This window comes from Cimex lectularius, unplaced genomic scaffold, assembly GCF_000648675.2.
Source record: "Cimex lectularius strain Harlan isolate CLEC.00 unplaced genomic scaffold, Clec_2.1 scaffold79, whole genome shotgun sequence".
NCBI lineage: Eukaryota > Metazoa > Arthropoda > Insecta > Hemiptera > Cimicidae > Cimex > Cimex lectularius.
The window spans coordinates 838,702-949,661 of NW_019392727.1; the positions used below are offsets into that span (position 1 = coordinate 838,702).

General features: G+C 33.6%; 6 protein-coding genes and 2 long non-coding RNA genes across 14 annotated transcripts; 6 read left to right on the top strand and 2 right to left on the bottom strand.

The window, feature by feature from the left end:
* The first annotated feature begins 4,699 nt into the window (after positions 1-4,699).
* LOC106663404 lies at positions 4,700-7,926 on the top strand. Its single transcript, XR_001340026.2, has 3 exons — positions 4,700-4,803; positions 7,246-7,352; positions 7,833-7,926. It is a non-coding gene; the product is annotated as an uncharacterized LOC106663404 (long non-coding RNA).
* Positions 7,927-10,433: 2,507 nt separating this feature from the next.
* Positions 10,434-30,945, top strand: LOC106663322 (mucolipin-3-like). 4 transcript variants are annotated; one of them, XM_014388070.2, is made up of 14 exons: positions 10,434-10,590; positions 12,620-12,731; positions 14,555-14,784; positions 14,852-15,043; positions 15,112-15,262; positions 19,201-19,376; positions 19,462-19,558; positions 20,655-20,773; positions 20,845-20,994; positions 21,090-21,197; positions 21,276-21,398; positions 21,465-21,671; positions 22,909-23,063; positions 30,249-30,945. In XM_014388070.2, the coding sequence occupies exons 2-14, from the start codon at positions 12,722-12,724 to the stop codon at positions 30,433-30,435; spliced, it is 1,905 nt and encodes a 634-aa protein (XP_014243556.1). In that variant the 5' UTR covers positions 10,434-10,590; positions 12,620-12,721; the 3' UTR covers positions 30,436-30,945. The 4 variants fall into 4 exon arrangements, with proteins under 4 accessions (XP_014243556.1, XP_014243555.1, XP_014243557.1 ...); XM_014388069.2 differs by having other exon boundaries at positions 12,673-12,731; XM_014388071.2 differs by lacking the exon at positions 12,620-12,731.
* A 1,498-nt stretch (positions 30,946-32,443) lies between these two features.
* LOC106663338 (innate immunity activator protein) lies at positions 32,444-46,113 on the bottom strand. Its single transcript, XM_014388105.2, has 10 exons — positions 45,868-46,113; positions 39,871-40,125; positions 38,387-38,615; positions 38,172-38,331; positions 36,421-36,533; positions 36,222-36,348; positions 35,867-36,067; positions 35,587-35,806; positions 35,265-35,506; positions 32,444-33,035 (listed from the first exon to the last, which is right to left on the bottom strand). The coding sequence occupies exons 2-10, from the start codon at positions 40,096-40,098 to the stop codon at positions 32,912-32,914; spliced, it is 1,644 nt and encodes a 547-aa protein (XP_014243591.1). The 5' UTR covers positions 40,099-40,125; positions 45,868-46,113; the 3' UTR covers positions 32,444-32,911.
* On the top strand, positions 40,134-48,665 carry LOC112126861. The gene is made up of 3 exons (XR_002910266.1): positions 40,134-40,471; positions 41,039-41,178; positions 48,626-48,665. It is a non-coding gene; the product is annotated as an uncharacterized LOC112126861 (long non-coding RNA).
* A 9,596-nt stretch (positions 48,666-58,261) lies between these two features.
* On the top strand, positions 58,262-62,770 carry LOC106663401. Its single transcript, XM_014388222.1, has 5 exons — positions 58,262-58,381; positions 60,601-60,838; positions 60,913-60,995; positions 61,921-62,014; positions 62,267-62,770. Exons 1-5 carry the CDS (start codon positions 58,373-58,375, stop codon positions 62,422-62,424), a joined length of 582 nt encoding a protein of 193 aa, XP_014243708.1. The 5' UTR covers positions 58,262-58,372; the 3' UTR covers positions 62,425-62,770.
* Positions 62,771-65,528: 2,758 nt separating this feature from the next.
* On the top strand, positions 65,529-74,009 carry LOC106663400 (KICSTOR complex protein kaptin-like). Of its 3 annotated transcripts, none has more exons than XM_024226740.1 (10): positions 65,529-65,611; positions 68,707-68,948; positions 69,011-69,093; positions 69,142-69,333; positions 69,419-69,585; positions 69,838-70,022; positions 73,131-73,218; positions 73,285-73,420; positions 73,489-73,641; positions 73,739-74,009. In XM_024226740.1, the coding sequence occupies exons 2-10, from the start codon at positions 68,744-68,746 to the stop codon at positions 73,844-73,846; spliced, it is 1,317 nt and encodes a 438-aa protein (XP_024082508.1). In that variant the 5' UTR covers positions 65,529-65,611; positions 68,707-68,743; the 3' UTR covers positions 73,847-74,009. The 3 variants fall into 3 exon arrangements, with proteins under 3 accessions (XP_024082508.1, XP_024082507.1, XP_014243706.1); XM_024226739.1 differs by having other exon boundaries at positions 65,550-65,721; XM_014388220.2 differs by having other exon boundaries at positions 65,552-65,721; positions 69,157-69,333.
* Positions 74,010-77,062: 3,053 nt separating this feature from the next.
* Positions 77,063-88,297, top strand: LOC106663372 (zinc transporter 7-A). 2 transcript variants are annotated; one of them, XM_014388184.2, is made up of 4 exons: positions 77,063-77,385; positions 82,831-82,941; positions 83,979-84,032; positions 87,001-88,297. In XM_014388184.2, the coding sequence occupies exon 4, from the start codon at positions 87,028-87,030 to the stop codon at positions 88,054-88,056; it is 1,029 nt and encodes a 342-aa protein (XP_014243670.1). In that variant the 5' UTR covers positions 77,063-77,385; positions 82,831-82,941; positions 83,979-84,032; positions 87,001-87,027; the 3' UTR covers positions 88,057-88,297. The 2 variants fall into 2 exon arrangements, with proteins under 2 accessions (XP_014243670.1, XP_014243669.1); XM_014388183.2 differs by lacking the exon at positions 82,831-82,941 and having other exon boundaries at positions 77,065-77,385.
* A 3,782-nt stretch (positions 88,298-92,079) lies between these two features.
* On the bottom strand, positions 92,080-100,694 carry LOC106663314 (kinectin). Its single transcript, XM_014388053.2, has 16 exons — positions 100,629-100,694; positions 99,785-99,816; positions 99,414-99,718; positions 98,630-99,068; positions 98,333-98,469; positions 97,911-98,261; positions 97,719-97,844; positions 97,572-97,649; positions 96,060-96,185; positions 95,844-95,974; positions 95,483-95,780; positions 94,595-94,690; positions 94,402-94,491; positions 94,150-94,320; positions 93,967-94,081; positions 92,080-93,183 (listed from the first exon to the last, which is right to left on the bottom strand). Coding segments are annotated over exons 3-16 (2,457 nt in total). The 5' UTR covers positions 99,711-99,718; positions 99,785-99,816; positions 100,629-100,694; the 3' UTR covers positions 92,080-93,181.
* Between the last annotated feature and the right edge of the window lie 10,266 nt (positions 100,695-110,960).

The window sequence follows — 110,960 nt, forward strand, 5'->3', positions numbered from 1 at the left end:
AAGCTCTACGGTGATGTGAAACACATTGAGATTTTTGCACGTGACAAAGTGCAGTTAAGTCCCCCACAATTTAGGAATTGTTTCTTTAAACATTAAACCAAGAATAACAGCCAAAAAAACTGTTATACATTGTCAAATTTTTGTTCCAGTCTGTCAAAATGCATTTCTAAAAAATCTAGTCACTTATTTATCTGAGCAATGTCCTTATGGACATCACCGATCTCAGCAAATAAGATTTTAACTTTGTATATTTGAGCAGTTATATCTTTACGAACGTCTTCTAAATCGTGTTTAGTCGCCACATCAGCAACCTCATGCTTTCATTTTTTGATTAACAAAATTTGGCTCTTCAGTAGAAAGGCTTACAAATCTTACATTTCTGATTGAGCTTCAGGGACTTTATTATCATTTTTAATTGGCCCTTGACGCCAAAAAAAGGCTCTGCAATTCATGTACACATGTACGTACATATATTGTGGCCTAACCTAAATTTGGCGGGTCACAGAGTACTTGATATTCCACTAAGGACCTGCCAACTTGAATGTTGCTTAATTTTAATTTGATTGAATTTGCAATAAATTTACCACCTGGTGAAATTTGATTTCAGTTCATTTTAACAAGTATGGTGGACTTGAATGTTTAAATTAGATACACTTTGTTGGCTTATAGGAGATGCTTTCTGCTCATAATAAATTGGCCAAGGAAAATTCAATGATCCCTTTTTGGCACACCAAACTTCCAAAAACGTGGATCCTTCCAAGTCCTCTGTTCAACAAGAATGCAGCACAAGTCCATGCAAAATAGAAACTAATGGCAGAACTACTAAATCTAGGATGTGTTAGAACTAGTATGGTTATCTATTTTGTTATTTATCTATGTTTGTATTTATTTATTGTATATACACAGAACACGTGCACAATTAACTTCAATCCAGGCTAGTGTCTAGCAAGGGGAGGCTCATTAGGGTACTATTTGGATATAAGAATTTTAAAGAAAAAAAACCTTGACTTCCTTTAGCCTCGCCTTTAACCAGGAAAGGCCTAAGGAAGGATTTAAGGTAATTACTTCTACTGTCTTGAAAACAAAATCTAAGTTAATTGGTGCGGTCCATCAGTATAGGGTCTCCCTAAGGTACGGTGGGGTGGCAGATGGCAAAAATGCCCGAACATAGATATCAAAATAGTCTTGCTAAAGAAATTGTTAAGGAAAAATGATACTGGTTCAGAGAATGGACAAATATTAATAATTCAAATGTAATAAATGTTACTCTTAACGTGTGGTGATTAGTGACCCATAATCGAAAATTATTCAGAAATCGTGAGATGCGGTCTGGTGTGATGTAGGTTTCAGAAAAACATTTTCTTTATCGTGCCAACGTTTCGATCTTTATTGAGATCATCTTCAGGGCCTGGGATTTACAAACATTGTTTACATTTAACAAATACATGTAGGCTGTGGAAAAGTGAATTTATACAATGCAAAATATATTTTTTATATTCAATCAAAGTAGGCCCTGAAGATGATCTCAATAAAGATCTAAATGTTGGCACGATAAAGAAAATGTTTTTCTGAAACCTACATCACACCAGACCGCATCTCACGATTTCTGAATAGTTACTCTTAACATAAAAAATTTGTCAAACTGCTCAATATTAAAATTATTAATAGATGCATTAAAGCACAAATATAAAAATAATTTTCTGGAAAAAGTTAGAAGTTCAAATTGAAGAAATTAGTTAATAGCCATTAGTATTTAATATGAAAGTAACTAAATTTTGAGCTAGAGGGTTAAGAACTATCTACATAGCAATCTCAGCCTGGACTTTTTTTTTTACGAGGGTTCACAACAGCAGAGGTTATATCAACCCTCAGGGTGCCGGTGTTTTTGAAAAAAAGCCCATTTGTAAGTATGTCGGATTCGAATGCAGGGCCGCTGGATTCGAACCCGGGACCTTTGCCTTACAGTGATGAGCGCCGTGTCAATGCCTAAACCGTTGCGGCCACCGACGCCCCGCAGCCTGGACTTTAAGAGATGATTTATTTATTTATATATAAATACAGATCAAAGATCCTTTTACAAAGAATATAAATCACAAGGAGGCGTCGGTAGCCGCAACGGTTTAGGTGTTGACACGGCGCTCATCATTGTAAGGTAAAGGTCCCAGGTTCAAATCCAGTGGCCCTGCATTCAAACCCGACATACGTACAAATGGCTTCTTTTTTTTTAACACTGGCACCCTGAGGGTTGATATGACCTCTGCTGTTGCAAACCCTCATAAAACAATTTTAAAAAGTATTAATAATAATAAAGAATAAACTATATTGATTTTATATAATAATATATAATTTTTTAAATAATAGATTAATTAAATTTTATATAATAGAACTATATTTCAAAAGAATCTATAAAACTATTGCCTTTAATTTATGTTTAAATGTATTAAAATCTAGGTGACAAAATCAATATTTGGACATAACTTATTTCCTTCTCTCATCATTCTATTCATCGGTGAATAAAATATGTATGTAATTTGTTTTACAAAAGGGTACACTAAACAAATGAATGCCTGGTAGCATGTATTGGACTAGTACAATTTAGTCGTTCATTAATTATATTGTAAAAAAATAATAGATCAAAAAAATGCCTTCTTTCAGCTAGTGGTGGAAGATTACAGAGAAAAAAAAATACAGTTTTGAGGATGAAAAGAGGAAATCGAAAATGAAGGATTATAATGAATTTATTTTGAACTTTATCTAAAAATTCAAAATGAGAAGGAATTGGGATTATGAAAGTTACGAGTGTTTCTTATAACAAAACCGAGAATTTTAAGAGCCTTTTTTATTAAAACTAATAATGTGGTGATTAGTGACCGTTAATCGATATTTATTTAGAAATCGTAAGATGCGGTCTGGTGTGATGTAGGTTTCAGAAAAACATTTTCTTTATCGTGCCAACGTTTTGATCTTTATTGAGATCATCTTCAGGGCCTGGGATTTACAAACATTGTTTACATATAACAATTACATTTTGGATGTGGAAAAGTGAATTTATACAATGCAAAATATATTTTTTTATATATTCAATCAAACTTTTTCTACTCACTCAAAGTGTTTTTCTTCTGTGTAATTATACCATTCTTGCGTGTCGTGTCATGGCACAATTACACAGAAGAAAAACACTTTGAGTGAGTAGAAATACTTTGATTGAATATATAAAAAAATATATTTTGCATTGTATAAATTCACTTTTCCACATCCAAAATGTAATTGTTATATGTAAACAATGTTTGTAAATCCCAGGCCCTGAAGATGATCTCAATAAAGATCGAAACGTTGGCACAATAAAGAAAATGTTTTTCTGAAACCTACATCACACCAGACCGCATCTCACGATTTCTAAATAAAAAACTAATAATATTCTCCTTAAATTCTAATTGCTATCAAACAAGATAAACCTCTCACATCGCACATTCACACTAATACATTCACTATCAACACAAACTAAGTATACACAACTATTATTACTACATACAATATAACAACGCCTAAACCGTTGTGGCCCCCAACACCCCCAATATGCTCATTAAATTCCAACTTGCTATCAAACAAGATAACCCTTGCACGTCACACATTCACGCTAATAAATACATTCACTATCAACACAAACTTTACTCATATTATACAATTAACCTAATTGAGGGTCGATGGGGTACTTGATATTTCATCATCAATCCTCTCACATCACACATTCACCCTAATAGATACATTCACTCTTGACACTACATGTACACAATTATTATTACTTTATATAATATAACAACCCCATTTCCTCCGAGAATCAGATCAGGGGACTCTCGCTGCCGTGCTCAAGCCCAATTTTCAAATCGGGTGGCATTCCTGCCTCTGTATGGAGCCTGAATTAGGATTATGACTAATGATTATGATTAAATTTTAAGAGCTTTTTTAATAACGCTAATATTATGTTCCTTAAATTCAAGGATCAATCAAGAGAACCAAGTCTTTGACACAGGATACTCTGATTAGTATTATTGAGCGAATAATTACAAAGATTGGTGTTGGAAGAATGATTAAAGGAAATTACTGAGCATTTAGCTTCATTTAAATTTAAATACTTTGACAACATGAACTAAGTTTATTGATAGATTGCTGTAAGAAAAGAGAGTCTGTGTTGATTTTATAGAGGAAAATTTTAATCATCGGCATGTAATAGAAATGGTGTAGGAGAAAGAAAGTCTTAAGGCCATTTATAAAGATTAAAAATAATAAAGGACCTAAATGTGATCCCTGGGGAACTCCAGATGTAACTGAAATTGGATTATTAAAATAAGAAAAGCAAAGAAAATGAGAAATGCTCATATTGAGCATACTCCATTGCAATGAACCATCTGACCCATACCCGATGTGTAATAACTTTGTAAAAGAAGACTATCATTTTCTCTTTTTGCTCTCCCGAATATTCTACATCTAGACTCTCGGCTCGTAGACCCCGCGGTCGTGGGTTCGATTCCCAACATCGCCCCTGGAATTTTCAACGCTCCGCTTTTCCCAATAAATAACTTTCCAAGTCCTAGGACAAACTTTACGTTTACATTTTAATTAGTTTTAACTTTGTGTGTTCCGTTGTTTTAATAAATTTACAATTCAGGAATAATTTATTGGGTAGTCAATTGTGAAAGCATGACGTTCGTCAGCCGTGTAGGTTTCACCTAGCCGCAGAATAACAAACAAAACTTCGCCGCAGTCAGCACTCAGCAGCATTTTTTTTAGTAAATGCTGAAAAATGTAGGTACAAACGTCCCGTTTTTCCTTCCTTTATAATTGTAATATTACAAAAAAAACGTTGAAAATCCATTCTTGAATGTTACACTGATTTTTTTTTTTATGTACTACCGCTCGCAAAACGCACCAAATTGAAATTATGTTAAAACAATCCGAAAAACGACCTTTTTGATATGCTGACCCAACTCATTACTTGACGAGTGTATGCTGGTAGATGTGCTGACCAACTTTCACTGAATGACAATTTTATGGTGCTGTCTGCAGATCAGTCGCTTTTTATAACGTTTATGCTATGTTACAAAAATTCATGTCATTCCTACGTGAAAAAAGTCTTAAAATTTAAAAAGAAAACAGCCGGAAAAGAAGAGTAAAAAAATGAAGTTAAACTACGTACATTCAAAAACAAAAACTAGATAATTGCATTTATTTATTTTTTTCCATAATAACCAGGCATAAAGATTAATAGTTGACTTACAACATAAACACAGCATTAAAAACTTGTTTACCATTTGTTTTTTACTAACATTGCTACCACTTTATGTAGGCTACTGTGCTGACATGTAATTACACTAGCACTATAATTAAAAATTAGTAGTCATAAAGTAAAACAGAAAAAATGAGGGTACTAATGTTGATATTGTAATTGTCAAGTTGACACCATGAAATTTTGCCATATGGTAGGTCTTGCAGAGTACTACGGTAAACCAACAAAATTGAAAAATACAATTTGTCACAATTCTTTATTTTTTCATGGTGCCTTTCATTCAATCTATGCTGTGTTACAAAATTTTATGTGATTCCTACATGACAAAAGTCTTAATTGAGTGAATATTCCGACGCTCTAGAAGAAGAGAAAAATGTATACATTCTAATAAAATACAACCGGAAAAGAAGAGTAAAAAAAATTGAAGTTAAACTAAATACATTCAAAAACAAAAACCAGATAATTGCATTTATTTATTTTTTCCATAATAACCAGGCATAAAGATTAATAGTTGACTTACAACATAAACACAGCATTAAAAACTTGTTTAACATTTGTTTTTTGGTAATATAGGTACCACGTTATGTAGGCAACTATGCTGACGTGTAATATTGTACTAGTACTATAATTGCAAATTACTAGACAAAAAGTAAAACGTTTAAAAAAAAATTAGGAAACTAATGTTGAAATTGTAATTGTGAAGTTGACGCCATTGAGATTTGAAATTTTACCATAAGGTAGGTCTTGCAGACCAACCAAATTTAAAAATACAATTTGTCACATTCTTTATTTTTACTTGGTGCCTTTCATTCCATCTATGCTGTGTTACAAACTTTCACGTGATTTCTACATGAAAAAAGTCTTAAAAGAATCTTCCGATGTGCAATAAGGAGAAAAAACTATACATTCTAATAAAATACAACTCAAATTTTCAAACTTAAAAAACTTGAAAGTAAACTACATACATTTAAAAACAATTGCATTTATTCACATACAACCAGGCATAAAGATTAATATTTGACTTATAGCATTAAAAACGTGGTGTTTACCATTTGTTTTTTGGCAACATTGCTACCACTTTATGTAGGCAACTGTGCTGACATGTAATTATACTAGTACTATAATTAAAAATTAGTAGCCATAAAGTGGGTATTTTTTTGTTCATTTACTCTGAATTATCACATTGTAATTCTTTTACAGAAATCTTTAGCAAATACATGTTAGTTCTAAGTGAAAATTTGCTATTGAGGCCACAAGTAGCATGCACTTTGCAATGTTTGCAAAACTAGTTTATAAATTAGACCATTTTATAATTATACCATTAGACTATCCATTCAAATTTCTAACAAAAATAGAGCAAACCCAGAATAATGGCCAATTGAAGCATTGACGGTTTCTAAACATAAGCATTAACTGTTGCATATTGTTGTCTATATTATCTGACAGCCATTATAGCTTTTATAAATAAAATATAGCTTCAAAAATCGTAAGGACATCATGAGATTTCCTCATTTAAAGCAAACTACAAAGAGAAATGCCGTTGGTCAGTTGAATTTCTGCACTTTAATGAGTGTGCTGTTTACTTGGCTGTTAACACTGTGATCATTAACACTGATTCTCTTTAAAAAAAATTTAACGTTGAGTTCTCCCAGGGGTCATATCAACCCCAGGTGTTGCCTGTGTTAAAAAAAAGCCCATTTGAAGTTTGGTTCGAATGTAGAACCGCTGAGAATCAAACCCAAAACCCTGATGAGATGTGTCAACACCTTAACCATCACTATCAACAGTGTTGTTAGTTTCCCAATTAGTTGTTTTTGGCTAGGAAAGCTGAGAAAATATATTTTCTTAAATTTGATACACCAACTATGGTACACACAGATTTGTACCACCACTAAGATTTTTTTTCTTTCTACACAACAGTGAAATCAGTGTTAAAATTATAAGGATGATTATTGTTTCAGGTACACTAGGTAAAATAAAAAAAGAAATTCCCTAAATGAGATTTAGAGTCAATTTAACGAGGATCAAGACTACAAAGAGGGAAAGTTTATACTTATATTTTAAATAGGTATGTAATTTAAATTTAAAATGAAATATTAAAATATTTAACACAGTGGGCTTCTCCAACTATTTCTTTTTGTGTAATCTGAAATTTAAATTAGTGAAATAATTTTTGTTGTAAAATAATAATTACCTTATTAAAATGAATCGCAAATCTAAAATGTGTGTATATATTATTTTTTACTTACTTTACCACTGTGAAAAATGACCTTTTTTTACTTTTCTAATTACTTATGGAATGTGTTCCCACTCTGACTTTGTATGGAAATGCTGGCGTGACTACTAAGTTTTGTATATTGTAAGATAAAATAAACTGAAGTAAAATATTTAATCTAGATGACAATTAACCATCAAGTGCAATGGGATGTTTACATGACTAAAAAATTTTGTTTGAAAATAAAAAACTACTCTAGGATTTTGTAATATTTTTTAAGCACTTTTCCGCCTTTCACTATCTACTTTCATTTGAGGCATTTATTTTTCTTAGCTGACAAGAGATACAATGATCAGAAGGACTCCAACACGAATTGAACTTAAATCGGAAGATTTACAAGAGTACATAAAGTTGTATCATGCCAAAATGAAGAAAAGTTGCAAGGAAATTCAAGATAACGATCCACCTCAATGGTCCTATAAGTTCACATTGCCAAACCCAGTAAGATTGGAGGAAAGAATTGGGTACACACCTCATCATAGAACCTCAACATGAGTGTAGTGTAATTTCATTTACTGTTGGGTGACAATGTACAATGTCCTACCATCAATTCATTTTATTATATTCTTTAATAGAGGTTGTAAATAGTTATGGGCATAAGTAGACCTGACCAAAATGCTTATTTGATTAGAGTTGATTTCTGTTATTGTTTTCATTCCATGACTTGTTTTGTTACCTGTACACGTAGGTGAAAATAAATGTTTGAGAAAAACAAAAAGATTTTTTCTTAAAAAAATGCATGGGTAACATAAATACATATACTTTTTTCTGTATGCATGTGCCAAAAACTTTGCATTCTGCTAACTGTATTTGTTAATGTTCCATGAGTATTACAGCTAGAAAGCTGATTTGGTTGAGGGCGGGGGAGGCAGTAGCAGAGTGGCAAAGGTGTAATGGATTCGATTTCCACCTTCACCCTGGAATTTCTGACCCCTCTCCCTCCTCCAAACAATTCTGTTTATCAACATACTATGGCATGACTAATGTATTAAACACTACACCATTAAAAAAGAACAATTTTGTGTGTACAAAGCAATAATTTTTGAAAAGGAACACATTGATAATTTGTTTGAGTTAAAAAGTTATTTTCTTCAAAATGTCATTTTATATATTGCTTTTTAATAAATATTTTTATTTTATCTTGTGTTTTATTCATTATGACAGGAGACAAGAGTGCTGCTTTTTGCTCTAAAAAAAGTATTGCTTGGGTGTGTTTCCTAGAAGTAGCACAGGCTATTAATAGGATCTGGCATGCTTTATAAACTTAAACGTTTCTTACCCACTCCTTATCTTGTAGTAAAACCCCATTTGATTGACCACTGCTTCAGAGTGAGATATGGTGACAAATTCTCAGAAATCAGATCGATTCAAGCCAGTCTCCCACAAGGAAACAGTCTTGGTCCCATCCTTTATATCATCTACTGCGAGCCTACACACCCCAATACCATCATCAGCTCACACATGGACGATACTGCAATGTTGTCCTCTGACTCTAACGCTATCGAAGCTACTTCCAACACCCAAGAACACCCTGAGCTTATCGAAAACTGGTGCAGAAAGTGACAAGACTTAATGAAGAAAAATGTAGTCAGTGAACATTCACATTGAAAAAACAGTATTGCTCTCTACTGCACATCAACAACAAAGAGATATTGACTTCTATTCAAGTCATACACTTAGAACTGTAACTAGACAGCAGACTGATGTGGAGTCCCCATGCAAAACTTAAGAGACAACTGAACTTGAATAACTACAAAGACTTCTGGGACCAATGTCTTGACCGGCAAAATTAAACTAACTTTTTACAAGACTACTGCGACCACTTTGGACATATGAAGTGGAACTTTGGTGTTCAGCCGAGCCATCCAACACCCAACACATCCAATCTTTACCATCATAATGTAAATGTTAGAATTAACATGTTAGAACAATGATTCTCAAATTGTGCGCTGCGGCTCCTCGAGGCGCTGCAAAAATTGTATAAAAAAATATTATTTTTACATTCATATAAAAAAACTAATCTCACCCCCCCCCTGTTATCATAAAACCCTAAAAACTAAGACCCTGGTGGCCATCCAATCTCAATATGGATGTTAACTAGACAGCTGCAATTGTGCATTTTATATTATTGCGCAAAAAAAGTATCTGTTTTTATATTTTTGCTATTAAGTGTGTAATTGCTTTTCAAAAGGCAAGTTTTTCAATTTCACAAGAAAGACAGAAGTTTTGATTATTTTTTAAATAAATTTGCAGACAAAATAAGAGGTTTAGATATATCAATGCTTTTTCCATAATTGGAAATGAATTACTACTATTACCATGAAGTCCATGCTGAGATAGACCATCGTTTTGACTTGGGGAGCCACAGAAAAATACTGATATATAAAGGGTGCCGGTAATATATAAAGTTTGGGAACCGATGAATTAAAAGAAAATATGCAAGAAAAGTAGTCAATGAATGAACCTGCTATTAAAATGTTTGCTATTTACTATTGAAATATATTGCTTACAGTTACTGAAAAATTATTAATATAATCAAATTGAGAAAGTAATTCAATTTTTTTAAAAGTAACTTTTATAGCAAAAATTAGCTAGTTCTTTTACATTATGCTCCTAGTTTGGAAAAATGTCAATTTATATTTCTGCATCCTTGCCAAAGGTTCAAATTTTTGTCGAAACTTTAACTTTTAATTTTAATTTTTTATCCAACTTAATAAAGTTACCTGGCAAATTCCATCGATAATTATCATCTAATACCAGAAATATTATCAGTTATTCTTTTAAAATGTTATTCCCATTGAATGACGTTTTGTGACATGTTGAGACAAGACGGCATGACAAATGAGGTACATCCCTGTTAAGAGAGTGATAATTTAATTTTCGTATTTCTGTTAGAGACTTCGGTGTTTTCTGTTCAGTGTCAGACCAATCCGATGGTCGATACTGGCTTTTTTTATGTTTACATAATTAATTTGATGTCATTTAATGGAATAAATGTTCTCTCATGTTGAACGCCCTTTCAGGTCATAAGGTAATTGTTATTTTTATTTAATCATTGTGTATTGGGGTCTCAAGCAGTCCTAAATGACTGTATGCCTGGGGAAAATAAATGATAATGAAATAATGTATTTTTCTTACTGTATATGTTAATAAAAACGTTATTATTTGTTGGGTCTCGATGGCAGCTTTATCGTTTTTTTATGTTAGAATGATAAACACTGATAATACTGTTTGTCTACTAATTGAAAAAAAATAACATGAATGGCACCCTTGAGAAATTATGATTAAATTTCATGTAAAATCCCTTCTGGGTACGTTCAGTTTTGGCAGTCTGCAATTTTTCAATATTTTATTTTCATTGAAGGCTATGTTGTTTAGTAAATTGTGTATGACTTGCTTGCAAACTTTTTGTTTTATTATTGCACATTAAATTGACTAGTGGTCAGGGTTTGTCTAACTAGAATGAATACGTCCAAGGTCTGGAGGGTAACGAAAATCATGTCCCAACATTTGGACATGACCACCGCAATCCAGCCCTCTTGACGCTAAAAGTGCAATAAAAAAAACATGATTAAAATAAAGTGGCAACGTTTGCTGGCTCGGCAGAGAAGCTCTTACTTATCAAGAACACTGGCAATTGGAGGATCTGACTCTTAGGTAAAGGGTCATCCTCACCTGATTAAAAATAGGCCGTACATAGTTGATATGTGGGCACTTTTGGGTCAAATTTATGTGCCCAGCATGTAGAGAAAGGTTGTTCAATATGCTCCACTTAATTGAAGAGTGCCATTCCTTGCTCCATATAGAGAATGTGTAGGAATGCACAATAGCAAGTATTTCAGCCCCCTTTTTCTTGGGCCTTGGAAAAGTCAGTTTTGGTGCTGATAAGGCCTGTCTTATTGATTTGCTCCACCAAACCCATTTTCAATCATTAAGGTAGGAATAATTTGTTACTATTGTTTTATTAGTTAACAATTCAATGTTCACGTTGTACAAATTTATTTTGTTAACTATAAGCAAAAAATGCTTAGAAACATCAGCTTGTTCATTGGTAGAAACCTGAAGTAATAAAGAATCATAGTAAGTTTTCTGTTACCGATTTATATAAGCCCACCTCTGCATATGGTTGTATACACATTGATGCAGAGCTGAACATATCACTTCTCTCAGTCTGCCGGAATTTCCAGCTTTTGTAATTTACAAGAAAGGCTGTGAGACCCACCCCGGGTGGTCCAGGTGGTCAGGGTCTGACCTGGGTCTTATCCATCCAGCTGTCGTCGTTGGGCTCCAAGGATTATTGATAGGTCATTTCAGCCCCCAATATAATCAGCCTCTTATTTACTCGATATTCCTCCATTACCCTGTACACGTATTATGTAACTAATGTAATTGAGGGTCAATGGAGTAATATTCCACTATTGGCTTTCTCACACAACACATTTACGCTAATAAATATATTCACTCTGAACACACGCTAGTTACAGAAAACTGTCATTACTATGTACAATAAAACAACCCTGTTTCCTACAAGAATCAGAACAGGGGACTCAATTACTCAATGTCGTGCTCAAGCACAATTCTTATATCGGGTGGCATTCCTACACGCTCTCTACATGGAGTCAATGAATGCCACCCTTCAATTCAATCGGATAGGGATAGGGATAAAAGAGGTGGCCACAAGGCCTACTGCACCTCGACCTGAATAGATCTGTTGTGCTCCCCTGTTATTTATAACTCACTGGCCGATTCAGTGGGGCACATCGAGCAATTCTTTACATACTGGACACATACATTTGGCCCAAAAGTAAGTGTCTGTACGTCAGCCTAGCATGACCTATTCTTAATCAGGTGACGAAGGCCCTTTTTCTATAAGTCAGATCCTCCGAGGGCCACCCAACAGTTGAGTAACCTTTCTGTTGATGGTGCATTTGGTTGTTCTTATTGGAATTTTATTATTTAGAGGCATTCACATTTAAATCAATCTAGAACTTGATGCACCCAACTTTTTGATCTTAGCATAAATAAATTGCACATGTATTTTAAGTATTTAATGATTTTAGGAGCTACAATATTCAATATACGAGTTAAAATGTGGTATTTCTATTTTCTATAGACTGAAATCCATCCTTTTATAGCCCTTTAGATGCTATTAAAAACACAAAATGGAAGAGGGTAAGTATCAAATTCAAATTACGTTGTTTGCTTGGCCTCATATACAAAATATCACCTTATCTTTTTTCCCTCTAATCAGTCAGTTAATTTGGTGCTTCTAACGCAATTTGAACTGTACTAACTACAATACTAGAATAGCAGTAAGATTATAAAACACAATATGCTTTGGAATCAAATTTAAGTTCATAATTTTGTGCATGGTTGCATATTTTAATTACATCAGTGCGGGAAATATCTAGTTCTACATTATCTATTATTTATTGTTGTAGTAAGTGATTGCAAAATGTTTTACTCACTTATTTGCACAGTACATAGACCTTTGAAAGTTTATTTATGGTATATCCATTTGATAACTTACTTTATCAATTCTTTCAATAAATAAAATATTTCAGTGTCTAATATAGCCAAAAGTGGATGTTCAAGAGTGGTGGCATTAGATTAAAACACATTAGATTTCAAGGCAAAATCATTTTCATAATATTAGTGTAAATTATTTGTTCACTTTCTGTGTTCGTTTTTTTAATTTTATTTACTTATTTATTCCTGTATACATGTAAGTATGATATATTTATTTTTTTACTGAATTTTCATTTCAATATGAAGTAATGGGGCATTGGTGGTCGCAACAGTTTAGGCTTTGACACAGCGCTAATCACTGTTTGGTGAAGGTCCCCCGACATACATTTTTCAAAAAACACCGGCACCCCAAGGGTTCGTACAAGAGGCAAAAAAAAGTTTTTTTTTAAGTAAATACTTGTAATCATTATAATTTTTATTTTTTATTGTTTACTGAATATTTTAATGGAAAAATGTAAGATATAGCTAAAAAAGAAATTAAACCCATTAAAACAATTTTATCCAAAAAGTTGCATGGAAACAGTGAAGAAAATATTCTGTTCAGTAGGGGTATTTCATCCTCACGTTGACCTCTACTTCCATTCGATGTGGCATCGATTTTATGAGGTTTTGAATATTGTGCCGTCAGAATTTCTTGACCAGTGACTTGCCTTCTCACTAACAATCAAGCTTCTAAAAGTCTTTGCTTTACAGTACGTAAACTGACATTTCTAACTTGTTGTTGCTTGATTTCAACATCGGTAGAATGTCAATTACAGAGTACATTCAGAACAGTAAAAAGATTATTTCTCTGAGATATGACACGATGGTGAACTGATCCATGCCTTCTTTAGTAACATCCGGTATCTCGTAGTGATGGAAGACCCTTTGGACAATTTTTCTGGGAATTCTAAGTACAATCACATACATTTGACTTATTCCATTTTCCAATAATGCTATGATTCTAGCCGAATCAGTATTACTTAAAATCATCACTCAAACAAATTTGCGACTACAAAATGGTACAGCTTAGATAAATCAAACTACCGGAATGTTGTTAGAAAGTAGCTTTGCAGAAAAACCAAAGAAGAGATTCAAAGGTTTATTTACAAAATCCAATTGTAAACAGAAATGGGAGATTCTGTGTTTTATTTACCTCTAATCCTTTAAAATGGACCAAATTTTGTTGTAAGGATGAAGGATTGGCTATGAGATAATTAAAATATTAAGGTGGCCACTTTTTGCCTCTCAATGTGTAATCTAGTAGTTGACCCTCGTTAAAAAAATAAATAAATATATAAATGAAATGTTAAAATTATATTCTTATAGTATAAATGAAACAAAAAATTGAGTATAGTCATATTTAGTTGTTAATATTTATTTAGAGGCGAGCATAATTGAACGCCATTGGCACTTTATTTGTTATTCTTTTATAATAAAATCAAATTTTATGGTTACTCACATTGTCTTGTATTATAAAATTGTAGGTAATGTACTTTTATCTGATGGTGCAGAGAGCAATATAATGGGAGGCTTTGATAATCCCAGCAGTTCTGCTATTGAAGATGAACCCCTCGACATTAAATGTTATGAGGCTAAGCTGAGAAAGAAACTAAAGTTTTTCTTTATGAATCCCATTGAAAAATGGAAAACTAAGAGGAGATTTCCTTACAAGTTCCTAGTACAGATTATAAAAATTGCATTAGTTACAATCCAAGTATGTTTTTTAATTCAAGTCCTCTTTTTATTTACACATTTTACAAATATATCTTCTTTTTTTTCAGATTTCTTTATTTGCACATACTAGATACAATTATGTCAATTATGCTTGGAATAATCGAATCACATTTTCAAATCTGTTTTTAATGGGATGGGATTCAGTCCGAGAGGTTTATTCGTACCCTCCTAGCATAGGACCTCTAGCAATATATAAGCAAATTGATTTTTACAAAGCTATTAATCACGCTTTAAGCGGGGTAAGAACAAATATTGATATTGATTGATGTTTTGAACAAAAAATATAATAATAATTTTTGTTTCTTAGTATAAGAATATAAATGGAACCATCGGCCCTTATTCATATGCTAACGAAAATAATTATATGACACCACCATCACTTTGCGTTTATCAGTATAAAAAAGGATATATATTTGGGTTTAATGAAAGTTATGTGTTTAATAATGAGGTAGTTAAAGGTAAGTTAATTTAAATATAGAAAAGTTTTATTACTAACAAAACAACAGACATAGTAAAGTAAGTAAAATAATTAAAGTAATTCATGTCATATAGGAGGTCCAACTGGGTGTTGTAGACAAAGGGTCAAACCACTTTACAATAATTGTTTCATACTATTCTCTATTAAAAATCTATGGGCTATACCAGGATTCAAACCATGACCGCAAAACAATTCAGATGTTCTAACCACTCCTCTCAATAGGCAATAGGCATAAATTCAGTTTTTGCAATTACGTTTTTGTTTAACAACTTGTTCAATTTTTCAACTGTTTTTCTATGTTTAGATTTTGAAATGATTATTTAAACGCTAAAGTAATGTTTTAGTAATGGTCAAATTCTGTAGAATTATTATGTTTTTAAGCATGAAAATAACAATAGTCCACATAAACCAAAAAATTTCAATAAGATAAATTAATCTTCAAAATACCATGTTTAAAATAAAACGCCCTTTATTATTTTTTTATGATGAAGTGACTAGATGATCACATTTTTTATCTGTTTCCTTAGATGATTTCATTTGTTATGGATCGTACCAAAGTATTTATTAAAGAATTGAAAAATATGCAATTCTTAAAATGATTCACTATTATATTAATCATGGCCTATTCCTATAGTAATACTTTTTAAAACGCAATTTTATATAAAGTAAAAAAAGTTAAAAAAAAATTTAACGGAAATGTGTGGTGATTAGTGACCGTTAATCGATAATTATTGAGAGTGCCCAACACAACACGCAAGAATGGCACAATTACACAGAAGAAAAACACTTTGAGCCCTGAAGATGATCTCAATAAAGATCGAAACGTTGGCACGATAAAGAAAATGTTTTTCTGAAACTTACATCACACCAGACCACATCTCACGATTTCTGAATAATTTAAGGAAAATGTTGACTTTTCTGACAAGGGCAAATTAATTTCACATCACATTACTGTAGCGCTTTCATAATGATAATGATAAGTGAAAAAGGAAACACACTTACCCTTTAAACTTCAAAACGATTAAACGCTATTATTTGTAAAAAAATTATGTAAATTGGTTACTTTTTGAAAAATAATTAACTTGATATAATTAATATCAGTCTTAAATATTACAATTTTATATTAAAATGAAAGAGGAGGTGGTTGAGTGGTTAAGGGGCATGATTTTTAATTGTGGATAATAATATCCAATAAGTATTGTAATGTTATTTGACCCCTCTTTCACAACACCCAACAGGTAGGAGATAGGGAATTGGGATAAATAGGTGGCCACAAGGCTTTTTGCACCTCGACCTGAATAGATCAGTTGTGCTTCTCTGGTTTTTATAAATCACTAGCCAGCTTCAGGTTGTTAATCAGCCTCCATAGCTTTTCCAGCAGCTCCTTAGTGTAGGATCTTGTTTGCGGTTTTTTCTGTCCTAGTTGCAAGAACCTGCACCTTCATAGACCTTCACAGAAACATAAAATGTGTTCAGCGGTCTCATCCTCTTCCTGGAAGTATCTGCACAGTGTTTTTTCTGTCTGTATTGGGTAGCTTTAGTCAAATATGGATTCCATTTGAGCCTCTGACCTAGTGTGATCTCTAGATATTTAGCCTCCTTGGAAAATGGGATCAAGGTCCTGTTTAGACTTTGAGAATTTAGGCCTCCTATTGTCCTCTTTCTTGCGAATGGAATCATTTTGGTTTTGTGGGGGTTAATAGATAGCTCCTCCTTTTGTACCACCTGTCAACCAGATTGAAGGCTCGTAAATGATCCACCATGATGTCTGCATGGCAGCCCTTTACTATTATGGTCAGCATAGCCTAGGCAGTAGAATCCTTCTTGTTCCAGCATTTGTAGGAGTTTGTCTACCAGCGTCAACCACAATAGAGGTGAGAGAACACCCCGTTGTGGGCATCCCCTGGCTGTCTTAGCCCGAATGGTTGCACCACCTAAAGTGGATGTGATTATACTGTTCCTTAGGCCTTCTTCCTCCCATTGGCATATCTTTCCCGAGACTCCCCTGTTAATCATTGCTCTATATAAAGAGGCTGTGGTTGCATTGTTAAAAGCTCCCTCTCATTTACACGTCATTTATGGACTTGGTTAAGCATTTACACAGGTTATCCAGGGCTCTGTGGATCTCCTGGGTTGGTATGCGAATTTTCGGCCACTGAGTCATTTGTTCTTCTGGCTCTCGAATGTGGTTTTCTCTAATGTCTTTAACATGAATGATGTGAGATTGATAGCTCTGTACAAGTTGGGCTTGTAGTCAATAGGTCTTCCTACTTTTGGTATGTACACCACTTGTATCTCTTGCCATCTTTTAGGAACACTAGGCAGGCTCTGAATATTATTACTAAGTAAGGCAAGAATCTATTGGCCTTTTTGTAGTAGCATTGGGTAGATTCCATCTATTCCTGCACCTTGTATGGGCTGAACATAAACTTCTCAAGTGCCCAGCTTATGGCTTTAGGTTCTATGGCTTGGCTTCCAACTCCTACTTTTTTTTTCTTTTGAGTGCTTAAGGAGTATTTCTTCTTGGATTATTCTGCTCCTGAGAAATGATTTTCCCTGTCTCTAAATTCCTTGTTTACCGCCTGCAGGGATTGTTGGAGGGTTGTTTTGTAACGTATCCAGTTTGTGTTCCTGTGGTTCCTGAATGTTGTTTCTATGAGAGAGGGAGTGTTCAAATCAAATCTGATGTGCCTGTGATCAGAATTTGATGGTTCCCTGGATTCATTCCAGTTTAAGATGTATTCGTCAGCCCCTTAGTAAGTAATTGTCATGTCTAAGACATCTTGTCTATATTGGGTGATGAAGGTGGGTTCTGTGCCTATGTTATCAAAGTTTAACCCTTCACCAGTTATCTCATGATGTCATCCAGCAATTTGGGTGGGCACGGTTCCTCTCTTGGGAAGTAGGGTGAGTTAATTAGCCATCTCTTTCTCCGCCTGCAGTCTTTGCTGTTAGGATTACTGTAACAAAGTCGCCGGAACATAGTTCCGGTTAGGGTGCAGCTAATTCTTGTATTGAACACTGTACAAGAATTAGGTCTTGTTGATGTCCTCTGGTTTATTACCTTCTCACAGACCCATGGTGTACCTAACCATCCCTAACCAGCCACCTATCAAACCTCCTGCACCGTGTGGCCGAGGTTGACCTGGAGTACCTTATTCCTCCCTGTCCTTCTGTCGTTGGGCTGAAGTGGATGGAGTTTTGTGTCTATGTTCTTCTTCCCATTCCGAGGTGGGGGTTCATATCCACTTTCTGGAGTCCTTGGAAGTGTCTATGTGGGATATATTCCTCCATTTGCTCTATCCGCTGTTGGCCTTGTTTTGGGCGGGCTTGTGTAATCCTCAGCCTCCCTTTCTGAGTCTGCTTCTTCATCCATGGCTCGATGTGTGATTTGAGCCTTTTGACTTTTGTCTTCTTCAAACTTACCTTTTTGAAGGAATCAAATTCTTCCCATTCCGAGGTGGGGGTTCATATCCACTTTCTAGAGTCCTGGGAAGAAGTCTTTGTCCATGGAGAAGGTCCACATGATACCCTTCTCCTGTCAGGTGTCTCCCTAGACGGTCCATAAGTGGGTCTTAAGCCTTATTGTCTTTCGCACTTTCATATATTCTACTCCCTCCTTCAGAAGGGTTACTAGTCTGTTTCTAGAGGCTCCTGACAGGCAGACCTTAATAATCTCATCTGTCAAGAGTTGTTCGATCTTCTCCAGGCCTTTTGCTTTGTAGAGGATGTATTTTGGTTTGGTACTACTGCCTGGTTGCGTGGCCTCTGAGGGGTTTGTACCCAAGGGATCGTTGGATGTCAGTCAAGCCCTCCTGTATAACAGTAATTACTTTACTTTAAAAAAAAACTCATGTAATAAATTTCTTATTTTGTCCTATTAATTGTATATTTAAGAATTTATGTTTGTCTTTTTAGAATGCTGCCAAGTTTCCTTAAACAGGTCTCACATTGAACAGGATATTTGCATCGATAAAAGCAAAATAGAATTTTCTGCACTAGTAAAAGCGACATTGGACTTTCCATTAAAGACAGTCAATTTTAATGTTGCTGGCCTGCTTTCACAACCAGATTGTTACCAGTTCAATATTACGGTATGTTTATATTGTTATTGTCTATTGTAGGTATATTGTTATATTCAAATCAGTTTGAAAATAATGTTTTCAAATTCATTTACAGATAGTGTTAGATAATGCAGGCATGGATGGACAGATGGTTTTATCATTAGATACTGAACCTATTAGATTGCAATGTAAAGGAAATGTAGAATATATAAGTAAGCATTACTATTTAAAAAACGGTGATTAATATGAAATTAATAATAGTATAGATAAAAATTATGTTATTTTGGTATCTAGTATATGTGTGGAGAGTTAATTTATATTCTCGAGGGTGGTCAAATAACTTCTTTGACGTTTCCTTACTTATGTGACAATCATGACAAATTGCATTATATAGTTATTTCTCTTATATAATGGACCCCAGCAAAAAAAAAGTTTGATTTTGGCCTTAACCTTTTCCTTTCATCATTGCTTCTAAAAACAAAACCAAAAACATCAGCCTAAGAAGAAACTCTGCTGTGCCTCTATTGTACATGATTTTATTGACAGCAAACGTAACTGTTTTTATTTTATCTGTATAGACTCAATTTTGCCCACATATGAATTTGTTTACACATATGTGCAAAATCGAGCTTATGATCATGAGAATTTAAGCCAAACACACGCGTGCACACACACAAACACTTTTGCTGTTTTGGTGGCCTAGCCTCAGACCTTGGTCTAACGTATTGCCAAAGGAAGGCCCAAAGGGCTATCGACAATAAGGTCATGCCCCTAGCGCTATCAGTTCCTAAATCAAATTCATTCACACACACACACACACACTCTCTCTCTCTCGCACATGCACACGCACACGCACTCTCTCTCTCTCTCTCTCTCTCTCTCTCTCTCTCTCTCTCTCTCTCTCTCTCTCTCTCCCTCTCTATATTTGGATAAGCCCTGACAAAAAATACAAAATAAAAAGTGTAGGATAGACTCATCTCTCTTAACAAGCTCTTGTAGCATTCGGGTTGAAATATTATAAATGATACTATACAATTTAGCCAAAGTAATGGATTTAACATGTTCAGTGCTGTTGATATGCATGAAGGCCAAGCTGGATGGATGACCTGTGTAACTTTTCTAGGGATAAGAAATTTTTGCCATCCGGGAGGGTGAAAATTGAATTACCAGGCTGCATTGAATGTGTTAATGCATTGTTTTTAACATATTTTGATGAACATTATTAAGATGACATCTTTATTGTGCCTTATTATGAATAAATATTTTTTTCTTTTATGTTATTAAAGAAATGATTGCATTTTTTTTAAGCTAATAATACAATTATTGCTATCATCACAACCACACTAAATGTCAGTGTTATCCTGATATGCGCACTTTCATTTGTGCTGTGTGTCAGAGCTATTGCTCGTGCACAACAGCTGAAACAGGTACATAATTCATAGATATCTATTAGTAACATCCAATGTTCTTCTCGGGTTAAAATGTTATTTGTACGCAGGAAACTGTAAATTTCTTTCTACAATACAATCAAAGAGATTTAAGTTTAGAAGGCCGTTGGGAATTTTGGAATTTATGGTACATTATGATCATTATCAATGATATTCTTATTATAATTGGCTCGTGTATTAAAGAAGAAATTGAAAGAAAGGTCAGTTAATAGTTGTTGAATTTCATTACTTTTTCCTTCCTGAAAAAGTAAAAGAAAACTGATTTTAACCACAATTTTATTTTTCTGTTATTTAGCAAGTTGTTGGTGATCAATGGAATACATGCAGTGTCTGTTTAGGAACCGGGAACTTATTAGTATGGTTTGGTGTGCTTAGATATTTAGGATTTTTCAAGACATACAATGTAAATCATTGCAATTTATAATTTATTTGGATAGATAAATGTATCGTATATATTGAAGATAAATTTGTATATTTTCAGGTTGTTATTCTAACATTGAAAAAGGCTTTTCCAAAAGTAATTAGATTTCTTTTATGCGCACTCTTAATATATGCTGGTTTTACATTTTGTGGATGGCTGGTTTTAGGCCCTTATCATATAAAGGTCAGTTTTTCAGTCTGTTAAAAGTTAATATTATGTTTTACATTTTTTTTTTTTTTTTAATTGTAGTTCCGAACATTAGCAAGTACATCAGAGTGTCTTTTTTCATTAATCAACGGTGACGATATGTTTGCTACATTTTCTATCATTACCGTGAAATCAACAACGCTATGGTGGTATAGCAGAATATACCTATATTCATTTATAAGCCTCTACATTTATGTAGTTTTGAGTTTATTTATTTCTATAATCATGGATGCGTATGAAACAATTAAGGTAGGTTTCCAAATAAATTATTCTGAGTATGCTTTTACCATAAAAAAGATATTGATCACAATTTGATATTTCAATACATACCAGGTAACCAGAAAAGTTTACACGTTTTTTCATTTGTTATTGTTTTAATACCATTAAATCAGTTTACGTAGTGCACTCACATATTGTTTTATCACCGAACACATTGCAAATTTCACATGGTGCCTCGGCTGCCCCAGTACCGAGCTAAAGTTCATACAATGGGCATGCACGAATTAAGAATTTTGAAACCACGAGAAAGAAAATATTTTGTAATTTATAGTGACATGTTCAAGACATTTTTCCTTTATAAACTGCACAGACTTTTCTAATTACCTGGTATATTTTATAGTCTAGTGCAGGGGTCGGCAACTTTTTTCGGAGGGCGGGCCATTTTCAAAATAAATTTTTTTATGCAAATGTAACTTAAATAGTGCTTTTATATCATACACGAATATAAATATTATTATGGGAAGTGGGGATTAAACTTGCGCAGTAAAATAGGTTTCCCACTATGCTTCTGTTAGCGCGCATTTTTGTCACCGGCCACATTTCGGCACGCTCACGCTCTAAGTTTGTTGATTTTTCCTAAAATTATATTGGGCTTTGGCAGGCCGCGCAAAAAGTTGCAAAGGGCCGCAGGTTGCCGGCCCCTGGTCTAGTGGATGACTGTGATGATTTCAAAATATTATCGGTGGTTTAGAATGAGAACCAACCTCAGCCAGAAAAGGACTAGATGCTTTTGTCAACTTTTTATTCTTTCTACACAATATTTCAGAGTGTTTTGCTCCTTTTTCACAATGTATGAAAATTTCATTATACATCATTTTATTTTTCTAGGGTCATTATTGCCTAAACCTTAAGTTTTCAGGTGCAATAATATAATCGTTTCATATTGTTTACGCTGGTGGAATTTGTCCTTTTTTTTAATTCCTAACTTTTATTTTGATGTATTGTCATAATCTTGTTCCAAGTGTAACAAGATTACTTGTTATTCTTTGTATGTTTTTTGTTCTGGCAATAGTGATCCTAGAAAAATAAAATGACCCTGTAGAAAAGGAGCACAACTCTCCGAAAGTTTTGGAAAAAGAAAAAAGGTGATAAAACATCTTAGTTCTTGTTTGGCTGAATAATCTCACTCTACACCACTGATAACGCATATTTTAGATAATTCAAAGTAAATAAATGTTTAAAAAATTCTTGTTATATTATGTTTTAGTTGTACTACAAAGAAGGTTTCCCGAAGAATGATTTACAAATTTTCATGTCAGAGAGAGCTGAAGAAATATTTTTTGAGAGGGAGGATTTATTCCCTCGTCCACAAAGAAGAAATAATATCCGATCAATTGTTCGTGGATTATGCTGCTGTAATATGTAGGTTGCGTACATATATTTATGTTCTTTGATTACTGTGTGAGTGTTGTAATCAGACGTAATTTTTTAACGTGATCTGCTGTTAAAACGTAACAAATTGAATTTGTTGACAAAGCAACACTTTTTCAATGAAGAGGAATTGCTATTAATTTTTCTTTCTTTTACAGTCGTATTTATTTTATGTTAAATATTGATTGAGAAGTGTGATTTAATTTAATAACTCAATTGTGAAAGATATTGTCTTTAACAATAATAAATTATAACAGAGGATATATTAAGTAGAGATTGAAATGATATTATATATGTATAGATATATTTTTATAGAGTGAAAATTTAATTTAAAATATAAAGTTTAATGACAACACATCATGATATCTAATGTTTAAATACATATGTACAAATATTAAAATTAAAATCAGACTTTTTTTTTTATTATACATTTAAAGTGTCAAGAATACATCTTTAACTCACAAAATTTATGTAATTTGGTCATTACCGACATTTCGGTCTGCCTATCCTCACTTGGTTGGTCTGTTACCAATGCATCCTATGCTTGGCCATTTTGGTTGCCCACGGCAGAATCCATTTTATCACATAAAATAGCTCTTTGGTGCTTAAAAAAAATGAAAATATTAAATGATTTTTTAAAATATTTTCATTACATTTAAGTGATATAAATTATATGACGCAACAGTTGCGGCCCCCTTGTGCTAAGTAAATGAAGTAGGCAACCTGCAGAGCTTTTGTTTAGTTAAATAAAAGTCGTTTTTATTTTTTACAATAAAAATAATTTTTCCTTTATTTTATGTAATCATACAAAATTGGTAATTGACCAATTAAAATAACAAATGATATACAGAGAAAAGCAAATTACCTGGTTTTCACAGAATAAATTTTTAAAAAATCACTAGTCGAAAAAAAAATGAGACGACGATAGCCATTTCAGAGGCAGCTATCAGAATTTTGAACAAAATTTTGTAGTGGGTGAAATGGAGATTTTAAAAAGTAAAAATGGGAGGATACATGCCATGCGTCCACCCCACCTAGAAGGACAACTGATGCACATGTTGCAACAAGTTAAATGCATTTTGACATTTCATCACTGTCTTCACTGTTCAGGTCCCAGGGAGGCCAAAATGTTTGGTTACAACCAAATTACACGTTCACTTTGCAGACCATACAACCTCACAATTTAACACAAATTCTAATTGGTTCAAATAACTTTTTCACCCTCTGATTTATATAATTTAGCTAATAGTTGTGCAATTACGTGTTGCATTCCATTAAATTTGTGTAATTAAAGTGTAAAAGTAGATGTTTCTAGTCATACCTATTATGGATAAGTAAAGAAATGGTAATCAATTACAAAATAGCATATTAAGTTAAATGACTGATCTCTAAACATTCTGGTGTTCATTGATTGTTTGAATGAAGAAGTCATTTATTGTTAACACTTGAAATTGAAGCTATTTTATCTTGGCTATCAAATTAAATGTAAAAGAAATATAATTTTGGATCCTTGGTTTGCTTGTTTATATTTTTAACACGTTTGACATAATTATATGGGAGTAAAAATGTTGGCTAATAGTTTTTATTTAATTTAAATATTATTAGAATTATTTTTCATGTATTGTCTGTGTAATTCTTTTGAATAAAAAATTACAAAACAAACAAATTACAGTGGCTCACAGTGAAAATTATCATTACTTATAGTAGGAGCTGGCTTCTATCCTGATAGAAACAGAAGTTGGTTTTTATATTCAGTTTTTCAGCACTTTCTTTTAAATAATCCTGCAGAATGTTTAAATAAACATTTTTCTTTGTAATGCTATCAGTGGAGCCTTCCATCTTGTGACTACACCATGCAACCTCGCACCATTACTCCACCACCTTACTTTATGGTTGGATGTAGATTTTGTTTCCGATATTCCTTTCTGTTTTCTCCATACATCATTTTGTACCATTGTTTGAACATCAGACCCGACGAAGTTGAATTTACTTTCATTAGCAAATAAAACAGGTTTCCAAAACTCAGAATTTTAATGAGCACTTAAAAATCACTATGTATTGAATACAGGAAAGGATTAGTGTTACTTCTCTAAATTGAATTTCAACTCAAATAAAAAGATGCTCAAAGTAAACATACCTTGAGTAAGGTGGAAACATGTCAGTAAACAGATTGTTTGTCTTAACTGTGTTTTATCTTGTTAATTTGTGTTAAATTTCAATTTTCACAAATCACTCTTAAAAAACTATCTGAAATAGGTAATACAACCATCAACTAGAAAAAAAATCAATTGGAAATATAGTTTTTCTTTCAAATTCATGCGAACATCTTGCCATATCATTTTCACTGTGAGGCACTGCATATTTAAAGAACAATTAATTTAAAGTTATTTAAAAAAAAATACAAAATTATTTATATGTTCAAACCACTGAATAGGAAAAGTAACACACTGTGATTTGTAAGACTAATACGCATTTTTAAATGTATTTCTACAAATGGTGTCATGAATGGTCTTTCTAACTGTGAAGCACATTATTCAAAAACTGGTAATTGCTGGTATTTACTGTTGTCATCAAAACATATGTAAACTTCTTTTTTTATCAATAAATTTTTTGTCAGTTATGTACTATTACGGATTTTAAGTATTTTCAATTTCTATTCTGTGTATTTTTTTATTGACTCAGCATCCGTTGTTTTGTAAATTACTAATAGATAAATACCATGTTTTTTATTACTCTGTGATCTGTTTGTATATACTAGTGCATTAATATGTTCTATGTTCAATTATAGATTAATATATTTTCGATTATATGTATATATATTGTAGAAATTAATAAAATAATTGATGCAATTACGTTTATACAAAAATAAAAAAATAAAATTAAATATTATCGCCCTAGAAACCACAAAGTTTAATAATGTACTTTGAAATTGTTTGTTTACAATTGGTTTAGTTCCTTCTTCATGTCAATGTGATATGCTGCAGATAGGCCTATTTAAGATTAATAAATATGTTTTATTTTTATAAAAGTATTTTAAATTTTCTTATCTCAATTGTTGTTATTTACTGAATATTTTGTATGGATGTATAACAAATTGTTGTCTTTTGAAACATCAAATCCCTGGAAATGGTATTTACTAAGATATATAAAAAGTGGCCTTTTTCTAAGAGAGAATGATTGTGTAAAAATAGGTACAAAAATAAACCTAAATTTAATTATTGCTCTTGTGAAGAATTTATTTGTGATTATAATTATTATATACTTTTTTCTTCGGCCGGCTAGCTGCCAAGGCTACTACCAGCACCTCGCATTTTCTCCACCTCACATTTATTTACATATTAAAAAAATTTGGCACATGAGTATAAGGGCCTAGCGATCTTACATTTTGGGGTATATTCCCCCACAAATCCACCCACACATAAACTAACTCACTCAACCAATCACAATATGTACATGAATGAGTACATTCATTTAGTACAACAAAATAACTAATCTACTTGTGGGATATTCTATATTTCAGTATTGCTCTAATCTGCCTACAAACCCAATTACTCAACCAATCATGCTAATAAAAGCATTCATTCAGTACAAAAAAGTAACTAACTTAGTTTGGTGGGTCTGTGGGGTATGCTATATTCTGCCACAAACTCACCCACACATGACACAATCTATCTTGCTAATAAATAGATCCATTAGATCCATGCTAGATGGGAAAAACCACATGTGGGAGCCATCAAATGCGACCATCCCTCAGGAATTCAATCAAATTTTCGCTGCCATCACTGCTGAGTACATGAATGTTTTTGGGATTCATGACTTTTCTCTTCTTTTTTTTATATTAAACTGGTGTTATGGAGCTCTTGTACGTCAAAATTTTCCTTCATTTGGATCAGTTACTAGCTCCCTCTCTGCAGTTAACAACTTTCTTTGACCTTAAATCCTTTTCAACATCATCCTTCCATCTGATTCTTGGTAACTTCTACTTTTATATTCTTTTTATATTTCTCAATTGCCTCAACCTCTCTGCTTTAATACGGCCTAAACCTTGGTGTTCTAGTACATCTATTATTTCTTAATGCTACGCTCTCCTTTTGAATTTGGCCCCGTAAATTTTTCTGACAATTTTCCTTTCGAAAATGTTTAATTTTTTGCTGTCATATTTATTTAAAGTTCATGTTTCAGCATCGTAGCATACCACTGTGCAAATTAATAGTTTATATAGTTGCATCTTTATTTTGCGGGGCAACCTTGAAGTGAATAGTTTATATTTGCATAATACTAATAATTAATTCACTATTTTCGTGGTCCGCTTGACCAATTAATACAAGACAATTAATTAAGGTTTTTAGTTGAGATGAAAGTTATTGGCACAAGAGGGATTCGAACCCACGACCTTCGGCTAGATACGCCGCTGCTCTACCACCTGAGCTATCATGACCTCGATCCACTCGGACATCAACTCCCCATTTCAACCCTAAATACTAATAATCTTGTGTTCATTTCTTCTGATAAAATTGAGCCCAGATATATGAAATGATCTACAACTTCAAATTTGAAATTTCCCAGGATTTGAAAATTAGTAAATTCACAGTCAGTTTTTTTTTTTTTTTTTTTTTTTTTTTTTTTTTTTTTTTTTTTTTTTTTTTTTTTTTTTTTTGAGGGTATTCAACTATGAGGTTATATGAACTCTTGGGGTACCGGTGTTTGCTTGCCCCAGCCAGGTTTTATTAATGATGTTCTTTTATAACATATTTTACAGTATCCTGTAGAAAGAAGTGTAGTCAAGTGGGCATCACCTTGTCTGACGCCATAAATAAATATTGAAGGCTCCTTTCTTATTTCCAACCAAGACCTTATTAATTAATAAATTAAGAGCTTATTAATCAATAATATTTTAATTAAAGGTCATTTTTATAAGCCACACTAGTTTGTAGGTACACCCCAATGCAATGAGCAGAGCTTTTCTGATAATTTTGTCATGTTGGAAATCAATAAAAAGTTAATTTTGCTCAAACACCTGTCTTACAATGCAAGTCTGGTCAACAGTACTTTGGTTTCTTCTAAAGCCGCACATTCTCTATAATCTCTTCAGTATATATTCTAAGGCGATTTAGGATGACTGAGGATGGGTTTGGTGTGCAATGATTAAAAGTGAAATCCCTCTGTAATTTTTGCACACTCCTTTATCTTCTTTGTTTATTGGATCTTTTCACTCATTGGGCATTTGTTTATGTTGCCAAATCCAACTTAAAATGTAAGTATGGCTTGTTTGTGTTTCCTCCTTAATTCGCTGATTATTCCATCTTTCCCTGGAGCTTTGTTATTCATTGAATTGTTTTGTTAACTTCATCCTTTCTTGGCAAAGGGATGTCAGGCTGTGGCCGTTTATGTATTTCTATAATTTCTGTGGTATCATTTGTCTTAGTTCATGTTCCATCTGATCATACTACTTCTTTTGGAGTCTGAGTTTAGGTCGAAAAATCTTTTGTTACCAGTTGACCTCTTTTATTCATCTGTTCTCTTTTTTTTTTTAGAGTTCTTTTAGCTTCCTTTCTTATTATTTTGTGGTCCTCTGCATTTCTCCATGTCTCTCTTTGTATCATATTTTTTAATTCTTTTATTTTTTATTGTTTAGAATAGGGATTTTAAAAATCCTTTCTTCCACTGTGACTTACTTAAGATCTATTATCGAACCCCTATAAATTATAACCATACCTTGGAAAGTGCACTTGATCTAATAAGACTAACCACTTTCCTTGCACCTCTTTTGGTGTGTGAATCGCCTTATCAAAGTGGCTGTACCGTACGCAAATTCTGCCTGCTAAGAAGAGTAACTTCGCCTTCCTTTTTGCGAGATTTATAAATCTCTTACCTTGTACTTTTGTCCTGTGCTTGAGTTTTTCTTTCTCAAGCCATTTTTCCAGTTCTAACTTAAAAACACATTCTGGTGCACCTAGTTGTAGTTCTGGTACCATTAGTAAGAAGGCTGCTCCTTTTTTCACTAGTTCATTTTCTTCTAGTGTTCATGTCCCGGAACACAATTTTGGTGATCTTGTGTTGTTTTCTGAGTCAGGCAATTTAGACTCTCCCAGACGTTTGGATCTGAAAGCATACGCAATTCCCTTTATGTCTGCCTGAGTATGTGCACCTTTCATATTTTGCTCCCTTACAAAAACATAGAATGTGTTCTGTACTTCCTTGCAGTATCAGTGCCCTGTCAGGAGTCCAATCAGAAACCTATTGCAGTTACCTTCCAGTAATTCCTTTGTAAATCTTGCGGATGGCCCTTCTATGAATCTCTTCTCATGCTGTAAGCCTGGGGTGTTACTCTACCAAGTTTTGGATTCATTAAGCATGATCCTGGAATCTTGGATGATCTTTCAATGTATCCTTTATTGTGGCCATAGCAGGGTTTGGGGACTAAAGAATTCATATTGGCTCCTTTTTTGGCCAACATGTACACTTTCTCAGTGCCTCCTGCCCTAAATGCCCAGGGTCCCATGCCAGGTACAGGTGTCACTGACTTCTGCCAAGGATAATATGCTTTTAGGGTTAAGGTCTTCTTAAGTGCCACCTGTCTGTGGTAATATATTAGGGCCCCTTTTTGAAATTTGAGTCCACCTTTCTTCCAAAGGACTGTATTATCTATGACCACTTGAAAGGGCATGTCAAAATTGAGTTTTTCTCTCGTTCTGTAAAGTGGCCGTCTGATTTATTTAAATTCTGTAGAGAATTTTGTGGTGGCTTCTCCTTATATCTGGCTTTATTTGTCGCACTCTCCAAAGCCACCAGAGTGGAAGATAGATTGCGGTTTCCATCACTGTAGTGGTTGCCCCTGATCTTCATCTTTTGCCCAACTTCATTTGTTTTCTTGATAGCTTCATTAAATTCCTGTTTTCTTTTCACGTATGACTTCATTTTCAGCTTCTTTCATTTCCTCTGATATTGTTTTCCATTTATTTTATATTTTTTCTGTATCATGGACATTATGTGTGCAGAAACTTTCTAACATTTGCTAGATCCAACAATCCTCTCTCCTGCTCCTAACTTTTCAATGTTCTATATGTTTCTTTTTGTGCTGCTTGCTCATTACTCATTAAAATCCCAAATTAAAAGAGTTTCCATCCTACCTTCTGTTAACGCACTTGTAAACATTTGTTCATTTCTTAATTACAGAGCATGGAAAACACTATCAAAAGGCCAGCCTTGTAAAATAGAAGATAATACAAATTTTTGGCCATTTTGTACTGAAGGCTCGAAAAATATTCTTACAGCGCATAATGGTATGCATTTGGACGTCAATCCTATGCGACATCTTTCATCCTGTTCACCTTCAACAGTGATACAACTAGATAAAACATAAACTCCAAAGAAAAATTTAATTTAAATTGTTTTTGTTGTCAACAATTTCAGTTACATACTGCCCCTCTAATGAAATTTCATCTTCTTTGATCAATTTTAAAAACATTCTATCTGAATGAAGATTTTAACTTAACCATTAAAAAAATTAGCCCTTTTAATTTATTATACAATTTCACTATATAATAGATAAATATTGTACTGTGTAAATATGCTATGGGATATAGGAAGGTTTTTATGTGCATAAAATGCATTTATGAAAGTATTTTATTTAGAAAAATAGTAATTACACATTTAAAATAATGAATTATTTCAATGAGTCACTAAGGCACTATAAGAATGCAATTTGTGAAACTATGATTTGAATAACAAATATAAAAATTTAGTTTTTTACAAAAAAATATTCATACGTCTATAAAAAAACACCAGAATTTTGGACTGGCAATTTTATTATAATAAAGTATATTGTATGGCACAATGAAAATATTTTTGTTCAACCATAGCAATTTAACAAAAATTAAAAAAAAAGAACGTATTTTCTAATATAAATAAATATACTTAAAGACAAATTAGAAAACAACAGATATTTTTTATATAACAGTTTTAAAGATCCAGAAGAAAAATAAATTATAAAATATAACAACATTACCTGTATATATGAATGGCGTGTTAAGGTTCCAAAAACCCCTTTTGCAAAAATTACTATTTAAAGTTTCAATAGAAATGATATTGCAAAAAACATTTCATTAAACTAATGAGAGAGCCAGGCATAAATTAATTTAATCTTTTGTAATCAAATTTTTACAAACATGAAATAAAACATATTCACGAACAAAATTATAAATTTAAAAAAAGTCTAAAATGACGTATTTCATTTTACTCAAATCAGTTTTTTAATATAAAATGTCAGTCTGCAGCTTAAAGAATAAATAAAAGTAGGTCTTTTATAGCTGTTATTGTATATTATACAAGTTATGTTTAAAAAATAATCTGTAAGCTTAATATTGTAAGAAATAATATTATTACAAATATTTCATATTTGTATTTATTTATTATTTTTTATATTTTTATTATAAAATTGTTTTGTTAATAAAACATGAATAAATATTACATAAATAATAACTACCATATACTTTTACAAAAATAAACAAAGTCCAACTTTTTAAGATAAGCCTTTGTGACACTGCCGAAACATCGAACAGTCATTAACGTAGCAGCTGTAAACAATTTTGCTCGTCTACACATTTGTGATGGAAAGGTGATAACAAATAGTACAAAGCATTGTGTCAAAAATAGCACACAGTGAGTATAAGGACTGAATTGAACTCGCATATAATTAATTGTCTCAAAAAATAACAATAGGACATACACAAATTTTGTAGGCAGGCATACTTGGCAATGGCAGAAAATCACAAAAACTGTAATGTTATCTTAGACCTCTCTTTTTAACAGAGGCATCCAGACAAAGTAAGTTACTCTCTCAGTAATCCGATCTAATTACTACAGGGGGTATTCAATTATAGAGGGTGTTAAAAAAATACATATGCACAAAAAAAAACATTCAAAACAACATTTATTATTACTCCATACTTAAATTATTAAACAAATTTACTGTTTTCTTAATTTTTTTATTTTAATTTATTGAACATTTTCTTCATTGGTTCTTCCTCTTTTTCTCTCATTTTTAAGCAGTAGGTATATCACACTTAACACAAGAAAAATTTAGTCTCATCTAACATTTCATTTTAGTAGTGAGGAAGATTAGGAATTCACTGAACAAAAGAAATTCTTGAAGATCTGAATAGTCTAAGCCGGTCTTGGTATTTTGCATGACTATCTTTTTCTTTCTCTCACACTCATTAACTCTCTCTTACTTTCACTCATTCACTTTATCTATCTCCCTCTCGCCCTCTTTTATTTTTCACTCTCACTACTCTCCCTCATTCACTCTCTCTCCTCCTTCTTTCCAAATAATGTTTCATTTGTTTCCTTTAATAAGATTGACTTCTTGATTTTTTTTTCCAGTTCGGATTACTGGAATGTTTGGAGCACCGAAGTTCAGATTAGTGAGAGAGCACTGTACGTGGAACCTAAAAACTTGTAGATTTAATCTACTCGGAACGTAATTCTTGTAAAAGATTAGCTTTCGATTCTGATATTTCACATTTTATTTTAACAGTTTGGGCTATCCAGACTTTAAGTAGATAAGACGACCACAAATTGTCATTCAATTAGACTTAGAACAAAAATCAGTATGTGGGAAAGAAAGTCTTTATCACTGCTGATCCTGCCACTACCTTAATAAATATGTCCTAATGTTATTTTTACCCTACAATTCAGACATGTATAATATTAACTTTATTATCCCAGTATATCATTTTCATTCTTTTTTATACCAACTTTTAATGTGATTTTCTGTTGCAACAAGTGTCAAATGGTCTATTAATATTTTATAATTCACCAATAACATAAGTAATGTGTTACACAAGTGTGGATGAACGTGGTTTCGATATTGTCTTGTCGTGATACCACCCTTGAGAGACTTGAGGCAAATAATTCTCTACGTGTTGAGAATTGATTGATTGCAAAGTTTTCGAAACTTCACTGAAATAAAAAAAAAATAAAAAATAAAAAACAGTTACAACATGTTCCTTTAAATGTACATATAGGTCTTCCTAATTGAAGATCTTGCGAGAATAAGTTATAACAATTGTTAATTTTAAAATAATGTTGTGAGATTATTTAATTATTTAAAACTAAATTATGTAAATTTTTACAGGTAATCCATCAAAAGAAATCAGCTCTTCTTTTAATGAATGGCTTTCAGAGGTTTAAGCCTACTCCTTATTGAGTAAAGGTGGCCTTGCACTAAGTCATATTTATAGGATTCATGTATAATTAATGTCACAATACTCAAGTCCTGATATTATATTGATTATTATCGTATTAATGATAACTTTTAATTAATTAAGGTTTTTAGTTGAGATGAAAAAAAGTTAATGGCACAAGCGGGATTCGAACCCACGATCTTCAGCTCAACCCCACCTTATGAGCTTTCCCTCCTGTTGAGATAGGAAGTTGATGTCCGAGTGGATCGAGGTCACGATAGCTCAAGTGGTAGAGCAGCGGCGTATCTAGCCGAAGATCGTGGGTTCGAATCCCGCTTGTGCCATTAACTTTTTTTCATCTCAACTAAAAACCTTAATTAATTGTAATGTATTAATTGATCAAGCGGACCACGAAATTAGTGAATTTGGTAACTTTTAAGTTGAAAACAATCAATATATAATAAAGACACTTAATTTGAACATTGTCTTTTTTTTTAATTTAGAAAAACTTATTGTTTTAGGAAACATTACAGTTGGCTTAATTTTCATTAGTTCATTGCGTGATAAATAAACTGCTCAAAATTAATGAATAGGGATATGGCCGATTTTGTAGTATTTACTTTCCCTAACATTTTTATTTTATTTTTATTGTAAATTCCATTAAAATTTATTAGAAAATATGTTTTTTACTGAAAGCATATTGAATTAGGGATTTTGAAAAATAACAAAATAAAATAAAATGTTTCAATTCCATAATTTTGTTCATTGTACACAATTTTTTTTTTAAACAATTAATACCGTGTATAATGTCCTCTGATAGCTAAAATCTCTGTGGACCTGTTAGGCATACTGTTAATAAGGTCACTAATTTTATAAAGAATTTCTCTCCTTAGATTAGATGTTGCAACACTGCACTCAGTGCTGCAGGTCGACTGGCTGCGGATGGTGATCAAAAAGCTTTACCTGCAACGCATCCCGCATGTGCTCAATGGAATTGAGATCTGGAGACAATAGGGGAAGGGGCAGAAAAGAAATTCCCAGGTTTTCTAAACATTGAGGAACAACTCTGCCTCTGTGAGGTATTGCCATCCAGAATTTGAAAATCCCAGCCAATGAGGTACCTGGTTTGAGGGATGCATTCCTCGATAATTTCTTGGACATAACTGACTGCAGTGAGGTTGCCTTTAACAATAGGGAGTCCAGTTCATCCTCCGGTGTAAATCCCATCTCAAATTGCCCTGAAAGGAGCACGAACTGGGGCATTGAACACAATCCCTATTCTCTCTACTCTTCGACACCTGCTATCACTATAGCGACAGAAACATTACTCATCAGTAAAGATAACAGCATTCCAAATGGTCTCTTCTAAGCACTCGCCGCACCATAATCTCCTTAGCTACTGGTGGAGGGCTGTTGCTGTAAGCCATCTCAAAGGGACATATGATGTGAGGACAACTTCCGACAGACGATTACGAATGGTTTGTGTTGAGAAAGGCCTTGCCAAAGCATCTTGTACCTCATTTAGGATCTGGCAAGCACTATGGAAAGGGTTCTGGCTTGCAGCAATGACAATATTACTGTCCTCCTGTTTAATGCGCTGAGATCCACTACTAGGCCTCCTGTTGGCACTTCCAGTCTCTTGGAATCGGGCTAAAACATGGGAGACCTGTTGCCAGTAACCTTGATGATTCATTCTTACAATCATATTGCAAACTTCTGGTTCAAGATGATGTCTTTCCATAGTTAAGGAGAATACAACTGGATTAAAATGGAGAAAAGGTGTTTGTTCACAAAATGAGTAATCTTCATGTTTTAAGTAAATCCGTTATTAAAAATAAGGATGTAAACATTTGTTTGTTTTTGGTTTGTATTTTCTATTTTGTTTTATCCAACTAACAATAATATATCGGTTAATTTAATTATAATTAATAGAATAGGAATAAATTACAAATATCCCTGTTCATTTTTGAGCAATTTATAATAAATTTAATGTGCTTTCACGTACCTAGGGTTGACTGGTTGGCATTCAAGAGGTTGTGGAGGTTTGTACACAACTTTTTGTTGGCTGCTGTGTTGTTCTTGGTTGCCTTGGCTATTGGCCACTTGTACACTATTTTTGGTTTGTCTAAATTTTGTACTGTATTTATAAAAATCAGACATTTCAAAAGGTTTTGTGACTTCCCTGTACGGTTGCCATTTTCCAGCTTGAACAACGGTGTGATTCTTAGGGGATTCATAAGGAACAACCTAATATGACATATACATAAATTTAAAAAACTTTTTCACCAAATATTTTATTCGATGAATGAGGAAATACTTTTACTCACAGTTTCAAAATGGATACTGCTCACAGATGCTTGGTTTGCTTCAGGAATCAAAGGAGGGCAGGAAATTGAGGTTGGAGATGTTTGTTCAATAGGTTTAGAAGAGACTGCAAGGACAGGAAGAGGGGAGGGTGTAGGAGGAAGTGGTGATTCAGGCACTGGAGAATGTTTTGGCGGTGATGCATCTAAACTTGTTTCATACCATTCTTTCTCCTTTGTCTTCCTACAATTGCCAACAAATATAAACAATCGTAAAATAACTTTTTAGAAAGTTTTAATATACCTATCAGGTTGTTGCTTAAGATTATCCATGTTTCCTAGAGACTGTGTCCTCATAAGACTATTTTCTGGATATGTTTGACTTGGAAGCAACACCAGAGTGTTGGAATGGGGAATATACACATTTCTTGGTAAAGTTGATGAGACCCTGCTTTCTGTGTCTATAGTTTGTGGTGCTGAAACATTCCTATCTAAGCTACCAAACCTAGAAGAAAAATTACAGTCAGTGATAAAATCAAAGAAGGGGAGAGAAAAGAAGAAAATACACAATAGTAATCTAAAATTAAGACTGACAACAATGTAGGAAAAAATTTAAGATTTGTAAATTATATTCCCAACATTTCATTTTTAATACTTGCCTATCATTAAAATGATATATCATCGAATCTACAGCATACAGGTCAGGGGAATGAGTCATATATTGTGGGTGATGTGCCACATGATTGTACTGCCAATTTTCTCTCCCCTTATTCCACATAACTGCATCTAAAATTAACAAAACAAATGATTATACGCTAAATATCACGCTAGTTAATAGATCAGAAGAAAGTATTTTACTGGGATCAATTGGTGAATGATTGTTTGATCGCACATGATGCTGATGTGGGTGATGATCCAAAAGATTGTGTCTGTAATCAATTGTAGGTAAATGCATGTGACTTTGGGCCATCCTAAAAAATAAATATAATATATTTTACGGAATTAATCCAATTTACATAAATGTTTAAATATAGAAATATACAGTATATAACAATATAAAAGCAAAACTAAGAAAACAAAGGAAACATTACTTATGTATTAGACAATATGTAAAGTGAGAAAATAGCTTAAAAAAATGTTTCATAAATATTTACCTAAAATTATCACATTTATCATTGTTATTGAAATTTTTTAAATTGTCATTATAAATTAATATAACATTTTTAAAAATATTATACAAAAAATATTAGAAAACAATTACATAAAAATATGTTGATTAAGTAAGAAGATTAAATAGGGGTATTTTGTGCTTACTTAATTGAATTATATTCAGTAAAAATTTTAAATAGAAATAATATAAAGTTAAATATTGTATGATTATTTAGAGATTGTGAGATGCGGTCTGGTGTAATGTACGTTTAGAAAAACATTTTCCTTATCATGCCAACGTTTTGATCTTTACTGAGATCATCTTCAGGTCCTGGGATTTATAAACATTGTTTAAATTATACAAATACATGTAAGATGTAAAAATGAATTGATACAATGATGTACACAATATAGAAATCTTAGGTTTAATCAAAGCATTAATTGTACTCACTCAAATAAATACCATACATTAAATAATTTATATGAAAAACTTTTTATTGTTATAAAAATAATGAAAGATAATTTAACTTAATGTACATAATAATTCTAGATTTAACATGTCTGCACACTTGACTGTACAATGAAAAAAAAATTAAAAATTATTGATATAAATATTATATGTATGTACATATATAGAAATTATAAGGTTTTATTTACTACAGTGTACATATTTAATAAATATTTCAAAAAAAGAATTGTTAAATAAATCAATTTTTCAATCAATCAAAAAGGGGAAAGATCACGGTGGCAGATTGTTTAGAGCATCTGAGTCCTATTCGCCATACTAATGGTTCTGTTTTCAAATCGCGGCAGAGCCCAGTTTTTTAAATTGGTAATAGTGTGTAATATTTAGTGACTGTTAATTAATGATTATTTAAAGAATGATAATAGTATGAAAAATGTATTGTAGAGTGGTTTGATCCCTCGTCTGTGACACCCAGCGATTGGTCCATATGACATGAATTATCAGGACTTGTGACAAATTATCTCATTCCAGCTTGTATGTTTCTTAGGGCCAGTGAAGATTATCTCATCCTTGGTTTTGTTTTGCCTTTTAGGTCTAGCTGGACACTCACAGCATCTATTGGGCTGAGGTTGTATCCATGTATGTAGCAGACACCTTGGTAGTGAATGGGGAACTGAGGACCTCCTACACCATTCCTTCCCCGTCCTCATCATCCAAGAACCACTTTCTTCTCCCCCTTCTGATCACAATCTGACCTCTCTCTTAAACTTTTGTGAAATTGCAACATATTCCTTTTTCTAGAAAACCATTCAATCACATCTACGAGGGCTTTTATCTAGCTCGCCCTAAATACTTTGCCCTTTTACATATTCCAGGATACATAAATCATTGTTAGATAAGAGATAATAAATCAAAAACAAAATAATACTTACCCATATGCATTTAAATATACTATATGTATACTATAATAAATTATATATTATCAAATGATTACCTTTGAGGATAGGACTGAAGTTGTGGTTCTTGTTTTGGAAGGCCTCCATAAGTATGGGAATGCCGCAAGGAATTTGAACATCGGTCTGACAAAGAAGTCAAGGATGTTGGATGATGAAAATTGTGATCTTCATCGAATTCAGCTTCTCCATTTTCTTCAACTAATTCCAACAAACGGTAAGGCAAAATTCGCAATGTCAAGTATTGATATACTACCTAAATCTGTATGAGGTCTTGGTTTCTTTTTATGCTTGGGTTGAACTTGTTTCACCGCACTCAGTTTTGCTTCAAGTTCGGATAGTCTTCTTTGGCTTTCTTCAAACAAAAGCCTATGCTTTCTCCTGACAGATTTACTAGCTGAGACATCATTGGCTAAACCCAATGCTGCCTCAGCTATGCCTGTTTGTATTTTGCATTCAAGTTCGAGGGCAGCAACAGCCTCATCCTGAAAAATTTATATTTTTTAAACTTGTATTTCACCAGTTCAAATAGATAAAATAAGGACAATTGTAACCATTAGTTAAAAATTATTAATTTATCTCCCTTTTAAGTTAATAATATGTAATAACAAATAAAAACGGAAAAAATTGTTTCTGATTTTTGTATACCAATCATAAGAATAAGATTGTACAGCCATGGAATCAATCATTCTGATTATCTAAGGTTTTTATGGTTGAGATGAAAAATTAGTGTCAAGATTGGGAGTTCATGTCAGATGGGATCAAAGTCATGATTGCTCAAGTGGTTAGAGCAGCGGCGTATTGAGCTGAAGGTCGTGGGTTCATATCCCACTCGTGACACTAATTTTTCATCTCAACCAAAAACCTTCGATAAAAAGAGTAATTATTTTGGAATAATTAATATGGTCAATTATGACCTCTAGCAAATATGGATTAATTAAATGGAAAAATTTGTATTATTATTTTTGATCCTATTATTGTGATTACATACACGGTAAAAATATCATATATAAAAATATTATGCCAAATACAAATTCCTATTTGGCATTATTTTCCAACATAATTATAAAATTACTCGACAAAAGTTGAATATTTAATTACAATAATGTTAGCATGTAACACACTTAAAGCCACAAATGTATTAAATATTAAAAAAATGCTGTGATCTGGTCGTTATCAATTAATCATTATGGTCTGCGTATTCTTGCTGGGTTGGTACGTCAGATGCGTTTTGGCATTTTGCCAACTTCAGGAGATCCCATACCCAACACTGAAGGAGTGAGAGGATAGGAAGACCAAAATGATCAGTAGATAGATTGATTAAACTTAAACTGATAACTACAATTTTAAATGAAAAAAAAATCATTGATGTACTTTTTACCAAACAATTAAGAGATTTTTTTTTTTTTTAATTGTGAATTTGTTAATCAAACCATTTTTTTTCATACATACTTCTCAACGTCTGTGTTGTTTTGACATTAATTTCACTCAAGTTAAAATTGCATACAAATTAAACCTTTTACAAAAGATACTAGTCAAACCTGATAACTTCCGAATGGTCTCAAAGATGAGCACTTTCTTAATAATATTTATTGAACAATTGAACAACATCAGCAAAAATATCTGAATTAAAAGGAAGTTCTCTATAAAATAAAAACAAAATGTTACAAATGTACACCATTTATATACTTAATTGTACTACATATTATCTAACTCGTCTATATACATTACATTAATTACCTCTTTGGATTTTTGATTTAATTTATTTATAAGGTTTTCTGGATAAGTAAAAGCTGTTCCAATTCTTCTTCGGAAATGTGGTGGCCCTTCACCCGGTTCAATAGGAGTCTCTACTGGTAGAACTCCTGTTAACTCGGCCTCTTCAATGCAGAGTTTCCGCAATTCACTGGTTTTATCCCTTAATTTTGCTTCTAAGGCTTCTTTTTTGTTTTGTAAACTAGCTACCATTTTTCATATAACGTTTTTCGACACAATCTACAAAAATATACATATATTTTTTAAAGCAATCGACTGGTAATAATTTGTAAAATAAACAAATAAAATTTAAAAAAATGTTAACAACAGGTGCGATGTTAGATAATACTGCATATCAACCTTCTTTACATCAAAAGTCAAGTGATTGACGTATTTTATCTCAAGTACTCTTCTCTGGGAAGGAAGTTACTAGTTATACAATAATTTTTAAAACTGGAATTTTACAATTTGGGTTGATAAATATGGCAATGAAACAAAAAGAAATTTTCAAAACATGCAAATGTCATTTTAAAAGTGGTCTCCTCAGTGAAGTTAATTGAGTTCTAATAAATCAATAATAAGATAAGTGAGTTTAATGCAATTTATCATTAACTTTGTTTCATAAGTTATGAATGAAAACAGTCAGTATCTAAAACTTCTGACAGAAAAAAAATCCCATCTTTATCTCCTTTTTAATTTCTAAACACCCCGACAAAAATAAACAAAAAGAAAATTGATAGTTTTAGTTTTAAAAAGGTAGGCCTGATGTACTGAATTTGGACAGTACTGATAATTAAAAGGAAGCAATATAACTGAAAATTAATTTTATAGAGGGATGAAACCCACTTTGGTTGGTGTGTTATCAAGTCTACAACTATCAAACAAGTAGAATAGTAACAACGGTAAAAATACCAAAATAACTGACAAAATACATAACTCAAATACATAACATTTAAACATACTAATTTGAACTTATGATTATAAATACACCAACTGTAGACATTCAACAATGAACTGACACATTATCCTCTTAGTACTACATGATATATACACCTAAACTCCTATGTAAATTGAAATGTTGATTAACAGTACTAAAAAAATAACAGATGAAAAACCGTAAGAATTTTTCTAATTATCTGATAATAAATTGCAGGTTTCCTTGGCAGAGAACTGCCCTCAATAGAAATGAGAAAAATATGGGTGTCATCGAAAGTAGGATAAGCAGAATCTGCAAAGAAGCAAAAAAGACCAGAAAACATTTGCCAACAGACTGCAGACCCAGGAAAAATTAAGGTACAAGATATACAATTATACAAGGGAAAGTACAGATACAAAGCTGTTAAAAGGAAAGGGACAGGAAAGGAAAAACTTTGTTCTCTTACTATATTCATTTATTACATAGTTCAAACAAGGAAGTAGCTCCAAAATAGAACTGTCAAAATATAATAGTAATAATTACACACTTTGTGAAAACAGTGTATAAAAACTAAACAAACACGTTTTTTTTTTTTTTTTTTTTTTTACAACGGTCAAAAATATACATCTAAATAGAAGTAAGGAAAATCAAAGATTCATTGCAGTTCAAGAGTAACATCCACATTATTCCTTAAAAACTCATAAGTCTTTCTTTTAAAGGCCACCTGACTCTCAACAAATGGATCAATGCATGACACATTCAAGAACAGGCAATTCTATAAACACATTTCATGGATGAGAGATTGGTTTTGCAAGAGAAAATATAAAACAGTTCAGTCACTCGCAAATTCCGGCTAGGCACCCTTAAGCTGAGTTGTAATCGAATTTCTGGAGCATCAATAAAACCATTTAAGAACTTATATCCGAAAAGAGAAAAATCAGCACAAGGACGTGTGACAAAAGAGTATATTCAATACGTCTAGGGCCATGGAACGTGTAGTGAAGTTAAGACCATATTTAGGTATTAGGTAGCACTTCTTTGAATCATTTGAATGAGTTTTGTAATAAAGAGGCCAAAATAAATCATGGTAAAGAATACTCGTAACCAAACACCGATATATCTTTATTGCATAAACACTTGTAAAGTCAGATGTCATCGTTTAATGAAACCCAAGTTTCTGTATGCCCTATTGATCATGTATGAAAAACAATCCTCAAAGGTACACTTCTTATTACAGACCACGCCCAAATTAGTAACCACAGAGACCATCCCCATGAGTGGCACCACCTAAGGAATATGATATGGGTTTCGGAGAAAGGAACCTGTTTTGCTGAAAAAGAAATGTAAAGACATTTAAGTAGATTAAATCGAAAGCCTGTTGAGAGTACACAAGTCATGCAAAGCAGAAATATCTTTTTGTAACAATAAACAATCATTACATGTAGATTCACTAATTTCATGGTCCGCTTGACCAATTAATACTTTACAATTAATTAAGGTTTTTAGTTGAGATGAAAAAAAGCTAATGGCACGAGAGTTGATGTCCGAGGGGATCGAGGTCACGATAGCTCAGGTGGGAGAGCAGCGGCATATCTAGCCGAAGGTTGTGGGTTCGAATCCCTCTCGTGCCATTAGCTTTTTTTCATCTCAACTAAAAACCTTAATTAATTGTAAAGTATTAATTGGTCAAGCGGACCACGAAATTAGTGAATTTAATGAATTAAAATGAAGTACACTTCACTAAAGCTCTCCGTCGCCATTTCAATTGTCGTCGATTACACGACATTTGAAAAATGGCAAAAGGAGGGAAAACTCATAAGGTGGGGTTGAGATGGGGAGTTGATGTCCGAGTGGATTGAGGTCACGATAGCTCAGGTGGTAGAGCAGCAGCGTATCTAGCCGAAGGTCGTGGGTTCGAATCCCTCTCGTGCCATTAGCTTTTTTTCATCTCAACTAAAAACCTTAATTGTAATTAATTGTAAATTACATGTAGAGTTGCATTTGTACATTTGCTGATGAACTCATCAGTCAGTAAAGACACTGTAGGCAATTTAACTGAATTAGCAATGTCATTAAAGAAAATATTGCACAAGATTGGCCTCGAATGTGATCCCTGAGGGACTCCTGATCCCATAGATATCTCATCTGAACAAAAACTTCTAAAATTAACCCGAAAGGATCTACCAATCAGGTGTAACCGGTGAAGGAAATATTTAATATAAGTGAATTTTGAAAATAATGTTTAATGGAAATGAACATTGTAAATAAGATAAGAAATGGTGTCAGCACAAGGGGGGGCCTAGGTGCTGTCAACAACCCAGCCCAGGCCGGGAGTATGGAAAGGATAGGTGTCAGTATACATGGAGCAATTTTTCAATAAAATTTGTATTATATGGAGGGTCTTCATCTTAGCAAGAATAAACGGTCATTGCCTTAATCAGAGTTGTAGCTAAAATTTCATGTTAAATTTCACAGCAAATTCTACCCAGCCTAACCCCTTTTGCCGAGATCTAAACATAGGTAGCTGCTAAGTAGAGAGTTTGATTGTAGCTGGCATAATATTGTAAAATTAAGTAGTCTTAGGTTATTAACAAGATTCATTTAGCCCCAGAACCATTCTTTCAAGATCCCAGGGTTACACAGGAAAAACAGATCCAACTCAACAGCAGTTCACCAACCCCTGCCAAGTATTACTTGTGAATAACCACAAAATGATCCACTGTGTCGAAGGCTTCTGAAAGGTCATAAACGGAATGAACCTTGTGGCCATAATCGAAAGCAGAGAGCAAAAAATTAAAAAAAAAAAAAGATAAAATTAATTGAGGTCAATTGACCTTTTATAAAACCATGTTGATCTATGGATGTTATGCACAGATATATTGCTGTGAAAAAATGCTATCATGGATTCTGAAATACTTGAAGAGGCACTTACTAGCTAGATCAATACAAAGTTCTCATATGACCTACCCAACATATTCAGAAATATGGACGATGCTGTAAAAAGTTAACTATTAGTGTTTGAGAAAAGAGTGCAGAGAAAGATCTACAGCCCATTAAAGAGAATAATCAATGGAGGATACGACATAACCAAAATTTCATTGACTTATAGAATGTGGATATCATCAAGCATATTTATTTATCAAGACGTAGATTAGGTAGGACATTCAGTCTAGAAGTCTTCAGTCTAGTGTCGAACCAGCCAGAAGGAGTAAACGAGGAAGACCAAAACTAAGGTGGATGGGTTGCATAAGTGGTGATACCAGAACTCTGGGCATTCGAATTGATGGGCAGCTGCTCGAGACAGAGTAACGGAGGATTCCTGAGGCAGCCAGGACTAAAGACAAAGGATGTTAATGATGATGGAATGAATCAAAACATTCAAAATCAGGACCAAATAAGCATGAAAGGCAAAAAATTCACACTGAAAAAAGGCAAAATGAAAAGCTTACTACAAAAACAAAGATTGATTTAAATCAAAGTACACATTGATTATCTTGACCTTTGAGAAGTTATCTTTAGTGTATTTAATAAACTATTTCTGAGTTAATACACTGATGGACAAAATTAACACACCATCTTAAATTTTAATGTATTTACGTTTATCCATATTTTGCATACCAAAAATAGGTTTAGTTATAAAAATAAGAAATTTAAGAAGGAAATGTTTATACCTAATTTAAAAAAAAAATCAAGTAAAGAACAAAAAAACGCCTTTACATTCCTTGTTAAAGATTTCTGATAAAGTCCTGAGGAATTCTTTCCCATTCATCAAGAACAGCCATTTCTAACTCTTCTAGGTTGTTAGGACCTGGGTTTCACCATTGTACTCGTAGCTTGAGTTGGTCCAAAATGTGTTCGATTAGGTTCAAATCTGGACTTCGGGCTGGCCAAATTAAGCACTCAATTCCAACCTCATTCAAGTAGACATCCACAACATGTGCTCTATGGGATCTTGTATTATCCCACATTAGCAAGAATATCTCACTGATGCAGGGGGCAAAAGGCACTACATGCTCTACAATTGATGTCTTGTAAGTACCTCTGTCTTCCTCGAACAACAACCAATTCGGTGCGGACGTCCAAGGAATGCCACCCCAGAACACCAATCACACTCCATGGAATGCCACCTGAGGAATCATACTGCATGGAGCGTATCTTTCTCCTGGGTGTTTCCATGTGAAATTGCACCCATCTAAAGATATGAGGACAACTCTCACCTCATCTGTAAAGAGAACTCGTCCCCAATATTCCATTGTCCAATTCAGATGTTCCTATGCAAAATAAAGCCTGGCCGCTTTCTGAGCTGTGATAACTCCACGACCTGGGTGCCGGGCCCTGGGGTTATTTTCATTGAGCCTTCTTCATATAGTCCTGGAGGAAATAGAAACATTTCGGACTGTCTTATCAGATTTCTTATCTCATTTCCTATAATGCTGCGGTTTCGTAGTCTGATGGATGAATCTATTGCCCCTTTCATTCGTAGACCTAAGTCGACCCTGTCCTGGTCTTCTAGTGTGAAGCTTCGTTTCTCTTTAGAGCTGAAGAACCCTTCCAATTGTAGAGTGATTTACACTCAAGTTGCCTGGCGACTTTGCGCTGGCTGTATCCTTCCTCTAATAATGTTATGATGATCCTGGCACTGCCGTACTCACTCAAATGCCTGACTGAAGCCATTGAAAAAGGATTAAGAATAATACCAAATGAAATCAATGAAGGAAAAAGAATAAATGAAAGCGATAATGCTATTTTTTGTGCAAATAGGTTTAATCAGTACAAAAGTAAATAAAAGAAGTAAACAAAGCATTATTTACTGTTTATTTGGACTACGATAGCACCTAATTACCAGTAACAAATATAGAAAGATAATGAATTTTATTTTAAACTAAATGGATTGAGTGGTACGTTAAATTTGTCCGTCAGTGTAGTTCTTGGGTTTTGCTATCCTTTGACAACAGTTATGGGCACGCTGTAACGTCTTAATAAATCAACTAAGAATACCAAAAGCACCAGTAATGTGAACTATGCTAGTTACGTTAATGAATGAATGAAAAGCTTGTAAAACTTACGGGAGTTTCTCAGACATTTCAGTTTACGACTCTGTTGTCATTTTACCGTTTGGACGGAAGGCTTGTTTTACAACCGTGTCACAACTCTTTGTTTTCACTCATAGTTAATAAAAGAATAACGCGAAATAAAGCAGAGAACAACAACGCAAAATAATAAAACAATAACAAACTAAAAGAAAAAGCTAAACAGAAAAAAAATGTGATGAATGAACCGAGTTCAGTGTTGGCCAATCCTTAGGTTATCGTGTTATTCAATCGACATTTCACAACTATCGACTCCCGTACCATTCCATCAATTTTGGACGCGTTACAGAAAATTTGACGTACTTAACTATAGAATTGACTTATTATTACGTAATTGAATCTTTGAAGAGAAATTTTAAAGGTCGTTTTTAAAATTTTCATTTGTCAAAATTTAAAAAGGTGCCCCGCCATAAATCCAATCGCTCCCTTTGTCAATTATAAAGTCCCCCTATTTCTCATCTTGATTCTTTATTTCATTTGGCTACAAAAGTTACTTAAATAATGTAATAATCTTCACTATCTCAATTTAAATACGTTAATAACTTTGGAATTATGTTAATAGTTTAAAAAATCGTCTAGCTACTCAACCAGTATCAACACAATGATTATTTGAAATTCAAAATATTTATACTTATGAATGAGTCTAAAATTTCGATCATTGTATAAATTCATTTTTTCACGTCGTACATGTATTTGTATAATTTAAACAATGTTTATACATCCCAGGCCCTGAAGATGATCTCAATAAAGATCGAAACGTACGACAAAGAAAAGTTTTTCTAAACCTACGTCACACCAGACCGCATCTCACGATCTCCAAATAATTATTAATTAACGGTTACTAGACACCACACATCAATTACAATGATATTCCATAAGCAATCAGCTTTTAATAGCAGGCTCATTCGCTACTTTTCTTGCGTATATTCTTCTAATATACCGGGTGTTCGGCTACTCGTGTTACAAACTTTGCCAGTAGATTCTACATTCAAAATAGGACCAAAAAGTCCTAATTAACTATGGTCCGAATCTCAATGGTTTTGTAGTTATTCCTCTTATTTTGATTTTTTATGATTTTACGACCTTTCTTCAAATAAACAATGGTAACTCCAAAACTAAAAGGTTTTGGATAAATCCGTTGATACCATTGAAAACTACGTTAAATTTCCAATAAGATGTAATCAATACTAAACTTGTAAACGTTGGTGAAATGAACGTTTCAATAGCCATAACTTTGAAAAATAATTTTTATTTCAAAGTTGAAAAACTTACTATGGTGATTCTAAACTACTATTTCCAAACATAGAGAACGGCAAATTTCAGAAAACGTACTCCATTTGATGTAATTGCTTTTTAATTACTTTTTGCAAAGATTGAGAAATTTATGAAGGAAAGGAGAAAACCGTGGTGACGGATTAGTAAGGTGGAAAGATTAATACTAATAATAAAAAATAAAAAACTCAAAGAAATTTTGAATGAATTTATTAAACGTTTTTTTAATTTGGGTAAAAAAATTACAAGTAAGTCTTACTGTGAGTGTTGTTGTTAGTTGCGAAGTCGTGTCCGACCCATCGCGACCCCATGTACAATGCTCCTCCAGGCCTTCCTGTCCTCCACCATCTTCCGAAGTCCGTTTAAGCTCACACCGACTGCTTCAGTGACTCCGTCCATCCACCTCATTCTCTGTCGCCCCCTTCTTCTTTTGCCCTCAATCTTACCCAGCATTAGGCTCTTCTCCAGTGAGTCATTTCTTCTCATTTGGTGGCCAAAGTATTTAAGTTTCATTTTCAGGATTTGGCCTTCTAGAGAGCAGTCAGGGTTGATCTCCAGGATTGACCGGTTTGATCGCCTTGCAGTCCAAGGGACTCGCAGAAGTCTTCTCCAGCACCAGAGTTCAAAGGCTTCAATTCTTTGGCGTTCAGCCTTTCTAATAGTCCAGCTTTCACAGCCATACGTTGCAACTGGGAAAACCATCGCCTTGACTATACGCACTTTTGTTGGCAGGGTGATGTCTCTGTTTTTGAGTATGCTGTCTAGATTTGTCATAGCTTTCCTCCCCAGGAGCAAGCGTCTTCTAATTTCTTGGCTGCAGTCCCCATCTGCGGTGATCTTGGAGCCCAAGAAAATAAAGTCTGTCACTACTTCCATTTCTTCTTACTGTGAGTAGGAACTATCTTTTTAAAAAAAGGACTGGCAAATTTTGTAAGACGAGTAGCCGAACACCTTGTATAGTTAAAACTGGGTTCAATTATCCGGGTCCATGGTCTCCGTATACATATGCTATGTATGCAAGTATATATTTTGCATTTTGTTATTGTTATTGTTTACTTTTTATTTATTTATTTTTAGAAATGAAAAGTTGGGACGAGTATGTTGCTTAGTATCTTTAAAAGGTATTGTTAATTCTGTTATTATCTATTAAATGCTTTGACTAGTAAATTAATAGAAATGATAAAGGTGGTGTGAGTATGACGTTTAATATCTTTAAGAGCTCTTAAAAAGAAGAAAGACTTTTAAAGATATTAAATAACACACTCAACTCATTTTTTTCATCCCTATTAATTTGCTTGTCAAAGCGTTTAATGGTTTATAACAGAATTAACAATACTATCTTTTAAAGATATTACACCGCCTTTTGTTTTGTTCCTGTGAAACTCCCACTGGCCCGTTTCACACATTCGTTATGGACGTCGTTCTGGTACGACGCACTGATCTTTCCTTTCATTTGTTTCAGGCAATCGAAGGAGTTTGTTAAGGAGATCAAACCAGCAGAATCGAAATGGTTATTCTCTAACTCAAGAAGGGGAATTAGGAGGCTGATAGGTATCCTGACGGGCCATTGCCCACTGAGAAGACACCTCTTCGTAATGGGTATTCTACCAGACCCCTTTTGCCGTTTTTGTGAAATAAAAGAAGAAACGGCACGACACTACCTCACAGAATGTGATAGATACGCTAGGCATAGATTCGAAACTTTTGAAGGAGAGGACATCACCAATTCACTCCCCGAGATAAAATGGTCCAAAATCTTGGGGTTTGTGAACAAGTCCAAGAGGTTTATGCAGGACACGTGAGCCGACCAAGTCCCGGACCTTTTTAGGGATGGCCTTTAGCAGTCGCTCTGACCGTTTTTCGATTTGACTTTTTGGAAATTTTTTACGAATTTTTCTAGAAACTTGTTTTTACCAAATTTTTCAGTTCAATATATATAAAAGTAATATATGTACACGTGTCTTCTTAATTCACCTTTTATTTGACGCATTAAACAAATAAATTCCATTATCCCGGGGTTAACTTCGAGAAAAAGTAATAATTACAAAAATAAACGGAGAATGAATAAATAAAATTTTAAAAAAATCTAATAACAATGAGTGTAGAAACGAAAGTTTTTATTTTGCCACAGAAGTCATTTTGTTCTCCATAGACATGTTTAGCTATGAAACAAATGCCAGCCTCTTGTAAGAAGGTTTTGGATAAATCTATAATATTAATAGATTGATGAATCTATGATATTAATTATATCAAGTCGTGCCATTGAAGTCAAGATTTTTCAAAATACTACGATAATGACGATATGGGAAGCGTTCATCATTCCCAGATTCACCATACGTTAGGCGGCTGCCTTGTCCGAAAGCATTTTCACAATGCAACAAGTGCCGAAATACTCCGTTTGTTGGACGATTTTTTTACGACTAACGAAATTCCACGGTCTAATTGCATTCACGTGTGCACAGACCGTGCAAAATCAATGACCTGCGGAACAATCGGAGTTATTACTAAAACAAAAGATAAATCGAAGGAATGCAGAATCAGTAATTGTCTTCTCCACAGATATGCTTTGGCCTCTTTTAAAGAATTTTGAATGGGTCTGTTCAAATTAATAATTATATGAAGTCGCGGCCATCGATGTCAAGACTTTTCACAATACTATGTGACGATATGGGAAGCCTTCATCACTCCCCGATTCTCCACAGAGAAGTGAGGTGGCTGTCTCATGGGAAAACACTTTAAATTACGTTCTGAAGTCTTATCTCTGTTGATGAGCCACAATTGCAAATTGGCCAACGGTTTCAATGATGAGAAATGGCAATATATCTATCAGATTTTTTCATGAAACTGAATGAGATGATTTTTTCTTTGCAAGGGAAGTGTGTCAAGTATTTTCGATGCTAATGACAAAGTTCACGCCTTGAAAAGAACAATCCAATTTTGGGTTGAATCTGTTGTGAAGAAGTGATGGAGTATTTTTCTGTGTTAAATGATTGTTTTTAAAGAAAACACACTGGAGCTGCGAACTGCACGTTGATTGATAAAATAAGTGAGCACTTTCGAAGTTGGGAGATGTCCTTTGTGCACTACTTCCCAATAGTTCGAGATACAATGCTACAAGACGATGAGTGGGTGGTCAAACCGTTTTCAATTTCGTCAAATAAAATCCTTGTAGATAAATAACAATTTACAATTAATATAATATTAGTGACTTAGTTATGGTAACCAAATTTCACAATAAAGGTCTAATTAAGAAAGAAAAAATAGGGAATTTTCGATTGAAGATGACTATCAAGATTTGATTTGAATGACGTAATTGATGTTGAGTCGATGATATTTGAAGGCAGATAATTAATTCCAGATAATTTCAATTTTAATTGACACGGTTTGAGAAGAATGTTGATCTAATTTGCGCTGTTTTTGATGTTTTATGCTATGGCCAGGAATTTTTGAGGATGTATACACTATACACGGTGTTACAGAGTTAAATGCCAATACTGCAATGGTGGATTCACTCAATAAAACGTAGTTGTGTGCCACCAGAATGAGATTTCTATCTTGACTCTTTCTTCAGTTATTAACATTTGTGTGATTTTAATCTAAAGCCAGAATTTTTTCACATAAAATCGTAATTCCTCAACTTTAGCAGCATTAAAATACAATCTGTCCTTTATTTTACAAAAGACAATAAATTTTTCGCAAGGTAACATTTCCGTTGAAAAATTCGTGTTTTCGAATACACAGCAGCCTCTCGAAGAGTAACAAATGGCAAAACATGTTCTTTTTTGGAAATACTCAATTGTGGCACGTGCAATGACTTTTCCATCAAAATTTTCGGGGATCTCACCAAAGTTGACCTATAAGTAATCCAAGGACATTCTCACTTTTACATTTTTTAAAACTTTTCTTAGCACATATCCCTTGCAAGGTTGAAAAAGTGATATCGAACCCAAGGGGAGCACCAATACAAGAACATCGTTCATGTCATAATTTTAATGAAAACATTTATTAGTTGGTAACAAAAATTATATACATTCTTTTCGTGGCATGGTCGGGAAGGAGCAATCCAAGGCAAGATAGCACAGGTAGCCTTAAAAAAGAAAAAAACCCGGTCGGAACGGTGTTCAAAGGCCCAAAAACATTAATGATGTCTAGGGCGATTGCAGTGTGACTGAGAGAACCATTCAGAGATTTGAGTGAATTTTGAGAGGGAGACTTTAGCCTTGAAGGACTAAAGGACGGTCGTAGAAGGATTTCTTCCCTAGAAGTTCTGCGAGCTTTGGCCGAAGGAAATCCCAGAACAACTAACTGCACGAGAACTTGCAGAGAATCTTTCAGTTAGCAATTCGACCGTCGCTTGCCACCTTAAAGCAATTGGAAAGGTGAAAAAGCTTTAAAGTTGGGTTCCTCATGCATTAAACGACCGCCAAAAAAGCATTGTTATGAAGTTTCCGCAACACTTCTTTGCCGAAACAGAAGCGGACCTTTTCTGTTTAGAATTGTTACTTGTGATGAAAAGTAGGTTCTCTACGATAACAGCAGACGTTCTGGACAGTGACTCGACAAAGGAGAAGCAGTACCACATTTTCCAAAGCTCAATAATGATGGTGGCACTTTGTTGGGCTTCATTTGGGCTGATTTACTACAGCTTCTTGAATCCGAAAAGGATTCAATGCTTTAAAAATTGAAGCAATGCACCAGAAATTAGCATTATAGACGCCTTCATTGGTCAATCGGAAAATGCCGATTCTGCTTCAGGACAACGCTCCGCCACATGGACAGCGTTTTACTACATGAAAAATTTTTAGTGAGATTAATACTCCAAAGCAATTAGTTAGAAATCTCATCAATGCCATTTGCAGTTCAGTGAATGTAGTAAAAAAATTTACCAATATTTTGTTATCATCTGCAAAAGTACTGATTTCACATTAATTTTGCCGTTTGTATCACTGATATAAAGGATGAATAGAATTGGACCCAGGACCTGGTCTCTATAGGCAATTTTGATTTATCAGTATGGTCTCGCAAGTCGCAACTAGTCACACCCGAGTCCAAGCAGGGGGAGACCTGGTTACTCTTTATGCAGTATTTTTAAGAGGGATACATTCTCCATGAAAACTTCAAGACTTCGCTGAATTAATTATTAGCCTATTGGCCACGCATTATGCAAAAAGGCATCTAAATCCTTTTGTAACGCGGCACAATCAATTAAATATGACATTGGTGCTGTGGAATTTCTTCAGCTTAGGGCTAATTTGAAGCTGGGTCGTTTCCGGTTATTTATGGTCCGCGTATCATCGCCATTGTTCTGACGAAAAATGACCATTAACGACCACGCTACATCATCTTCCCGCATACCTCATTGATAAATCTAAAAAATTAGGTTCAACGACACGAATTTTGTCACAGGAACGCAGTTTTCGTAATTGTAACAACAAAATTTAGCCATAAACATTGACTTGTTTGAAGTGAAAAGTTACTACCCATTAACAAACGACGAAAATAGGTGAACCCATAGGATATCGACAAGAATTCACAGCCCGTATCTCAATTTAAATTATCCGATGATTGGTTCTAGTGTAATCGTGTTAACAATGCCATTCGGTCTATTTCATCTATGATAATTCTGATTTAAAAAAACTACTTAATAAAAGCTTAAACACGCTTTTATGATGTTTTAATTGGCATTGTCGTAAACTAGATTTATTAGATATAGTTTAATTCGTTATTTTTCCTCTTTGCCGCATATTTTACAGGTTAATCGAGATTGGATCATTCTGTAGAGGGTAACCCTTATACTGCAAAACTTTTTCCAGAGAAGCTCTCACGTGATAAGAGCTCTGTCATTAAGTGGCCCTCGGAGGATCTGACTCTTAGAAGAAGGGTCGTCCTAATCCGATTTAGAATAGGTCATGTGAGGTTGACACACGGACACTTACTTTTGGGTCAAAGCCCGTGTATGTGTCCGGCATGTAGAGAAAGGCTGCTCGATATGCCCCATTTAATTGAAGGGTGCCGTTCCTTGGCTCCATATAGAGGGCGCATAGGAACGTCACCCGATACAAGAATTGTACTTGAACAGGGCAACGAGTATTTGAATCCCCTGTTCCGATTCTTGGAAGAAACAGGGTTGTTTTATACTTTATAATACTGGTTGTTTTGTATCTCCTAGTGTGTGTTGAGAGTTGATGAATTTATTAGCGTGAATGTGTAGCGTGAGAGCGTCGATGGCGAAAAGCACCACATCAACCCTCAATTAGGTTAGTTATGCAATGGGTGAAAAGGGGTGGAGGAATATCGAGTACTCTACCACCCTAACTGAATTAATAGTATGTAAATAGGAAAGAAACATCTAAGAGTGAAAGAGAGAGTAAGATGGTGTGTCGGTTTGGATCTAGAGACTTTTATTCGGAGCTGAAACGACTTGTTGATACCCCTGGGCTTAACTGTAGTGGCTGAATGGATAAGTCTGAGGTCTGATTCCGGATTGCCAACATTCGGGGTGTTCTGTTTAAACTTTTTCTACTGTAAATGAGATTTACGTACTGTCTAATTAATTCTAGAATTACAATATTTACTGTAAAATGTCTAACGTCAATTCATAAACATTTTGATATCAGATTTCCTTTCATTTTGCAATCTTAAGAATTTTTAAAATGAAATAAAAATTGTTTTTCTCTTTTTCATGCTGTTTTCCTGTAAATAAAGAGGACCTAATCAGATTAATCGAATTATGGACGTGTGCTACGTGGACGTATATAACTCCAAAACAATTTGGGGGGGGGGGTTATAAAATTTATTGTGTTTTAAGAAATATAATTCTCATTCACCATTTTGGACCACCATTGTTCTTCCAATTTCGTATTATAATGTAATAAAAAAAAAGATAAATACATAGATTTTTTTAGCTTGAACCAATTTCATCCACCTAGTGCACTTTTACGTAAATCGAATGAAACTAAAAACACGAGACTTTCTGGTGCCAAAAGAAATTGGGAGAGAAATGCATCTGGTGAAGAATCAATTTGTACAATGGCTTATCATTGGATTTGGTCTCGTACTCACAATCATAGGCATGTAGACCAGGTTTCTTCATACGGAGGTTCACGCAACCTGGAATAAAAAAAATAAAGATATAGCCATGCACCCATCAGAGCACTGAACTCGAACTGCTCCAAGACGATTCTGAATCTACAAACTCAATGGACATAATAATATTGACGTTATTGAATTTTCGATATGCAGACTTCGCGAAGGAGCTAAACTACATAACGGAATATTTTTGGATTTGATACAAAGTTGAAGAAACAAATAAGTTGTACTGTAAATACGGAACGTGGAATTCAATAGCTCATCAAGTGCACAATAAGACTAGGCCCACCTGAATCTATGTTCTTAAATATCTTCCAATGATCTCTTCTTTACATCAAATTCTTTTGTTATACTATATGAAAACCCTCACATACATCCCAAACATATATCAGCTTATAATTTATAAGTGTCCTTTTTTAACTTTTTGTAGCGTTGTTGTGCACTGATAAAGTGTAGAATTTAAGGAATGCATATTAATTATTTCACATTCTTGACCTGTAGACTGTCGAAGGAAAATATAGTTTTAAATATTTTAATCGCATTCCAAACGTGATTTTTCTCATATCCTATTTTTAGATTTTTCTGTTTGTTTTTCCTTAATAGGTTTCGAGAAAAGAACGTAAAAGAATGAGGGCGTATAAGACGCAGACTAACCAAAAAGACCTAATCTGCAAAATCGAAAATAGTTCGCCACAATTTTTGAATTTTAAAAAACTCGTTTTCTTTTAGCTAAGATTTTTCAGAAAAGCGCACCAATCAAAATCGGCTCCCATTAAAAGATTATGCGTTCTATAAAAATGGCACACATCTTCGACTCACAAAGCGTCGGGACAATTAAAAAAACCTTATACGGAAAAGTGTATTGGAATTTGATTTTTACAAAAATATCAAACGTAGGATTAACTCGACTTAAGCAAACCTTAAGATTTACTTCTTAAAGTCGAACTTTTCCTCAACTTCACCCTGGTTGTTTCTACCTTTTTTTAAATAATGTAAAGGCGATCCGGCGTTATAATCCGCCTTAACACTCATAATTTCATAAACTTTATGAAAGGATGGCTAAGCAGCGACGCAACCCCCCCCCCCCGGGCACTCCCCTTAACTCCAAAAATTAACGCATCTATACTTAATTGTTATTGCGCGGATCATCTGAGGGATGTGCATGCCACTGCCAACGTCCACATCCCTCCAAATCTGGGAACAGTGACTCAAGGCTTCCAGAGGGATCCCGCTGCCCCCGCACCCCAAGAAGCTCAATCCACCCCCTATCTATCTGGCAAGAGCTATCTAGATGTTGTGCAATAATTTAGTGGCGTGTAAGAAGACAAACACATACGGTGAATTGTCCCCAAGAATCTCCAACAATCTACTAGCCAGACGGTGTTGTCTTCTAGCCTGGTCAAATTTAACACTCTTTGATTACATGCTTTACTATGACTAATTCCCTACAGGTTTCAAAAGAGGAGGCGATCCTCTACCCATTAGATATTCATGAGTGTCCTATTCCCAGATGAGTTAAAATTGTGTCTTCCTGCTTTGTCGGACGACAAGAAGAGTTCCAGTGTGCAACATGGGCTGTATTCCTTGTTCCCACCCTTAAATATCTGTTTTGATCTACTCCACTAACAGGCAGGAATTTCTCGGAATTAAAGAAAAAATCACAATATTACCATCGGATGATGGCTCCAAAAGTAATAGTGGTGTGGGAGCGGGCTTTGTAAGGCTCCCTCAAGTGTTTTTACAGCGGAACTGACAGCAATCAGTAGCTGTGTTTATACTGTAGATCCAACCACAGGTACTACTATCAGCTAATAAAGATGCTAGTAAAATAACACGGGAAGGTGTCATCCGAGAATTGGTTCCAGAGTCGGATGTCATTTCGTACATAAAAAACAAAATATATTCAAAATGGGCAAACATAATAAATATACAATTAAGAGATAACAAAGCCACTACAAAGCCATGGCTTTCCTCTTCTCGAAAAAGAAGAACTGATGAAACGCTACTGATCAGATTGCGAATAGGACATTACAGACTCACACATGAACACTTAATGGAGAGACTGCCTACTCCAACATGTGAAACCTGTGAGGTAAAGTTAATGGCGAGACATATCTTAACTGACTGTAATCACTATAAAGCACTGAGTACACAATGCTCTTTGTCGAGTAATCTTGCTGATATATTGGGAGATAATGTAGGGAATATTGAGAAACTTGTTAATTTATTGTTTACAATCAACAAAATTATTAAATAAGATATGAATAGTTTCAATTTGTTTTTTGTTGTTTCAAGAAAAATTAGGAAGTAGGTTGGGTCCTGCCCCGATGGACCGGTTCTCTGGCGGAAGGGACGCTAGACTCAGAAAATATCTTTTGTATTGTATTTTTATCTATGCCAATAAAAACATCTGTCTACAATATGGTTTCTTAACGATACACATAATTATTAATTAAGTAGTTATATGGAAGTGAGAACAAAACTATTCGGCAGGTTGGTGTGAAACTATTGTAACAGGGAACGGACGTTGACGTTCGTTGACAAAAGGATGTTGAGGTGGTTGTGAATAGTGAGGTTAGTGACGTAGTAAGGAGCTTTGACAATTTATCTGAGGACGTTTGATAGGAAGGAATGGATGCTCTGGATGATGGATGGCTTGGCAGAACCCCACATTTCGAAAGTATGAATTGGTCGCAATAAAGTCTTGTACAAGGATAGTTTAGTTTTGTCGTTCAAGACAGGTCCTAGAAGTCTTCGTAGTTCAATTCTCATGTTAAAATTGTTTTTTTATTGTCTTGGGGATTCACGTCAGTCTGCTGTCTCAGTATAATCCTAAGTACCGAACGGAAATCGGTATCTCTTTGTTGTTGATGTACAATGGAGTCCAAGACGGTTTTTATTTTATTTATTTATTTTTTCATTAAGAACGTACACTGAGTACATTTTTCTTCATTCGGTGTCTTCCACTATTTGCGCCAGTCTTCGATAAGCTCAAGGTGCTCTTGGATGTTGGAGGTAGCTTTGATAGGATTCGAGTTAGAGAATAAACTACCTGTATAGTTTGCGAAGGGGCGGTGATGGTGGATCGTGGAATGATGAGGCCGGAAGCCGAATTGGTGAGAGGGAATAAACAAGTGGTGTCTAACGTTTTCGAAACCCTGGGTCACCTACGCAAATCCTTCCTTGGGCGTCAGGACACGAAAGAATCAACACTAATGAAAAATCGGACAAAACATATAGGGAAAATTATTAATTATTATGTACTTTTATTTGTAGACACAGAAGCTTCAAAAGCAATTCTCTTGTATATTGGGTCAGAAGACAGTATAGACCATTTAAGAAGATCCAGAGAGGACCGCTCGTAGATACCGCGGTCGTAGGTTCGATTCCCACCGTCACCCCTAGATTTTTTGTCACGATCTCCTTCCACTATATAAAACTAGCTCAAGTACCTTTCTCTAAAGAACTAAAACGAGATATATAAGCAATATATTTGGTGATATGCAGTGACAGAAATGAACGATCATCTTATCTTGCCTTTCTTCAAAGCAAAATTTTATTTAACATACTCCAATGTGTTCCAAGTGATTTCCTCTATAACGGTCTTGTTTTTAGTTTTATGAACATAGACAAGAATGAAAGAAATGAAACTGACGATAATAATTCCGGAAAGAAAACGTTCTTATAAAACCACAATAATAATCGTGTTGAAATTGCAATTGAAAACAAATAACAAACACATTTGCATGTAGAGAAAATTTTTGTTAGAGCGTTTTGAATTTATCTTCAATTTTATATCTTTATTGCACAACAGGTGCTTAAAAATCCGAGCTACTTTTGGCCATTCCGATTTCAAGGAAGGAAATATGGCACTACGAACAATTGCGGAAGCAATGAAAACGATTCAGAACTATCGTCAGTGAGACATTTTTTCTAGGAAAATATTCCAATTTAGTTAGCAATTTTACAGATTAACGCGATAGATTAATGTGACAAAATGCCTTCCTGAATCACGTCGAAGGTAAAAAAGACAGTACCGCTGCGATAGTCTCCTCAGTCCAACTGCGAACGCGAGACTGTTCTGATCAGAGATTTTATCCTTTGGAAACACATCACCAACATGGACGTTGTAAGTAAATTTATGTACAAAAGCATTGGGTGTTCATAAAATATAGTGCCTCAAACTGCTAAACTTTCACTTGACCACCTTAGATTTTTGAAGATTTTATTATTATTATTTTATTATATATAATTACATGTTATGTTACACTGACAGGCAAAACATTCCACCCAAATGTTGTTTTTTTTTCATTTTCTCGATAAAAGAATTGTTTGTTTGTTTTATTGTTCTTACTAATTTGTTTATGCTATGTTTTACATTGGGAATATCAATTAGAGGTAAACACACTTAATCCTTAATCCAAGACAAAGATATAGGATTTTTCAATTTTTAATTTTTACGGAATTTAAAATGTTTATTCAGTCTCATTTGAATTCTGAAGCAATAAACTGTTTAGTTTCCATCTTTGTTTTCTTAATTTCATTTTTTAAACTTAAAAGTGCCACTTAGTGCTGAGGATGTTGAGCGTGGAGTGACACTTATTGATGATGGACGTTCCATCACGTATGTTGCTATTCCCTACGAAACACTGCGAGACGCCGTTAGACGTTTTCGAGAAACTGGGTCCAACCATAGAAGGCCCGGTTCTGGATGCCCTAGGTACATAACCATAGGATGATCGTTTTTTGACTTTGGGAATTTTTCGAAACCGGCACCTTACTGTTGTTCAAGGGATTCATCAGCTCCAGGAAGTTCGAAGTGTCCAAATTTCTGAACGCATTGATCGAATAAGATTAAATCAGTATGGACTGATAGGTTTTCACCCCGTATGAGGACGAGAATTGACCAGAACACAGAGTTGCACGGCTCGCATTTGCTCGAGAAAACAGCCCTTGGTCTTTAGACGATTTGTCTGCTGTACTTTTTACAGATGAATGTAGATTTGCTCTAAGATCACCAGATGAGCGTGAAAATTGTCGTTGTAATTTTTCCCAGAGCCAACCTTTTCAACGTAGCTCAGTGATGGTGTGGGCAGGAATTTCAATGGAGAGTCGCACAGAGTTGATTGTTGTTCTTTGAGGGTCTTTGACGGTCACTCGCTATGTGGATGAAATTTTGGAACATCATGCCCGTCCATATGTCAGTCGCATAGTACAAACGTACCTTCAACAGCGTAACATCAGGGTCTTTGCTTGGCCAGCCCGTTCTCCAGACTTGAACACATCGAACGTTTATGGGATAACCTCAAATGACGAATAAGAGCACGTCCATCACTTCCTGATACAATCCACGATCTTGAAATTACTCTTCGTGAAGAATGGGCTAACCTCCAGCAAAGAGGCATTTCCAGACTGGTAGAAAGTATGCCGAGGCGTTTTCGACATGTAATTAAGGCAAGAGGAGACAATACGCGACATTGAAATGTTAATTAAAAATCTAAAACAAAATTTAAACAAACTTTATCTAACGATGAACTAGATTATCGACCTGCTGGAAACATGAAGTCTTTTCGGAGGATCTATGGAAGAGGTCAAACACAGAGAAAACTTCCTTTCTGTTTTCGCTGAGCTTTCGACAGTTTTATACTGTCAACTTCAGGGCCTGTTTTATTATCATATAAAAAACAATTAAAACATGAAAAAACCGAAAGGAAGTTTTCTCTGTGTTTGACCTCTTCCGTAGATCCTCCGAAAAGACTTCAAATTTTATCTCTTCGTAATGGGTATCCTACCAGATCCCTTTTGCCGTTTTTGCGAAATAAAAGAAGAAACGGCAAGGCACTACCTCACAGAGTGTGATAGGTATGCTAGGTCTAGATTTGAAATCTTTGAAGGAGAGGACATCACCAAATCACTCCCCGAGATTAAATGGTCCAAAATCTTGGGGTTTGTGAACAGGTAATGCAGGACACGTGAGCCGACCAAGTCCCGAACCTTTTAGGGATGGGGTAATTTAAACAAATTTTATCTGTCCGTCTTTTTTTTTTCATTTTCCTTAGCAATTTATATATTTTTTTTTTACTTTTTTAGGCAAGACTTAATTATTAACATTAAAAAACGTGAAATTTTGATTAATATATAAAATTATATACAAACCAAGTTATCTTACAAGGGGGTGGAATTTTTTGCCTGTCAGTGTAGTTATTAATTGTTAAAGATGTACTTAGGCAAAAAATATGTATGAGTTATATTTTTATCTATTACTCCAAGTATGTGAGGCGTTATTTTTCGTTTTCGGTATCATAAAATGCGATATAATGCATTATAAAATAATTAAATTCGTTTCAGGTACTGAAACTTTTTCTAATCCTCGCTTTCGCAGCACGCAACACATTTGCCTTTATGAAACCGACATGCAGCAAAGATTACCTTCGCTTTATGGTCGCTACTGCATGTTCATACGCCAAACGAGAAGTGTCAAATGATGATGTGATGAAAGTAGTCGAAGAAGAATTCGACAAACACTTTGACGATGTGGGAAACTATGTGACCGCAGACAACGAAATTTTCCATGCACCTTTAAATTGTAAATACTGGTTTCACAGATAAATAAAAAGCCTTTTTCTAGAATGACAGTTCACTATTTTTTTTTTTTTTCAGACCGGAATCATAAACATTGGCGAGAAGTACCTTTCAAACTATTCAAAAACAAAAGGACAACGGATAAATTCGGAAATTTTCAGGTTAGTCAATTATAAAGAATAATTTGTTTAGGTTTAAAAATTGAATTATTGTTCATGTAGTCTCTACAGTTTTTTTTTCTTGCTTCATCCTTCAAACAGAGTTGGATTCTATTTAACTTTGCCGACGTCTTATCTGAGGGATGTGCATATGCTGCCTCCATTCTCCAGGCAATTCAACCCAGATAGTTCAACTTGATCTCGTGTACCAATCTGGTCGAAAATTGGTCACAATATGTAGAAATACTTTCTTAAACTAACGAAATATCAAAAGTCCCTAGTTTGGACCCAAAGAACCTCGGGCCACCCCCAGCCCATTTGAGGACGTCCAATTGGACACTTTTAACCTAACCTTACTTTAAAAGTCTCCTTAACATTTTTCAATTACCCACTGCATACAAACAAATATCGAACGCATGTTGTACGACTTTGACCTCTTTTTTGATAATTCTTCATTAAATCAGCTGTGCAAATTGCATGTAACAACGAGCTCAAGATACCACCTGTGGAATCCTTTCGTGCAAGTTTCTTGGACCATACATTGATCCCTTTGTAATTTTCTGCTCAAAATTAAGACCAAAATATAACTAACAAATAAGTTTGGAAGCCCGACATCTGTCAACTTTTGCCTCGATAAATTTTTTCGGAATCCATACTGGCTGGATGAAAGCTTCGAGGTTTTTTTCTAACCACCACTGAAGTGTCTCCTTTTACCATACTTTCACACGTTGTTTCAACACAAGAGGCTAAGGAAGTAGGACGATACGAATTGGGAAGGTCTGACGGTTTGCCCGGCTTTAGGATTGGGATGACTAAATGATAAAGGATGACCACCAAGCCTTTGGAATCTCTCCTTCTCCTTTAAACCACAAATGATTAAATAAATTTAACTACTTAATTAAAATTACTTTTGTATACCTTTTTTTAGTCTGACTGGCAAAACTTCATGAAGATATCCGACAATCCGGGATTTGGCCGCTTCAGAAGGTTGCTAGGTCTGGAGGGTGCTTCAATGCCTTCAGGTTTGACCATTAATAATTTCTAATAATTATTATGTGAACTTTTTAAGAAAAACCAAGGATTCATTGGAGAGTTGAATGAGCTAAATAAGATGTTCTTGTATTTGTAGTTCACTATCAATAATTAACTAGAACTGAAGTTTTACTCTTGTTTGTCTTATAGAATTTTCATTAATGGCCATTTTTGTTTTAATTTGCACAGAAAATAATTAACTTTTTTTTTCGAAATAATCTACAGTTGTCTCAATTTTGTAGGTGACATTGCAGGCATCCCGGTCCCTTGGATGAATAGAGAAGAACTCCATAGTAAGGGAATCAATGGAAACCTTCTTTATCGGGATATTAGGGATACAGTGATGAAATGCTGTACAAGAAATTGTACAGTTGATGAATTTAAACATCTTTGTGGATAAAAAATATGATAGAATAATCAACAATGAAACTTGGATCAGAGACGGCAATTGAAAAGTTAATAATTTATTGTTTTTTTTATATGTCACTTGTAATATTATTTATTTATGCCATGGCTTTGAATGACAGCAATGTTTTAGCAGTTTTTATATTGTCTTAAAAGAGGTTTTAGTGACTTTATATGACTTATGTTGCATAAAAATAAAATTTTGTCTTTCAAATTTAATTTCAGCAAATGGCAGAAACACTAAATGTAAATTACACTTGTAATGCAAAAATGAATTTGTTTGTTGTTTGTTTCAAATTTGTGTTGTCAAAATTGTTTCGAATTAAAATGTCCAAACTAAATGAATTTTTGTTTTATCTGATTTATGAATTCTTCAAAAAGAATGGATCTAATAGTTATTACAACTTATAAGCATAATTTTTGTAAATTAATTATAAATTCATACCAAATCTTTAGAGTTTTTAAGTGTCTTCTGTTAATTTTGAAAATGTACATTGATTAATTAGTCTAAATGAAAATACTTTTTAAAGCATTTTTATTTGTATTTTCTACCCATTTTGAAGTATTACTTCAGATAGCAGATCTATGCTATTAAAACCTATTCGACAATGTCTCTCAACATGCATTTGCATATCTTTAATTTTGACCATTAAAAAAAAAAAAAAAAAAAAAAAAAAGTGAGTGAGAGTGTGGTGAATGGATTTAGGATTTAGGAGGGATGGATTATTGGGGATAATGGATTATTGCATTGGGGGCTGAAATGTACTAGCTGAAGATAGGCCTTGGAGCCCAATCTAAGCGGCTGGACGGATAAGACCAAGGTCTTACCTTGGATTCCTAACACCCAGGGTGGATGATTCTAAAGACCTGTTGATAATTTATTGTAAATTACAAAAGCTGGAATTGCAGGTGGTCTGCGAGAAGCACTAGGCTCAACTCTGTACATGTGTGTGCAGATTTAAGCTTATATAAATAAGTAATCAGTAATATTTAAAACAGCAAACATAATGTTACATACAAAACAAAATTTATTAAATACCAAATGTTTAATATAAACATTATAAACAATTGGAAGAATAGTGAATTTCACATAAAAACAATAGAAATAATCCGTCCAAGGTGAGAGCCCTGAGGCACACCAAAAGCAGCCAAGATCCTATTTTATCGACTTAGGGTCTGGCATACAAATAACTGTGAATCCATTTAAGCAAGGAACCAGGGACACCATAAGCGAACAGTTTAGAAATGAAAAATTTATAATTCCTCTTGTCAAAAACATTGTTGCGATATATTATCTTTGTACATGTGTTACGTTTATGACTCAACGACTCCTTTTGTCATACATTAAAATTTGATAAGTGGGTAAAAATTTTAATAAAGAAGATTTATTGTTTGTTTAGGCATACCTGGGCACTCTCATCTTAGTACACATTTGTTTCTTCTTTTTATTAACGATATTTCATCTGCTTTTTCTGATACTAAATTTCTACTCTTTGATCTTCTACACTGATGATCTTAAACTATTTAAGGCCGTTAAATCAAGGTATGATAAAGTCATACTTCAGAACAAACTTACTTCTCTTCATAAATGGTACTCTTTGAACGATCTTTTTCCTTAATATCTAAATGCAGTCATATTTCCTTTTCTAGAATTGCAAAATCTGCTGACTTAAACTTCATTTACTCTACAAATAATTAAACGTTTCCTAAAGTTGATGTAATTAAAGATTTAGGAATTCAGTTTCACTATCAATTATTCTTCAGATACCATCTAAAAATTTGGTTGAAAACTCTAAAACACTTGGCCTTTTAATTCACTATTCAGAATCTTTTAAAAATATTGAGTCTACTCTATACCTCTGTTGTTCGAGCAATACTTGAATTTTCTTCTATGTCTGGTCTTCTCACTACTTCTCTCAAATCAACAATATCAAAAAGGTTCAACACTGCTTTCTTAGATAGTGTTATTGGTATTTGAACCACAATTTTGATTGCAACTTTGATCTCGTGTCTATTCTGAACATTGACACTCTTGAACACACACACACGTCTACAGGCAAGACAAACTAGCTTTGACTATGTGACTGCATTACAAATTATTAAATAACTTGAATTCAAGTCCTAAACTTCTTTCCTGTATAAGGTTCAATGTCCTTAAATACAAAATTAGTAATTTATCATTATTCAATGTCCTTCACTGCTCCACTAACTACCAGTTCCACTCTCCCATTAGAAGAATTAGAATTCAACTAACAGGAAATATATTAACTATAGATTAATCTAATGCAAGCCTTTAAAAAAATAAGTTATGTTAAAATGTTTAAAACAAAAAAAGTTTTATAATACTAATTTGCCCCCTTTATGTATTTTATGTAAAAATAGCGTTACAACCCCGCACTGCCAGGGGGATAATAAAAACTTTTTTTTTGTAAACCTGATACCCATTATTTGTTATATGTCCATTTTATAATCTCTAAACTTGGCCTGAGGCTTTTTTGTAAAATAAGTTTGTTTACAATATCTTTTTTTTTTTTTAATTGTGAATCAAGTAGCTAGTTTGTTTTTAATGTCTACTTTTTATTGTGAATTAAGTAGCTTTTTTAATAATTTATAATGTCAGTTTGTTTCTGGTCTTTTCAGCGTTGTGTGGGGATTCCTAGTCAGTCGTTTATCCATTAAAAATCTAAGATAATGCACAAGGTCAGTGGTAAGCAATGGGGTTCCATTTATACTCACTGAAAGATAGATACTTTCACATAAGATAAAATTTATCTTACGCCTTTTGTCAGGTTTCCCTTCATTCTTCACTTTCTGAACCATACTGTTAATTCATTCAAGTGTTGTATGTGTTGAACTGTTAACACGTGTCTGCTAATGTATCTGCAATGTATAGTGAAAATATAAATGGGCCAAGTATGCTTCCCTGAGGAACATCTACCCTAATGTATATAAGGTGAGAATTCAGTTTCCGGACGAATCCGAAAAATCAGTCCTATATATATATAATCCTAATTTATTACCTGTATATTTGCCTGTATATGTAAATAAATCAATTAACCAACGTTTAATATCAGATGGAATGAGAACAAATCGATTATCATCGGCATCCCGTTGCAGGCTATGGACTCTTATCCTTATCAACAATAACAAGTTTGCGGGCTTGCGGCAAGTTAGTTTTAAACGTAAGGCGAAAAATTCGAAAATATTCTGTGTTAGACCTTCAGAGGTGATATTTATAGAGAATTTTATAAGATGAGTTCATGAATTGTGTGAAAATTTGGTTGTTTTTATGGTAATGATTTTTTTTTTAAACAAAATTAACAATCTTCAAAATTTAATTTTTTTTTAGTTCTAAGACTACAACACCTTCCTTACTCCTGAGTCATTTTCAAGGTTTGTTAGATACGCTAAAGACAAAAAAGAAAATGGCCTTCCTTAATATTTTTACTATTTTATTTGATTCATCTGCTGTCTGGTATATATAAATTATAGATAATATATATAACTTATATCTATGGCTTCAGTCACAACCCCTGGGAATACGCTTGAAGAAAGCCTTAGAGGGCAGAGATTACACTGGGAACAGTACCTGCTGATTCCGCCCTGGGTCTTCCTGGTTGTATTCGTTCAGGACTCGCCGTGTTAGCCAAGTTGTCAACTCCTTCATACCTTTAGGCCCCGTTCACACTATGCCAGACCGGCGGTTTTGCCAGGCTGGTAAAACTGCTGGAATGGCCATTGGCTGTACATTTTATATGAAGTTGTTCACATTTAGCCAGATCCGGCAAAAATACCGAGTCCAGCATTTTTGTCAGATGTTTTGGCACTGCTGAGAGCCGGCTAAATGCCCAGACTGGCGTAATGTGAACGAGCTCTGCACTGCCGTAGCTTTAGGTAGTCATTAGGTAGTTCAAGGGGTATAGAAGGTATAGAAACACAGGCGTCGGGTCATTTTGGCGTTCGCATTTTGTTAGTCAGATGCATGCACGTGCGTATCATGAAATCAAACACAGAAACTTTAATTTTGCTGGTCCGGGAGAGCCTGTACTGTGGGATAAAACCCTAGACGAATACAAACAAAAACATCAAAAGATGATGCTGTTATTTGCAAATAATTGAAGAACTTTATTTCATCATTTCTCAGTTCACCCATTAATGTTTCAAATGTTCCTAGTGAAATATCTTTCCTGTAAAATAGAATGTACCCATTTTTTTTTTTTTTACTCATTATCTTCTAAAATACCACCACAACACAACAATTTTGTTGTCCACTGAGCACTCAGGTCTGGGTTTTAACTCGACTGAGGTGAGGACTTGAGTGTCTAAGGTGAACACCTATGTCCGACACCAGTTTCCAGCAAAACTGCCGGTCCGGCATAGTGTAAACAGGGCCTTACCGAGCTAAGTTTTTTGAACTTAGATCGAGGTACGCAGTTTTTGCCTTGTCTTCACTGATGTGTCCAAGATCAGTGAGGGTGCGTCCATGTCATGGGTCACTTTCCCCACACTGTAGCGTTTACACATCGGAATTGAGGTGATCTGAGACAATGTGGCTCTGCTTACCTAGTCTGCACCTACTCCCTCAGCATGGTTACTGCTGTCCATGACGTCCTCCATCGACCCTCAAACAAGAACATCAGGCAAAACAGTGGCTATTGTATGGGTACCTGGACATATAAGTCTGGAGGGTAACAAAAAAGCAGACAAGGTGTGTAAGGCTAACCTCCGGACTTAACCACCACGATCCAGCCCCCTGACACTAAAAATGCAATATAAAAGATAATTAAAAGAAAGGCAGTGTCAGTGGGCCGGATCAGTGAAGCTCTCGCATATCAAGAGCACTGTCGATAGGTGGCCCTCGGAGGACCTGACTCACAGAGAAAGATGATCCTCACCTGAATAAGAATAGGCCAAGAGAGGTTGACCCAGGACACTTACTTTCGGGCCAAAGCCCACGTATTTGTCGGGCTTGTAGAGAAATTTTGCTCGACATGTCCCACTTAATTGATGTACAGAGAATTCCACCCGATATGATAAATATACTTAAATATGGCAGCAAGTATTTGGGATATAGTTCTTTATAGATATCTCATCTTGTGTTTCTTTGCGTATATTGAGATGGAATGTATTTATTAGTGTGAATGACTAGTTTGAGAATGTGTACAAAACAATTCAACTATGGCACTATTCAGCAATGGAATGGAATAAATAATAATTAACACTGTCAATATTTCAGTGAAGCCGTCATAAATAAATTTGACTGCAAATGTAGGAAATAAAACATGTGAACTTGATTGATAAATTTCAGTCTCTAGTCCGATGTGTGGATAAATCAAATGTGCAGCAAAATTTGTTTATGGAATTAAGCCAATTCTCCAAATCTGCCTTACAAATTTATTTCTGGTTATTAGCTAAACAATTACTTTCAGTTGATTCTGAACCTATTGTATGTTCGTGATTTTTTAATAGCACGATTGTCACTGTAGTTTAATTATTTATAACTGTTCAATATTGAATTTATCAACTTGAGATGCTCAAAACAAATCTTGTTATTTCGAGTAATTTATGTATTTCGATAAAGCAGTACATTTGCAACTCTAATTTGGTCCAGTTTGTGTATCAGTGTTGATGGGTTGATAATATGACCTCTGCTGTGTACCCCAGAAAAAAAAATACACTTTAATACAATTACCACTGCGAGAAGTGCTTTCTTAAATAATGCATCATACCTTTTGTAAAAAATAATGGCAGAGAAGCTCTTATATATTAAGAGCACAGTTGATGCCCTTGAAGATCTGACTCATAGAAGAAGAGACATCTTTACCCGATTAAGAATAGATCATTCGAGGTTGTCACACACACTTTTGGGCCAAAGCTTGCATGTGTCTGGCATGTAGACCAAGGTTGCTCGGTGTGTTCCACCAAAATTAGGAGGAGATTTTGTGACTTTGCCCTACCATCCCAACTAAATTCATTTGGTAATCTACCAAAGATATAAAAAAAAGTTTTAATCTCAAAAAATAAATTATTCATAAAATGTCCGTGACTTTAGCAACGTTTGCCTAGTACATTATTTTTTGACAGATTCTAATTTCAGCTTTAATTTTTACCTATATTTATGGTTATTAATTTGTTGAAGTATTGAGAAGCGTGTACTTCAACAAATTATTGAACAACCGGTTGATAAGTAATAAACATTTATGATTGCAATACTTTTGTTATTGTTGGATGATAGCCCTTCCTAAACTAATTTGTATGTAAAAATGTATTTGTTTAGATCAATCTACCTACAATCATTATTGAAAATATATAAAATGGAAAGTTTCCAAGATGCTCATTATTACAAATTGCCTAACCAGGGAAACATTTATTCCTTTACTAACCTCCAGTTGACAAATGGCATGAACAAAGTGCTGATTGCAATTTTGAAAAGAAAAATATTTTGTTGCGAACTTATCAATGGAGTAGACGGAAGTTTAAAACCGTGCGTTAAAGAAGTTCCGTTTACATATATTCCACGTATGTTTGCTTTTAATATATCAAACACTAGACACATGTTCAGTTATATTATGTGGTTTCAGCTGGAGCTGAAATTATTTCTATTGATTCATTCAATCGATCATCGACAAGAGATGACTTTTTTATTGGGATTGCCATAATTAAAGTAATATATAACATTTATTTTTCATCTTAGTGTTGAGTATTTTTTTAGAATAAACATTTTCAGGTTAACAATGACCAAAGTGCAGAAACTTACCTTAATGTCTATACCGAACAGGAAATAGAAGAAGGTGCGGATCTTAACTTAGAAAGCATTGCTCAAAATTGCCTAATGCTTGAATTAACATTTACTCCATATCATTTAATTCACACATACTTAATTAATATGGATTTTTCAAAAGAGGTAAAGTTGCATTTTGACATCCTAGATTCCTACATCTGATTATTAATGATCTGAGTCTGTTGTTATTGAATCATCATTTCTTTAGGTTGTTTGGCTTATGTCTGGTAGTGATTTAAAAGTGCACTTGTTCAGAGAAGATCCACAAAATCATACATATTGTGAGACTGATATTTCTGATGCATTCCCTGAATTTTCATCCTTGCCTAGTGTGGTACTTTGGATAGATGTAAAGCACACAAGAGACTTAAAAAGGTCAGGTATATGTATTTAATAACATATAAGTAAAGGACATGTGAGCATTTGGAAATGCAACTATTCGTGCAGTAAGCAAAATGTGTTAACCTTGTATATACATAAATGTATTCATATAGGTATTTGGTATATAAATATATTCATTTGAATTATATCAAGTTAGGTCCTTCAGTTCTGCAGTTCAATTTTTATTCTGCTTTTACTTTGCATAAACTGTACACTCCAGTTATAAGTTTTTGTTTTGTTTTACAGAAGACTGACTGCTTTTGGTTGTGAATGCGGTTTTGCAAAATTTGTTCTAGTCGATAGTTTAAACGGTACGACACTTCAAAGTTTTTCAGAACAATATGATGCTCCAATATCAAGTGTTCTATTGTTTTCGCTGGAAAACACGGCAACACCTAGGCTTCCTTTGACCCATACATCATCTGATAGAAGTATGTATGTTATCTCAATGCAATTCATATCAAACTTTAAAATAATTTTTATTATAAAATCAGAGGTAAAATCAAGTTGAAAGAAAGTAAATTTCTTTGTCAAGCTTTTGAGGAATATATCACTTTCATTTTTACTATATTTATTATTACTAATTAATAATATTAATAATTGGGAACTATTAATAATAATTTACAAGATTAACAGACAGCCCTCAATTCTTTTCTGTCTTTCCCGTGTTTAATCCTTATAATTTCTTTTAAAGTTTCTCCTGCCAATTTGTAATGTTGTATGATATAAGGGTAAACAACTCTCTTTTCTTTATCCTATTGCCAGCCTCTCTGTACTCCAGGGCTTCATCAGTTGTGAATAAAATAATATATATACAAATCATAATAGTCTGGTAAGCATTCACTCTACCCCGGGGTAATTGGATATAAGCTCCACATTCATGATAATAAATTGCATTCCTGGATTCATTCACACTACCCCAGAATACTCGATATTCCTCGGGGTAGTACGGATAAACCCCTCCATTCAAGCTAATAAATTACATTCACTAATTTCGTGGTCCGCTTGACCAATTAATTAAGGTTTTTAGTTGAGATAAAAAAAGTCAATGGCAAGAGATTCGAACCCACGATCTTCGGCTAGATACGCCGCTGCTCTACCACTTGAGCTGTCGTGACCTCGATCCACTTGGACACCAACATCCTATCTCAACCCCACCTTTTGAGTTTTCCCTCCTTTTTGCCATTTTTCAATAATAAATTACATTCAAACTTTCATTCATACTACCCTAAAGTAATAGATATTACTTGGGGTTTTAGGGATGAGCCTCTTCATTCACCCTAACAAATTACATTCAAACACCACAATACATTCACACTACCCCAGAATACTCGATTCCTCTGGGTAATTGAGGATAAACCACTCCATTTGCGGTAATAAATTAGATCCCCCCCCATGAGGAACAGTCAAGGATCCAACAAAGTAATAAATTACATTCACACTTGCTACAAACATAAAAGTCTGGTCACATTCACTTCCCCAGATTACTCAATATTCCTCAGGGTGTAGTCGAACCCATCCCCATATATGTATTATACAGGGTGGGTGACCAAGACCCAAGGGGTTAAATGCCTGTGTAGACTTGTACCCCATCCCTAAAAGGTCCGGGACTTGGTCGGCTCACGTCTCCTGCATAAATATCTTGGACCTGTTCACAGACCCCAAGATTTTGGACCATTTAATCTCAGGGAGTGATTTGGTGATGTCCTCTCCTTCAAAAGTCTCGAATCTAGACCTAGCGTACCTATCGCATTCTGAGAGGTAGTGCCTTGCCGTTTCTTCTTTTATTTCGCAAAAACAGCAAAAGGGATCTGGTAGAATACCCATTACGAAGAGGTGTCTTCTCAGTGGGCAGTGGCCCGTCAGAATACCTATCAGCCTCCTAATTCCATTCCTTGAGATAAAGAATAGCCATTTCGATTCTGCTGGTTTGATTGCCTTAACAAACTCTTTCGATTGCCTGTGTCCGGGGGATAAATTCCACTCCCTAAGGAATTGTTACATGCCCCAGTTATTAATACTCCCTTTCGCTGGGCTCATAAAGTGAGGTAATACCGGTTGCGGCCCGACAAACACAGTATTAGAACCTTCTTTGGCCAGGCCATCCGCCTTTTCATTGCCATGGTGTCCTTTATGTGCTGGTATCCAAATAAGGGTTACCTTGCTCACAAACCTGAAAGAGATCCTATTGATAAGATTTACAGTTTCCTCCACCAGTCGTGAGGTTGACAAATCTTTTTGTAATGGCCCAAGACTAGTCTGACTGTCAGAAAAAATTCTAATATCTTTTCCCTTAATTTTATTTTCCATAAGTGTTCCACTACACACATTAATGGCCCAGATTTCCGCCTGAAAAACGGAGGTGTTATTACCAAGAGGGGAGGAGATGCTGATTCCTAATTTTGGTACACTCTCTCTACCTTTGATAAGTGAACCATCTGTGTAGCAGTCTATGTTACGATGGTCATCATCCAAACTATAATTGTAATCACAAGGGGCAACTACCTGAAACTGACTACCTTTTTCCCCGAAGGGGTTTTAATCTTTTTATCACTAATGCTTAATAATTAGCCGGTAACCTTAGTCAATAGTTGTGAAATTTTCGAGTGACCTATGTTATTGCACTTATGATTCCAGCTGCCCTCGCTAATTAAACTGTAGCAGCTGATTAGTGCTCTGACCTTAACCTCAATGTGAAGAGGTGTAAAACCCATCCCATTCATGCTAATAACTTACTTTTACTCCCTAGATGTGCCACACTCACCCAAGCGTACTCATTATTCCTCTGGGTAATTGGGGATAAGTCCCTTCATTCATGCAAATAAATATATTCATTCCAATGAATAACATATCACATACATGAAGGTTCAAAGGACAACCTTATTCCCACTGGCATCAATCTCTTTCAGTTGTTCATATATTTTTCTTATTAATGGGTCTGAAAATTATCTTCACCTGAGTTCCTGTATTGCTCTTAGAGAATCTGTACATATTATCAGTGTATTTTCTTGATTTCTTAGGCTTTATCTGAGCTGTAAGATATTTATTGAAGAAACATTAGATACACAATTTTTATCCTAAGATAAGTGAAGTTCGTACAGATGCGATAAGGCATGAACCAGCCAGTCCCATCACCCCCTTCACAATATCGTACGACACTGAAGAAAGAGACAACCCGGCCATATCTCTTGATACATGTATTTCATGACACATGTTGCAATCATGCAGGTGTGAACTAATTTTGTTGTTCCTTCAGGTTTTTTATAGGCCTGAGTGTTGCGAATATTACAAGACAGTTATCATGTATTGCTTACGACCTAAAGATGTTTACCTTATCACCTGGTGTGAACCCTACCTATTAGTAATAAATGAGACTTACAACCTAACAAATCTATATAGCTGTAAAGATTTGATTTTGGGTGTTTTTTCTATTCTTTCAAATTGGCCTTATTCCTGATTGTTTAAGTGCTTAAGACTTTGCCAGCACGCTTTTCTCAAGCAATATAATATTGAATACAATTATATGGTTTTGCTTTTAGCGATAGCAGCTAAATTATTTCATGAAGTTACCGAAATAAGTTATAATCTGCTCATTATGAATTCTCTTCATCCAGCAGTTGTGTTCATGTACGGTAAATTTTAGATATAAAATATAGGTTTTTTTAAAAAATAAAAGTGAGAATTTTTGTACAGGAATATCCTTGAAAATGGATTTAATGAGAAACATCAGTTACCTGATAGTGATAAATATGACACTCCTTTATGTATATGCCATGCAGACATAAATATGGATATGCAGCATGAACTTCTAATAGGAACTTTTGCTCAGGTGGATTGATTTCATGTTGTTAACTGGTTACATTTGTGGATTATCTTTACTCATTATTCTCATTTTAGGCCTTACTTTTGTACAGGTTTGATGGAAAATGGATTTTAGAAGGAACTCACAAATTCCCTCATGCGCTGCATTCCATAAATTACATTGACATTACAGGAGATGGTGTAAATGAGCTGATAGTAGTTACTATGTCCGGTATTCATATTTTTCAGGTAACACTTGCTAAAGCTTCTTTTTAAAATTATTGTTCAATGTCATTTTGTACAACGATAATTGATACTTTATAATGAGAGCTTTTGTATATTTCAGCACAAACCTCCACAGACTTTAAAACTTTTCAATGAGCGTCTTAAAATACTGGAAAATATTCTCAGAAACCAGAACTGTGAAGAAAAAGATGATATTCTAGCAATATAAATTAATGGCGGCCTTTCATTTCTCACATGGATAATCACTAAAGTTTTCCACGTTTGCTTGTTCTTTAGAGGGCAAGTTCAAAGTCAATTATGTTGTTTATATTTTATAGTAAAAAAATATGTTGATTGTTAATTGTATAAGTGCAATAATATTATACTTGTTGTATTATAATATACAATATTTTTTATACAAAATGGGTAAATTAAAAAAAATAAATAAATAAAAAAGAAACCAACAATGTCTATGGTGAGTTCCAACACAAATTATATAATGTTACACTGTCTAATAGGTTTGTTTATTTTTAGGAATGTGATTTTTTAAATATGGCTACTATGAATTACAGTGGAAATAAAATCTTATTTATGACTAACAATTCTTAAAATATTTTATTCGTAAATAAATGCATTAGTGTCTGATTCCCAAATAATTGTTCAACTTATGCAAATCTGCTGGAACGATTGAGAAAAGAGGTTATGGCCAGCCGGTCAGGCAAGCTTTGATTATTGACTCATTAGGGAAACATTTTTGGATGTATTATATTTTGTGGCAAGGTGTTGGGCCAGAGCAGGGTTCGGGGTCTAGAGAATTCATACTGGCTCCTTGTTTGGTTAACACGTCCACTTTCTCAACGACCCTATGTCCCAAACGCCCAGAAACCATTGCCAGGTTAAGGTTATTAGTGTCACTGACCTCTGCCAGAGGTTCCATACAATTCCATATGCTTTTTGCCATTACCTCGCATGAGGATAAGGCCTCCCCGGTGCCGTCTGAATGTCAAAAAAAGATCATCTTCCAAGAATATGATTCTAGTCTTTTTATTTCTCGTAAAAATGATGAAGGTGGGGTGAGTATTCACTTTTGTAAAAGGTGGTACTACTCACAGATTTATTGTTACAACTATCCCGATTTCAAAATCTTGGTCTGCTGGTTGATTGTAGTAAAATAAATACAAATATAAAATATAAATGTGCTGAAGGAATTAAACCAAAATTCATAAATCTAAATGCCAAAAAATGAAACCCCCATCTACAATTAGATTTATTGATAAAGAGTTAAAAAGGAATAACAATGATATTTTAAAAACTGATAAAGGAAATAGAGTAGTTATCATTGAACACTAAAAATATGTTTCTAAAGTTGAAGAATTCCTAAACAATAATAATTGTAAAGAAATAAAAAAAAAGACCCCACCTTAAAATTAAAAATAAGAGTTCAAACAGCTTTAGAAAATACTGACTTTGTATTCTCAAATGACTAATATTTGGTTAAAAAAACTTACAACAATGAACCTGAAACCCCAATGTTTAACCAAATTTAACGAAACTAATTTGAAACTACAAGGTGACCAATTAAATTTAAACAAAACTAAAAGCGTAATATGTGTGTTTGTTGCAAAACTTTTTCTTTACAAACAAAACTTGGGACGAGGAGAATGCTCTCAGTTTCCAAATCTTTCGAAATTGCAAATTAGAGATGAAGATTTGCTTGCTTACTGTCAACACTTAACGGCTCTTCATACAGACCTGAACCAAAGATTTGAAGACATTCTTCACTTGGATATTCCCGACTGGGTGTTGAACTCTTTTGCGTGTGAACAAACTCAGATCCCGAACACAGATGAATCCATACATACAGGAGCAGCTTATTGAAATATCCACAAATGAGGAATTTAAACCAATGTTTGAACAAGGACAACACAAATTCTGGTTACAAAAACAGATCCCAATTTTATATCCTGCATTATGGGTTATTGTACAGAAGTTGTTGACTGCTTTCCCATCTTCCTATTTGGTAGAACTTGGATTCAGTGTCGTTATGAACCTCATCACAAAAGAAAGAAACCGATTAGAAATTATACATAACATCTCATCACGTTCATTCGTCATTAATTTTTTTTATTTTATTTTAAACAAAAGTAATTAATATTATAATTTATATATATTTATAATTTTAAAAATACTTCTACAACAAAACCTTTTTTTTTAATTTGTAATTTTTATATTAAGCATTTATGAGGCTTTTTCACTTGGGGGTTTTTAACAATAAAAAAGGGTCTATGGGACAAAAACGTTTGGGCACCACTGATCTAAATGGATGAAAGTCAAACTGTGAACAAGCATTGTAATTTTACTAAAGGAAAAAGTGCAAAATTAATACGTGGTTAAAAAAGGAAACATTATTTGTTATAAGCTTAAACAAAATGGGACCAAGAAATGGGCCTCGAGGACCTCCAGGGGCTCAAAATATTTGTTGGAGAATAAGGATAACTTAACCACTTGACTTCTGCAAGTTAGATAAGGATGAAACCATTTCATGAGAGAGCCATGGATTCATAAACATTTACTAACCAGTTTGTCGACAAGAAAAAAGGTTTTAGAAAAATAACACCTACCTCCCGATTTGTAGCAAATGAATTAATTATACAGTCCTGAAAGAATAATAAATGGATGAAAGCCAAACAGTTTAATAAGCGTTGTAATTTTACTAAATGGAAAAAGTGTAAAATTAATATTTAGTTAACAAGAGGAAACATTATTTGTTAAGAGCTTAAACAAAAAAGGACCAAGATGTGAGCCTCGAGGAACTCCAGAGGGCCAAAATATTTGCTGGAGACTAGGATGATAACGTAACCATTTGAATTCTGCAAGTTAGATATTGATGAAACCATTTCATGAGAGAGCCATGGATTCTTAAATATTTACTAAACAGTTTTGTAGACAGAAAAAAAGCTTTTGAAAAATTAAGAAAAATAGCATCTACCTGCCAATTTGTAGCAAAAGTATTATATAGTCCTGAAAGAGCAATAAATGGTTATTGGTCTAAAGGGATGAAAACCAAGCTCTTTTTGAGTTATTAAATTTTTAAAAAGGGTTGTAATTTTACTAGATGGAAAATGTCAAGAATCACGTGGTAAACAAGAGCAGATATCATTTATGGAGAGTTTAAACAAAAAAGGACTAAGAAGTGAGCCTTGAGGAACCACAGAGGGGAGAAAATATTTTTTGGAGATTAATGATAACTTAACCACTTGGAAAATTTTAATTTATAGATTATACTAAAAGAAGTATGATGATTTATTAATTAAATTCTTTGAAATGGTTGGTCTTTAGACCAATTTGTTTAGGTAAATCACTGAAGAGGGAGCGAAGGGAAAAAACGGGAAATTTTGCCTTTAGCTTGTCAAGTTGTCGGAGGACCGGTGTCAGTGCCCGGAAGGTAATTCGACTGTTACCTAGAGCTTTCTTCCGGCATTAGGACTGACCGGGACTGCGCTCTACGTGTCACACGCCCAGAGCTTCATATTAGCCCTAATTCGCGGATTGACGCATTTTTGATTAATCGAACTTGATTTTGAGAAGAAGCCGATGGACGGGGGCCGGACGTCTTCCCACAGCCTGCGAAACGTCTCAAGCCCAGCCTCCCCGTCGACGAGGCCCTTGTCAAAGTAACCTCAGAGACACGTCTTCCGTTCAATTTCTGTTTTGCACACCGGCTCTCCATTTTTCACATCACTACAGCCGTGGACCATTTAATTTTAGGTGAGTTGACAAATTAAAAAGTATGCATTTACGTCATTTCAAGTGTTTAGAAAGATACAGCATTCGTAGACGGTCTTTCGATTCATCCGTGTATAATTTTTTACGAGTGTAATTAAATTTTTAACAAGTCAGGGTTCAGTTTATTCAGAACTTCTCAATGGTCGACACTGTTCAAAAAGCTCTTTTCAAAGTTGGCGATTTTTTTTCAAAATAGCATAAATAGTAGTATAATCAATCAATATAAACTTTTTAAATAAAATTTAAATAATATAACACTATATAATTTTAACCCTTTCCACTTTGCACGAAGAGCATTTTGTTCTCTATTTTAATTGTCCCTATGTAATTATGCCAGGTTTGTCAGTTTATGCCGATAGACTGATCGATTCTGACTCTTCCTTATTCAGAATATATTTTGTTTCAAAATTGGGAGTTTCTATATTGAAAAATGTACTGATTTTTTTTTCTTTTGTAAGATGAAGTGTTGATAATTGTCAAGTGGTCGCCTTACTCACATTATAATTAAACAGATATTAAATTTTTATGGCTTGAAATGAATTATCTAACCGTCAGCATTATGCACGGAAATAAAATGTTCGATTATAACAATCCATATGGTTAAATAACAGATATGCCTGACTTACTCATTTTATATTGAAGAGTTCTTTTCTTTTTATATTATCTCATTCATTGAGCAGCATACGTGCCCTAATACAATGATGTAAACCGCACTTGACCTTTCATGCTTGCAAATTTATATTTGCAAAGCTGGCTTTTGAGAGTGCCGGCAGACTCCTGGGATACAAGGAAACAAAGCAAGGCCTAAAGGTCTCTCCAGGCATTCGGAATTTGCCGAATCCCAACTAGTGGGGACGAGTTAGATTATTCGTCGAGCAACAATATTCAGTGCTTGCCTTGTATTGGATCCAATCCACACATTCAGGAATCAATTGTAGTCATCAATCACCATTGCTATTTATTTTTCAATAATAAGCGATTCCTAACAAGTATGGATTTATTAATGAAAGACCATCAGCGTTGTTTCTGCTGGTTAGGAATGAATTGGCCCAATTTCTTGAAGTTCCTCGATCTGTACCAAGCTGAACCAATAATTTGGAACACTTCTCTTCCGAATCACAAAAATTACGAATCGAAAGTACTCAGTGACTGAGTTTGTAGCCACTGCAGCAATGACAGTTTCACTGTTGTCCATCTCGATTTGTTGTACGTTGTGTAGTCGCATGCCCCTTGGCAAATACGTATTTGCTGTTTACGCACAAACTGGCAGGTTGTACAAACCCATATTTTCGTATACATAATATTTGGCGAATGCCAAGACGAGCATTTCGAGACTTGGCAAATTTTTGGCAGCAATCGGCATTTGGCATATACCGCAAATCTGGAACTACACCTCCAGCTACTGATGAGAATTAAAATATATGTGATAGCACTGTGTACCTGACAAAATGATAGAAAAACAATTTTGACAGATGTTACAAAGAGTTCATAGATAATAAAGACCTTTTGAAGAAAGATAATACCAAATTTCATAGGGCTTAAGATGGTACACAGATAAAACAGGGAGGAGATATAAGGGTGAAAGGGCTGAACTACACCCTTTAAAAAAAAAAAAAGAAAGAAGATGGAATGAGATCTAGGTGTAGATGTATTAGTCAGGGTGTGTATTATGTAATGCGCCCTTTAAGAGCTGTTGTATCCTCCTGTTCTGTGGTTATAGTGCATTGGTGAGTCATAGTTCATCAAGGAATTTGATTAGTAGACCAGGTTTCAGTTGTTGAATCTCTTCTACAGTTATGTTGTATGTCCCAAAACACTTCCTCGTGCGAGTAAGCGTGGCACCACAGTAAAAGATCCATGAGCTATACCAGGGTTTGAACCCATGAGAATTATGTCCTAGAATAATGGAATTACTCATTTGGAGGTGTACATGTTCACTTGTCTCGGTCTACACCAGTTTGAAATATATAATTAACCATAATATTGTCGTGTAGTCAGCAAGTCAGGCTGTGATTGAAGTGTCTTGTAAAGGGAATTCATGGGCATGTAAGAGATATAAGAGAGGCCCCTCTTTTACAGTATAACTTAGTCCAGATGCAGAAATACATTCACTACAATTATCTGAAAATATTTGTTTGTACAAGTTTGGTGACAGGATCCTGTATAACTAGTCAGGTAAATGAGGTCCCAATTTATACGATATCACGTCATGCAGGACCTTCAAAGGTCTTTTGTAATCAAGGAAAATTCCCAGAAATTCTTGATTGTTTTCATATATAACAAGAATTTTATCAACTACTTTTTTGGGGACAGGAATGTGATTGTTGGAATCCAAATTTAACGCCAGGCCAGAGAGATCATGAGACAGTCAAATGTTTTTGAACCATTGTGCAACCAGGGGACCATGGTGGTCAAGTGGTTAAGCGGTCAGATCGTATTTGCCATATTTTCATCATGGGTTCGAATCCCACCATAGCCCTTGGATTTTTAATTCGGATTAATATGGAGAAAGTATTGTTATGTAGTTTGACCCCTCTTTGGCAACACCCAATACAACAGGAATTATTTTAATTGTGTGCTGCTGTTTACTGGAGTAGTGAGTATGCACTCACTTGTAGTTGTATGCAAATCTGTATTGTAAATTTGTGTTCAATGACAAAAATAATAATAATATACTTTATTATTTGTATAGTTCATAACAATTAAATAAGAAAAAACAAAGTATTATACTGCATGGGAAAAGAAAATCCATCTGCTAGAGGTCGCTGGATAATATAAAGAAGCGATAGTGCCATTTTTGTACAATTAAAGGAAAAAGTACGAGCTACTTAATAAGGAAAACAATGAAGACAAAGAAAAACAAAGCTTCATTAGAAATTCCTTGTCTGGAAAAGGCTTTTTACAGATCAACCTTATTTTGTTAATGTCTAGGGGATTGTTTAGCTCGAGTTCAATAGATAACATTTATCACATTTCCAGTAGTGGTTCTGTTATGGTGCAGCAAATCATTAAATTCGGCTCTTCATCTGGGCTGGGAGAATTAGGTTTGTTGAAGTGGCTAAAGAGCTTTTTTACTCCGTCTACCAGGGAAGACTATTGTGCTCCTCCACATGTGGGTTATATCTTACTATTTAGCTTTAGACTTTTTATTAGCTTACTTATTATTTAGCAGTCTTCTCAGTTATATTTGCTGGATTTTGATTTTCTTTCCTTGTTGGTGTATGTAGTAAGGTTTCATCAACTTATTAGGATCCATATAGTACAACATTTTAATTACAGCAGTTGGTGTAGTTCTTATTGCTCCTGTGATGTATGCCTTCCTTTGAGTACCGTTGAAGGGACTTTCTAGTCTCGACTGCAGGGTTTTATCATTCATCTGACAACTTTTATATATGTTAGTAAAAAAATTCTGGATGCATTTTCAGTACATCATGTTGATGTTTAAATCAGTGGTAAAAAAAATGTCAGAAAAATAATTTTTATATAACGGTAAACTCTAAATTGGTATCGAATTTGCATATAGTACTTTTTTAATAGTTTCTAAAGCCTAAAGCAATAATAAGAACATTATATCGGGTTGTCCGGAAAATAATGCAGGATTTTAAGTTTTCATTAAAAAAAATCTATATAAAATATTCTGTTTACGTTTACAGGATTACTCATTTGTATGAATGTCAACACTTATTAATCCTCTTCCAAATGATATTGTTTGTTTACCTCTGTAGCATTCCGCTACTTGGAAATAATTCAGTCATCCTTATAATGTCAAAGCGAGAATTTCGTACGATTTTCTTTTACGAGTTTAAACTCGGCCGAAGCGGAGCCCAAACGGCTAGAAACATTAACCAAGTCTGGGGCGAGGGTTGTGTTAATGAGTGCACTGTGCAAAGGTGGTTTAAAAAATTTCGGGAGGGAGATTTCAGCCTTGAAGATGAAGAAGGTCGTGGAAGGCCTTCCTCTCTTAATGATGATGTTCTGCGATCAGTGGTGGAAGAAAACCCCAAAACAACTGTTCGAGAACTTGCAGAGCAACTCAAAGTCAGTAAAACGACCGTCGCTGACCACCTCAAGGCGATTGGAAAAGTGAAAAAACTCGAAAATTGGGTTCCACACTCATTAAACGATCGCCAAAAAATCAGCGCTTTGATGTTTGTGCATCACTTCTTTGTCGAAACAAAAATGACCCATTTCTGGCCAGAATTGTTACATGTGACGAAAAGTGGATTCTCTACGATAACACTAGACGTTCTGGACAGTGGCTCGACAAAGGAGAAGCTCCAAAGCCCCCAACTCATCAAAAAAAGGTAATGGTTACGGTATGGTGGGCTTCATTTGGTTTAATACACTACAGCTTCTTAAATCCTGGCGAAACCATCAATGCTGAATCATACTGTAACCAAATTAATACCATGCATCAGAAATTGGCAGTAATGAAGCCCTCTTTGGTCAATCGGAAAGGGCCCATTTTGTTGCATGACAACGCTCGACCACATGTGTCACGTGTAACGTCACAAAAATTATTGGAGCTTGGCTATGAAACTTTGCCTCACCCACCCTACTCTCCGGACCTCTCGCCTACTGACTACCATTTTTTTAGACACCTGGACCACTACTTACAACACATAATATTCAAAAATCAAACGGAACTGGAAAATGCATTTATTGACTTTATCAATTCTAAAAATTCTGAATTCTACTCAGACGGAATTAATAAGTTACCAACACGTTGGGAGAAATGTATTGAGAGTATGGGAAATTATTTTGATTAAAGAACATTGCTTTAAAGTAACTAGTTTCTTTTTTTTTGTTTAATACCAAAATCCTGCATTATTTTCCGGACAACCCAATAATTAACAAAATATATAACAAAAAAGTATGCATACAATGTAAAATTGTGACAAAATTAATTAAGATGTGGAATTATTAATCACTGAGGCCTCCTTTATTTTTGAGCACTTCATGAAGCCAGTTTTTCATTGAAGGTACTAATTTTTTGGTTTACTAGGTAATAAATTGTTAGTAATAATCTATCACTAAATGATTTACCGGTGTTTTGGTGAATTTTCTTTCAAACCATCATAAAAGGATTTTCATTACAATTCATGAATTTCTGATCTTGAATTTGGTTTACATTAAAATAAGTGTGTTGCACGAGTAGCTTTTTGTTCTTTGGGTGTAAATTGATATATTTGTGTATGTAAAAAATGCTTAATGCAAATTTCATTCCAAAATTTTTATGCGTATAGTTGCACATAACACAAGCAATTCTATTTGCTCTTTCTTTTGTGGTTTTAATTCCCCCTCCCCCCAATCAACCAGCAACAGTGCTGATAGAATATAAAACAAATTGTTCTAAGCGTTTTTAAGTATCAACAAAAATCATTTACGTCTCCAGTTTTATCACTACTTATTCAATTTCTGTGTTAGTTAAAGAATTCTGGAGTGCATAAGAGTGATGAAAATGGGAGGTGGGAGTGATCATTTATCAATGAGGAACCCTTCCCTGCTCCTAGAAACTACAGCAAGTACTGAGTTAAGGTAACATTTTAATGCTGATCCTAAGTTGAGGTTTCCAAAAAGTGAAGTACTTTGGTTGCACATCCACTCAACTTAGAATTTGTCATACCACTAAATTATCCTATTCAGTTTTGTTTTTTTGATATGTATATATATATTTTTTTTAGTGTTTGCTACTGTGTGATGTTCATAAATAACAAATTATGCACTTTATACCAAGTTGCATGCTAACTGTTTGTGATTATTATTGTGTTTATTGAAGCTACTACATTTGTGCAATTTTAAACTATACAAATTAAAAATAAAAATTATTTAACTGTTGTAATGAGAGCCTGCTAGAGTTGCAAGGTTACAGATATCATTTCCACATTTAAAAAACGGATCATTTTGGTCAGCCTGTCTTCACTGGGTTGGTCACACGTCTGAAAGCACATTTAAATATCCACCATCCTCAGTGTAATATCAGGGTGCTCATCAGATTGGTGAAATTATGATGAAATACAAATTCAATTCATGTTTGAAATTTTAGATTTATTAGGACAATTATAGTTGTTCATACAACAGTTAACCACATAGGCAGGATTTTAAAGAAAAAAACTTTCAACTTAATCTCAAACTGAATAATCTCATGCAATTTGTTCTTAGTTTATCAACCATTTTTAATTTTAGCTAACACAAAAATATTTCCACATTTTCGTAACAAAGATTTTTTTTTAATAATTCATTTTTATTATTTAAAAATAGGAGAATGTGATAAAGTTAATTTATAATAATTATTATGATCTTTTTTTTATTTACATGACTACAAAGAATCACATGTTAGTTTTGTTTTGAGTGTAACATTAATATAAAAGTAAAGGAATTGTAATTGCTTTGTAAGAAATAATTTTCAAGTATGCATACTGTATGAAAATGAAAAGTAGATTGTGATAGCAGCATTACATTTATACGTCTCATTCTTGGTTCTATCATATTAAAAATAGAATTGTTTTTTATCTTTGCCATAAGTTTGCAAAATAGTTTTGCTTAGATTAAAAAAAATGTTTTCTTTGTTTCAGAATCTCTTGATGTAAAAAATGGTTAATTTTCCCATCTCTAAGTTTGAATATTAGGTGAGTACAGTTACAGTTGTAGTAACTTATTTAGTTATAATTGGATGGATGTGTGCTTAAAGTTTTTCGGTTTTCATAAAAAAAACATTAAACAACAAGTTCAAAATATACTCAAAGACAAAAAACCGGACACTTGTATTTTGTTGCTTATTTCAAACTACCTATATTTTTATCATTACATTAATTACAACATTACATATTTTAATGTTAACCAAATTAAACAAGATCAGAAATTCATGAGTTTTAATTTTAAAAAAATTTAATTATGGCTGATTATGAAAAAATTCACCAAAACACCAGAAAATCATTTAGTGGTGATTAAAATTTACCTACAATTAATTACCTGATTATGCTCATCATAGTGTATTAAGAGTAAAACTAGGTATAAAAAATTGTTAGATAAATTTCTCATCGCTAAATGATTTTCTGGTGTTTTGGTGAATTTTCTTTCATAATCAATCATAATTAAATTTTTTTGATTAAAAATCATGAATTTGATCATATTTAATTTGGTTTACATTAAAATAAGTACGTTGTAATTAATATAACAATAAAAATACATATAGTTTGAAATAAACAACAAAACATGTTCGGTTTCCTGTTTTTCAAGCCCTGGAGTGTATAAATTTATTTTATTTTTAATCCAAAACATAATTTCCTTTGGTTCCTATCAAAATGCCAATGATCTACTCGCAGAAAACATCCCCTTTTTGTAAACGTTTGATGACAGAGGAGAAGAAATCTGTAAGTATGATTTTCCGAGTGTTTTCTTTTAAAAAATTCCCTACTTTTTGAGTGGTTGTCTAAGGAATAGAATAAGTAAAAATGAAAAGAGGCATAGTTTTGAGAGGATAGTTAGTGGGGGGTTACCATCCTTTCGCTGCAATTTTACTCTTAGTGAGTGCAGCTGTAAGAGGCCTGGCCAAACCCAGCATTTTGTCTATTTATCAGGGCTGGACGTTTTTCCTTCAATGCTAACCCAAGACACTAGCTGGGGATACCTATCCCGAATCTACCACATCTTTATCCAGGGAGAGGCCAGAGCCACAATTAATAGGCTAATGTAGGGACAGGCTCCAATAGCTTACTCACATAACAAGGAGCAACTAAATCTTTGAGGGGAGCTTCAGGTAGACAGAACTTTGGGGATGCCTAGTGATGCTGTACCCTTAATTCAGTTTTGACAAAAAATTTCTATTCAAAATACCTTGTAGAGCAGACTGGGAGAAAGGGATCCCAGTTAATGCCGAATGTATCTGGTTTATGGATGGCTCCAAAACCGAATAGGGGCCAGGAGCTGGCATTTATGGGAAAAAAAAGACTAGATTTGTATAACCTTGGACAATGATCTGCAACATGCAACTGTTTTTCAAGCAGAAACTTTGGCCATTGAACACTGTGCCAGGGAGATAAAAAGGCTTGGGATTGTGAATAGAAGAATAGCTATCTAATCAGACAGCTGGGGAGCACTGAAGGTAATTCCCATGTCGAATCCACAAGTCCAGTGTCATTTAGGACTGCATTAGGCGAAGAGGCATTGGGGAAAATAACAAAAATTACCCTTGTCTGAGTGCCTGGGCAGAGGGGCAATGAAGAGGCTGATAAATTGGCCGAGGTGAGTTCATTGAGGACACCTACTGGCCCTGAACCCTTTTGTGGCTTACTAAATTGCCAAAAACGCAGATCAATTGGACAATGATCAATAATAAGTCAAATGGGAATGTAGCCTGGAACAGAGACATGCGAAAAAGTTTATCAAAGGACCATTGCAGAAACTAACAGCAGAACTACTAAATCTAGGACATGTTAGGACTAGAATAATAGTTGGACTGCTATCTGGACACTGCAGACTCTAGAGGCATATGTATAGACTTGGGGTGGCAGAAACAAGCCTGTGCAAATATTGCCAAGAAGAAGAAACAGCGGAACACATCCTCTGTTGTGAAGGCTTATGTAGGTAGAGATTCTGAATCCTGGGGGAGGAAAAGCGGGCCTGAAGGACACACAAGGAGCCCTTGAAAAAGCTTTGGTGTCTGGTAAAAATATCAAGCTTAACGAGGAGCTCTAGATTTAAAAAATTGAGATATAAAAGAACAATACTGGTTGCGGTTCACAGGTCATAAAGAGACCAGCTCCCATATATACTAATCTAAATACCTATGTTGCAAGAGTTTGGTTGCATGGTAACAGTTCCTCCACCAAACAGACACTAGTAATGTATGACAGTATAATCCTGCTCTTGACGTCGATGGAGCATTTCAAGCTTGTCTCACAGGAACAGACTTGTTGGAGTTGTTTGTCCATCAGTATTGGTAGTTCCGTTTTTGATGGTATGAATTTGGAATGATTTTTTTTCTACAACTTTTAGGTGTCATTTTTTCCTCCCCAGTGACCAAATAGAAAATAACCCTTCTGATTTATAGCTATTCGGGTATGAAACTCAAGAAGCTAAGTGGTCTTCCTTCTTCCTGAAGAATTTCACAACATAATCCAGAGATTGGATTCTTCTTTCTATTGTTGCGATGTACCTGAAATGTCTTTGATAGCTCTGCTAAAGTTAATTTGTCCTCATCCTCCAATGCCACTCATCGCTTTTAAGCTCATTAGACCTTCCACAAAGCGGTGAGTCTTTGATTCGTCTCTCTCAATTATAAAAACATTAGAATCACGGTTGACACGTTATCACCTTAAATTTCAACTGGCATCTATGTCCAAGATCGAACTCGTATACCAAGCAATGCCTCAAATGAATTTTAATCTGTTCCATGTCATATGCGTCTCAGTTCATTCTAGACTGACTTTTAGGATCAACTACCCTTTCTTAACAATCTCTTTACTTTCAAAAGAGCTTTTCCCACCCTAGTAGATAAAAAAGTTTATGTATACCCCCAATATTATAGAATAAGTTAACATCATAGATTTAATATAAGAACTTTTTTAAATTTTTTTTATTTTATTTTTTTTTAAGGAAACAATTGGCTTTTAAAGGACCGAGATGATACCATTAACACATGCTGAAAAATCCAAGCCGATTTTGCCAAGACTCACCGATCATTTGCAAGGATGGTTACGACTTATATTCTCAGACAGGAATTCAAGGAATTTGTTCTTGTTTTTACTGTTGAATTTATCATTTGCATTTGTGGAACTAATGTACGGAGTATGGACAAACAGTTTAGGTTTAATATCTGATGCATTCCACATGTTCTTCGATTGCACGGGACTGCTTGCTGGCCTTGCTGCATCCGTTATAACAAAGTGGAGAGCAAATGAAAAGTTTTCATACGGTTATGTGAGGGCCGAAGTGCTGGCAGGTTTTGTAAACGGACTGTTTTTACTATTTATAGCATTTTTTATACTATCTGAAGCTGTAGAACGTGCTATAGAACCACCAGAAGTGAAACATGAACGCTTGTTTATGGTGTCAGTTTTAGGTTTATTAGTTAATTTAATAGGGATATATGCATTCCAACATGGACATTCCCATGGACATTCACACAGTCACGACCATCACAACAGCTATCAAACAAACGATCATCATGGACACAGTCACCATGGCCATTCACATTTGGGCTCTGGGAACTCACAAATTATGAAAGGTGTATTCCTCCACATACTCGCCGATACACTAGGAAGTGTAGGAGTCATAATATCATCTGTTTTAATGCAATCTTTTGGCTGGATGAGAGCAGATCCTATTTGTTCAATTTTTATTGCAATTTTAATTGCTCTAAGTGTGATACCGTTAATTAAAGATAATACATTAATATTAATGCAAAGACAGCCATCAGCGCTCGATAATCTTCTTCCCCATTGTTATCAAAAAGTAATGCAGCTCGCAGGAGTTTATGGAATTCAGGAGCCACATTTTTGGACCCTTTGCAGCGACAACTATGTAGGAGCTCTGAAACTGGAAGTATCCAAAGAAGCCGATGCCAAGTATATAGTGAGTCACACTAATCTGATTTTTGCAGGAGTTGGTGTAAAACAGCTATACGTTCAGCTTGATTTTGCACCTATGTGATACTTAAGAATTCCAAATGGGGGGAGAAATAAAACAAATGTGGGTTCATATATGCAGTTTCAAGTGTTTGATTGAAATTGAAAATTTCACGTTGAATTAAAAATTGAAGGCCATAACTTGATTAAAACAATTTTTCAGTCAAATTAACAATGCCTTATTTTAAAGTGTTAATTGAAAATCCTAGAAAATAGGTCAAATATCTTTATAAAAATTTGTCATAAATAAATTTAAAATGACTTTTTTTCGTTTTATTTTTTTTCTCTCTATTCGTTTTATATATTTTTATATTTATTGTTTGTTACTTAACAGTTTTTATTATTTCAGAGGAGATAACTTAAAAATAGGTCATGAGCATGTTTTTAGAGAATGTTACCCTTTACAAAGTTTCTTGTAATACATAACTATGTTTACCTAGGAAAGAGTTCAAATTCATTCACAAATATTGCTATTGTGTAAATCTATGTTACACCATTGTGGAACACTGTACATCCACCCTAAATAACCTTCAATTTAAATTATTTTGTTGAGCGAAATAAAAAATTTGTTGTACGTTTGAATAGATGGATATTGAGAGTACATTTTGTATACCATTTAAATTTTAAAAAAGTCATAAGAAAAATACAAATAAACAAAGAATTTAACATATTGTTTATCCTGTTATTCTCTGCCTATGTCTTAATTATTTAATCCTTCTGTGTATTAAGTACTAGGAGACATTTAGCACATACATATTGTATATGATAATTACAAGTAAAAATGGAGGCTGGAAAGGATTTGATTTAAGCGGGGGGAAAATGTGTACAATATATAAGGGCTTTACAAGCAACTATTTATCTATTGCTGTAAAAGTGTTAGACCATTTTACAATATTTTTCTTGGGGCACTAAAATTATGAAATAACAAATATCAATTATGTTGTTCACAGATATAGGCTCAATTAATACACAGACGGTTCGTGAACCAAAAATTGTATAGTGTATCCCTTTGTGTTTGTCAAAAAACCGACAGGTGGTGGATCCGAAAAAGTGGTTTGCAAATGGTACATCAGGTGCTCAAAACCTGTCCCAATCTTGCAAACTTGTGGTTCTCAGATGTATTTGTACCTTTATATTAAAAATAATTTGTTGAAATGCAGCAAATCATTACTCAATTTGCATTAGCAAGACACCTAAGTTGAATTTATTTATATATTGTTTTTGCTCGGCATTAAGAATGGCCTTATTTTTAAATAGATAATAGATCAAGTTTTAATATTTTGTGAGTAGCAAAACATACAGGAACTCGTCAATAGTTTTGTCATTTCAACAAGGGTAAGTAATTATTTCTAATAAGACTATAGGCGAGGCATTAGTGTTACTCTAACACTCAGTAATATGGTATATATGACGATTTAAAATAATAGTGCAAATTCCGTTGGGCTTTATTATGTTTATTAGGTTTTTATAACTGATTTTAATTTGATATAGTTGTGATTGAGAAGTGTTTTGAAAGTATTTTGGCCTTGGACTCAGGATTACTTATTTATATAAGCTCAAATCGGCACATGCATATGCATGTACACATTTTAAAAATCACATCTCAGCACCCTAGCAATTTCAGCTTTTGTAACTTAAAATAATTTATTAAGGAGCAGGCCTTGAGAATCACCCACCCTAGGTGTTGGCAGTCTGTACCTCGGTTTTATCCATAAAGCCGCTGCAGGGTTTCAACAACGGTCATTTCTGCCCCCAACGCAATCAGTTCCTAAATCCATTCACTTTAACTCACCCTTACTTATTTTAATACCATTCACTGGGGGCGTCGGTGGCTGCAAGGTTTAGTCTTTGACACGGCGCTCATCACTGTAAGGGAAAGGTCCCGGGTTCGAATCCAGTGGCCCTGCATTCAAACCCGACGTACTTACAAATGGGCTTTTTTTCAAAAACCGGCACCCTGAGGGTTTATACGACCTCTGCTGTTGCGAACCCTCGTTTAAAAAAAAAAAAAAAACATTCACTCAGGGAGGTAGAGTACTCGATATCTTCCATCACCCTTTACATCTTATATAACTAACCTAATTGGGGATTGATGGGGTACTCAATATTCTGCCATCGGGCCTCTCGTATTACACATTCATGCTAATATATGCATTCACTATCAACACACTACAAGAAACAAAACAATACATACATTATTACTATGTATAATAAAACAACTCTGTTTCTTCTAAGAATTGGAACAGTGGACTGTTCAGATATGTTTGCTGCCATGCTCAAGCACAATTCTCGTATCGGGTGGCATGCCATGCTCAAGCACAATTCTCATATCGGGTGGCATCCCCTACATGCTTTGTATATTGGGAGTTACAAGTGTTTTGACTGACTGTATCAGACTGAAGTTCTACACAAACTAAAGTCCTAATTCTTTCCACCTACCTCACAGGACGATTCTTCAGTGTTCGCCAAGAGAAGCAGGAGTGCCCATAGGACCTGTGCTTGCACCAATCCTTCTCTACACCAGACATACCAACTACACCCTCTACCCTCCTTGCATTCTTCCAGTTGCACTTTTCTCTGATCCAACGAATGACCAAATAGAGCAAACTTTGAACGATAAATATTAACGAAAACAAATACACCCACATTTGCCCAACAAAGCAAAACCCGTTATGTAATAATCCTCAACAATATTATTATCCTTAAAACCAACTGCATATGCTACCTTGGGTTCTATCTTCATGATTAACTTGGAACTGATATATACAAATAAAAAGACAGGAACTGAATATTTCGGACTACTCTTAAACTATTTGGACGCAAATCTAACATATTTACAAAAAACAGACACTACTCAAACCGATTTGTACATACAGACTAGAACTATGGAGCACATTAAACCTACATATCCCACTAATTCAGTTCTCCCAATTGTCTGTGTAATTCCCCTTCAGGCTTTCAAGTGTGAAGCTTTTATATGTGTGTTTATATATTGTATATATACAAATTCTGTTAATAATTACTTTTTCTTGCATTATATTTTGTAACTTTTTTTAAAATTATTTTGCCTACTCGCTATAAAGGGTCCAAGCCTTATTGTGAAAATGTTTTTTGAAAAATATATTTCTATTTCTATATCCAAAGAATTATAGTCAACACAACTTAGTATGTCTGTCTCCTGTACCACCCTCCACAACAACCTTTAAAGACCCTTCGTAAATAAATTAATCCCCCTCATTACAAGTTCCGTGATAAACTCTCCACTCACCCCAATCCATGTCCAACATAGTGTAGGCAGGTATTATTTTATAGATTGTAATAAATATTTTATTAAAAAATAAAAAATTTTATGTATGAAATAATTTTTGTGTCCATATTGCACCCCAAATCTTATATCATCTTCAAGGTAGTGAAATTATTACGATTATGTGATAATTTAAACTTTATTTTTATAAACAACAAATTATGAAATGTTTACTTTTATATTCTTAAAATTACAGTTTAACAGTATGTATGTCACTGAGAAGTTGATTTCAATTTATACATTTTCGATAACAAACATTAGTAATATTGCACAGAAGATAAATTAAATAATGAAAAAAAAGAAAAAGTTAAAACATACCTAGTGAATAATTAATTATAGTATTACACTGCTACTTTACCGAAGCACATGATTTATTTCTAGTACCTTTACTCCTATTATAAAATAATAATAAAAATAATTGCTCTTATTTTAAGTTTTTTATTGAGTCCGATGATTAACAAGCTTACACACTATTAACATTCCTCGAAAAATCCTCTTGCGTTAACAATCGTATTAAAGGTCCAATAGGTTGAAGATAGGTGGATGAAATCTGGCTTGTGAGGGAGCTTCTGATATCACAGTTAGTATAAACTTTTATGCACTTACAGATGTCCAATATCCAAGAAAAGAGTCTGCAATTTCTTTTTTCCTTTGACAAATACTAATAACAAGGTACACAGTCCGACAATAAATAAACTGCTTTGCAGAATAAAAATGCTAGAGAGAATACATTAGATACACATAATTTTGGTTTATATCCTAAAATAAAAAAATACAAATTTATAAAAATATACAATGACGCCCTACTTTCTGCAAGCAGATTGAACAATAGATTAGGCACATTCCTTTAATTTAACCCTTTTTTTATTCTCAATAGATTGGAAAATTTTTAAAGGCTGCCTTGTGTTTTTATCGTGTATTTAATACTTTAAAAAAAATTTATTGTCGTACTGTGTGAATAGAAATGACATGTCTGGTTTTTAACACTAACCACGTTTATTTTGATACAAACTATTTATAATACAAATTTTTACATGGATAACAATTTATTACAAAGATAAAGAGTAGTGTGCTTTGCCGAGGTACATTAAAAAGCGACCTAAGGATTCTCATTGAACATATTTCATCAGACCACCAATAAAAGTAACCATATAAGGATAGTATAATGATTAAAATAAATGAACATATTCTACAATCAACAATAATTTTTCTAAATAAAAAGTTATAGGTTAGAACACTTTTTTTTTCATTTTAGTATAAATAGGAAAGTTCTTTCTCTCAGTATTGGAACTGTTCAGATACATACAAATAAATCCGAGTAATATCTCAACACATGCAAATTTCCAATTTTTATATAAAAAATATAGGATTCTTTTAATCTATTATATTGTGTGGTACAGAATGAGGCAAACACAACGTACATTATATGTGATAAAAGTACACTCAATTAAATTGTTGTTATAAACTGATGTTCTAAATATAATTAAATACAATGGCAGCAATTTTATGAACGGTTTTAGATTGAAATTTAAAATTATCAATTAATAACAAATAAAATTTTGTACAGGAAAACAATTTAAATGCAGTTTCATGTGTGAATTTTAATAAGGCGGATAAATGAAATCACAAAAATCCACTAGCATCACACATATTTTATATCGCAGATCAGAAAAGTAGGTTATTGTTAACAACCAATTGAATCCAATAGCAATACATGATCATCAATGTCATATGAGAATAGCTTCTAAAACTGTTTGAAATATCGGTCCACAAATGAAATCTTCAGTCTTAAAGTGGAATGGGACTTTTATTTGCATCAAAATAATTATTTTCTTAAATCATCCTGTCCTAGATTTAAAAAAAGAAAAAAAAAGATGCTTAATGTAAAATATAATTACTATATACAGTGAAACTTCCCTACAAAGGACACTCTTGGGGAATGAAATATTGCTTGCTTTTGGGTCAAGAGAGAAAAAATGTTTATTTATTTATTTTTAAATGAGGTTATATGAACCCTCGGGGGGCTGGGTTTTTAAAAAAAAAAGAAAAAATACCATTTGTAAGTATATTTGGTGTATCCAGCGGCCCTACATTCGAACCCAGAGCCATTGCATCCACCTCCATAAAAAAGTTTAGTATTACAAGATATCAACACCGATTTTAAACCTTTTTTATGACCAGAGGATTTTTCAAATTCTCCAAGCATGCTAAAAGAAAGTTTTTCCTCTCTGACAGTGCTCGTTTTTTAACTATACAGTTTAGTCAGAAGTGTTCTAAAAATATAAGAACGTCTCATTGTAATTAAAAAAAATATTTTTGGGTTCAAAATTGGTGCAATACTGTCCACATCCATACAATTTGCCTCAAAGAATATTTATTCTTTGGACAGACCACACCAGAAATGATAGACTAAGATAATCAGAAACAGCCCAAGTAAAATAATTGTGATTAGTTATCTTATTAGGGCTTATACATATTATGTCATTGGGACTATCTGATTTATAAAAGATGTGAAGAAACTAATAGAAAGATGCCAGAGAATCAAAATTTGTCCTTTAAAGGGAGGTGCGGCTTTTGACCCCTTAAGGGAAGTTTCACTACAAATACATATAATATATCAGTAATACTTACACTGCGACTGGCCCTGTCTTAGTTGTTCAACTATGTTCTCTAAATCATTAATTTTATCCTTCCATTCAGATTCTCTTATCTCAACATTATTTTGCAATTCATTAAGCATTCCTTCCTATAAAACAATAATAATAATGTGAAATTATAACAAAAAATACATTTCTTTTGTGGAATAATGCTTACAGTGTCATTGATTACTTTCTTGTAATGTTCCAATAAATTTTGAAGTTGGTTATTTTGAGACTGTAGGTGAACTAAATCTGTGTTATCATCGCAGTATTCTGGCCTTTGATGATTATAAGAATTAAGAGCGTTCTCAACTTTATTTAACCATACTGTCATATCATCTGTACCCTAATTGCCAATTTTTTCACATTAATTACCAATTATTATTCCATCAAAAAACTTTTTTAAGGGGAGGGGTAAAGACTATACCTTTTCTTCAAGAACTATGTTCGGTTCCAATTTGTTCACAAGCTTTTTCACCCAGTTCTCAACTCTGGTTTCAAAACCGTTTTCTTTTGCCTTTAAAAATCAATTCAATTATACAAATAAACAATATATAAAATTATGTCAAATTAAACATGCAAAGTAGAAAATTAAACACAAATACAAAATAGATACATACAGGATTGCTTAGTTCGCTATGTCTTTCGCTGTACTGAGATCGTTTTTCGGCTTGATTTAGTGCTTCTATTATTTTCCAGTTTTTGTCCCTTAACTTCTGTAAAACAATTTATAATTTAAAATTAATTAATACAATTTTTTATATAAAAAACTTTCAGTTCACTTGTAAAGAAAATGGCATAATAAATTAATAATAATTACTAGTTTCTATTGAGTGTGCAAGTATGTTTTATAGAATTTTTTGTGAACAAATTGTGAAAAATTGTAACAAATTGATTACTCAAAGTATTGTCCATCTACTTTTTCCTATCTTCCGGCAGCATACAAATTGAGCGTTGAGAGAACGACTGGTCGTTAGAGGCAATGAAAGAATTGAAAAATTTTTACTTGTACTCTAATTCTAGCTACTAGTTTTTTATAATTATTATAGGATTTTTTTAAATTTCCACTTACTATAATGTTATAGGACAATAAAATAGGTGAAATAATTTCCACACAAGAAGGATTAACCTCCAACTTAGTTGGGCGTCATGGACAAGAGGCAAGTTAAAATTCCATGGGCTCTGGCAGGATTCTAACTAAGAAGAATAATTTAGGCATTGGCACATACGAGTCCAATGCCTAACCATTTAGCCATTGCAGTCCCAAGTGGTTCAAAATGAATAGTGACATTGTGTTTAAGCTTTTTATATTTTTACATTAAGCTATGGTGTTTATTTAAAATATATTAATGTGTAATAAGAATTTAAGCAGAATAAGTAATTGCTTTTATTTAATTTAATGTATTTTTTTAATTACCTTAGGTGAAAATTTATTTATGTCCTGTTTATCACTAGTATGATTAGAACATTGTAAAAATATTATTACTGTCATCTATATGGCTACTTACATTGTTTTGTTGTTTGCAAGATTCAATTTCGTTCTTAAGGTTACTTATTTCCTTATTTTTTTCTGTAATCACATCTTTTAACTGAAGCAAGTTATCATCTTCAATTATTTTTATAGGTGAAAGAGCAGCCTTGGCCTTCAAAGCATCAATTTCAGTTTGTGCTTTTTGTAAAAGAGCATCTTTTTTCGCGTTTTCATTTTTACAAGTTGAAATTATCGTGTTTAATTCTTCTATTTTATTAACCTTGGCATCCAACTCATTTTTAACAGATTTTAATGAGTTTTCTGTTTCCTCTAATCTGAAACAACGTAATATTATTTATTTGTACAGTAAATAATTATTAACCAAGTGGAATAAAAACCTTGAGTCGTATTCTGCTAATTTTTGTTTATTATTGTATGAATATCCATTTTCCAAGATTTCCGAACAATTTTTTGACAGGGCTTCATTTTGTTCCAATAAAGTTTTAATTTCAGAATGGAGTGAAGATATCTATAACAATATATTTATTCATTGTTGTTCATATTTACATGAAATATTTCCTGGCTAGTTCATCGTTCAGGCTCAGAGCTCTTACCTTACAGGAGAGTCTATTATTTTCATCTATTAGACTTTGGTTCTCTAATTCGTATTTGTTACGGAACATATTATCATGTTTACGTTCTTCCCGCACTTCATTTAATTCTCTGGTCGCTGCACTCAGCTAGAAAAGTAAAAAAAAAATCAATTATCAAGATTTCTTTTAAAGATACCATTGAATAAAGTTACTAAATGGGGCATACTTATAGAAAATTTTCAGTGAATGTGAACACTATAAACTGTAACAATGTTTTAGAAATACAATTGACTGATTTTATGACTTTTCACTTCAGAATTAAATGAAGTAATTTTTTTAATGTCCTTATGTACTTTGCATATTAGCCCAAGGAACATAATGAAAGATGTGTATTTCTTGGAGGGGGGGGGGTTATAATAACTATTCAAACACGTGTCAGCATTAGTGGCATCTTCTGTGAGGAACTGTCTGTCACATCGTACGATTAGGGCTTATAAGTCACTGGGTCTGTCGGTTGTCGCTAAGGGCATTTGCAGTATGGTAGGGAGCTTGGACATGATGTTCACTAACGGTTGTGATGTCGGTTATTATTTGTACATTGTTAGTTTTTGTTGTGTTGATTTTGAGGTTGTTTTCTTCTGAAGTTTGTGTTTTTTGTTATGTAGTGTTTTTAGTCGTTTAAGTGGTGTGTGAAGGTGAGCTTGTTTATTTATCTGTTTTCCATATTTTAAGTGTTATTTGTTTGTATATTGGTTCTCCAGTACAATTATATCTTGATAATACCCGATTCCTTTTCACACTGATTTTGCGTACCAAAAATGTCTAACGAAAAAAGCGAGTGCGAATAGACCAAGGTGATCAAGGATGATCAAGCTAAAAGTTCATCACAACAGACCTCAAAATAATATTTTGCACTTTAATATGTTTTAATTAAACCACATTATAAATTATATTTAAAAATGTGTTTCTTAGTGACCTGTCGTTTCATAATTTCTTGCAGTTGAGAGGAGTGGTCAAGAATGAGGAAGTCTAGAAGTCTTTTTTTTTTTTTTCGTTGCCGTTTCGATCTTAATTGATATTATCTTCAGGGCCTGGGATTTATAAACAATGTTTAAATTATACAAATGCATATGAACATGCATTTATACAACGATATACACAATAAAGAAATTTTAGGTTTAATGAAAGTATTCGTACTCAAAGTGTGTGTTCTCTGTGTAGATGTGTCACTGTCATGTTGAATATATAAACAAAAAACATTAATATTTCACTAACACAACATACAACAATGACACATCTACACAGAAAACACACACTTTGAGTGAGTACAAATATTTGATTAAAATAAAAAAAATTATTGTGTACATCATTGTATAAATTCATATTCATATGTATTTTTACAATTTAAACGATGTTTAAATCCCAGGCCCTGAAGATGATCTCAATAAAGATGTTGACACAATAAAGAAAATTTCTAAACTTAATCTCACAATCTCTAAAAAAAAATATTGTTATTATATTTTAATTATATACCTCATTTTGTAGTTTGGAAACTTGGAACTGTGATTCAGTTAGAAGCCGTTCCATATCATTTTTACTTTTTAGAAATTCCTAAAAAAAAATTCTTTATTAAAACTCTGAAAAAATTGATTTAATCAAATAAGAATTTTTCATTCGTACCTCATTCACCATTAAACTTTGATCTTGAACCAAAGCTAATTGAGCTCTTAGATTGGCTGATTCAGCCTGAAACTGTTGTGATGTTAAAGCGTATTCCGTACACTCAGTTTGTACAGCACGAATAGCCTTAAAATTATCAACAAATTAACATTTGTTTTTGTATAAAATATAAATATTTAGATACAAACTTACTTCATGATATTGTTCTTCAGCTTCGGCAAGCTCTTCTTTCGCCTTTATTTTCTCATCACTAAGTTGTTTTTGACATTGTTTAATCTGTTGAAGGCAGCTGTTATGTTGGGCAGTGAGTGCTTGTTTGTCTTCGATTGCCTGTTGAAGCTTAAGAGAATATGACTGGCATTCATTCTGGACTGTTGCAAGTCTCTCTTCCATCTGTCTATTCGTTGATTTTTCATTATTAATCTCGTTGCGGAGTTCCTTCAATTTTGTTTGTAAACCAACTGCTGCTTCCTTTTCATCTTTAAGAGCTTGTTCAGTTTCCAACAACTGTTTCTTAAGCTTAACAAGTGGATCTTGACGACCCTTCAATCAAAACAGAATAGTAAGCATTACGAATTCATTTTACTAACGGCAAATTTCTTTATGAAAGTTACCTGCAACCACTCGGAAATATCTTCTTGTTGTTTGTTTAAAAGAGCATCAATCAAAAGTTGATTTTCTGAGCGAGATAGTTCTGCTTTTTGAACCAAGGCAATCAACAAGTTTATATTAACAGCTTCAGACTCACTTTCTGAAATTAAGTAATTAACATCACAAATAGCTCCATAGTACGCACGCACGCGCGCCACACACACGAAAAAACGCATGTGCGCGTGTGCAATATATATGGGCTAGATCACATTGAATACATCTAAAAGAAAATAATTTAATCATTTTACGTTTGGACTTACTTAATTGCTGCAAGTTGGTAAGCTCATTTTTCTTCTTCTTGTTATTCTTTGTTTTCATACCATTTTGGACAGTTTGCACTGGTTTAAATTCTTTTTTGATAACTTGTGCTTGCACAGGTGTTTCAACAACTTCCACCATTTTTTCTTCCACCACCTCAATAGGTTTTTTATCTTCAGCTGGTTTTTCCAAAACTTTCGGCTTTTTAGCCGGCACTGTACCCTTGTCAACAGTTTGTTTGGACAGTTTCTTTGCTGTCTTTTCTTCTGTAGAAGGTGACGAATCTACTGTTTCCTCAGATGAAGATACATCTTTCTTGCTTTTCACTTCTAGTTTGGTATTCTTCTTCGTTTCATTTTCATTATCACTTACTTGAAATTTGGAAGGCTTACTTTTCTTGTTAAGCACAACTGGTTGAACGCCAGAACTTTCACTTTCCTCCTGAAATAAAAATTTTAATTATAAGAATTCCAATTGAACATTTTGAAAAAAAGTAGATGTAAAAGTTAAACAACCATAATATAATCTAATATTACTGAATTTGATATGAATCATCCCAAGAAAAAATGATTTTATCTATGAAAACTGAGCTTGTAAATGCTCAGAACTTGTAATATTCCAACTGAAATCTAAAAGTGGTACAGAGAATTTGAAACAATTTTTTCTTTTGTCAATATGCTTTTCTATTAAAGTTTTAAATTTAAAAAATAGGTTTTGGCAGAGCCAAAGATGATACAATTTCAACACTGATTTTTAATCAATATTATACTATCTAAAATAACTCACATTCATTTGTTCATTTGTTTCAGCTTCAGTGACATCGCTTGTCTCTTCAACAGAAGATTCAATCGTTTTTTTGTCCTTCTTCTTTTTGTTTAGTTTTTTAAGTTTCTTTTCTTTTGCCTTTTCCAATGTATTCCGTGCATTATCCTGACTTTGTTTACTGTTCACGTTCTTTCTTCTATGAGCTCTGTCCTCCTCAAATAGATCGTCTTCTGATGATGACTTTGACAGTGTGTTGTAGATGAGAAATGATACGAGGGCAACAAATCCAAAAAAGCATGCCCAGGTGATAATCTCCATTTTGATAACTAAAACAACCAAACAAAAAAACTTTTAATTATAAATTACGTTACTTATAATTAAGGTTTTTTTACTTGAAAGTATGGCATGTGGGATAAGCAGATAGCTATAAGCAATATTCACATAGGAAAAAATAAGATTAAAAAAAATCTAAATACGTACAACTGATAAATGTAATTCAAAATCTAAATCTCCCAATTTTAAGGTTCGATGACACTATTTAACATTCATATTTCTTGGGTTTCTTTTCAGTAACCAGACTACCATCATACTCATATTCAAAGAAAAGAAACCAAAGAAATATAAAAATCAACCACCAGAAAAGAAGAGTAAAAAATATATCATATAATTAGGAACAAAAATAAATAGTACGTAAAAACAACACAAAAACTTTTAAAAGAAAATTTAAGTAATTCTTTAAAAGAAAGAAGAACATTGAGTATAAGATGCTAGAAAAATTATATATAAAGTTAGCATTATTGTTAAACCAGTTGATATTTATTAAAAAAATGCAAACATGTCTTTCCAACTCAGTTAATCAATAACAAAAAAATTAGCTAAAATCTAGTTAATATGTGTATATTCAATATGTTTTCTGTTCTATAATATGACAATATCTAATCAGTGTGAATGTATTTATTAATGTGTATGTATTCATTAGTGTGAATGACGACAGGTCCTCAGTGGAACATCCAGTACCCTTAGACCGGCCTAACTTAGGTTAGGCGAGTCCCAGAAGTTCTTTCACAAGAGTCAGTTCGTCAAGCTCTCATACTGGAGCGCTAAATTTTGTCAATCAAGAAACATAAGGTGGAAAAAAAAACAAGGTACCAGCAACAGCCATGGCAGCTAGCCGACCGGAGGAAAAACTTATTTAGACATGATATGCTGGAAGAGACTAGGGTTGTATTTTCTTACTTTTTCAGAAACTGTAATCCCCCAAAGAATTCAGAGTTGAGTACAAAAAAAATACATTTTTCTATATTTTACTCTTTTACTCTGCCCAACATTATTTTCCTCCGATTTATATTAAAGCAGGAACAACTATGTATGTGTACATATACTTGCGATAATTATACATATCATGCATCAGGTCATAATTACAAAACGACTTGTTATGGGCAGGTCATTTGGTAACAATAAAACCTTTTTTGCTTTAAAATCTATATAAATAATGCTCTCAAGTACAACTAAAACTTTGTATTTCAAAAATATTAAAAAGCCAAGTTAATTAAACAAATTTAATTAAAGAATAGAATTGCCTGAATTTATTAAACCAACATTAAAAATATCAACACATTGTAATATATCACGATTAAGACTACAATTATCTCTTCCTGGTGAACAATGTTTCAAGATAAATCAAAACTCTAGTATCAAAATTGTATCAAACCACAACTCTAGCAGAAAATTATTTAAACTTATCAAGAACGAGGGGAATTAATGTTGTGCAATTTAAATTAGTGAGAAAAAAATAGTGACCTTTGAAGATAATGAATAAGGGGAAAAGTGCTTCATAGGACTAATATAATAGAAATATCTGCTATCTTACAGCAGGAAAAAACACATGGTGATAATAAATTACAGATATACACCTATAAAAGTATATTTTTATTCTAAATTTTGAAGAGTGCTGTGGGCTTTTTATGTTTACCCTCATCACATTTGCAAAACATGTTTATGGAAACAATAAATTACTAATTACTTCTTTATTATTAAGTGATGTTACTGTTATATTTGTACAGTTATTCAAAACTTTTTAAAACAACGATCAATTCTTGTACTCTTCTATCTTCAAAAAATTCAACTTTTTAACAGCAAATTAAAATTTAACTTTGTTTAATACAAAACAAAATAAATATAAAGTTAAAAAATTATGCAGTTTTGAAAATTATCATTTCTAAGATCAAATTCTATTATACCCAAATAAAAGTGAAATGACTGCATAATAAATTAGATAGAAAGTTTACTACATTGTGTATGTGCTCTTTGGACCAAGAAGTATTTGGTTTATTTCATACATGTTTAGAAAGTTATTTAAAAAGTAACTCCAAGTCAACAATGAAATTAAGAAAATAAATTATTCATCTGAACAAGGTAAAGCCCAATTACCATTGATCAATTACAGCAAGAATAAACTAAATTAAGAAAATCACTGACCAAACTGCTCATATTGAACCACATCTTTTTTTAATAAATTATTATTTTTAAGTCAACTGGACAATACCGGATGTCCCTTCCTTTTCAACAAAGCAATTTGTCAAAAAAAAAGTTAAATTGTAACTACCCTTTACATTTTGTAAGGTAGTTATTTTTTTCTATTATTAAAAATTATTTTTAAAAATAATACTTTTTGTCTATTGCAGATGAGCAAATACAATCCTGTTTCTTTGCTTCATATTTCCCAAGATATAATTTTTTAAAATAATTAATAGCACAAAGATTCAGTACTTTTGGCTTTTATTATCTCCTTTTCCCAACCAGGATTCAGGTGTTGGCTAATAGGAGATATTTTTATAGCATTTAGTCCATCACGGTTTTACGAGACATCCTCCATGATTTTATTGAAGACATTCCACTTGCTACAATAGGAACCCTGTTTGATTTTTTGAATTAACAGACAACTTTTTCTTGGATTACCAATTTTTTAATTGATGGATAAGCACTCGCAATCTTATTTTTCCCCACGTTTTTTTTTTTTTTTTTTTTTTTATTTTTTTTTTTTTTTTTTTTTTTTTTTTTTTTTTTTTTTTTTTTTTTTTTTAACTGGGGTTACCTTCATTCAAATTTACCGAAATTTACAGCCCATAAATACCCGTAGGAATACAAGGGTCAATACCAACGGCTTTAACCAAAGAAGGGAAGAGAAGAGCAGGTCTTTTATATCCCTATGAAATTGGAGTTTTGAAGCTATTCTTTAATTTTAATTAAATTTTCTGGTTTGCACAATTTTCGTTGTTTGTCGTTTGTAGTTCAGTTTTCCTTTTATGTTTTTTGTTAGTTTTTTGTTATTTATGAAAAGTTTTTTTTAGTTTTTTTTTTAAATTCGCAAAAGCCAGCTCCAAGACTGGTTGAGAATAGAGAAAAGTGTACGCCAAAAACGCTGAACCGCTGCAATTTTTTAATGTATTTTGGGATTCCTTGATTGATTTTGATGTAGAAAGGTTTTTGTTATAAATAAAAATAGATACCCGACAAAAAGTAAAACTTGTTACAATTTATTTTGTTTAATACCATGCTTTGTTTAAAATATAAGTGGCTGGTCCTATGAGAAGGGACACCCACTATATTAATAGTTGCATCAAAACATGCAACATCAAATTGTTAGGGTGTTGACATGGCGAGTCATCACTGTAATTCGAATTTCACCGGTCATGAATTTGAACCTATACACAATGAATGACTCAATGAAAAAACAACTTAGTGAAATAGTTTGAACATATAAGCTGATGGTGGGTGTAGACTATAATGTCCTACACAGATGAGACAGACAGTTCCTCACTGAAGATGGCTCAAAGCTGAAATGTGTTTGAGTAACTAGTATATAATATTGTTAATGCACACACACAAATGAACACATCAATGATATGGAGTAGCCCGAGGGGATTGAAGTCACAATAGCACAAGTGGTAGAGTAGCGGCGTATCAAGCCAAAGGTCATGGGTTCGAATCCCGCTCGTGACACTGACTTTTTTTATCTCAACTTAAAACCTTAATTAATTGAATGATATGGAGTATACTGATTTTTTTTTACCAAAGATTCTGTTCATTCTGACAGTTTTTTCAATATAATTATTATTGGGTATGTAAAAGGTAAAACAAATCAATTAACCATTTATTTATATAAGACCAACTACGCACTTTAAATAGTCATAAAACATGATAGATAAGAGGTTATTTTTAAAAGCCTAGAATTTACGTCTCTGCAATTGTTGATTGCAATTCAGTGAATATTGTTTAATTAATTTTATAATGACAAAGTAAAATTTATCGTATGCTTTTCTGTTTCCAATCAATTTGTACTTCATGAACCAATAAAGTAACTAAAGGGATAAATTAACAAATTTATGTAAAAATAGTTATTTTATTTTAAGTGGTGATGTCAACCAGTTGTTAAGTTATTTTTGAGCATTTAAAATGACCACATTTTGCGTTTAATTTCTCACACTGCTGATTTTAGTTGAAAGTATTGGTTTAAATAAAGTTGTGTACGTTATCCATAGTTGATTTGAAGAATATCTCCTCATTTTTTTTTTTTTTTTTTTTTTTGTAATTTGTAGAAAAACATCACCATGGCACCTAAACCGATCTTATTTTACTTTATATGATGTGTTTTTGTAGAAATAAAACCCTCAAAGAATAAACGAAGTATTTTTATTAAAATTGATTGACTCTAATGAATAAAATGCATTCATAAACATCATTAGAAGAAAGTGGCAACATCTGTGGGCTGGATCATAGAGAAGCTCTCACGTATCAAGAGCACTGTTGATAGTTGATCCTCAGAGGATCTTACTTGTAGAAAGGGCATCACCATCTTCACCCAATTAAGAATAGGCCATGTGAGAATGACACAGGGATACTTACTTTTGGACCGAAGCCCACAAAAGTGTCTGGCATGTAGAGAAAGGTTGCTCGATGTGTCCCACTTATCTGAAGGGGTGCCATTCCTTGACAAATATAGAGAGTGCATAGGAATGCTAACCAATATCACAATTATGCCTGAGCATGGCAGCGACTATTTGTGTCCCCTGTTCCAATTTTTATAGGAAACAGGACTGTTGTACTGTATATAATACTTTATAGATATCTTGTGTTTCAATGTGTGTTAAGAAGGAATGTATTTATTAGCATGATTGTGTAATGTGAGAAGGCCGATGGTGGAATGCTGAGTGCAACATCGACCCTCAGTTAGATTACAATGTGTGCAGGGAGATGGAGAATTTCTCATTTCGTAAATCCAGGATTTGTTTTAAGTTATTGAACCTTTTAAAATAATGCAAAAACATCCACACAAAAAAAAAAAAAAAGCAACAAATATATTGATATTTCACATTTCTTTTCAAAAGATTTTCAATAATCAACCAATCTGAAGGTTCAATAAAGTCAAATGGTCTCATATTTTTACAGTACCATTTTAATGATTGAAAAAACAAAATGGAAAAAATCTTTTTTTTATATTGTGTGGTGTTGTGACCGTTAATTAATGATTATTTGGAGATCGTGAGATGCACCTAGCAAAACGCCATTCAAATATTAAAAATAAAAAAATTATTACATTTGTAAATTTGTAACCGGTGTTATAAAAATTGCATAGGCTGACATGAGTTCTTTAGATACTTGTAATTTAATGCACAAGTTTTCCAATATTATTTATTTTAACTTAACCATTTCAATGTGTCCCACTTAAATGAAGGGTGCAATTCCTTGGCTGCATACAGAGAGTGCATAGAAATCACCCCGTATAAGAATTGTGCTTGAGCACGGCAGCGAATCTGGTTCCCCTGTTCTGATTCTTGGAGAAAAAAAGTTATTTTATTTTATATAATACTGATAGTTTTGTGTACCCTAGTTGAGAATGAATTTATTGGTGTGAATGTGTAGTGTGAGAGGAATGATGGTGGAATATTGAATATCCCATCGATACTCGACTCGGGTATTTATACAATAGGTGTAAATGGTGACGAAGGAATATTGAGTAGTCCACCACCTTGTGTAAATGGTTTGTAAATAAGAAAAAATGTATTTTTAAATGAATGTGTTTACGTTAAAACTGCATACGTTGGCGGCTGAAATGACTTGTGACAGCTCTAGGAGCCCAACCTCAGTGGCCATACACCCGGGGTGGTTCTTGAGGCCTTCAAGAAATGATAAGCTCAACTCTCCAGCCGTGTGTACGTACGTACATTCACATGCAGAGTTGGGTCCATACAAATCAGTAATAAAACAACCAAAGAAAACAAAGAGCTGGAGAATGCTTATTTCATGCAACTGTCAAATTGCTTTTCAAATGATCATTACCAAACTTAAGTTTTGAATTGATGATTTTTCCATACAAGGCGAATAAAGTAAACATAATAAATGAGTGAATATCGACTGAAATACTATTGTAATAACCACATAGAAAATGTAAAACTGCAAAGCTTCTTTTTAAACGGGGCATCAATGAAGTGCACTACGGAGAGATGCAACTTTGGACTTAATGTACAAACGTAATGCTCAAAACTTAATCCAAAAATGAAAAAAAAAATCTGAGTGTATGTTCACTCTCTTCTGTGCAATCAATTTGTAGGTTGTGAAACTTTTGTTTAAAAAAAAAAGCTATAATTTAATCAATTAAAATCAGCTGTTCACATTACTTTTTCACTGTTTCTCATTTTACAGATGGTAAAGTAGGTTTGTAAAGGGCAGTCCCGGTAGTGCAGAGTGAACGGATAATTGAAACAAGTGGAATTAAACTTTTTTATAATTGCTAAATTTTAAAAAAATTAGTTTAATAACGAGAATACGTGAGCGAAGGGCAATTGTTATGAGAAAAATACGATAGAAATGGTCCGGGTTGAAAGGAAAGCATGACGGACCCGATTGCGGCTCGAAGAAAGGAAAACCCATCCGCAAACGGTTAACGTCGCAATAAAGCCGGCGAAGACGACCGTAGCCGGAATCGGATGGTATTTCCGTAATAAAATGTGCAAGAGTTTTGCATTAATTGGTAAATAAAACACTAGTTATACCTCGTGACCGTGGTTAGAAAATTTTGAAGAAAATAGAAACGCATTTGAAAAAAGAAGAAAGAAATTGTCGTGCTAAGACGGCGATATACTCACTTGATCGTTCGTCTCGAACTGGCTGAGAATCGTGATTATCCCGGATGGTGTTTTATATTAATAGTAAAACGGCTCTATCGCGATAAAGCCCTGTAATAAGCGCCACTCTATCTCGACTTCCTGACTCGGCAATGGGCTTTTAGGTGAAAACGCAAAATTATAAATAATAAAAATAAAAAACTCAAATCTCTTGTCTAGCTAATAATCGGCCACGTCCACGACATAGCCATCGGCACTACTGTTACTCGTCGTCGTGTAACCTCAACTGGCGAAAGCCGCAAGTCGGCATCAGGTCAAATCGTCCATCGCACAATTGACAGCCCATCGGCCAAATTCCTTTCCACAAGTACTTTTGGAAAGGACAATTTATTTTCCCGTCGTATTCAGTCGTAAGGGCTTTGAAGTCGTTTTACAATTTTCCGACTTTTCCTATTAATCCGTGCAAGATAGCCGGAAGTCGATTTTTCCGCCCCGCCCTGAATATTTTCAAAATTCATATAGCTCTCACATTGTCATTCTTCAAATTGATTTACATTTTATTTGTTTAAGAAACTCCTTGATTCCATATTCATTTACGTTACATACAACAATCTAGGTTTGGAATTATATGCCCTTTAATCACACTTTTTAGTTTTATAGAATCTTTTAAACTAGACATGGGCTGCTCCAAACTGCCCAACCCGCTATTCTGTTTAAGATACTAAACCTAGTATTTTTAATTACTCCTCTCTAAAAGCATCCAACTTGATATGAAAATTTTTACCCTAAGTACTTTTTTATTAGATCACAGCCCAGTAATTCTTATAATTAATGATAAAAGTCATAATGAGGAAGTAACAACCACCTGTATCTTCGAACGCAAAGCAACCTTCGATGGAGACACAGCATGGGATACAAAGACTCTCTTCTCTCTCAATTTCAGCTTGGTGCACCCCAAGGCTATATTATTGTGCCTTTATTCTTTTCTATGTTACTAAACGCTCTTCTATTAGTATTTAATTTATCCCAATTTCATCTATAAGCTGATGTCCTACAAGCAATCTCTGAAGCTATGCTCAACCGTGATCTTCATCTATCAACAATTTATATGTACAATCAACGATCCTTTTATAAAGAACATAAATAATGAGGTTATAAACAATTATAATAAAGTAATAAATATAGTAAATAAATACAAGTAAATAACACAGTAGTGAATAAACAACATTGATAAAATAACATGAACAAAACAACAACAAACATTAGTAATAATAAACAATAAACTATATTTTATGTAATACAACTATATTTATTTCAAAACAATCTACAAAATTATTGCCTTCAATTTATGTCTAAATGTATTAAAATTTAGATGGAAAAACATCAATATTTGAGCATATCTTATTTCCTTCTCTCATTACTCTATTTATTGGAGAATAAAATATGTTTTATTTTACAGAAAGGTACGTTAAACGTATTAAAATACCTCGTAGCACGTATTGGGTCATTAAAATTGTTACTTAAAATAAGTTCAATACATTTTAGTCACTCATTGATTATATCGTAAAGAAATAATAGATAAAAAAACCTTCTGTCAGCTAGTGGTGGAAGATTACAGAGAGAAAAGACAGTTCTGAGGATGAAAGGAGAGGAAATCGAAAATGAATATTCTAATAAATTTATTTTTAACTTTATTAAATATTCAGAATGAGTAGAAAAATATAGGACGAATGAGAGTTTTGTACAATGCCAACGATGAATTGGGATTATGAATATTATTTTTTACAAAACCCAGAATTTTAAGGTTTTTTTTTATTAGCACTGATAATATTGTAAAATCCTTAAATTCTAAGTTGCTATCCAGCAAGATACCCAAATCTTTGACACAGGATACTTCGTTTAGTGTGGTATTGTTGAGAGAATAATTATAAAGAATGGTGTTGGAAGAACTATTATAGAAAATTACTGAGGATTTAGCTACATTTAAATTTAAATAGATAATTTGACACCATAAACTAAGTCTTTCGATAGATTGCTGTAAGAGAAGAGAGTCTTGTGTCTTATAGAGAGGAAAATTTTAACATAACCAGCATATAATAGAAATGGTGTAACAGAAAGAAAGGACTTAAGGTCATTTATAAAGATTAAAAATAAGAAATGGTCAAGTAATAAAGGCATTCTTTTAAATCCTAACAAATCCCTGTCCGTATTAATTTCAAATAAACCCATTAATACAGATTGCCTATCCTCTCCTCATATCAACAGATTCCCTATTAATTTTTCTCCTAAAGTTAAAAATCTTGGCGTTATTTTTAATTCCAAGCTTACATTTCATGACCGTGTGAGCTCTGTTATTAAAAATGTCTACTCAAGCCTCCATTCTCTTCAACGCATTAGCTTTTTCACTCCTTAAAAAATTTAGCGTTCTCCTCCTTATTAAATCCCTAAGGATTCATTTATTCTCTTAGTGCAGAGCTATTTTTTCACTTCCCTTGGACTTCTTTCCAAAAAATTAAAATTTTAGATTTATCCAGATTTACGGTCAAGTTACATTGGTTGCAAAAAGCCTCTAATAATAGTTTATATATCTTTGTAGAATCTTTGCCCCCTATGACAATGCCTCATTCAAGAACAGAACTTAAGACATCCAAAAACAAAGAAAATATATTTAAAAAAACACACTGAAATACCATTTTTAATGCACCTGAAACTCTAAGACCAAACATAGATTTCAGAATATTCAATATATTGTAAGAAAGAAACCTATATTGAGCTTCATAATTAGTGAATTCTCTCTTCAGAATTGATGGTCTATTTAAAAGTACAAATTCAAATAATTTGGAAAGAATAGGTGCAATTGTGAAAGGGCGGAAGAACCAATGAGAACAAAATATTAAAGAGGGAACTATTGTAAAATGAACTGTCCCATAAAAAATAGCCCAACTACATTTTTACATAAGTGTCATTACATAGTGTCAAACTGACAAAATCAAAAGAATATCTGATAGTTGTATAACATTTTTCCACAATTTTATCAACTATCTTTCTGTTTCACATTTATCTTTATTGTTTTCCTCCATCAAGTCTCTGAAAGTCTCAACATTAAAAAAAACACTGGTCTTGTCATCCTTGATATGGAAAAAGCCTACGACACCATATAGTATTATTGACAGAATGATTGAATATAATTTCCCATTTATATAATTGTGTGTGCACTCATAACTGCAAATGAGATCTTTTCAGGTAGCCCCCATAACTCTCTTTCTTCTCCTTTCACCATTAAATCTGATGTTCCTCATGGCTTGATTCTGGTTTCAACACTATTTGGTATATTTCTAAATGCTCTGCCTTGGGGGCGTCGGTGGCCACAACGGTTTAGGCGTCGACTCGGCGTTCATCACTGTAAGGTAAAGGTCCCGGGTTCAAATCCAGCGGCCCTGCATTCGAACCCGACGTACTTACAAATGTTTTTTTTTTCAAAAACACCGGCACCCTGAGGGTTTATATGACCTCTGCTGTTGCAAACCCTCGTAAAAAAAAAAGAAAAAAAATGCTCTGCCTAAACCTAATTGTTGCCAACTGGCAATATACGCAGATGATTTTGCGCTTTACCATTCCTCCTGGAGGCCTCGATGGAATCCCTGTAAAGATCTTAAAAATTCTATTAATGAACTATCCCTTTAACGATCTCTGATTTAATTGGTGATAATTGTTAACCTTTTCTTAAAAGCTAATTTGGATTTGTGAGATTTTTTGTTGCAAGGTGGTGAGCCAATAGTCTAGTTGTTTTTCAATCACCCTTCTCTGCCTATCCTCATGGCTTTGCCAAACTTCATTGGTACGTTTGTATGTTATTTTGTATTTGCTAATATTAAATTTCAACTAGCATCATATTAGTTTGTTATAAATGTGTGGTGTTTAGTGACCATTAATTAATGATTATTTGGAGAGCATGATATGCGGTCTGGTGTGACGTAGGTTTAGAAAAAAAAATTTTATTGTGCCAACATTTCAATCTTTATTGAGATTATCTTCAGGGATCAAAGTGTTTGTTTTCTGTGTAAATGTGTCATTATTGTGTGTCGTGTTGGGAGTGCCACTACTAAAATCAAAATTACATTGTAAAAACTCTGTAAACATGTAAATATGTGTGCATATAAAAATTGTGCTGTAGCTTAGTTGTTCTCTCTAAGGTTTCGCTTTTGCTGGAAGAGTGATATAATCACCACACTTGACAAAGCTGTGAGGAAGGAGTTCAAAAATTGTATCTGTAATTGTGTTGTAGCTTGGTTGTTCTCTGCTAGGTGTGGTTTTTGAGAGAGCGGTATAGAGTAACCACAGTAGTTATTTGTTGTTAATATTGGTGTTCAAACCAATATATAACCATATTTTTATGTAACTATTTTAATAATTATTTATACAAACAATAATCAAATGCATCGTT

What these genes read in the sequence shown, in the direction of transcription:
- LOC106663314 (XM_014388053.2), bottom strand. Translation starts at nt 99,710, where the DNA reads ATGGAGATTATCACCTGGGCATGCTTTTTTGGATTTGTTGCCCTCGTA. An exon ending in ATATTTCCGAGTGGTTGCAG is followed by an intron (nt 98,262 to 98,332) that starts GTAACTTTCATA and finishes TTTTGATTGAAG; the next exon opens with GGTCGTCAAGATCCACTTGT. An exon ending in ACATAGTTCTTGAAGAAAAG is followed by an intron (nt 94,321 to 94,401) that starts GTATAGTCTTTA and finishes ATTGGCAATTAG; the next exon opens with GGTACAGATGATATGACAGT.
- LOC106663322 (XM_014388070.2), top strand. An exon ending in TTGCATTAGTTACAATCCAA is followed by an intron (nt 14,785 to 14,851) that starts GTATGTTTTTTA and finishes CTTTTTTTTCAG; the next exon opens with ATTTCTTTATTTGCACATAC. An exon ending in GGATTATGCTGCTGTAATAT is followed by an intron (nt 23,064 to 30,248) that starts GTAGGTTGCGTA and finishes TCTTAATTACAG; the next exon opens with AGCATGGAAAACACTATCAA.
- LOC106663372 (XM_014388184.2), top strand. Translation starts at nt 87,028, where the DNA reads ATGATACCATTAACACATGCTGAAAAATCCAAGCCGATTTTGCCAAGA.
- LOC106663400 (XM_024226740.1), top strand. Translation starts at nt 68,744, where the DNA reads ATGGAAAGTTTCCAAGATGCTCATTATTACAAATTGCCTAACCAGGGA. An exon ending in CACACAAGAGACTTAAAAAG is followed by an intron (nt 69,586 to 69,837) that starts GTCAGGTATATG and finishes TTTGTTTTACAG; the next exon opens with AAGACTGACTGCTTTTGGTT. An exon ending in CCATACATCATCTGATAGAA is followed by an intron (nt 70,023 to 73,130) that starts GTATGTATGTTA and finishes TTTTGCTTTTAG; the next exon opens with CGATAGCAGCTAAATTATTT.
- LOC106663338 (XM_014388105.2), bottom strand. Translation starts at nt 40,098, where the DNA reads ATGGTAGCTAGTTTACAAAACAAAAAAGAAGCCTTAGAAGCAAAATTA. An exon ending in CTTAAGCAACAACCTGATAG is followed by an intron (nt 35,807 to 35,866) that starts GTATATTAAAAC and finishes TGGCAATTGTAG; the next exon opens with GAAGACAAAGGAGAAAGAAT. An exon ending in GCAGTATCCATTTTGAAACT is followed by an intron (nt 35,507 to 35,586) that starts GTGAGTAAAAGT and finishes ATGTCATATTAG; the next exon opens with GTTGTTCCTTATGAATCCCC.
- LOC106663401 (XM_014388222.1), top strand. An exon ending in TTTCCATGCACCTTTAAATT is followed by an intron (nt 60,839 to 60,912) that starts GTAAATACTGGT and finishes TTTTTTTTTCAG; the next exon opens with ACCGGAATCATAAACATTGG. An exon ending in ATAAATTCGGAAATTTTCAG is followed by an intron (nt 60,996 to 61,920) that starts GTTAGTCAATTA and finishes ACCTTTTTTTAG; the next exon opens with TCTGACTGGCAAAACTTCAT.